This window comes from Pseudochaenichthys georgianus, chromosome 11, assembly GCF_902827115.2.
Source record: "Pseudochaenichthys georgianus chromosome 11, fPseGeo1.2, whole genome shotgun sequence".
NCBI lineage: Eukaryota > Metazoa > Chordata > Actinopteri > Perciformes > Channichthyidae > Pseudochaenichthys > Pseudochaenichthys georgianus.
In genome coordinates, this window is record NC_047513.1 from 2,655,561 (window position 1) to 2,787,431 (window position 131,871).

The window sequence follows — 131,871 nt, forward strand, 5'->3', positions numbered from 1 at the left end:
TTCCGGTGACGGCATATGGCTCCCAGACAATTTTGAGTTGAAAAAAAAAAAATCAGTTTGGAACTGATTTTAAAATACTTGTGATATTTCTTAATAATACTGTGTAATTTTAAAGTAAACAGAAATTAGTTTTGAAGATACATTTCACGGGTCACGGGTCGACCGTGGGTCGGGTCGGGAACCAATGGCTTGCGAGCATGTCCGGGTCATTGTAAAGGTGAAGAAATCAAGTTTATCCGCTTCAACCCTTGTAACGGAAAAGATGGCGAAAAGAAAAAAAGACGATGATTACCGTACATTCCAGGCTGCGTGGACAGAGGAATTTGCATTTGTGGAGAGAGCAGGATCTGCGGTATGTCTAATATGCAATGATAAAATTGCATCGATGAAACGGTCAAATATAAAGCGGCACTTCGATACGCACCATGCTTCATTTGCATCGAAATATCCAGCGGGGGACAGCAGGAAAAGGGCATGCGGAGAGTGCAGACGAGTCAGCAGCAACTACGTGTGTGGACCAAGCAAGGTGACGGGAATTCCGCTAGCTTTGCGGGTGCTTTGGCAATAGTAAGGAATGGAAAGCCATTCACAGATGGCGAGTATGCCAAAACATTCATGCTTGATGTGGCCAATGAACTGTTTGATGACTTCCCAAATAAAGACAAGATAATCAAACGAATAAAAGACATGCCCCTGTCAGCAAGAACTGTGCACGATCGTAGTATCATGATGGCAAATCAAGTCAAGGAAACACAAATTAAGGACATAAACGCCGGGACATACTTTTCTCTCGCGTTAGATGAGTCAACAGACGTTAGCCATCTATCTTAGTGCAGTATAATTGCCAGGTATGCTGCAGGTGACACACTGCGTGAGGAAAGCTTGGCTGTTTTGCCAATGAAAGGGACAACAAGAGGAGAGGATTTATTCACGTCTTTTATGGAGTTTGCTAAAGAAAACAAACTACCACAGATGTATGCCTGAGTGCAGCAAAATGTAGCTCAGTGACTATTTTGTCAACTAAACATAATAAAACAATACATATTTTAGTAAACGGGACATTATAATCTCCGCACATTAACTCTATATTTCCCTCTGCTATGGGGTCAAAATGAAACTAAATAAAATAAAAAATATATAGGGGTTGCTTCTTCTCTGAACTTCTATATACTGCATCCCTCCATATCAAATAAACCATAAACAAATACATAAAGTTGTGTTCACTGCAGCGATCTAATTTACACACAAAACTATGAAAACTTGGTGATATGGCGTTTTCTCCTACACTCTAAACACCAATTCAGGCGACCTTTCACCTCCACTTCATTAAATGCATGGTTGCAAGATAAAAAAGTTGATTAGTTAATTGATTCAGATAAACATTTTAAGTTGCAAACATTAATTTATAAGTTGTGTTGACGTAATAATGTTGGTCATTACATCAACTTAATATTGTGTGTAATTTGAACTCTGATTTCTGCGTTAAGTGACTTCAAACTAAATTCAAGTTGTTGTAAGTAATGCAATTGGCTTGATAACTTCATTGTTCTACACCTTGAGTTAAGGATTTCAAGTCCACTCCCACTTAACATGCCGGGACAAGTTCCCACAGTTAAGACAAATAGAAATATACAAAGGACATTTTAAGGTGAGTGTCGTCTGTTGTCATTCAAATACAGCAGATAGCCTGTAGTTACTCTGTAGGCAAACTGCTGTTTGACCAAAACTAGCAGCCTTTGAACTGTGAATAGTTCTGTGAGAGGATACAAAGTAGTAGAGGCTACTGTGAGTGTACAAATACTTTGGTTACTATTGTGATATCGCTTTTAATTCAAAATGAATCTCGTGAAGCAGATCAAGGATGCTTCTTGAGGTAGGATCCTTATTTAGAGTTGTCATTGAAATGCAAGTTGTTGGCAGTCACCCATTCAGGATATATTCATTTAGGTCATTTCTCTTTTTTTACTTTTTCAAAAATAGCACAATACAATTGAAGTACGCAGAGAACTATAGCATCCGCTGCCTTGCCGTGTACCTTGGAGAAAAGGAAGAGGACCTTTTCAAGGAGTTTAGCCACGTCATTCAAAATCTTGAAGTAAAATAAAATCCACGGGCCCAGTGACACAGGACAAAAGCACTGCTCTCTGTCGGCTACATTCTGAAGCATATTGCACTTTTGACCACGCCCCAATCAATAGTATCTTAGCAGCGTTCAGCGTGGATAGGTGTTGGCAGCGATGGCGTGGGAAAAGGATTGTGTAACATTTGAAAAGTGTCTTCTGCTCTTCACTTAACCAGCTCACATGTTGTGAACCTGCTAACAGATGAGAAGGTACTAAAACGTGCACGGTTGGGATTGACGAAATCTGTTCACATGCATTTAAACACCAGGCAAAGTACTCAAAAGCACCCCTGTGTGTCTTCAGGACCACGTTGCCATGACGACACACACATGCAGACTCAATAGGTGAACACATTACCAGCGTTGCTTTAGCAGCTGGTAATAATGGCTCTGAATTCGCTAAGAGTTTAAAAAGTGTGCAGTTACATAATTCATTATCTCTGATGCGCTAACCTGTTATTTAATGTGCTTCAAAAGGACATGAATATGGCCTTCCTCAGTGAGCGGTCCACCCAGGGTCTGACCGCACGATGCAGCCATCGTGCTCCAGGGAAACAAATGAATGAGCATTCTGCGTTAAATGTGTTCTTACTGTTTGAAACAATGACTGTCGGCAGTGTAAACATCAAATGGATGTGAGATCTGCAGACTGGCGGCCATTGAGAGTTTGTTTCTGTAGTTTCACAAACACTTTACAGATGTTACACATCTGGCGCTGGTTCTAAATCTGCAAAGGCCTCTAACCTCGATGTGATGGCAGCATGTATTAGCCGTGTCCCCGTGTCCATGGTAATACGGCTAATGTGTTTATTTATTATTTATGGGTCAATTTAAGTTTGTGTTATTTATCTTTTTTTTCAAGATTGAAATGAAGCTCAGCGCAAGTTCTCTCAGGAAGACGGGGTGTGATACATTCACTCCACAGCTGCATATAACCAGCTCATCACAGGCGTTCTCTTTAACCTATTACATTTCACCTCATTCTCCAGCAGCCAATCAGCGAGCTGCAGCCACACTATAACATGGTTCTCCTCTCTCCTGCAGTCAGCTGTGATTGCAGGTGTCCATGCACCTTATCATAGGCATGTGTCAATAAAGGTTCAAACCAAATGAAGTCTCTCCTGATTGAAATAAACAACTGCAGTTCAACATAAAAAGTGAATTTCCTAATATTTTTGTTGTGGAATGAATTAATTTCTTTCTTTAAAGGCAAAAACATGAAAAAGCTAAGAAAAAAACTATTGAATACAATATATCTGGAGCAACTTCATTTATAAATAGTTGTCAACTTAAAAACGTGTGTTCACAATGATGGTAATTAAGTACATACTTAAACTTAAAATGAATTTTAAATCATGCGGTAAAACAAGTTGGAGCAACTTAATCTTTTGAGAATCAACTTCAAAACTTGTGTTTATGCTCCAATTATGAAGTAAGTGGTGATTAAAACTCTGACTGTAGAGGAAAAGCCTTCTCCCCTGACTCAAATAACTGTTGCTTCAAGACAATTTCATTAGAAGTTGTCTTGACTCAATAAACATCGATGCAAACTGCTGCGTTGATTTTCTTTGTTGAGCCAAGGCCTCTGTTTGAGAGTGTGGAGAACAAGGGAAGACAGGCTTCTCCTGTTTTTTCAGCCTTTGTTATCATTTTGATTATTAAAAATATAGATTCTTGTCTGTGGTTGTTTTTGCGTTCAGGGCATACAGGAGGTGTAACATTATTTTAATACCAAAACTATATTGAAATAGAGTCTTGCTTGAACAGCAACTGAGTAGCTGTAACATTACTGGGTTATTTGGTGATAACTACCAAAGTAAAGTAACTTCAGACGCAGACGTCACGTAGCTTCTCAGGCGAGAGGGGTGGCGACGAGAGTGTCACGTTACTTCTCTCGCGGCATAGTTCACGGCATGGTAGGCGACGATCGACAAGTTAGTGAGCTCAGTGAGTTCGTTCATTGGCACAAATCACACCTCATAGGCAGTAGGCGACACGCCCGTTCTAAGCCGTGTCCCTCACTCCTCACATCCCAGGCTGCATCCTCAAAAAGTGTATTATGTTGTTACATCGTTTCAGATGTCATGTTTCAGTTGTGCTCTGTCTATGTTAAAGAGCCTCAGTCACCTTAACTCATGTAATAAAAACATCTCAGGTCAGTAACACTCAAAGCTAAATGTGCAATACCATGTTCAGCTATGTTACTATTTATAATGTTATTGTTGTTACAGCTGCCGTTTCATTCAGACTGTTTAAAAAACAGTAACAACGGACTATTTTTCTTCGCGGATGCATGTCAATTTAAATCAATACATACAACTATTTTTTAAATCAATAAAAACATTTTCTAAATCCACAAAAGCATTTCAATTAATATTGGGAGTCATGTCGTTATTTTGTTGAGAATGTGGCCGTGTAATAAGCGGGATCATTTGCAGCGACTTGTTCCTTATGGGGAAAATAACACCCTTCATGCAGCTCAAGATCCCTCCGCTACGCGTTGGGATCCTGATCTGCCGACGAGGCTCCATTAAAATATAAATATGTGAATGACTGAGTTTAGGCACGTTAATAACGTTTTAATGAAGTTGAATACAGTATATTCATATGTGTCAGTGATTTCATGTCAATTCGGCGAACATAAACATAAATGATCGTGGTGAAGATTATGATTAAATTAGGATTACAAATCGAGAGCCGGGCTGCATTTCGTCCCGTTCGTTCGTTTTTTTCGACTAAGCAACATTATTTTATTAAATAACAACATGGTGATGTTTTGTAAATGATTACATGTCTCTTATTTAGCACAGAGTATGATATCTGTGACATATGGATCTGAACAAAGTTCCGCTGTACATCCAGCGTACTGTATCTGACTTTATTTCACTTGAGCTCCAGTGTGGAACCCCACTGCACCCCCTGGTGGATCAATGATCCATTGCAGCTGGCTTCATAATAATTACATTTATTTATCACGGAGGAGGTCTCAAGTCAAGCTGGAGGTTTTCCCTTGAGCGAGGGCAGATCACGTACCAATCACGGCCCTCGCGTTTCAAACTGTCTGAAATGAAGCGCTACATCTGTATGTTTTAAAAATGCGCTTATCCAGACAAGCCTGGTTTGGACACTTTACGGGCAGAAGAAACATTTCTATTAAAGAAAGAATTATACATTTCTTTCTTTGTATGCCTTTAAACTTGAATTTTTATTAAAATTAATTAATCAATAATTTTTTATATTGTATTGTAATGAAGAGACAAGGCTTTTAGTGACAATCATGTATTGCGTTACAATTATATGTACAACAACAAAAGTAAAAAAAGTCTAAATATGATATTTGGCCTCAAATCATCTGAGGCCTGGCGCCCCCCCTGCGATCTTTGGCGCCCCCCAGGTTGTGAACCACTGCTCTATACCATCATGCAGGTCATGGAGATGTGTTGCTACCATGGTTACTTCAATGTGTATTGCTTGTTTTTTATATTATGGTTGAAAATGTAAAACAGTAGTTGATAAAACTGTGTTATGGTCAAATGTACAGTGAGAACAATGTAAATGAAGGCCCTGCAGCCGAGCAGGAGAACAGAGAGCTGCCTCTCCTGCTCTGTCGGTTCCCCTTCTGGTTTACCGGCATCTGGAAAGGTCCTGTCAAAACGACATAGCTCAGTGCAGTTGACGAGAAAACATTTGATCTTGATTGATATTAATAATAAATTGATAACAGCCTCTTGGATTTAATGCAGTTTTATACATTTTAACATATGTTTAAACATATAGTATAGATCACATTATAAAGAGTCAGCTCTGAGCTTTGGAAGCTCTTGATAGATAAAGGCAAAAGAGAGTGAGCACATTTTGTAATTTGAGAACAATTATACATTAAATATTAATATTTATTAGTAAGAAAATCAATTAAGTCATTTAAACACAAAAAGTAAGGAAATATGTGTTTGGTAGATGATTCCTTTGTTGTAACAAAGCTTCTTGGGAATACATCTGATACCGCTGGGAAGCCTGTTTATTTCCCTTTTAAATGGTGCCACATTTGTGACGAACATGCATTTGTGGGATGAGCAGCAGAGCTGAGTGTGGGTTGCGCCCATGAAAAATGTGACAAATCTCCACACCGGGAACACATATTTATGTATAAAGACATACAAAAAGTGCATTTTGCACGACAGGTCCCCTTTAAGTTCACATCCAACGCGCCATTTAGGTTGTAATTGTGTCTCAGATCCCAATATGGACTCACTATGCACTATCAGTGGCAGCTGCTCTTAACTGGATCCCCATATGTACATGTTTGACGACAGAACCGTCTCCTTCTTATGCTGATGTGTTGATGTTCTGAGAGCTCCATCGAACATGAAACAAAAACCTCATTCCAGTGGGTTTTTTCTGGGTTTGTACCAATCACAGGAAAGGAGAGTGAACACTCCCACGGTCCCAGATTCAGTTCATGTTAGGGCCGCAACAGTACAGTACTGCTTTATTCATCTTTGCAAATCAAATCCGGCGCGGTGCCAAGGTGCGATCCGGACAGCATATCAAAGCGCTCATAAGAAAACTGCATTAATCACGGATTTGTATTAAATCATTAACATCTTTCACGCTGCTTCTGGAATGTTTTTCAGACTCGCCAGTTTCTATCCGCAGTCTGTGGTGAGGAGAAGGAGCCATTAGCAGTCCCCCCTCGAGTCTCTTCTGTGTGAGCAAAGCAGTCACAGTGCTGGGCTTTGGACTAAGAGAAGCAACGGCAAAATAACCACAACTGAAGGGGTTTGAATTAGGACTCTTTTGTGTCTTTCGTTGCATCAATTTAGCAATTTCTCACAATCCCTGCAGACCATTCAAAGACTGAAGAAGCCTCCTACAGTCTCAGTATTTGAATGTTCCCGCCTCTGCCATTGACGATGTTGCTGTGTTTGGAAGGAACAGCGGTTTTGGCGGGACCTCGGGTTTAAGCGAGAGTGTTCTCCGGACGGTTGCGGCCCGCTGCGCATGTGGCCCTTCACTGTAACTGTGCTGCCGCGTCAGGCAGGCGCTGGCGACTGGAGGCCCCTGCCTCTCGCAGCTGGCATTTGTGCTCATGTCAGCCGCCATGCTGTCGCCTGGAGGGCCGTTGCTGCTGCTGTTGGTGTTCAGCCTGGCCAAAAAGTGTGCCTGCTGCGGCGTCCGTTGGTTGAAGCTGTGGTGGCGCGGCACGGCACGGCCCCCGCTGCCCATCTTAATGAGCACGTGGCGCTGGGACTGGTGGCGTGTGACTGAGACACTTGTTCTTCCTGGTCTTTCTGGAATCACCTGCTGCTGGAGTGAGGAGGAAGTAGAGTTGGATGACTGGATGGAGGTGGAAGAGGTGGGGTTGTCAGAGGATGACGAGGAAGAAGAAGCAGAAGAGGAGGAGTTCTGAGTGGGAGCATCCCTTGGCAGAGTGGAGGTGCTGTAATATGGAGCTGGGTCGTTCTCAGGGATCTGCTGCTGCTGATGGTGAACGCCGTTGCTGCTGTTATTGTTGTGCTGGTTGCTATGGTGATGGCTGTGGCTGTAGTAGTGGGAGCTGGTCTGGCTGTGGGGATTATTATTATAATAAGGGTGGTGATTAAGATGATGTGCTCCAGAGGAGGAAGTGGAGGTGAGCACCTTGATGCCACCGGTTCCTGACGCGCTCACCTCGTGGATGTGTTTGAGGAGCTCGTCCAGCGCGGACTGCTCCCCCCCTCTCTGGGGCAGGGACTGCTGGGAGAGGTGGTGATGAGGCAGTCCTCCGCCTTCTGCTGCCTGCTCATCATTCAAGATGTTCCTTTCATCAGGCAGATGCAGTGAAGTTGAAGAGGTAGCGGCTCCATGTGCTGCTACATTGTTCAAACTGTTGCCATGGTGATGAGAGAAGGGGAACACCTGCTGTGTCATAGAGTTCCTGACAACAGCCATGAAACCCAGACTGGATGTGGAGCCACACGGCGTAGGTTTGTGGCTGCTGTCCGCCGCGTTGTTGCAGTTCTGGTTCCTCTCATACTGATGGTGCCGCAGGGCCCTCATGTTCTTGATGGGGAGCTCGGGGGTGGAGACAGGCGTGGGCAGGCCGGACAGATCCCCATCTCCCTGAGACAGAGACTTAACAGAGATACCCATTATTAGAAATGACACATTAATAAGACCATCGTGTTTCTGTCTACGTGCATTACAGGAAAAAGGAATTATCTTTTTTTTGTAGAACACTTCTTTTCATATGTTCTATAAGACACCATGCAGACCTTTTTTAGAGCATCCTACACCATGACTTTTTACTTTTTAATGAAATTTGATATTACTTTTTAATAATCTTATCACGTTTTAATGAATAATAAAACTATGACTCTTTCATGGTATGTAACAACATTTATTTTAATATTTAATGACATACCAAACTAGGACATTATTTTAAGACGTTTTATGACTTCTTTAATGACTTTCTATGACATTTCAACTTCTGACTTTTTAAATAGTTATTATTATTTCAACATAATATTAATCCTCTTCATTTGTAACCGTTTTGACACAGGCTGAACAATTGTGATTCAGTAATTTCTTTCTGATAACACAGGACTGCTCCCAAAGATTCTGGAGGACCTTGAAGTGTAACATCACTGGAGGGCCCCTTTCAGTTAAATGTAATAACATTTTTCATTTGATTTCTTTTTTTAATTCACAAGTTTAAATTAAAATACAAGTTCAATCATACGACACAATGGGGACGTGTTAATTGTTAGGCCCCAACAAGCTATAGGAAGCTTGAAGATAGGTGCCAAAAAGTCCTCTGTGTAGTACTTGTGTAAGCAGGCTGTCCTACCTGGGAGAGGCTGAGCTCGGGGTCTCCCAGCGGCAGGCCCGGGTGCGCAGGGGTGTTGAAGTGAGGCTCTGCGCCGCCGTTGGGGATAAAGGAGCTGTACATCTCCAGGATGGACACGTCATGTTTGTCCTCCTGCCAGACGACCAAAGAAGAAGAGTATATGAAACCTGATCATTTGTTTTGTGATTTACATCCTTTTCTATTTATCCAGTTCTGCTGCTTTGCAAAGAAAATTGTTTAAATTGACAACGTTTTATGTCAAAGTCTGTGTTTTCCCTGACCTACCGTCTTCAGAGTTGTAAACCAAACTGTACAACACTCGCCAGCTCGTCACCCAACCTGCTGTGGTTGACATAAAGCTCTCTGTGTGACGCTGTTGAGTTCTCATTATACCCTTTACGTGTTCTGGTAGCAGTTAACCATCAAAGCCTTTTTACCCATTCAGATACTGGTTTATGACAGGGCATTCTCTTTTCATACATTACCTATATGCAGCAAGTCCCCTACCTTTTTCTGTCCGTCCAGCAGTCCGTTGAGCTTGGCGAGGGACCGTAGAGATAAGGTGTGCGGGACCTCGGGGTCTTTCCCCATCCTCCTGGCCTGCTGAGTGGCGCTGCGGCTGCAGTACCACGACACCAGGAAGCCCGACACGATGGCGCCCAGCGAGAAGGCCACCAACACGCAGGCCAGCAGCAGGGTGTAGTGGACGTTAGCAGCAGCATGCTCCATCTCTGGAAAACCACGGACACCTGAAGACACAAAACACTTTCCACTTAACATAGTTAAAGATTAGTCAATACTTGCACCTTCCGGAATATTTCCAAACCAAAATGAGTTGTTAAAACAGGATGGTGCATGGCCTAGTTACTGTATAAACATAATTATTACAATACTTGATTCAGATTTGATACGGACATTCTGCTATTGAGAAAGAACAGAACGATAAGAACTCTCTGATCAAGGGGCCATGTGCAGTCTTATCAAGCAACAGTAAGAATTTGTGCATTATTATGTCAACAAACTGGGATTTTTGTGCCGAAATTGAAATGTTGAATTCATGAGGCCTAAACTCTCCCCAGGAAAGAAAAAAAAAGAGAAGAAGAGAACGAAAGAGGTTAAAAGACAGAAGGGTAGTAAACACTAACAGGAACAGCAGAAGAAGACAGGCAGGAAGTAAACACGGGTTTATCGGGATGACGTCATAATTCCTAATATCGGACCGATAATTATCGGGCCGATAATTATCGTGCACCACTAGTTAACACATGTTTATGCTAACAGGTTAAACTCAGGTCTGAATCAACTAGTAGATGAATGTCAATCAGCCTTTATTAAGGGCAGAAGTATTCATAACCATACCAGACTGATACTGGATATGCTCGATTACCAGGAGTTTATTGATACTGAAGGTCTCGTATTATTTCTGGATTTTTATAAGGCTTTTGATACTGTTGAACATTCCTTTTTAATGGAAACTCTAACATTTCTGGGTTTTGGTGAACATTTCTGCAACATAATTAGGATGCTCTATTCGGACATATGAAGCTTAGCGCAAGTCCAGACAGGAAGACCTATCACTCCGTATTGCTCGTCATGGCAATACTCGCTCCCTGCATCTAAATGACAGGGAGCGCCACTCCTCAGCTAACCTATCACGCCCCTCCATTTACAAGCCTAATTATCACACCTGTTAATCCCTCTATATATGCTCTCCCCTTTCCTATCAGCTGTCTTCCAGGTGTCAACGCGCAAGCAGCAGCAGGGCTTCGTCCCAGCTCCAGGCATTATTCATCAGCTCCGCAGTCTGGCGGATTAAGCTACAGGCGGCGTTCCCCAGTCGGCTAGCGGTTCCAGCCGGGAGGAAAAGACAAGGAAATCAGGCTCCACGGAAGTTCCTCCGGCTTAATGGAAACGGGCTACTTGACCCAAACAATTGACGCACGCCTTCAGTCTCTCAAGAGGGTATCACTGGCTTCAGGGCCGCTCAAATGCGGCGCTTCCGGCTTCACGCGGAACGGGTCCTCATCGCATGCGAAGCTTTACCCATTCTGGCTTCAACCACAACCCCTCCTGCAGGCAGGCAGGGCTCAAGCTACATCCCATTGAAGCTACTTCCTCCTGCGCCTCACTCTAAAACAGGCGTCAGGGTAGCGCTGGCAAGAGGCAGTTGCAGCAAATTCACGAGATGTTTCGTTATATTGTCATGACATTCGGGGCATGCAGAGCGAGATCACTACCCCTTTAAGAGAGGGGTGTGGCGCGTGCAGGTGTGCTGGGCATGGTATGGTAGAACGAGCGGGATTCATGTTTTCTAGAAGTAAACGAGGCAGCAGAAAAAGGAATGTCCGTGATCTTACGAAACAGAAGAGCTAAATAAATGCAACGACCTCCCAAGAAGAGCTCGCCTCTCTCCAGTCTTTCCAATAAAATGGGTTTTTGAACCCGAAGCGTGTTGCTTCTGCTGGGAGACGACAGAGAGTCACCCCCCCCCCCCCCCCCCGTTTCCTCGACTACGGTCTGGGAGCCGACAGGAAGTTCAATACGATGCATTGCTACCTTTAGTTCAGGGTAAGGTGAGTTCCAGGCAGTGTTGGGTGTAAGCTTCAACACAGCGTTACCTGAAATGAATGGCGCCAACTCATTTCTAATATGCAAAAGACAAACAAATGCGTCTATGATGTATTTTCGATCAGACGAGATCTCTTTCCCCGGTCTGCGTGCGAGGGGGCGGGGCAGTTTACACACACGCAGCTGCTACATGCGGTGGAGCACTCTGCGGAGGTGGCGGAGAGAACGCGCTCCGAGGTGTGGTTAAACTTTACCCGTCTCGACGTGGAGAATGCTCGTTGCCAAAAGTGCAATAAGAGTTTAGCAATTTGTCTAAACATTTATCAAAAGTGCAGCACATTCAGACAGAGGAATGCACCGTTTTCGACTGTCTAGCAGCTCTGTAGCCCCATCCACGAGTAACGTTTCCACGTCAGGTGTCATGTATGCTGGCAGCAACACACAGAGTTCACTAAATTATACAAACATGGGTTAATGATTAGAGGTAACTGAGTATTTTATTTTGTTGGGCCTAGAGTCTTTCCCACGCTGTTTTCCGGGAATAATAGTCAAAGCCGTCAGGTGCAGCATAGGCAAGACGAGAAGATTTGTCACAACTTTAACGAAAACGTCTGCTCCCACCCATATCGTACATTCCTCCACACCTGTAGTCCTGCAAGGACGCTCATCCGAGGTCTGTATGCCCCAGGCGCAACCGCAGCTTTGCCAGTACCTCGCGCCAGGAACCACGTGGCAAATAATCTTTCGAACCACCCCCCCCCTACCCCCATTAACGCCACACATTAGCAGCGGCCGTATATCACTCAGACACTCAATGAGTCTTCGTTTTTATTCACGGATGCTGCCCATCCGTGGGGTTTTGGGGGGTTTCTTTCAGGGAGAAAGAGAAGTTCACGTAAGATGATAGAAGACAGTCTAATCACCCAATCAAGTGCATCTATGTCTCACCGTGGCGTAATTAAACTGCTAATTAAGCTAGTCCCATATCATGGGTCATGTTTCAGTGTTTACCTAAGCATACATCATTTTATGCTGCGCATATTGTCTCATTTATATTGGTTCATGCTCACATGGCTTACGATAAGCCAGGGTATAACATTCATGTCTCATTGTACTCAAGCTAACAGCTGCATTACATTGTCTACATCTCCCTCTTCCCCCGGACATCGACTCGTGATCCTAGATCCAATCCTAGATCTCTCCAGTTTACCTATGGTAAACATGCATATAACTGGTGGTGGTGTCTTAATAGCATTTCAGGGCTTCGTCCAGGATAGGTGCAGCAACCCTGCCGCAATCAAGGTAATTATTCCTCATCCCTACAACAACCAGACGGCCATCCAAGATCTCTCTTCCCTGGTATTTATACATTTAGTGGTAGTGTTCATCTGTGTATGTTTAACCCTGCATCGCAGGTCATCGACCATCGTGTCGGCAAGGTTTAGTGGTAGTGTTCACGTAAGCCCGGCGCTGATTCCGGCCGTCGACTTCCGGGTCAGCATCTTATGATGTACAGTAAGCCCGGCAGCGATTCCGGCCGTTGTTTAGTGGTAGTACGTAAGCCCGGCACTGATTCCGGCCGTCGGCTCTCGGGTCAAGCATCTTATGATGTACAGTAAGCCCGGCAGCGAACAGTAAGCCCGGCAGCGATTCCGGCCGTTGTTTAGTGGTAGTGTTCTCGTAAGTCCGGCGCTGATTCCGGCCGTCGACCTTTGGGTCAGCATCTTATGATGTACAGTAAGCCCGGCAGCGATTCCGACCGTTGTTTAGTGGTAGTACGTAAGCCCGGCACTGATTCCGGCCGTCGGCTCTCGGGTCAAGCATCTTATGATGTACAGTAAGCCCGGCAGCGAACAGTAAGCCCGGCAGCGATTCCGGCCGTTGTTTAGTGGTAGTGTTCTCGTAAGTCCGGCGCTGATTCCGGCCGTCGACCTTTGGGTCAGCATCTTATGATGTACAGTAAGTCCGGCAGTGATTCCGGCCGATTGTTTAATCCACATGTTAATCAATCATTTCATCCATAGATCACTGCAGTCAGCCCACAAGACGTTCCGGAACCTCTGCCCAGGAGCCAGCGCCCAACCCGTCAGGATTCCTCCCCTGCATCTCCTCTCTCTCTCTTAAATAGAAGCCCCCTAGAAAGGCACCTCGAATCAGCCAGGTTTTTTATGAGGAAGGGCTTAGCCGCGTCCACCCTCAAAACATATGATTTCGCTTGGAGAAAGTTTGCGACGTTTTGCTTTTCCGTAGGCATCACACTTAAACCTGTTCTCATCTCCACCGTGTGTGCCTTCATGTGCTACTGCGCCACTGATCGCCACCTCAAACCCCAATACATCCGGGGCCTCTTAGCAAGAGTTAAGTTTAACGTTCGCTGTTCCGATCCCGGCTTTTCCAGCCTGTTCGCAAACCAGTCAGTCAAACTCATCCTCAAAGGTCTCATTAAAACTTTTTCCCCCGTCTTAGACCGGAGACGCCCTATTACACTCTCCACTTTACGCCTCATGCTCTCCAAACTTAGAAGTGGGTTATTCTCCTCTTATATCGATGCGCTACTCGATGCTCTATTTCTCCTAGCTTTTATGCCTTTCTCAGACCAGGCGAATTTAACACAGCTTCCCTTACTTTCGATTCCAATCGAGACGTCAGCTTTTCTGACATATCCTTTTCTGACATATCCTTTCACGTACGTCCGGGATGCCCCGTACGTCCGGGACGCCCTGTACGTCCAGGATGCCCTTTATGTCCAGGATGCCCCGTACGTCCGGGACGCCCTGTACGTCCAGGATGCCCCGTCCGGGATGCCCCGTACGTCTGGGATGCCCCGTACGTCTGGGATGCCCCGTACGTCCGGGAAGCCCTGTACGTCCAGGAAGGATGCCCGGGAGGCATCAGTCGTTTAAATTCTCACATGAATTAACCTCTCCTTTCCATCCATAGATTTCCACTGCATCCCACAAGGTAAGATACTTCACATTCAGTACTTCATACTTCATTTTTTTGGGGGTTCATCGGAAATGGTTCTTCCCTTCCCGATTGATATCCTACAAAACCTGGGCCTAATCGCCAAAACACCATTTCATTCACTTGTTATAAACTGTCATCATTATGTTTCATTTATATAATGTGACCGATAATAAATATGTATTCCATACATCACGTCTCTCCTGATTGAACTATAGTTCTGTATCTTTGAACCCTGGAATGAGCCCTAGGTTTAAGGTTTTACATGGTATTCGACAGGGTTGCCCTATTTCCCCAAAATTATTTATTCTGACCACCCAAGTTTTAACAACGCATATAATCTTTCAAAATGTGATGTATCCATTCATGTGATGATTCCACTATTGACTCTATTAGAGTGGTACCTGAAGTGAAATATTTAGGAATAACATTATCTAAAAATGATATCAGGAGAGAAGATCTTAATATTTGTAACCGTATCACAGATATGAAGAAATCTCTCAGTCGTTGGTTAACTAGAGATCTTACTATTTTGGCAGAGTTCTTCTTACTAAAGGTATATCTAAATGTATTTATCCAAGCCACTCATGTTTTGTCTCTTCGGCCAATATTAAAAAAAAAAAAACTCAATTATTTTCCAATTCTTGTGGAGAAATAAAACTCACTACATTAAAAAGTCACAGCTTGTTAAAGAATATGATAAAGGCGGAATTAAAGCTTTAGACTTTGAATCGATGATTGGAACAATTAAAATAAAATGGTTGAAAGCTTTTTTGTCCCAGCCAGAATCCATGTGATTCCATATTCCAAAGGCCATATTTAAACGTCTAGGAGGGTTTGATTTTCTTTAAAATGTGATTTTGAGGTTAATAAGATTCCGACCAAATTGTCAAATTTTCATAAGCAGATACTTCATTATTGGAAAATGATATTTACCCACAATTTTTCTCCTCATGGATCTACTTTATGGAACAATAGAGTGATTATTATAAACAGAAAATCCTTGTTTAGGAGTGATTGGCATGAGAGGGGTATTTTGTTTGTTAGTGATTTACTAGATTGCAATGAAATACAATATAACGTGTACTGCTAAAGATTATAAAAAAATCTGTAAAGCAATTCCTGTACCACTTATTGAAATGATTCATAATACTTTACTGTACTCAAATGTTGTATCAGTTTTACCTAGTTTGGAATTTATTGGCGATACTCTTAAGAATAACAAATCTATTAATGCTTCTTTGAAATCCCACTTTTTTCACAATTTGAACAGAGGCTTATTTCCACAAGGGACCGATTTAGACACTTTATCTGTAATGGAAAAAGCTCTATCTTATTTTATAAAATGGCCTATTTCTCCTAAAGCTAAATAAACTCATTTTAAAATTGTTCATAAAATCTACCCGGTTTTTACTTTTTTAAATTCAAGATTTAAATTTGAAGTGGAACCATGTTCCTTTTGTAATTTATCTGATGAATCGTTGGAACATTTATTTTTCTCATGCCCTTTTTCTAAATTGTTTTGGTCGAATGTGAGAGATTGGTTGTTACTTAAATTAACAAACATTCCGGCCTTCAAAATATATCACATTTTATATTTTATTGATAATTTGGATTCTCCCATATCTGATTTGGTAAATATAATTATTATTTTGGGTAAATACCATTTACATTGTAGTAAATGGAGAGGAAGCAAGCCCTCCTTTCCCTGTTTCATAAATGAGTTCAAGTCCTTTTTTCTGTCCCTTAGGAAAATACAATCTTGTAACATGTCTATAAAGATTTGCAATGACATTTCCAAATGGTTATTATTTTAAGTAAGCTTAATGCCTCTCAAATGTTTTTGTGCCTTTATGCTTTTTTTTCTCTCCCCCTGGCTCTTATTGGATGTATTATTGTTGTCTTATTGTGAATGAATGTCTTGCACTTATGTTGATAAGTTGATGATATCCTCACTGAGCTTTTTTATGTTTTAAACATGTTCAATAAAACATTTATAAATGAAAACAAATAAAAAGACTCCTCGACTCCTCTGTCCTCCGGTAGTGACCCGGAAATGAATTTCAGCGCGCCATGTTGACGGACATCTCATTTCTCTAAATGCACTTCGAGGACCGAGGACCGAGCTCTAACCGAGGAGACACTGATGGGTCCTCCACGGCTCCTTCGTGGATGCATTTCCGGGAACAGAGATGTTTCAAAGAGTCGTGACGCACGGCCGGCCTTATCTCAGCCAATGACAGCTCTGCATGCATCCCCTGGATATTATTTTAGAAACTGCTTTCATCGCGTCGCGATGTTTCCAGAGAGAACAGCTGTGAGGTCCGTGCAGAAAGCAGAGCAGTGTGTATAATATATATCACTCAGTATAACAGGCCTACTCTCTTTATTTGCTTTAGTTTAGTAGATATCTACAAACAAAGAGTCGATATTTTTCTAAAACCATTCAGTGCTTCACAAAATAAAATACACAACGGCTGTAGCCTGATTATGTGTGTGTGTGTGTGTGTGTGTGTGTGTGTGTGTGTGTGTGTGTGTGTGTGTGTGTGTGTGTGTGTGTGTGTGTGTGTGTGTGTGTGTGTGTGTGTGTGTGTGTGTGTGTGTGTGTGTGTGTGTGTGTGTGTGTGTGTGTGTGTGTGTGTGTGTGTGTGTGTGTGTGTGTGTGTGTGTGTGTGTGTGTGGTACAGTGCGTAGACGCAGCGGACAGACAGGTCTCAGTTGGTTTGGTGTCCTCTGCTTACTTTTAATACTTGTAAATAACACTTTTGGCCGTAATTTCTTTTCCTCATTGTAGCGACCAGAGGGGGGGGGGATATATATCCAGTCTCTGATAGTGTTACGTTATTATGAGAGTACTCTGTTTGATTATGAAATTGTATAAATATGTGTGTGTGTGTGTGTGTGTGTGTGTGTGTGTGTGTGTGTGTGTGTGTGTGTGTGTGTGTGTGTGTGTGTGTGTGTGTGTGTGTGTGTGTGTGTGTGTGTGTGTGTGTGTGTGTGTGTGTGTGTGTGTGTGTGTGTGTGTGTGTGTGTGTGTGTGTGTGTGTGTGTGTCCGCATCTGTAGCCTGTTATTGTCTCATTATACCGCCCTGTGAATGAATCAAAGTAAATATAGAAGTGGTCATGAACACATCTGTCCATCAGACAGAGGCTGCTGTGCCTCCTGTCATCATTAATGGACGTCTCTTTAAAATGACCGCTCAGAGGAGAGGAGTTCTCATTTCTCTAACCGCCTGCTGCTTCCCCTCCTCTCTCCTCGGCTCCCCTCCTCTCTCCTCGGTTCCCCTCCTCGGCTCCTCCGCTCGCATCTCCTGTGGGCGGGACTAAGTCTCGAGTAGGGGAGTCGAGGAGGGGAGTTAGAGAAATGAGAAAGGGCCCAGAAGAAGACAGGCAGGAAGTAAACACTAACAGGAACAGCAGAAGAAGACAGACAGGAAGTATACACTAAAGGGAACACCAGAAAAAGACAGACAGGAAGTAAACAGGAACAGCAGAAGAAGACAGGCAGGAAGTAAACACTAACAGGAACAGCAGAAGAAGACAGACAGGAAGTATACACTAAAGGGAACACCAGAAGAAGACAGGCAGGAAGTAAACAGGAACAGCAGCAGAAGACAGACAGGAAGTAAACACTAAAGGGAACACCAGAAGAAGACAGGCAGTAAACAGGAACAGCAGAAGAAGACAGACAGGAGGTAAACACTAAAGGGAACACCAGAAGAAGAGAGGCAGGAAGTAAACAGGAACAGCAGAAGAAGACAGGCAGGAAGTAAACACTAACAGAAACAGCAGAAGAAGACAGACAGGAAGTATACACTAAAGGGAACACCAGAAGAAGACAGGCAGGAAGTAAACACTAAAGTGAACAGCAGAAGAAGACAGGCATGAAGTAAACACTAAAGGGAACAGCAGAAGAAGACAGGCATGCAGTAAACACTAAAGGGAACAGCAGAAGAAGACAGGCCGGAAGTAAACAGGAACAGCAGCAGAAGACAGACAGGAAGTAAACACTAAAGGGAACACCAGAAGAAGACAGGCAGGAAGTAAACAGGAACAGCAGCAGAAGACAGACAGGAAGTAAACACTAAAGGGAACACCAGAAGAAGACAGGCAGGAAGTAAACACTAAAGGGAACAGCAGAAGAAGACAGGCATGAAGTAAACACGAACAGGAACAGCAGAAGAAGACAGACAGGAAGTATACACTAAAGGGAACACCAGAAGAAGACAGGCAGTAAACAGGAACAGCAGAAGAAGACAGACAGGAAATAAATACTAAAGGGAACACCAGAAGAAGACAAGCAGGAAGTAAACAGGAACAGCAGAAGAAGACAGGCAGGAAGTAAACAGGAACGGCAGCAGAAGACAGACAGGAAGTAAACACTAAAGGGAACACCAGAAGAAGACAGGCATGAAGTAAACACTAAAGGGAACAGCAGAAGAAGACAGGCATGAAGTAAACACTAAAGGGAACAGCAGAAGAAGACAGGCAGGAAGTAAACACTAAAGGGAACAGCAGAAGAAGACAGGCAGGAAGTAAACACTAAAGGGAACAGCAGAAGAAGACAGGCATGAAGTAAACACTAAAGGGAACAGCAGAAGAAGACAGGCAGGAAGTAAACACTAAAGGGAACAGCAGAAGAAGACAGGCAGGAAGTAAACACTAAAGGGAACAGCAGAAGAAGACAGACAGGAAGTAAACACTAAAGGGAACAGCAGAAGAAGACAGGCATGAAGTAAACACTAAAGGGAACAGCAGAAGAAGACAGGCATGAAGTAAACACTAAAGGGAACAGAAGAAGAAGACATACAGGAAGTAAACACTAAAGGGAACAGCAGAAGAAGACATATAGGAAGTAAACACTAAAGGGAACAGCAGAAGAAGACATACAGGAAGTAAACACTAAAGGGAACAGCAGAAGAAAACAGACAGGAAGTAAACACTAAAGGGAACAGCAGAAGAAGACAGACAGGAAGTAAACACTAAAGGGAACAGCAGAAGAAGACAGACAGGAAGTAAACACTAAAGGGAACAGCAGAAGAAGACAGGAAGTAAATGAGGAGGACGCTGACATGTGAAGAAAGAGCAGCAGAGAGACGAGGAGGAAGGAGAGATGAAGGAGAGAAGAGATGAAAGTGATTATTGTTTGTCAGGTCCAGATACAGCATCAAAGCCTCTCTAACACACACACACACACGCGCGCGCGCACACGCACACGCACACACCAGTAACAGAGAGAGAGAGCAGAAGGCGAAATAAAATGAAGAAAAGACACAGTCTGCTGTATGAAGCTCAGTGCAAGTTCAACCAGGAAGTCTGTCTTTACTCATTCATTTACTATGTCTGTGTCACTACTCTCTCTCCTCTCAATAAGTGATCCCTCCCCAGCTTTACCAATCACTTCGCTCTATTCTCACAAGCCTATCATAGCGCTCCGCTAAACCTTTCAAAAGCATCCAGAAGCTCCAATACATTCAGAACAGCGCTGCTAGGATCCTGATGAGGGTGCGCAAATATGAACACATCACCCCCATCCTTAAAGCACTACACTGGCTACCCGTGGAACTGAGGCCTGAATTCAAGGTCTCCGTCCTCACCCACCAGTGTGTCCATGGAACGGCCCCTCCCTACCTCAAAGAACTCCTCACCCCTCATACCTCCTTGCGGACCACCCGCTCCAGCAACTCCAACTTCCTCAAACCCCCCAGGACTAAGCTCCGTACTATGGGAGACCGGGCCTTCTGCTCGGCTGCTCCCAGTCTGTGGAACGCTCTCCCCGACCACATGAGACACCACAGACCGTGGAGGCTTTTAAAAAAGGCCTCAAAACCCATCTCTTCAAAAGAGCCTTTGCCTCGACCTTTTCATCCCCCTTTTATTTATTTATTTTTTATTTTTGTATTGCTTTTTTTATTAATTCTACCGTGTTGTCTAATGTTTACTTATACTGTTCATGCTCACTACTTGTAGCACTTCGGGATTTGAAATCAAATATGAAGTTCTTTATAAATGGAACCCATTATTATTATTATTATTATTATTAAATCTGCTCCCCCCTCTGACAGCTGTCATTATATATATCCCAGACTTTAAAATATCGATCTCTCTGATCAGATATCAGTGTACACAGCAGAAATGCTGCAGTAATAATAGGACTACAGTGGGTTGAAGAGGTCAGAGCAGATAGGTGGTGATATGCACAGATTCATTGTCCATATTAAAAAGCATACAATCAACAACAACTGTCAGAGAAGACATTCAAATAGAACTTAACCACAGCCTGTTAAGACTGCACAGAGGAGGCATAGATCTTCAGTTCTGCTGGGTGCCTGCACATGAGGGGTGAAAGGGAACGTGCTGATAAATTAGCAAAAAGTGCACTACAAAATGAAATAACATTACCAGTTCAACTTGGTAAAGGAGAAGGAAAAGCAGTAATTAAGAAAAAAGGGATGGAGATCTGGCAGAAGAGGTGGGAGGAAGACCAGAAAGGCAAAGAGTATCACAAAGTACAAAAGACAATTACAATTAATATTTATAAAGAAAGAAACAGAAGGGAGGAAATCATGATGGCTAGACTCAGACTAAATCACACAGCTTTGAATGGTACGCTGTATGTCATGGGGGAAAGTGACAGTAACAAGTGTGCGAACTGTGCAGTAAAAGATAACGGAGGAGCTATAACCGAGGAACCACCAGACCATCCTTCAATTAAATCCTCAGACACTCGCCCGCACCCTTACTGTGTATCGCTCACTGATTGGACGAGGCAGTGCACGCACTGATCTGATGCTTCTTGACATGAGAGCAGTTTCCCAGCGGAGTGAATAAAATACATGAACCTCACGGGAGTCACTCCTCAGTTTATACCGTGTTTTGTTTCAATTCATGTTTCATTTAGTTACAAACATGTGATCTGAACAATAAAGTGGTCAAAAATCATTTTCTTCATTTATTGGAAACATTTTCATGATTGCTTTTTTCGTTATTTAAGAATGGCGTTTATCTTTTTTGAGAATAAGTTCTTATTTTTTTAACGTATTTGGGTCTACAACAGATGATACACATGTTTGTGTCAGTAAATGTGTACTAACAGAGGCGGGTGTGTGTGGAAATAATGGGGACAGAGCTGGCTACTGTCAGACGATCAGCTGTGCAGCGTCATCACAAACGGACGTCGCTTCACGTGACGCTCCGGAGGAAAGGACGTCCCATTGCTCTTAAAACTCATTTCCCTGCTTCTCGTGGTTTTCTTGCGTCTCTCCATGCTTCCCTGGTGGGAGGAACTAGACGCAGGGAAACGACGCAAGTGAGGGAAGCAAGGATTTAATTTAACCGAAGTGAGAAGGGCCCATGGGCTTCATTTGAACACAAACCCCCTGTTGGTCAAAGTGTGTAAAACAGGCCGATTGGACATCTCAACAGTGTGCAGCACACTGTAAAAAGTGGCAGTGAAAGCCACAGTTATTTACAGTGTTTGTGCACAACCAATCACAGAGCTTGATAACTAATCACGGGGTTTGTCAAACAGAGCACATGGTGTAGTCCTAAATGATAGTTGGGGATTCTGGGTAGTGTAGTGTCATCTGCCATCCTTTACTCCGAAAAAATATTTGTTTCTCCGAATCGAAGGGGAAAAATACAAAAGCATTGCACACAATTTAAACCAATCAATGTTGTGTAATTAACAAGGATAATCTGGTGTTTTTTAGTCGATGAGTAGTGCAGATATCACTGTAAAATTAATCGACAGTAAGGGGAATACTTACTTCCGGGTGTACAATTCTCCGTTATCCAATGGGAATGGACGCTGACATTGCCTTTAAGGGCAGCCGACATAAACCAATGCCGTGCTTCCATGACCGTCAAATACCGCCGCAGATGGGAATACATTGCAATCAGTTGAAAACTATTTGCGTCCCTTTATGACGCTGAAGGAGCCTAGGAGCGTCACAACTGGACGGCACGGACACTGACCAAACTTCGCTCCTGGACGATTATGGAGTGAGAGTGTGTTGGATTATTGCACAGGTGTGCCTTAGGCTGGCCACAATAAAAGGCCACTCTGAAACGTGCAGTTTTGCTTTATTAGGGGGGGGGGGGTCCCAAAACCAGTCAGTATCTGGTGTGACCACCATTTGCCTCACGCAGTGCAACACATCTCCTTCACATAGAGTTGATCAGGTTGGTGATTGTGGCCTGTGGAATGTTGTTCCACTCCTCTTCACTGGCTGTGCCAAGTTGCTGGGTATTGGCAGGAACTGGAACACGCTGTCGTATACGCCGATCCAGAGCATCCCAAACATGCTCAATGGGTGACATGTCCGGTGAGTATGCTGGCCATGCAAGAACTGGGATGTTTTCAGCCTCCAGGAATTGTGTACAGATCCTTGCAACATGGGGCCGTGCATTATCATGCTGCAACATGAGGTGATGGTCGTGGATGAATGGCACAACAATGGGCCTCAGGATCTCGTCACGGTATCTCTGTGCATTCACAATGCCATCAATAAAATGCACCTGTGTTCGTCGTCCATAACATACGCCTGCCCATACCATAACCCCACCACCACCATGGGCCACTCGATTCACAACATTGACATCAGAAAACCGCTCACCCACACGACGCCACACACGCTGTCTGCCCTCTGCCCTGAACAGGGAAAACCGGGATTCATCCGTGAAGAGAACACCAGACGCCATCGAATGGGAGCATTTGCCCACTCAAGTCGGTTACGACGGCGAACCGGAGTCAGGTCGAGACCCCGATGAGGACGACGAGCATGCAGATGAGCTTCCCTGAGACGGTTTCTGACAGCAGAAATTCTTTGGTTATGCAAACCGATTGTTGCAGCAGCTGTCCGAGTGGCTGGTCTCAGACAATCTTGGAGGTGAACATGCTGGATGTGGAGGTCCTGGGCTGGTGTGGTTACACGTGGTCTGCGGTTGTGAGGCCGGTTGGATGTACTGCCAAATTCTCTGAAACGCCTTTGGAGACGGCTTATGGTAGAGAAATGAACATTCAATTAACGGGCAACAGCTCTGGTGGACATTCCTGCTGTCAGCATGCCAATTGCAAGCTCCCTCAAAACTTGCGACATCTGTGGCATTGTGCTGTGTGATAAAACTGAACATTTTAGAGTGGCCTTTTATTGTGGCCAGCCTAAGGCACATCTGTGCAATAATCATGCTGTCTCATCAGCATCTTGATATGCCACACCTGTAAGGTGGGATGGATTATCTCGGCAAAGGAGAAGTGCTCACTATCACAGATGTTTTCAGATTTGTGAACAATATTTGAGAGAAATGGTTATTTTGTGTATATAGAAAATGTTTTAGATCTTTGAGTTCATCTCGAAAAATGGGAGCAAAAACGAAAGTGTTGCATTTATATTTTTGTTCAGTCTATAATACAAGGTTCCTTGTTTCTGGAGGAGTTTGATGTCTTCCTAACCTCTCCCATCACGGGGGGGGGACACCTGGATGTGCCACTTGGAATATGCAGTCGCACTGCTCTCAAGCAGAAAGCAGAAGGAATGCAGGCAGATGAGCCTCCGTCACAGAGAGTTTTATGACTGTGAGAACGCTGGCTTCTAAGCACCACAGACAGGTGATTCAGTGTCTCCAGAAGTTGGGGATATCTCCAGTGTTCCCAGAATGTTTACAGCAGCCCCCCAATATGTGGATTAACTCTCTGTAAACTCGTTAACAGGTCTATCGAGAGAGAGGCTGGTCAGATTTGACATGGCAACCCACCGGGCAGTCAGAACCTCTGGCTGCTCTGTGACTTGTGATGTGAATTCTCCTGCCGATACTTGTAATAAACATCTGTGTTTGACATCAAAGCTCCAACTCGCCTCGTGTCTCTCTGCAGAAGTTTCCCTTACAGATATTACATTTGCATTGATTTAATTTGTATAACTGGGGATCAAGAGAGGGGGTTAGGGATTGTGGGTCCTGAAGCTGCCCTAATTACCAGGGAGTCTCCCAACGACACGGGGTTTCTCCTCCAGGGAAGTTTACTGCTCTCATAGAGTACTGTAAAACACCACTATACACACATACAGACACAGACAGCGAGCAGCTGGTGAACATATAGGGTGCTGAGCAGTGGTGGGAAGTAACTAAGTACATTTAATCAAACATTATATTCATCTCAGAGGCCAATATTGTACTTTTACTCCACTACACTTATTTAACACTCAGTCAGTTTACAGTTTGTATATGTAATAACACCTGATATGCTGATATGGTGAAATGCAATACTGTACTCCAAACAGTATTTCAAGTATCTGAATTTGGCCAACTACAACACTAAATTGCTCTTTAATTTAGAAAAACTGGAAGAAATTACAACTATAATAATCAATGTTGCATAACGAGTACTTTAACGATTGATAATTTAATAATTCTTCTGAACTTTATATAGTTCTGAAATGGGCCACTGCACAGAACGATTACTTGTACTTTTTGTACCTAAAGTACATTTAGATTTGAATACTGTTGTACTATTACTTAAGCCACATTTTTAAATCAGGTTTTTACTTTTAGTAGAGTATTTTAAGACCATAGTATTGCGCACAGATCTCTGTATCTTTCCTACGACTCTGCTCATGAAATTGAAGAAAAGGTTTTTACCATAGGCTGAGTCAGCCGCAGACTCCTGGTTCCGTACAGTTGCCAACACATTAACTGCACAGACAAAAACAACACAGCAGTGAAATGATGCAGCAAAAAGTACATTTATGTCTATCACATTTTTCCAATCTTATTTACTGTCAGGTTTATATCGTGACTTTACAGTGTGAAACTCTCATATTACAACTGCTATTGTCAGTCCTGTGGCTGGAGAATGAGTTTCTCACCATGACAGCTGTCCTGATGAAACAAGTGGTCACCTTCAATATCCTGTTCAAACCCGGCCCTGCACAGAGATACACAGAGAAAGAGAAAGGGGAAAGAAAGAGAGGAATTCATAAAAACATGAGGCCTAATTTCAGAACATTTCCAAATTCTGAAGTGCTTTCTTTTCACATATTAGGAAAGAGTTTAGATTTTGTTTGGTATTATAGAAACATCTTTGAAATAATGTCTAAATGTGACGACAAAATGTGCTCTTAAATTCCAGAAGACAAGAAATTCTACACTAAAACTCATCTCAATTGTAGACAATGGGACTGATTTACTAGCATATATTAATACAGTAGTAACCGGCGTAACTGTTTCCCACATGTAAGCTGTATGCAAACTTTAACAATGAAGATAACTAAAGCAGTGACACATTAATCATCTCAAAGCATTTCATTACAATTGATATCAGTGCAGCAGGCCTAACGTCTTTCTTACTTTTTTAAGGACAGTATTATTATAGATATTTTTCCAGAGGGGATGGTGTGTGTCAGAGATGGGGACTCGAGTCTGCGACTCGGACTCGAGTCGCACTTAAGTCGCACACACAGAGACTTCAGACTTGACTTGGACTCGTGACCAAAAGACTTCAGACTCGACTTGGACTCGTGTGTTGGGACTCGTGAACAATCATTGTGTTTTCTATTGTTGGCGTATTAAAGGTGGGGTAGGTACATTTGAGAGAAACCGGCTCGAGATCGCTAGAATTTAAAAATACACAACCGGAGATAATCTGCTAGAGGCTGCTACTTCCTTATAGAGCCCCTCCTCCAACACACACGAACGCGCACATGACCAATGAGGGCATGAGAGAAATGTGTGCCCAGATGGAAGGCTGACAGGCAGGTAGGCCATCCAGTTATTTTAGCCGGGCTCATTACGCAGACGTGCGCGCCTCTGTTACTACCTTGTAGTAACACAATGGCGACCGGCGGCACACCTGCGGCTGTACCGCTTGTAATTAGGTTCAACTACAACAACTTCGAACAAAACGCCGGCGGCACCAACAAAAGGAGCGCACACTGCAAAGTCTGCAATATCAAAATCAAGGATGCTGGCGCAACAACGTCGAATTTCATCAGGCACTTGAAAAGTCACCCGGAGAGGTCAGTCACATTAACGCATATGGACAGTTAGCAAACATGTTTAGCTCAGCATCAGCTATGTAATGCTAACTTAGCTTGCTGCTAGCTTTGTAACTGAATATTTGAAAAGATTAGTGAATTGCTTGCTTACTGATTTCTGATTCTGAAGTGTTTTGCTTATAAGTTGTTTGCATTTAGCTAAAGTGTGATGTTTTTCCTCATATTGCATTGCAATAGCCTGTTTAAAGTGATCATATAACAAACAACTAATCAGTACTGATACTGTATGCTAATAGATATAGGAGTGATAATAACACAGTAAATGCTTTGAATTTCTTAGATATAGCTGTGCAGTATTCTTAACAGACTGGATAGCAGCAGACAATAGAAGGCTTATTACAACCAGAAGAGACATGAGACTTTTATTTTTTTAGAGACTTGAGACTTGACTTGGACTCGTGACCAAAGACTTGAGACTTGATCAAGTCTCACCCCACAAAGACTTGAGACTTGACTTGGACTCGTGACCAAAGACTTGAGACTTGACTTGGACTTGCAAAAAAAGACTTGTGAACATCTCTGTGTTGGGGAATCATTTGCTTAGGTATTTAACCTTTGACACAGTTAATCATGTTCTCCTTTCCAATGGCATAGGTCTACGGCCTCGGTATTTCTGCTATCTCTCTTAAGGAGAGGCAGCTTGGGATCATTGTTGATTCCAGTTTATGAGCACAAGCTGCCATGAGGTCGTTTATTGTTCAGAGACTCCTAGAGGCCCTTCTTTTCTGGAACGTAGGTTCCCTGGCGCACATTCTTTTCTATGGACGACAGCTCTAGTTATATTCAGGGTCCATTTTGTCTCGCTGATGAAGAATGTTGATTATTACATTCTGAACTAGTTAAAACCTCGAACTACAGAAGAGATCTTCAGAATTAGTTTGGCAGCAGCTGTCACCTCGTGGCACAGCACGTGTCTTGTCAAATTCTCCGGCCGTAACTTCTTAATAAACCTTCAGTGTTTGCCATCAATTTCCAGCTCTCCCTGTGTCTAACATTTAACCCTAACCCTATTGCTCCAGAAGTTTCCATCACAGTGTGCAGGTCCACAGATTTTTTTGAAGGGGGCACCATGCTGATATCGGTTCCTCTGCAAGGGTTTTGAGGAGAAAGGCAGATATTCCATGTGGCCCTGGGGCCTTCTCAGATTAGATATGCTTAAAAAGTGATTGGACCTTAGGTGGGTCAGTCAACAGCTTTGCGTCCGGGTTAGTAGCAGGGATGGACTCTTAAACATCTGTCCATTCAGAAGGGAAGTCCTCAATTTCAAATCTCAAGTAAAAGTCATTAATTTGTGCTTTTGGCATGGGTCATCAGGGTTAATGATATTATTAGACTATTAGACTTTAGCTAATGTCTCAGATTTTTTTAGAGTTCATTGTAGAACATTTCTGCTCAATAAATTCCTTTAGCTTCTTTTAAACAATTTTAAGTAGCATTTTATCCCCGTATTTAAAAGCCCCTTGTTGCTGTGGGGAGACGGGTTAGGTTCCAGAGGAGGGGTTATGAGTCCTCCAGGCTGTGGCAGGCACACAACATGCTATCCTCCAGGACTGCATACAGAACCTCCTCACTGTATGTGTTGCCCTCTGCTGTTCTTCATTTCCACATTTCTAATGTAAGCTATAAAACCTTTTTCTCTCAAATGTTCCATCCTTCCTCTACCTGCATGCCTATATCTCTTCATCTTTCCCAGGAGGCAATGTTGCACTATTCTGCAGTGCTTTTCCACACTACGTTTGTTTTTTAGTGACTACATTTTAGTTTGATGCTTCCGAAAACCCCTAATATGGCGGGCCTGAATAAATATGTGCTGAATCTACTTGTGGACAAATAAATAGAAAGAGAGCCTTTCTGTTAAAACAACAGAGCAGAATGTCAGAGATATGACAGGTCAATCAAGTGAGCAGAAGCTGTGATGTAGAACGGAGAAGTGTTCAGATCAGATCAGAGCCGCCACTCTTAATGAGTTTAACCGGCTAGCGAGGGTAGAAAATTACACAATCCCACACGGCTGCATTCAATGGCTTTATATTTATTTTGGTAAGTCATCAACTTGGCGTTCTCAACATAGTCAGTGTGACACAGATTATGAGCGCACTGCTGTGTTGTTGTCACAATAACAGCTAACAACAGTCGTCAAATGACTAACAGTTCAATGTTTTGCTCCGTATTTGTGTGCTTGCGGACTGTATTGTGTGAAGCTTTGATGCTAAAATAAGCAGATCAGGACGAGCTGTGATGTGATCTTCAGTGACGCCAATCGACCATAATCACCAAACTTGTCTAACTTTCCTCCACAAACTCTCCTATCAGCCTCTGGGATTCAACAAACAGCAGTGTGCAAATACATTATGATTAGGGGTGTAACAGTATCCGTATTCGTCCCGTACCGTCACGGTTCGGACGTCACGGTTTGGTGCATGCAGTCACATGACGAATACGCCTTTTTTTCAAGAGTGGGAAAAAAGTCTGTCATTCAGGGAAGTATCCACTACACTATATATAATCCAGGGGGCGGTATTGCGCCTAAAAGCTGTTTGCCAGCCGCCCTTAAACAACAAATGAAGAAGAAGAAAACACAACGAAACGAACAAAATACAAGAAGAAGAAAAGTTAGTATTGCGAGTTCAGATAACACACAGTAGCTAGAAGACCCACCTGCTTCTTTTAAATCAGCTGTGTGGGAACATTTCGGGTTCCCTGTGGACTACAATAACGAGGGAGTGCGAGTGGTGGATCGGACGAGGACGGTGTGCCGGCGTTGTTCGATGTAATGTGTAATGGTAACACAAGCCAAAACATGCTAAATCATGCTAAATCATATCAGAAGACATCACCCAGATTTGGCAATCACCGGTGCCTGCCAAAAGACAACAGCAGTTTAACAGCTTCTATTTTGTATAGGCTTCACCCTCTAAGGCTATCGCTATTGGGTAATCCCCTGCGCACCCGCGCAGCACTGAAAACACTTGTAGTCCACGCCCACCTGCGAGGTGGGCCCCACCTTCAGACTCACTTCCGGTATAAATAGGAAGGAGGCCCGACAATCTGCTCTCTCTTTTCTTCAGCACCCCAGTACTGAAGCACTGTAGAGACACTAAAGAGTAAAGGCTCTTTCATAGTGAGGTATTGAAGCCTGTTTCATGTCCAATTGATGGGGGGTTTTTTTACATTGAAAAGGTCCCTGTATTGTACAATTTTGTACAATACAGGGACCGTTTCAATGCAAAATAAAGTCCATCAATGCTTTTTTCTCTTTTCTTGTGTTACTAAGAAAATACTTACTTTTAGATACACTTTGATGTATGCAACACTTAACAACTGATAGAATATGAAGTACTTTGTAAGGAATTGGGTTTCTTTTAATGGTCGTTTTTTTTTAACACTTGTTTAGTTAACCTGTTAGACCCCAAGCCTGTTTTTCAGGTCTCAAGCTCGAAAATGACATTTCCAGAACAAATGACCATATCTTCCCTTCTAAAAGGGAAAAATGAATGATCTTTTTTCTCAAAGTAATGATAAACCTGTGAGTTGGATGTAGAAAAGTCAGAATCAATATAGATGTTTTTTATTTGAAAGAAAATTCAGATTGAACATTATAGTGTCCGTCCAAAAATCATTTTTTACTTAAAGTGAAAACTACACTTGGATGATGGTATGGTAGACTAAAAGCTTTAGGAATCCAAAGTAAATCATATAATAAGTACCCTGTATCAAGATTGATACAAAACAAGTGACATTTGACCTTTTTAGAGAGGTTTAGCAAAAAAAACTCCACCTCTGGGTTGATTTGGGTGGAAATTAGCGTTTTTGCCGTTTCTCTGTAACCCATAGATTTTTGTGATTGACATCTCTGTTTAACCGTTAGAGCCAATATAATCAAAGGGGAATTTCCACATACACACCACATGTTATCAAAAAAAAGTAGGGGCTTCGCACATGCAGTTTTGCCCAGAGCAACATTGTATTAACCTATGGATTAACCTTCAGCAGCGTTTTTATCGTTTTAATACCATTGAAGACAACTTTTGATCAGACAACAACGAAGGTAAGAGACATTGCCGTTGTTGCTACCTAGCGCAACGTGTTGTGATGTCGACACCCTCTGTCCTTAGACCCTCTGTCCTTAGACCCTCACATCGTACAAGGAAAAACTTCCAGAGAAAACCCCCAGTTTAAGGGGGAAAAATGGGAGAAACCTCAGGGAGAGCAACAGAGGAGGGATCCCTCTCCCAGGACAGACAGACGTGCAATAGATGCCAGGTGTAAATCGAAGAGATAATACATTTTACAGCATATAGACCGAATGTTAGGAAATGCATGTGTCTGTAATAAGAAGATGAATCCACGAGGATGTGTTTCACTCTGTGTGAAAACAACTGTAAGCACTTAAAACGCATAGAATGGTTCATTTCCAGACATACAAGGCTAAGGCAGTCTCTGTGAAGGTGTGTGTGTGACTGTGTGAGCCTGTCTCCCTCCTACCCCGCCTCCCCCATTCCTGCCATCTAGTCAGTAGACAGAGGGAGGTGGAGTTTAAAACAGTCACCTTACTGTATTGTATTGTCCTCTCTAAAACACAGTGTCTGTAAAGTTGTGGGAGACTGTGTGAGACTGTCTCCCCCTACCCCCGCCTCCCCCCTTCATGCCATCTCTTTGTTTTTGCTGTAATGCCAGTAGACAGAGGGGTGGAATTAGTTTAAAACAGTCACCTTACACTTTAGTTGTCCTCTCTAAATTAGATGTAAGGTTTTTTAAATGATTAGTATTAATTAAGGGCTATTGTTATTTTGGTTATTCAGTGAGACAATGCAGTTTTTGATTTTAAATTTCAAGTTTCAAGGCTTTATGTCATATTCCCATTGTCACATTGCCACAGTGTAGATATCTCAATGAAAAACATAGGTCAACATATATATATATATATATATAGAGAGAGAGAGAGAGAGAGAGAGAGAGAGAGAGAGAGAGGTCTCCCTTGGAAAAGAGATCAATGATCTCAATGGGATTTTATCTGTATAAATAAAGGTTTGAAATGAAATGAAATGAGAGAGAGAGAGCACATAAAACAGATAAAATACTGCAATAGAATGTTTTGATATGACAGATTTGTGCGTAATTCTCTCACAAAGGAACTGAAAACCTATGCAAAACCTTAAACATTTTTGAAAATAAAATACGTACACAGAAACACTGAAACACGGAAACACGGAAACACAGAAACACTGAAAAAACTAAAACACAGAAACACTGAAACACGGAAACACAAAAACACGGAAACACTGAAGAAACACAGAAACACAGAAACACTGAAACACTGAAACACTGAAACACTGAAACACAGAAAAAACTAAAACACAGAAACACGGAAACACAAAAACACGGAAACACTGAAGAAACACAGAAACACAGAAACACTGAAACACTGAAACACAGAAAAAACTAAAACACTGAAACACGGAAACACTGAAGAAACACAGAAACACAGAAACACTGAAACACAGAAACACTGAAAACACAAAAAAAACAGGCTTGTGTGCTAGTATGGTTTTTGAATAAACACATCAGTATTTTAAAAAGTCGATGGGAGACTGATACAATTTTACTTTTTAAAATGAAACACAGATACAAACACTCTGTTTCTGACTAAATTAATCCTGGCAGATTTATGTAAAGTATAAGTGTCTTGTTCAGATAAGAAATCTTTAACTGCAGACACAGTCATTTGTTTACCCTTTTCATTATACACCTCTCTACCTAGTCTACCAGGATGTGAGGGGGTATAATACGCACGTTTCAATACACATTTATCATACATCTTCCCTGTTACCCTCCCCTTGTTATAAAGAAGACAACAGTGCATGTGAAGGACTGTAATACACATGTATCAGACACGCTACCCTTGCTATAATGAAGACAACAGTTTTTAAATGTAAAAAACACTTTATTTATTTTTTAAATGTCCTATTTACATTTTATTTTTGTCACACACAAAATCAGTAGTTATACTGATTGTAACATCCGAGGACCGTCTCCAGCTTAGAATTCTCCAGATTACAGGAAATATCATGATGGAGTTTTTTCACTTCAGTCAAAATATTCACATGTATGCTGTTTTTGACACAAAGATGCATTGCATCTACAAACAGAGCATAAAATGAGAGCACATGATACACTTTTGATGTTTGTTTCATTTCTGCGGTAATGTTACAGAATGTTTCGGAAAATGAAGATTCCAGGACCACTTTAAATGTTTCGTTTACAATCGTTTCCCAATAACCCGGAATAGTACTGCCAGAACGAACGATATCCAAAATGTCTTCTAGTTTACAAACTTCAGCCCTTCTGTTTACACAGGGGTCACTACTCATTCTGTTTTCAATCGTCCTCATCACCACACTTATTAAAAGGGTATTGACTACATTATGATCAATATATACAGAGCATTTTGCATAGTAGTTCCCCATTTTTATTGAGATTGTGCAGAAAAGCCTCCGAAGCACCTTGAATCCTCCATTCATCCGCGCAAATGTCTTTATTAATAAGACTCTGGTCACAGTAATGAAGTCGGTGAGCCAAAGTCTTTTCATTAACGCGTTGTAATTGTTTCTGAAGAAAAAATCGGGCATGTCATTCAGACAATCGTGTGGCCTCTGGCCGGGGTGACTGACTCGGCATCCGTTGCAGATTTCTTCTCTGTACCGATGCAGCACCCTCTCCAGAATATCAACCAACTCCGATTTCACTGTGTCCAAAATCAGAGATGTCTTGGCCCCAGGAGTAACATCAGCAGAAGTAGTACTGTACGATTCGGGTATCCAAAATGGTGGTGATGATGGTAGTCCAGGAGTTTGTTCCTGGCTGCAACTCGCAGGGGGAGACTTGGTTTTTCTCAGATCCATGGCTAGTTTTCAACGGTCGTCTTAGTGGGGTCCTTCGTTTTAGATGATTTGCTGAGTGGGGGTGGTACTTATGTGAGAGTTTTAAAAAAGTTCTTTAAGCTTTGTAGCTTTTTCATCTATCATTTCCAACCAAGCAGCAAGAGTTCAAAATTAAGAATAAGTAATAGTTTGTCACGATTTTATGGAAAAAGTTAAAGTATATTTTGTCAGAAAAAAATATGGAAAAGTCATTGTGTATGTTGAAAAAAAGAAAAAAAAGAAACTTAATTCATTAGAAATTAATGAATATTTTACCAAGTTATAAAGTGTTGCATCCATTAAAGAAACTCCATTCCTTACAAAGTACTTAATATTATATCCTTTGTTAAGTGTTGCATACATCAAATAGTGTATCTAAAAGTATATTTGTAGCAGAAAATAACTAAAATATGTAAGGTTATCAGAAAAAAACAAAAACCTACATTATTTATTGACTACATTCTGAACCGCTTTTCCTTCCGGGAAAAGATTGTCCCACTGTTGACCTAACATCCTAGATAACAAACTGTCCTTCACTGCAAACATCGCTGCTACAACCCGCTGCTGCAGATACACTCTTTACAACATCAGGAGGATGCGTCCCCTCCTGACCCAGAAAGCGACGCAGGTTCTGGCCCAGGCTCTCGCCAGCTCACGCCTAGACTACTGCAACTCCCTCCCGGCTGGTCTACCTGGATGTGCCATCCGACCTCTGCAGCTCATCCAGAATGCAGCGGCTCGCCTGGTCTTCAACCTTCCAACATTTTTCCACACCACACCGCTCCTCCGCTCCCTCCACTGGCTTCCAGTAACTGCTAGAATCCACTTCAAGACAATGGTACTTGCGTACCATGCTGCGAATGGATCTGGCCCTTCCTACATCCAGGACATGGTTAAACTGTACACCCCAGCACGTGCACTCCGCTCTGCATCAGCCAAACGGCTCGCTGCACCCTCGCTGCGAGGGGGACCCAAGTTCCCATCAGCAGAAACACGTGGGTTTGCTATCCTGGCTCCAAAATGGTGGAATGAGCTCCCCATTGACATCAGGACAGCAGAAAGCTTACACACCTTCCGGTGCAGACTGAAAACTCATCTCTTTCGACTCCACTTCGGGCGATAGAATTACTAACAAAGAACTGCTAACAGAGCACTTATATACTAATAAAGGACTGGCTTATCTATAGCCAGTTGAGTAGCACTTGAAATGTGTGGCTCTATGAAACCTGATGAACTTATATGATTCTGTTTTCTTCAAGGTTGTGTCTTCCTGGTCGAATGTACTTATTGTAAGTCGCTTTGGATAAAAGCGTCAGCTAAATGCAATGTAATGTTTAACTGAACAAGTGTTTAAAAAAACGGCCATTAAAAGAAACCGAATTCCTTACAAAGTACTTCATATTCTACCAGTTGTTAAGTGTTGCATACATCAAAGTGTATCTAAAAGTATCTTAGTAACACAAGAAAAGAGAAAAAAGCATTGATGTTAACAAAACTGTATTGTTCCACTGAAATAGCGTTAAAATCAAAAGTGCCTTTAAAGAAAATGTATTCAGACACAGTATTTTATTTTCAAAAATGTTTAAGGTTTTGCATACATAAAAGTGTATCTTACAGTTCCTTTGTGAGAGAATACCACACAAATCTGTCGAGTGTCAGTAAAAAGTGTTAAAATCACAAACTTGCCTTTTAGAGAAACAAATCTAATCAGACAATGTACTTCATTTTCTAGTTTTAAGGTTTTGCTGTGTCTAAAAGTATCTTGGCAAGAGAGAAAAAAAGCCAAAAATCTGCCTAGTTGTTTTTCAACAGTTGAGTAACTTCTTGTATTTAAATAACTGTTTCGATGTGTTCCAGTCAGGCTTTCGTCCAAACCACAGCACTGAGACGGCTCTTGTAATGGTCTTCAATGACATCCACTTAAACACAGACAGTGGCAGAACTTCAGTGTTAGTATTATTAGATCTCAGTGCTGCGTTTGACACTGTTGACCACAACATATTACTAGACCGACTGGAAAACTGGGTGGGACTTTCGGAAACAGTTCTAAATTGGTTTGAATCCTACCTTAAGGACAGAAACAACTTTGTTTCTATAGGTAAATACACATCTGAGTTGACAAATATGACATGTGGGGTTCCTCAAGGCTCCATCTTGGGGCCTCTTCTCTTTAACATCTACATGCTACCACTGGCTCAGATAATGAAAAACAACAAAATAAGTTACCATAGCTATGCAGATGACACACACATTTACGTAACCATTTCACCAGGAGACTATGCTCCAATTCAAACATTGAGTAAGTGCATTGAACAAATCAATGACTGATTTGTGTCAGAACTTTCTCCAATTAAACAAAGATAAAACTGAGGTAATGGTTTTTGGAGCCAAGGCAGAACGTATAAAAGTTAGCACTGAGCTTCAGTCTGCAATGTTCAAAACAACAGATAAAGCCAGAAATCTAGGTGTAGTCATGGACTCTGACCTGAGTTTCAACAGTCACATTAAAAGAGTTACTAAATCAGCCTACTATCACCTAAAGAACATATCTAGGATTAAAAGACTAATGTCACAGCAGGATCTGGAAAAACTTGTCCATGCTTATATCTTCAGTAGTCTGGACTACTGCAATGGTGTCTTCACAGGTCTCACTAAAAAATATATTAGAAAGCTGCAGCTGATTCAGAACGCCGCTGCTCGAGTCCTCACTAACACTAAGAAAGTGGATCAAATCACTCCTGTTCTGAAGTCTTTACACTGGCTTCCTGTGTGTCAAATAATAGATTTCAAAATACTGCTGCTGGTTTATAAAGCACTGAATGGTTTAGGCCCAAAATACATTTCTGATCTTCTGCTAAATTATGAACCATCCAGATCTCTCAGGTCTTCAGGGACTGGTCAGCTTTCTGTCCCCAGAGTCAGAACTAAACATGGTAAAGCAGCGTTCAGTTGTTATGCCCCAAACATCTGGAACAAACTCCCAGAAACCTGCAGGTCCGCTGCAACTCTGACTACTTTTAAATCCAGGCTGAAGACTTTTCTTTTTGTCGCTGCTTTTAATTGAACTATTCATATCTTAGACTGCACTGTAACTTTTATCCATGTATTTTTTCTTTTAATGTTTATTTTATTAGCTTTTCTTTTTAATGACTGATTTTAAATGCCATTTTCTTAAAGTCTTTCATTTTTTGTAAAGCACTTTGAATTGCCTTGTGTTGAAAGGTGCTATATAAATAAACTTGCCTTGCCTTGTCAGTAAATAAGTGTTAAAATCACAAACTTGCCTTTTAGAGTCACATTCTACCAGTTGTAAAGTTTTCAGACAACAAACTGTATCTAAAAGTATCTTGGTAGCAGAAACAAAAGCAAAAATCAGTAAAGTCATCTAAAAAACATATATTTAAAAAAAGTAAAGTCAAGTCAAGTTATCAAAACTGCATTGTTTCATCGAAACAGTGTTAAAATCACAAACTCTCCATTTAATGTTTTATTCTTTAAGAAACTCAATTCATTACAAATCAATGAATATTTGACCAAGTTACAATGTTTTGCATCCAATTTTTTTCTCTCTAAGACTTCGTTCATTATATTTTGAAAAACTACACAGAGATTTTTATCAACATACAACTATTAAAACATACAACTCACTTTTTGTGAAATATTTCAACATACTTTACCTGTATCTGCTTTTCATTTTTGAAAGGTTCCAGGATATTTTGCACTTTGTGCATAAAACCTCTCATCTTTCTTGAAACTGACATACATTTGAGAAAAAAGACGTGCTGTCCTTTTTACAAACAAGTTATTTGTCTGCTTCTTCCTCGCCCGTGTCTCTTCCTTCAGCCATCACAACAATCAAGTCAGATCTTTCAAATTAATCCTCTACCTCTTCCTTTCCCCCACCCTAGGGTCCAGAGTCAAAACACCTTCCCCTCCAGACCCTCCCCCTTCTTTGATATCTGTTTCCTGTTTTATGGTCAGTCCCTGTGACTCTGTATCTGGCAGGTGTCCCCACACTGTTGGTTTAAACAAAAATAAGTAATCGTTCAGATAATTTAGTTCCTTTCTCACAGTATGGGTTTTAAAAAAGAAGAAGAATAGACATCATAATTATCAGACCCCAATGTTATATGTTGTTAGAAAACACTCGTGACCACCAGAACATAAACACAAAACATTTGGTCTATACTATATAATATACTATATACTAAACTACATACTATAATTTTTTCAAGATACTTTTGACATACTATACTAGTACTTTTAAAAAAATGTTTCGGACATTCTACACTGTGACTCTTTTTAAATTATATATATGAAATACTATACTATGATTTGTTCAACATACTGGTGTATACAATAACATTTTTCATATTTTGACTTCCTTCATGATATTTTCATAATATGTTATTCTTTTACCTCTTTTACACACTATACTATAACCATTTGGACACTATGTTATTTACTATTTACCTTTTTTATATTCGATATATTATTTGACTTTGTCTTTTATTAAGATATTTTCGACATACTGTTTAACACATTTTATAGTTATATGACTTTTTTTTGTTTGTTTTGTTGTTTCATAGTATTTTCGAACATAACATACAATGTTTCTTTTTCTTCTTAAAGAATATGTTTGGGTCGGATTAGACTTTAAAGGATAATGACAGTGTTAGAGGGGGAGATAGAGGGGATGACACGTGTAAAGTTAGCAGGCTGGATTTTAACCTGCGTCCATTGTAGCATACTTAACCTTACATTTTTCACGAGTTCTTTTAAATACTATATTATCTTTCTTTATTATAAATATATTGTTACTGTTTTCTTGTTGATGTTTTTTTATTTTTCGGCTTACGAGATTGTATTTCTTCCACATCTTATTTTATCACACTTTTTTCATATTTTCAACATACTTTTATTTAGTCTTTTTTCATACATAAATAAATATATATATTTTTTGGACATAATATATAATGACTAATTTCATTTTATTATTTTTTATGCTATACCATGACTTTTTTTGTATCTTATTTTTCTATACAATAATTCATTTGGACATAGCAGTGTCCTGGACTCAGACTCGAGTGCCGATTTTCAGGACTTGTGACTCGACTCGGACTCGCGCACTGATTGATGTGACTCGGACTTGGACTTGTGAATTCTCGCGCACGATGACATGGACTCGGACTCGTGAATTCTCGCGTACGATGACTTGGACTCGACTTGTACATTGACGCTCCGACTTGGACTCGAGCTAATTTTCTCTGGAGTCTGATGTCCTCTATCCTGGCTTGTGCACCTGCGAGGCGATTTCACGTACTGGGCCCCACTATTCCAGTCTAGAGATGTCTAGAGACACACCCCGCATCGTGCTGTATGCTTTCACACATTCTGCTTCCACATTGGAAAAGAGCAGCGCAAAATGCTCGTTAAGTGGAAACAATATTGAAGAGAAGGCTCCGTAACACATTACTCTAAGGATCGAGTTCAGACATATAGGCTGTCTTGAACACTATCATCACAGTAACGTGATCTAATCAATAAATAAAGATTCAGCTGATAAAACGAAAGCACAAGTACTTAACATGCAGAATGATGTCATTTTGCATGCTAAGTAGCCATATGCTTTCTGGAGCTTTAGATCTGGAGATTTAACCGGTAAAAGTTCCTTCAAAATAAGAATCCCGATCTTATTACTATCAAAATAAAAGTGCAAAACAAAAACTTTACCATAGGAAAATATTGGCATACAAATATAATCACTTATATTTAGAGCGAGCGAGAGAGAGAGAGAGAGAGAGAGAGAGAGAGAGAGAGAGAGAGAGAGAGAGAGAGAGAGAGAGAGAGAGAGAGAGATGCTCCTTTGAGAACCAGGGCAAAAAAGTGTTGCGCCCTAAACCCGGTGTTTATGCCAAAGGTTATTACAAGCTCCTTAGGTCGAGAGTGATAACTTTGGATGGCTTCTTTCCTCCTCCTCACACATCAGAGGAAGAAGCCGCATCTCATCTCCTCTGCCCCGTGAGCGCTAGCTTGCTATTTTACGCGCACGGCTGTTTGCGCCGTTCCCAGCGCCTGTTTGTGCATTACAGAGAGCGCCCACTAGGGCTGCCTCTGTCTGCACAACGGCTGTCACACTGGCTGTGTGAGGCTATGTCACAGGCGTATGTCTCCTCTGGGGTGGACCCCCCGGAGAACATCAGTGCGCACTCCACCAGAGGAATTTCATTCTCTACGGCCTTGCACGGAGGAATGTCAGTGGAAGACATTTGCACTGCTGCATCTTGGTCTTCCCCCTGATCATTTATTCAATTTGTATTGAGGGATGTCTCCCCTTCCTCTCTGACACGCTCTGTAGGCTACTGAGTGTCTTGTCAGAGTGAGTGACGTCAGGGATCCAGCTGTGCGCCTCTCTCCTGCCTGTCGCCATGCAGAGAGCGGCCCTTTTCCCCCTCTTTTTATCGCTGGACAAAGTATGACCTTCGTCTCTACTTTTTCACAGCGGCAGGTATGTATTGTTCCCAGCCTTCATCCCCTCATGGAGAATATTCATGTTATGCTATATTCCAGGGACGGTTATGCGGCATTCGCGTGGCGCAAAAGGCATGGGTTATTATCTGAGCAGGTGTGTCTGTGCTTCTAGTGCCGGGCGGACCCAGTGGGGCGCAGACTACATCATGCTTCACCCTCAACCCTCTAGCGATAGCCTTAGAGGGCGAAGCCATATACGAAACAGAACTGAGGTTACCTACTGTAACCCAGCTTCTATGAGTAATGGCGCAGCCCTCTAAGTGCTGGGCCCCACTGGCTCCACGAATAGCTGAAGAACAGTTATTTGTGTGGGAGCAGATTGTCGGGCCGCCTTCCTATTTATACCGGAAGTGAGTCTGAGGGTGGGCGTGGACTACAAGTGTTTTCAGTGCTGCACGGGTGCGCAGGGGATTACCCAATAGCGATAGCCTTACGGCCCGGCGTCGTGCGTTGAGCTTCAACGCTTCTGCCCATTCACTTTGAATGGGGTGACGTCACGCTTTGACGAACTGCATTGTGGTTCCGTCGCTTCGCTTTGCTCGCGTTGCTCGCTTCAAAACTTGAGCAATGTTCAACTTTTGAAGCTTTGACGGAAGCCTTAGCCAATCAAATAGGATCCTGAGGATCCTCAGGAAAAACAACCTGGAGGAGAAGCTCCTGGTGTCTTTCTACCGCTGCTCCATAGAGAGTGTGGTGGCATGTTGCCTAACCACGTGGTGTGCCAGCTGCTCAGAAGAGCACAGGAAAGCCCTTCAGAGGGTCCTCAACACGGCCCAGAAGGTCATCGGCTGCTCACTGCCTTCTCTGGAGGAGCTCTTCAGCCAACGTTGCCTCAACAGAGCAGGCAAAATAATTGCAGACTCTTCACGCCCTGGACACTTCCTGTTTGCTCCTCTGCCCTCCGGTAGACGCTACAGGTCAATCCAATCAAGAACAAACCCACTGAAAAACAGTTTCTACCCCAGAGCCATACGAGAACTGAACAGTTACAACTTCCAACTGCACTACTTTGTAATAGTTGTATTAACTTATGAACTGATCGACATCAGAGATGCAAAATATCATCCCTGTGTTTTTATATATTGTAAACTGTATTTAAACAATGTGCGGGCATGTCTGCATGTTGGTATGGATGTGTGAGCATGTTAATGTGTATATGTTTATATAGATATATTAGGAGACAGAAAGAAAAAGGGCTCACGTACTTGAAACCTGGCGCCATGTTGGCACAGCTCCCGGTGCGCAGCCAGATGCAGTATGGGTCACGGGAGGCCAGGCAGGCTCTGGAGAGAGAGGGGGGGGGGGGTAATAATGTTTATCTGGGTCAATAATATTTGTATCTGCTTTTCCAGTAGTCCATATTGATAAAATGAAACATTGAATTCTCAAATAATATGAAAAGGTATATTTGGACAACACTATATTTGAATAACACGTATTCCGACAGTCCAACAACAGGGTGGTGTCATACGCACTCTGAAACACAGTCTCCACCTTTCCGCTTTGCTGTAAGCCACCATCAATATAACTCAACATCTCATGCCGATGCTTAAAATGTAAAGCCAGGGTATTCTCCTCCACATGTTAAGATTTCATTATTTAAAATGAGAAAAAAGAAAGCCAAGGAAGTGGTTATACCACGGCAACATGTGACATGGCGATGAATATATGGATTAGTGTTGCACGGTGTACCGATACTTGAAAGGTACCGCGATACCCTGCCGTTAAAAACGGTACGATTCCTCCGTTTCATTAGTATCGGTACTTTAAGAATGACGGGGAAAAGTACTCCCGTGAAAAAGCGCCGTTTTAATAAGAGCCGTGTGTGTTCAGCGCTCTGCTTCCACTCCCTGCACTGCAGTCGTGCCTTCAGTCCCGCCCCTCTCAAGCACGCTCTAAGTCCCTCCCCTCTCTCGTGCACGCGGCCACGCGCTAGCTGCCAGAGCATGTGAGAAAACGAGAAGCATGGCTGCAAGTGGGAGTACAACTGCCGCTGCGCTTCGGCTTGTTGACAAAAAAGACGCCAGAAGTCTTTGAACGGGCCGTTCAGGTGTTCAGAGCAGAGCTCCCTGTCGGAGCGGCAGAGCGTGATGTGCACTGAAAAGTGTTTCTGTCGCAATATTATCGTTGAGCAAACTTAACTAGCAAACTAGCATCACTATCTGCTAACGTTAGCTTTAGCCTTCGTTTTCTATTAGTTTTTTTCATAGGCTATAAACGGAGGTGGTACAAGTATATATCTTGTACTTGAGTAAAAGTAGAAGTACCCAGGTCTTGTACTTGAGTTAAAGTAGAAGTACCAGAATGTAGGAACAATCCTGCAATCAAAATGTTCCTCAAATAAAAGTAAAAAAGTATTATCATCAAAATATAGTTAAAGTAGCGACAGTAAAAGTAGAAGCACCAGAGTGTAGGAATAGTCTGTTACAGTAAAAGTACTGCATTCAAAATGTTCCTCAACTAAAAGTATTAAAGTAGCGACAGTAAAAGTAGTCATTGTGCAGATTGGTCCATTTCAGAATAATATATATATATGTTTTATAATGATTGATCATGAAAGTGTTCTCAAAGCTGGTGGAGGTGCAGCTAGTCTGAAGTACTTTGTAGACTGCAGGGTAGCTGGAGGATTTACTCCAGGTGGAACTAAAGTCTGATTTAAGTATTGATTATATTTCACATCATTCATCCACATCTGTAAAGTAACTAAAGGTATTAATACATGTAGTGGAGTAAAAGTACACCATGTACCTCTGAACTGTAGTGGAGTACAAAGTAGCAAAAGAAACATTGAAATACTTAAATAAAGTACAAGTATCTCAAAATTGTACCCAAGTAGTACTTGTTGAGTTTATGAACTTAGTTACTTTACACCAGTGGCTATAAAGATAGAAAGACTAAGCACAGAGGCATGACAATACATTTTCAAAATGCTCAACAGTGCTGCCAAAATGTTAAACTCACTGCTACACAATTAAAATAAATGCTTTTATATATATTTATATTAGATGTGACTCTTTGGTGTTTCTGTTCTTAGTGACACTGCTGCTTTAGTTGTTCTGACTGCTAAAATCATCTGTTATTCCTAATTTTAAAGCCGATATTCCGTGTTTCCCCTTTTTTAAGAAAAGTATCGAAAAAGAATCGGAATCGCAATTCTTGACTTGGTATCGGTATCGAAACCAAAATGTTGGTATCGTGACAACACTAATATGGATACATGATACTAATCGGTAACACATTGTTTGACTTGAAAATTATAATATGTGATGGAACGTTATCCCAATTGCTCAAGTTAGATCATGTTTCAATCGGCCTAGGTGGTCATGCGATGGCTTTTCTCCCCTGGTCCCCGTTTGGTAACCATGGGTTCTTACGGGAAATAAAGTGATTGCAGGTAGTGGTGGTAACAATTTCGATTTTGAATTCGGAAATCAATCGTAATGGGCTTTCATTTTCCGTTCAGGTATCAAATGCAGGATCTACAATTCTCCCAGTGTTTTATAATGTCAAATGCAAACAACAGAGGTCATGGAGAAACAACAGAGGTCATGGAGAAACAACAGATCGGAACAATTCTCCGTGGCTACATTTTGCATTCCATGTGAGTTATGAAAGGAACCGACACGCATCCAGGACTTCATGGCTTTCTGCAGATGAGTCCTTGCTGCTCTTCTTGTTTCCTGTGTAACACTTTCTTGCATGGGGAAATGGAATTGAAGTCATTGTTGATACATTTTAAATAAATACTTGGAAGTTGACCATATGGCTTTAGTGTGGTACATACCACAAATCATATGGCGGATATCAGCTTGATGCCATTAAGGCCCATCTTTTTAAATGTATACATGACAGTTGTCAGGGCATAACTCCACTAAAGTGTTGATGTGTATAAATCAAGACTCAAACCACGACATAGTCATGGCTGGAAAAACAATGTTTGAATCCAAATTATAATTGGTTCGCCACCATAATATTGATATGTGTGTCCCCCCAGGACACCCTGTCCTCACTGCCCCTCCAGAGCAAATCTAAGCCCAGTCTCAAGACCTTATTAGTGGCAGTCCAATCCAAGTCCAGTCTCTAGTAGTTTGGGTCAAGTTTAAATCCACGCTGACAGGTCCGATATATGTGTTGAATAATAAGAGACAAGGCACAAGATCTTTAGGGTTACTCCAGATCAAGCCAGCAATGATTGGTCTGTTTAGGTTTTATGTTTACCCTAATGTTGTGAGATCAAGTACAGACCTCAGAGCATAAGGCTGCGTGAGAGCAGCTGCTGCGTGTGGACTCACCTCCTACAGGCTCCATGCTGGCTGCAGCGGCTGAGCGGCACTCGGATCACACAGCTGCTGAACGCCACGAACAACGCATGGCGCTCCTTATCCAGCTCCAGAGCCAGTACCCTTCTGTCCTCCTGACCCTGAACATTACACCTACACACACACACACACACACACACACACACACACACACACACACACACACACACACACACACACACACACACACACATCATGTAAAGCCGTCTTCAGCAGAAGAGCAGTATGAGAATAATGTCCGATGTGCTCAGATCTTACTTGGATGGATTGTAGACATGTATGTCCTCCAGCAGTTTGGATCCGAAGCTGTCGTTCGGATGTGTGCTGGTCAGAAGCTTCAGGACTCTGCCATCGTCTGAACCCAGGAACATTACTGTGTGGTCCTTGTACGGCCCGGCAGACACATCCACCACTATCTGGCTCAGCTTGGACCTTGAAGTAAAACAAAGGATGCTCAGTGATCTGTGAGGAAAAGCCTCCTTTTGCCAAAACAAAGTGGCTAAATGTGTGATTTCAAAGACTTCCATAAAAACAACGTCTCTACCCCTTTATTATTCAAATGTACCACACTAGTACACCCAGATGCAACACCTCCCCTCCTACAATAACATGTATTTAAAGTGGCCTTATTTAGCTTTTTGCATACATTATATTTAATCGGAGGCTTATCCAGCGGGAGTGCATTGACCATGAAGACAAAAACTCAAAATCAAGAATCCTGCAGGTTCATTTGCAATCTATGAGCTCAACCTATCTCTATGTCATGTGTATTTATTTGCACATCTCAAAAACATTCTCTTGCACCATTTTAATTGTTTTATGTCCTTTATATATTCCCAAACCCGAACCCGTTGCATTGTTGGAAGAGCCTCTGACTTACGTTTTTCATTGCCATATCTACACTGTAGCTACTGTCACACACTATTGTTGTTTACATGACAATAAAGCCTTGAATCTTGCAAAAAACAGAATAAGTGCTTCTGCATTTTCTTCATTTAAAGCCAAACCTTTGTAAGTGCTGCCTAAAGAAAGAAAAAGTTGTGTGTCCCACTTAAATTAAGCAGCGGAGCTGCTAGCAGAGACAGAACGCTAACAACAGCAGCAACATGAACTCCCCTCACAGTTGTTGTGAATGTGGAATCTAACTATACAGATAATATGGTTTTTTTAACCACAATGGAAACATGTTTATTTCTGCTCAACAGTCTGGACGTTTATCGTGGGGGTTCATGGAAATTGCTCCCTTCTGCAGTCTCCTACTACCGGCCTCTAAATGAACTGCAGTGTGTGGCCCTTCCTTAGGGCTTCACGGCTTGGCCCCAGAGTTTGCTGCTGTGAAGCTTTTGATGAAGTTGCTGACACAGCTCTTGCCTCGGCTAAGTTACTAGCTAGCACTAGAAATATTGAGATGCTTTTTTCACAACACACTGAAATATGTTCAAGTGTCGAGGACCTCGAGGTGTGTGTATTGTTAGAAGCTGTAATATTATGGCAGCTATCAGCTTGCGCTTTGCTGTCTTCCCAGTGAGCTGAATCAGGGTAATGTCAATGTCTAGTGATTCATGTGAAACCTGTAAGTAAGCTTTATTACCTGTGGATTTGTTATGTTTGAAACCAACAATGTAGCTACTACTGGGTGAAGTGTGAAGCTGTTGTTTAAGCTGAATTGCAAACACAGTGCTATATAAATATAGAGATGTTTTTTTATCACTTTAGTGGCTAATCCTGGTGTCATTTTTCAGAAACCACATCAGATTAGGTGTCCAACACACATTTAGAAAAAAATCACACACAGAGATACTGATACAGTAGGTTCCACTTGAAAAGTGTTATTTTTAATTATATAATTATGATTTATCAGCAATAAACTATGGTTGACTCCAGAAAACAAATAATTCCAAAACCCACATATGATTATTGTGAAGCCAAGCTCTCAGCCGGTGGAGCCTCACGTCACTCATTCGTAAGAGCTGCCCATTATCAGAACATACATTTCTAAACATTTCGGTTCGGTACGTACCTCGGTTTTTTGATCACGGTTCGGTTCGGTACGTTTTCGGTACAGCAGAATTTTTTTTCACAAATCATATATAGGCTATATATATATATTTTTTAATTATTATTAAACTGAATAATGTATTCACTCAAATAAATACAAAATATAATAAAATAAACATTAAGGTGCAGCATTTCGATGAACTGAAATAATCTGTATTTGAACTTTACTGTACTAGTACTCACAAAACATAAACTATTACTTTTGGGTTTTTAATGATTATTAAACTATGAATATTCACTCAAATAAATACAAAATATAATAAAATGAACATTAAGGTGCAGCTTTTCGATGAACTGAAATGATCTGTATTTGAACTGTACTGTTCTAGCACCTAAGCAGCCAGCTTGACATCAGGACTTGCTTGTCATTGTATTTTCATGTTTTTTTAAAGAAAGATGAACTTGTCCACATTGCTTGCCGAAAGGGCAGATCAGCTGGCACCAATGTCTCCTGCTGTGGAGAACACCCTCTCTAGGGACAGAGGTAGTAGCAGATACAGTCAGGTAGCGCTTTGCTAACATGGCAACATAAGGATACTTGGCGTTTGTAATAGCTTTGGCTCGGTCTGAACTTTCTGCGAGTGGTGGAGGCTTAAATGCTAGTGGGCAGGGGCGGACTGGGACTAAAATTCAGCCCTGAAAACTGACCCAGTCCGGCCACATGAAATGTCAAATGTTAGAAATCCGCTGTTTATTATTTAAAGTTTTACGTCCGATTTGCTCCTTTTTTCCTCTCTGTACACAGCTCCAGTTTGGGCATTGGCCTGTCATCAGATTTCATTTTTAGTTGCTGCTGTAGCGGAAGTTTAGTAAAATGATTTTTGATGAAATACACCAAATCTCCACCCTCCATAATTGCACTTGCCTCAGTTGCTTGCTACTTTTTAAGGGTGGTTACAGTACGAACTGAAGTTGATGCGATTTGATAGGATTGTGTGGCATGACGTGAGCCTCATCTGATTGGTCAATCCCTCCATTTTTTTTCACCAAGGGAAGCCAATTTCGACTGGCCTCCTCTCGTAACAGTGTGCAATCTACTGTTTCACGATAACATCTAGAGGGGCGCTGTTTCACTCTTTGTAAAATACTCAATGAGAATGGGGGAGACGGACCGGCAGAATAATTACCTAAACTAAACAAAGTGTTTTTATTTATTTATTAAAATTATAACTACAATCCAAAAAAACTGGGGAAGCCTGGCTTCCCTTGGCCTCCAGGAGAAAACACCACTGAGTTCAAGGGATAATTCTCACCCACCTCTTGCTCTTGCCCTGCTTGTATACGTGCCAGTTACTCTGTCCCTCAACATGAACGCAGGAGGCTGGCTGTATATCTGAACTCGCGCCCTCATCATTCTCTTCATCATCTTGCACTTGTTCTAAACTGCTGCCAAAAAGGTCTGTCAATGTGCGACATTTATATGCTTCACCTGCGAGTGACTTCACCTTTTTTTCTCTTGCCTTCTCGGCCCACCTTTTTCTTTTCGTTTTCTTTGATTTTTATCCATGTGTTTTCATTCTCCCTGTCTGCCGCGGCGTCTTCTCTTCGTGTGGCCGGTCTTTTTTCTTCTTCGTGTGTGATTATTTGACAGATAAGAACCACACAACTGCATTAGTGACCGCTGTCGCCCTCTGTCGGCCGTCAGCGCAACTTAAATGATGACGTTAAACAAAAAAAATGTAAAGGGCCGGCCGGCCCAACGGCCCTTGACGACCGGCCGTTCTGTGGTTCTCCAGATTCTACAGATGGCCAGTCCGCCCCTGCTAGTGGGAGTTGGGTTTGCACTTCAGTCTATTTTCTTTTGGTACCGGTGATATTCACGTTCGGTGATGCCTTTTCAAGAGTGTGCAAGTTTGATGTATTGCCAGCCGTGTAACCAATTTTAGTTGAACAATGCCGACAGACAGCTTTGGTTCGGTCCACCTGTCTTTGTCCGTCATCCTTGTACGTAACTGCAAAACCAAAATGTTCCCAAACCGGAGAATTCAATGATGCTGGAGGATTTTCGAGCTCAACTTTATCTGCGTTCGCCATTAATTTTTGACAGTTCCTCAAATTACTGACTACATTTGAACGCATCCCTCTGACCAGCTCTCATAGTATGCCTCTCATCCAATGAAATGACCTGCTCGCTCTATGACGCGTTGAACCCAATGTGAGCAAATTACTCTGAATGCTGCGACGCAGCACCTGCGATTACTTCTAAAAAGTTGTTCACGTTCTCAATTTTTTACGTTTAACGTTATATTCGTTCGGTACACTTCGGTACACACGTGTACCGAACCGAAGGGCCCGTACCGAATAATTTCGGTACGGGTACGTGTACCGTTACGTCCCTAATTTCTATTGAATATATGTCATCTTAACAAATATATACAGTATAGAGCTGCGGTTCCCAACCTTTTTCAACTCAGGGCCCACTTAAGAATCAACTTTTTTTTTTCGCGGCCCACATTACACCATAAACAATACGGAGGCTAAATAAAGTTCTGATTGGTCAATTCAGAACATGTGACACGTTGTAAATCCAGTAGAACAGACCACTGTCAAGGACTGTAATGATCGGTGCTAAGGAGGATCAAGAAAGAGAAAGGAAAAGAGGTTCAAATAAAAAAATCGTAATCATGAAAATGTTTCCACACAAATCCTAATGTTTTGAAAATTATTTGGCGGCAAATATTGAATTTACATTTACACCCTTTAATATTTTATTTGGGCTTTTAGATGAAGACCGCACACAGTTAATAAATACAACTATTCTTCTGGCTTAAAAGTCAATCAGAGTAATCTTAATTTAAGGTGTTTAGAGTAGATTAAAAATACAATTTCGTTTTGAAAATAATTATTGCCACAAAAAATCAAAGGCTCATCACACCATGACATGAGAAATAATTAGCTCTAACGAAGAGTGCGATTAAAGGAACAATACATATGCTTGCCATGTTGTGTTTTTGGTGGTATTCAACCTATTTTTGTTTGTGAAATGTGGAAGTGGTCCTACTGACTGTATCTTTCTTTATTCTATTTTTGTTTTGTTGTTGTCTGAGATGGGAATTTCATCTCCTATATGTTATTGTTATGTCCATGTTTGTGTCTTTAGCCTGTACAACATTCTTTTTTAATTAAAATTAAATTATTTGGCGGCCCACTTGCAATGCCTTTGCGGACCACTTGGGGGCCGCGGCCCACAGGTTGGGAACCGCTGGTTTAGAGTATTAAGTCATACTGTATTTCAAAAACATATCTCTAAGATATGCTTATCATAAATCAAAAGCTATAAATGGCTTCAATGACACGTGTGTTTAATGTTACATAGGTGGGTGTGTTTAGTTTAAGGTGCTAGTGAAACAATGAAATACAAAAAGTCCAGTTAGTTTAGTTAGTGACAATTAATGAGAGAAGAACACTGCTGGGGTTCTCCTTAACGACCTGCATGCTGCACATTATACCGTTTGTTACACACTTACTTACTTAAAAAAGGCCACAAGTTGACTCAGGATATTCGATATTCAATTTGATTGCTTTACTTCCACTAAGTAAAAAATGTTCCCTGCTACTGCATAGCAGTATGAATTTATATATTAAAAAGAAATCCATGGTGGATGATTTTATGGCATTAGCTGACATTAAATTGATGGAAATTCTTAGTTTGGATTGATATGACTGCACGTGGACCCGTGATTACACTGACTTTAGAAACCGTCTGCTGTCAAGAGACGAATCAGATTTAACTTGAACTCAGCCTTAATAAAACCAAAACATGGAAATGTGCAGCAAAGAAACTGCGTGTGTGTGTTTTTGTTTGTTTGTGTGTGTGTGAGTGTGTGTGTGTGTGTGTGTGTGTGTGTGTGTGTGTGTGTGTGTGTGTGTGTGTGTGTGTGTGTGTGTGTGTGTGTGTGTGTGTGTGTGTGTGTGTGTGTGTGTGTGTGTGTGTGTGTGTGTGTGTGTGTGTGTGTGCTTGCGTGCGTGCGTGCGTGCGTGCGTGCGTGTGTGTGTGTGTGTGTGTGTGTGTGTGTGTGTGTGTGTGTGTGTGTGTGTGTGTGTGTGTGTTACCTGCTCGAAGTCCTGGTGAAACAGGGCCGGTGGTTCACAGATGGAACGGCTTCGTCCATCAGAGGGTACGACTTGATAAACATCAGCATCTCGTCTGGTAACTGAACCGATGATTTGTAGTCCACAGCCGGACCATCACCGGTACATGTACCGGGCCTGGAAACAACGAAAACAAAAAGTCATTCAAGATGTGTTGTTGTTGAAATGCGGCTATAAACAACCAATCTGCTTCTGTAAGCTGTAAGGATGGTTATTTCATATATTGATGCGAGTAATCGCCAATGACGCCGCGGTCAGTAACACAAGGTAAATGTCTGCTTTTGTGCCTGAACGCACCATTACGTGTGTGTGTGTGTGTGTGTGTGTGTGTGTGTGTGTGTGTGTGTGTGTGTGTGTGTGTGTGTGTGTGTGTGTGTGTGTGTGTGTGTGTGTGGTGTGTGTGTGTGTGTGTGTGTGTGTGTGTGTGTGTGTGTGTGTGTGTGTGTGTGTGTGTGTGTGTGTGTGTGTGTGTGTGTGTGTGTGTGTGTGTGTGTGTGTGTGTGTGTGTGTGTGTGTGTGTGTGTGTGTGTGTGTGTGTGTGTGTGTGTGAACCATGTTTTAAAGCGTTCTAGGTTGGGAGGACCCTGAGTTTGCCCCCAGTGAAAGGGTGGTCCCACCTGGGTCTGGGAACCTGCTCCTCAGGGACTGGAGTCCAGGAGGAGTCGCTGGTCCGCTGCTCCTTGAACTTCCCATCGAAGACGCTCTCGATGTCGTCCATGTAGAACGCACAGACTGCTGAGCCAGGAATACTGCAGAGAACGTCATGGAGAAGTATTTAGCTGCAAATAATGTATTGTGAGAACAACGCACATTAACTGATTTAATTTTAAATGAGTGATAAGTATCAGACCAAACTTAGATAATATAACTTAAAATAAACCAAAACCAACAAACTCAATTTCGGAGACTCCGAAGATCTGAAGACAACAACATAACAACACAACAACACAACAATAGACTGACAAGATCTCTGCTGAGTTTCTGACTCTTTGCACAATCCTAACATGATATCATCCAGAGAGCAACTAAGCCAACCTGATCTCACCAGAATGCGTGACTCCACCACGACTCCTTAACACCACAATGCGTGGTGGAGTCATGAACTTTGTTACATTTGCGTGTCGGCACCACGCAAACAAGCCCAATGTAAAGTGAATGAGGCTCCTTTGTCGTGGTGCACACACGCATTTCTACAACGTCCCGCAGTGAGCTTTTATTCTATACAACGTTTTTAAAATCTACTTTATAACTTGTAGTAACTCACGGGAGGCTTCTTTTATTTTATTTGTATTCATAATAATTTTTATCTTTCATCAGAATGTATTATGGTGCATTATTTACGAATTGTTGTTCTCAAAAAACAGTGTATTGTGTGTAATACAACTGGGATTTTTATGAAATGAGGCCAGAGCTTCAGCTGTGTCAAATAGATTGTTCCCTTTAGTTAACGTTTTTTAAAAGAACATTATATTCCTATTTGATCATGTCCCCTTTATTGTATTACGGAGAGCAATGTGAGCGTCCATTCCCATTGGATAACGGAGGATTTTACACCCGGAAGTAAGTATTCTCTTTACTGTCGATTGATTTTACAGTGTTATCTGCACGACTCATCAACTCAAAAACACCAGATTATCCTTGTTGATTACACAACATTGATTGGTTTAAATTGTGTGAAATGCTTTTGTAATTTTCCCCTTCGATTCGGAGAAACAAACATTTGTTCAGTTTAGGATGGCCGAAGACACTACACTACCCAGAATCCTCAGCTATCGTTTGGGACTACACCATGTGCTTTGCTTGACAATGTTGAAGTTTACGCTGAGCCACAAACAGCATTTTGAAATGGAATGAAACCCATCGACGGCACACTATTCAAAACAGGAATCGAACGTCTCCTCCCCCCCCCCCTCCCCCCCTTAGGTCACAGGCTCCTCCAACAGTGCAACACAATAAAACAGATACACAGAAAAAATAGTGCAAGTCAATACAAAAAGAAAAATAGTAAAAAGTGAAATAGTGCAATAAGAGTCTATACAAGGGATTGGAATATGATATATTAGACAAATCATTTCTAAGTAGCAGCCAGATGAATGCTATGGATGTTATTTCAAAGTTCAGGTGTGTAATAGTCTTATGGCCTGTGGGATGAAACTGTCCCTGAGTCTGGTGGTTTTAGTCCGGATGTAAGATAAAATAAGATAAGATAAGATGGTACTTTATTGATCCCAATTTGGGACATTGTTTTTGTTGCAGCAGCATAAAAGACAAGGCATTTTACAATAAAACAAAACCACAAATAAACAAGAATAGAAAAAAAAGAAAATAGAAAATATAGGCTACGTGTTGAAATAGAAAATATACATGTAGATATTATATATGCAAATATACATATTCAAAAATATATGACAATGGAATATGGAATATCACATATTGAACAGATTATATATGTGTAAAATGTACAGCGAAGTTGTATTAGAGAAACTATGGAGCAGAGAGTTCTCTTCCAGCCAGAGGTGATTTATTGCACAGAGTTATTGCAATGGGCAGGAATGTGTTCCTGTATCGGTCCTTGTGACAGCGGAGCTGCAGCAGTCTGTTGGAGAAGGAGCTCCGTTGACTGTCCAGCTGCAGGTGGAGAGGATGGGTGGGTTATCCATCATGGACAACAGCCTGTGCAGTGTCCTCCTCTCCACCACAGCTTCAAAGGGGTCCAGCTTTATGCCGATGACAGACCCAGCTTTCCTGATCACTTTATTGATCCTGCTGGTGTCACCGGCTCTGATGCTGCCCCCCCCAGCAGACCGCAGCAAAGAAGAGTGCACTGGCCACAACAGACTAGAAGATCTCCAGCATCTTGCTGCACACGTGGAAGGATCTCAGCTTCCTCAGAAAATAGAGTCTGCTCATCCCCTTCTTGTACACAGCGTCAGTGTTGATCCTCCAGTTCAGCCCATAAGTGCACTCCCAGGTGCTATAGTCCTCCACAACAGCCACATCCTCTCCTAGAATGCGGCTGTTGTGCCAGACGGCAGCAGACAGAACAGTTTGTGGCTGGGGTGATGGGGGTCTTTTATAATCCTGAGGGCTTTCTTTAAGGTTAACCTGGTAACATTATTACTACATTTATTTTAGTTACTTTACAGATTCTGATAAATGATGTGAAATATAAACAACCCTTAAAGCAGACTTTAGTTACACCTGAGTAAAATTCAGGGAAGGTGATTGTCAAGTGCCAACAATCAGGAGAGATATTTGATTGGAGGACTGGCTTATCTATAGCCAGTTGAGTAGCACTTGAAATGTTTTGGCTCTATGAAACCTGATGTACTTTATGATTCTGTTTTCTTCAAGCTTGTATTTTGTTGGTCGAACGCACTTATTGTAAGTCGCTTTGGATAAAAGCGTCAGCTAAATGCAATGTAATGTCATGTAATGATTGTTGGTGCTTGAGAAGACTAAATATGTATCTGCAGATCCCTATAAAGTATATACACTACTCGTTATTCTCTACAAATAGTTAATTAAAAACTGTATATAATTGCTATTTTGGACATCCCTTTTCAAGATTTCAATATTACTCTAAACGTGTAATAACGTGCTTTAACCAGTAGGTGGTTTGGGTTTAAAAACATAGGTTAAAAAGCTGTCAAGTTTACAGTGTTAACAAAATAAAATATACTGCTGTTTCTGGTTTAGTTTACGACGGATATATTTAGTTATTGTTTTGATATTTGTAACACAAAAGCGATGGAAAAAACCCACAGCAACACAGAAAAGATGGTCTTAACATGACCCAGTCGTCTAGTAGTTAATAAAAAAACAATAATATCAAAACAAATTATTACGACTAACTTTATTGTGAAATTAAAACTGAACGGTAAAAGAATAGTTTCCGGTGTATTCTGATGCCCGATCTCTGTAGATAAATACAAATACAGAGCTACGATAGATGTGTAATATTTAATGCAGCCAAACCATTTATTCCAATGCATTCATGTGATGACTTTCAAAGAGTAAAGCAAGCACTGCTGAATAAAGTATGATTTATCTTTTACGAAACGTTTTTTTCATATGGAATGCAGTCAACCAATCACAGAGCTTGAGGCAACGCAGACAATAGCTGAGGATTCTGGGTAGTGTAGTGTCTTCGGCCATCCTAAACTGAACAACTATTTGTTTCTCCGAAAAAGCATTGTACACAATTTAAACCAATCAATGTTGTGTAATCAACAAGGATAATCTGGTGTTTTTGAGTTGATGAGTCGTGCAGATAACACTGTAAAATCAATCGACAGTAAAGAGAATACTTACTTCCGGGGTAAAATCCTCCGTTATCCAATGGGAATGGATGCTCACATTGCTCTCCGTAATACAATAAAGGGGACATTATCAAATCGAAATATAATGTTCTTTTAAAAAACGTTAACTAAAGGGAACAATCTATTTGACACAGCTGAAGCTCTGGCCTTCCTTAAAAACTAACTAATTTAATAAAAATCACAGTTGTATTACCCACAATGCACTGTTTTTTGAGACCAACAATTCGTAACTAATGCACCATAATACATTCTGACGAAAAATAAAAATTATTATGAATACAAATAAAATAAAAGAAGCCTCCCGTGAGTTACTACAAGCTATAAAGTAGATTTTAAAAACGTTGTATAGAATAAAAGCTCCCTTCAGGACGTTGTAGAAATGCGTGTGTGCACCACGACAAAAGAGCCTCATTCACTTTACATTGGGCTTGTTTGCGTGGTGCAGACACGTAAATGTAACAAAGTTGGTGACTCCACCACGCATTGTGGTGTTAAGGAGTCGTGGTGGAGTCACGCATTCTGGTGAGATCAGGTTGAACTAAGCGATTGTTCTGAGAGAACAGAACTCTTAACTCTTGTCACCACTTTTAAAAAATGTCCTCACTCTTCAGGTGTTAGCCTGAAAGTGGTCCTCACAGAGTTGGCCCTCATGTTACCTGTTATCCTGCGTGGTGAAGACCCCCACCACAGCGGGCCTCTGGTTAATCTGCAGCACGTTGGTGAGGGACTGAAGAATGTCGAAGTAGAAGAACGAATCTCCAGGAACCGAGCAGTTCAGACGAGCCTGCACACACACACACACACACACACACACACGCACGCACACACACACAGTTCAATTGGCTTCACATTGTGACATTCATTTTCCTGACATCAGAGAACGTGCCCTTCAGTCATTTTATTAAAAGGGAATTCACCTTGAGAAAAGAAGTCCAGTATCTTTCCAGAACTCTGGGAGATCCTCCATTATCGTTCTTACAGACCCGGGTGACTCGAGAGAACACCACCTGGAGAGAGAGAGGGAGGGAGAGCTCTGAGAGGTGCCGCTCTAGATTCCACATTGAAAAATCCAGCTTGTAGTATGCATACAACTAGGGAATAATGATTTGTCACAACTTTGCGCAGGTGTGTGAGCAAGCGGTTCTAAAGGTGCAAAGGATTGTGGATCTAAAAGAACGTTTTCCCATTACATTGGGAAGGAAACGTCTGTAAAGCGTATACATCTTTTTAGGTAAATCTACTTCCCAGAATGGAAACTTGAATAGCCCTTATTTATATAATTGGGGCTGTAAGAAAATAAAATCAATATTATGTGCTGTAACTTTAAATGAATACACTGTTCTTATTTAAAGCTGCTTTATTCTGAAAACCGGATGTTCACACACTCGACTTCCAGTTTTCCCGAGTAAATATCGTCAACTTCAGGTTAGCATTAGCATGTAGCTAATATTATGTTTTGCATACGTGAATTTAAAGAGTATTCACATTGTCTTTAACCCTCACTTATTAGGGAATGTTTAAAATGGCCAACAGATATTAGAATATTGTAAAACTAACATCAGAAAAAGACAGGACGTGTCTTGGACCCGCCCCTCCCCGCCAACCAATGAGAGAAGAGTTCCGAGGAGAACATGTGATGCACACAGGATATCGGTGTCTTGCTCTGATCCCATGCCGAAGGGGGGAGAGCAACAGCTGTTCACCATTCTAGCAATTTAATTGTATCATCGTATCATTGTTTAATTAAACGCTGTTAACTTGTAGATAAGCTTCCTGGACTCTTTTCAGCTAATCTTGCGCTCAGGGCTAAAATAACATACAGGGTCTAAAAAATGTATTCTGAATATAGAGTTATTCATTTATTTGAATGAGCCAACACGTGAATGGATACAATGGATTGGAGGCGGGGCTTAAGTCAAAGTGTCCTTTTTGTCAATCTTCTGTTTGTGTGATACAGACAGGGAAAACAAAATGCTGTTTCTCACAATCCAGAAGAATAAAATAAAAATATATACAAAAGATATACTGAACAAAAATATAAGCTGTGGAGGTTCCATATTCCATAGACCGGCCTTTATGAGGATTTTCCCTTTGAACTCTACCGGAAGAGGTTTTAATGAAAATGGAAAAATGCTAACCGGTGCATTAACCTGTTAAGCCCCGAGCCTGTTTTTCAGGTCTCAGGCTCGAAAATGACATTCCCAGAACAAATGACCATATCTTCCCTTCTAAAAAGGGGGAAATTAATAATCTTTTTTCTCAAAGTAATGATAAACCTGTGAGTTGAATGTAGAAAAGTCAGAATCAATATAGATGTTTTTTATTTTAAATAAAATTCAGATTGAACATAGTACAAACATGTAAATGATAGTGTCCGTCCAGAAATTATTTTGTACTTATAGTGAAAACCACCCTTGGATGATGGGTTAGTAGACTAAAAGCTTTAGGAATCCAAAGTACAACATATAATAAGTACCCTGTATCAAGATTGATGCAAAACAAGTGACATTTGACCTTTTTGGGGAGGTTTAGAAGAAAAAAAAACTCCACCTCTGGGGAAATGGGCGTTTTGATGATTGACATCTCTTTTGAACCGTTAAAGCCAATAGAAACGAAGGGGAATTTCCACATACACACCAACGTTACCATTGCACACGCAGTTTGCCCAAAGCGAAAGCTATCTTACGCTCTGAAATCTGAAAACTTAAAACTAGGTTTATTGCTCATGGATTATCAGAAATCATTTCAAAGTGACACAGACACATTGGATTAACCTATGGATTAACCTTCAGCAGCCTTTTTTATCGTTTTAATGCCATTGAAGACAACTTTTGATCAGACAACAACAAAGGTAAACAATATTGCCGTGTTTGCTACCTAATGCCACGTGTTGTGTTATCATTTTGCGAGTTCTTATCATGGAGTGATGATATAGATGCCTATCGATTCTGTGTACTCTCACGATGCTAGTCAATGGATTTGCATTTACGATAAGTAAAAAGGGTTTTATGAGTGAGTTATATGCTAACGGCGTTAGCATTTTCAGGGCTCAGGGCTAATTCAGAGGCTCAGCGTTAGTCTTGTGTTTTTTTTTACTAAAAATGGTTCATATTGTCACTACCCGATCCGTCCCCCTGCCCGATCTGTACTGCGCATGTGCGAGATGGTCCGCCATATTGGACAACTCCGGACGGCATGTCAAGTAGGACACTTGACACAGTGGCTTTTGGCAAAGCTGAAAGAGAAAACTCGAGAGAGATGAGTTATTGTTATTACAACGTGACTTCTGAATAAATATTTACTGTGAATGTATGCAAAAATGTATGGCATATAGCTGTCTAACAGAAGTTAAAGGTGGGGTAGGTAAGTTTCAGAAACCGGCTCGAGATACACTTTTTGTTATATTCCATGGAATGCTCTTAACATCCCGATAGCAATGAATATCTGAAGTGCTTTGACAAAAAAATCCATAAAAAAATGTCATCTGTGGAAGCCGTAATACTGGAAAAAGTACAACTGCCGCCCTGTCTGTCAGCCTTCCATCTCGTGCACGCACAAATGTATCTCGTGCCCTCATTAGGCGTGCCGTCATTGGGCGTGCATTGCAGCAGTATTTCAATGACTCGCCAGCAACAGGCGGCCACTTTCACCAGTCTGCTGACGTCATGTGTGCGTTCATGTGTGTTGGAGGAGGTGCTCTGTAAGGAAGTCTGAAGGAAGGGGCGGCAGTGTTGCCAACTCGGCGACTTTGTCGTTAAATTCGGCGGCTTTCCAAACCCTCCGGCTACTTATTTTTGTCAAAAGCGACTAACGACTAATCTAACGACTTGTAATGGTGTTATTAGGGACTTTTCTGGTGTTTGGAGACTCACGTATTGTTCTGCAGTTAACGAGCTGCCGTGAGCCCCTCAGCCCTCCCATAGTACTGACGGGCGCTCAGACTCACAGTTGCCTCCCGCAGCAGCTCAGCTGCAGTCAGAGGAGAGAGGAGACAGCCACACTCTCCCGTCACCTCGTCCACTGTGTGTGTGCCTCTCTGTGACAAGCTAAACATCCACGTAGGTCATAATGTCACAGTCTAAACTGTATTCACAAAAGTACAGAAAGGAGTGGAAATCAAACCCTGAGTTTAAAGGATGGTTGAAGCCATTTATTGGAGATGACACACAGGCATACTATACGGCCTTTATTGTAAGGGAGATTTCTACTAAAAACTACTAAAACTATTTCTACTTTTTCTAATAGAGACATTTCTGATCTACTGTCGTCTGGATTTACTCTGGTGGTTTCAAGTTTTAATCCTTGAAGGAGATGGAACGTTTTTTTTACCGCGAGTCCGTGATATGCAAATTAGGCGATGACGTCATTTAGGGACTTCTGGCGACTTTTCGGACAGCCAATAGCTACTTTCCTTACTATGGAGTTGGCAACACTGAGGGGCGGATTCTTTTCGGCTGTGTACTTTCAAATTGTAGTGCACTCGAGCCGGTTTCTGAAACTTACCTACCCCACCTTTAAATCCATTTCTCACTTATTCTGACAATGTACTTAACCCCAAATAAAAGAACCCAATAAAAAGAGTTGTTAAATAATAGTGAATTCTCCGGTGGCCCTGAAGTGCAAGACACCACAGCATTTCACAAAACGCTACAGCATTTCAAAAAACACTACAGCATTTCAGAAAACACTACAGCATTTCAGAAAACACCACAGCATTTCAGAAAACGCTACAGCATTTCAGAAAACACTACAGCATTTCAGAAAACACTACAGCATTTCAGAAAACACTACAGCATTTCAGAAAACACCACAGCATTTCAGAAAACACTACAGCATTTCAGAAAACACAATGATATTTCACATTGGACGGAAAGGGTATTCCTTAGGGAGAACACTTCTAAGGTGAAGCTAACGCACAGCTATTTGTTGTTTGTTTATATCACGTATTCTGTTCTTCTTCTTCTCTGTTTTCCGGTTGTTGCCTGTTTTGAATGACGAATACACACTACCGCCGCCTGCTGGTAAGGAGTGTTATTTCCACTCACGCATGCGCAGTTCGTACGTGCTCGGCTGAAGTCTGGTTCCAGTGCAACCCATGGCCAACACGCAGGAGAACACGCTGACGCAACAGCGTGAGCAGAGATAGACTGCGCAAAATATACAGATAGCAGGAGTTGAGGACAGCCACCGTCAGATAGCAGGAGACAGAGGACAGCCACGGTCAGATAGCAGGAGACAGAGGACAGCCACGGTCAGATAGCAGGAGACAGAGGACAGCCACGGTCAGATAGCAGGAGACAGAGGACAGCCACGGTCAGATAGCAGGAGACAAAGGACAGCCACGGTCAGATAGCAGGAGACAGAGGACAGCCACGGTCAGATAGCAGGAGACAGAGGACAGCCACGGTCAGATAGGAAAACATTCAGGATCTGGATCAGTCTTATGCGACAATGGAAACTGAACTAAAGAGAACATTTGAAACTTTAGCAGTCTGCGTGATCTGCCTGCAGGGAGGGTCGGGCTGGCCCTGCGAGTAAAGTAACGAGTAAAGTAACGAGTTACTTTATGTAGAGAGTAACAAAGTAGTGTAATATATTACTTTTTTAAAAAGTAATATGTAATTTACTTTTTTTTAGTAACGACCCCATCTCTGCCTGTTCCCCATTATCATCTCTACCTCTGTCTACTTAGTCTGCATCCACATTCCCTTCAGTGCCAGTTCGTGTTAGTTATTCCTAGTTATTCCAGCAGTGTTTTTCTTAGTATCTGATTCCACGTGTACCTGACCCAGCTTCGTGTCCTGACCCGGTCCCTGTCGACTCCTCGTCTGTTTTGTTAGCCTTATTGACTGATCTCCCGTGTACCGAACCTTGGATATAAAGACCTTTTTTGCATCCTAAGCCTCTGTCTCTGAGTCGTGCTATTGAGTCCTCCACTTGTGTTCATTCTTTTATTTATTCATATTTATTTGTATTTATTGTATTACCTGGAGGCCAGCAAAACCACCTGCAGAGAGAACATCTTCACCGACCTGCCACCTTTTTAAATAAACAGAGCAAATTAAACACCTGTCCTATGATGAATCTTTTAAACTTACTACGTGTTTTGTATTACTCAGTGACATCTAGTTCATTTTTATACTATTTTACTAACCCGGTGTGCCCCCTTCCCTCTTTTATTTATTATCATTCTTATTATTATTCTTATCTTAATTATAACACTCCTATTATTTTTAAAATTGTGAATAATTAATTAATTTTAATTGTTGGGGAGATTATTTTAATTTAACCGATTTTATTATTGCACTTGTGTTTTAATACTTTTAATTGTATTTTGTGCATGGTTTGAACTAACAGAACTAGTCACTTTTAATCAACCATATTAGATCCCCCCTCATTTAAGGTATTTTACTGATTCCATAGAGACGAACTCCATACACGCACACACACACACCTGCACACACACACACGCACACATACACCTACAGTACACACACACACCTGCACACACACACACACACACACACACACACACACACACACACATACACCTACACACACACGCCCCACTCCAGAGACCCTGGGTTGGGGAGATCTGCTTTTTAACATACGCTGCTGCCGTTCCGTGGACCAGCCCCGTCCTGCACTTTTTCAACAGTCTTTTACCACAGTCTTGTTTTAACAGAGCTTTTACAACGCTTTTAAAGGGTTTTTACAAGGTCTTTGTAGGGCTATTGTTATGGAGTTGTTTTATGTTATTTAAAACACCCCCAGCTACCGAGAGCCAGCGCACCACGCAGGGCTACGCTGAGTACGCTCTTCCCTAACCTAACACGTTTCAGGCCTCTGCTGATGCACATTTTAGAGTGGCCTAAGGCACACCTGTGCAATAATCATGCTGTCTAATCAGCATCTTGATATGCCACACCAAAGGAGAAGTGCTCACTAACACAGACTTAGACACATTTGTGAACAATATTTGAGAGAAAGAGACATTTTGTGTACACAGAAAATGAGATTTCAGCTCATGAAAAATGGTAGCAAAAACAAAAGTGTTGAATTTATATTTTTGTTCCGTGTATATTGATGCTTGCATACTTCAAAATGTACCAGAGTGCAGTCCTGGTATTTGGGTATACTGCTTTGGATGTACATAAACACATAACCAATATTATTTTCCTGGCATACTATGGTACTGTAATGTACAAATAGTCTCCTTCAATGACTTCACTTAAAGGTTTAGTTTGTTGGCATCTATGATCAAAGTCCTATCACTAAATAGAACACTTTGCATGACATTAACACATTTGAGAGTGATGAGTGACAGCTGCCAATCACATCATGGAGGAGTTCTGGCTTTTCCGTGTAAACACAGCATGTGTTGTAGTAGTGTTCAATTAAATGTTTTTACTTTCAGTTCTGCAATGACTGTATACTTCTCAGTGAAACTCTTGCAATGTACATGCACAGCAAAACTTCCCTCAGCTGCAGCCAGCAGCCCTACTTACCGGTAGGCCTATCCATGGGTTGTAAAGAACGCTGATATGAAATTTGAAACATACGGTCATCTAACCCAGTGGTTCCCAACCTTTTTTTCACTTGTAGCAGTATCAACATATCTTGTTAAGAGCTTTGAATTAAATACTTGAGCTTGCTTGTCTTTCATAAGCGTTGATAGTTATGGGGGCTTGATTTTAAAATGTTTTTTGTGTGGAAATATATTGCAATCCCTAATCTCTATATGGGGCCCTTGCAAACCCCTCAAGTACCCCTAGGGGTCCCTGTACTGTCTTGTGCAACATCTAGATCAGGGGTCGGCAACCCTTTTGATATGAAGTGCCATTTAAAAAGGGGGGAGGGGCGCTCGTGAACTGTCAACTGGAGGGCGGGGGGAGCCTCACTGCGGGGAAGCTGTGGACCTCTGTCGCCTGTCAGCGCAACTTACATGATGCCTTTTAAACACATTTAAATAAAGGGCGGTGCCGGCCGTCAGCGAACCGAGCCCGGTCGTCAACGCAGTGGCGGAGCCAGGACATTTTCAGTGGGGTGGCCCGGATGGAACCAGTGATCATTTTGGGGTGGCATTGATATCACTATTATATGAACATAAAAATACATCTCACTATAAAATAAGGGGTTATTTAAGGCACTTTTAGAGAGGTTCAGCAAAAAAAAACACTTCTGGGGTGATTTGGGTGGATTTTCCATATCTCTTGGTCGATGTTGACGAATGAAATCTCTTTATAACCGCTAGAGCCAATGGAATCGAAGGGGAATTTCCCCACACACACACATGGTAAAAAAAAAGTGGGGGCTTTGTGCATGCAGGTTTGCATCAGAGTGAGCCTATCTCTCGCTCTGGTTTATTGCTTATGGATTATCAGAAATCATTTCAAAGGGACACAGACACATTGGATTAACCTATGGATTAACTTCAGCAGCGTTTTTATCGTTTTAATGCCATTGAAGACCACTTTTGACCAGATTACGACACAGGTGAGCCATGTTAGCGTTTTTAGCTACCTAGCGTCACATGTTTTGATGTCTGTTTTTGTTTATAAAGTTGCGAGGGTGAGTGATAGAGTAATAAGTATGTACCCATCGATTCTGTGTCATCTCACAATGGGAATCGATGTGTTGGATGTGCAGAAAGGATACATAATAAGGTTTTATGAGTGAGTTTCGGTGCAGTAATCTGTTAGCATTTTTCGCTCGTTGCTAATTCAGAGGCTCAGCGTTAGCACTGTGTTGTTCAGTTAGATGAGTTTCTTCCTGTTACATGGATATAAAACATTCATAGTTTATTAAATGTTCAGATGCCCTCAGACCCTGTTTCCTGCAAGATGTTGTGGGAGGGCCCCGGTACCGGGGTCTCTCGGGCTTAACAGGTTAAGCTATCCAAAAAAGTCAGTAAATGTTTTTTTTGTTTTTTTTAAAAACTACATTTACATAGTCAAAAGGTCCTTTTGTTCAGCCTCACAATGCTATTGGGTAGTACATGTGTTTACAGGTCCTGCCCTCTAGAGCATACACTCACACAACCAGGGGCGCCGCTAGAGATTTTGGGCCCCATGAAAATATATCACATTGGGCCCCACCACCAGGCCACGCCAACCAAGCACAATTAATGTAACCACATTGCTTAGCGAACAGACTAATCTCCACCACTCATAGACCACACCCACCTTTTCTCTTGAAAACATGGTGACATACTGTCACCCTTTAGTCCCTCTCTCTTGTCTTTCTATCCTTTCTTTTCTTTTTGAAAGCCTGACTTTGTTAGTCGTTGAGACATCGTACACACGTAAGTACTTGCATCCCTAATCACATGCTCTCACTCTCTGCTAGAAAGTGCCGTTTGGAGGCGGAGGCAGGACCAGACCATTAGACATTTAGCGGGGATCATCCATCCCCCACTGAGCGTGATACCTCTGGGTTCTGCTCAGTATTAATCCAGATCCAGATCCAGATCCAGAAGGGGGTGTACAGAGGCTTTGGATAATTAACTTTTGGAAGAAAAGAAGTTAAATGAATTGTAAGTTTAGTGAGTACATTATCAATATAACGTTATATTAATGTTAATTATTGATGAATGATGAAAGGTTACTTAAATATTTGTTTCTTAATGTTCTAAATTTGTTTGGGCTCCCATGGTGAGGGTGTTTGGGGTGGCCAATAGGGTTGCCAGGATTCAGCTGGGGGTGGCCACGGCCGCCCCCCAGCTTCGCCACTGCGTCAACGGCCCGCTGGCGACCGGCTCGGTTCGCTGACGACGGACGTATTGTGATTCTCCAGAACACACAGTTGGCAGATGACAGATGAGCAGATCGCCACTGGGCTTTCAACTAAAGACACAGCCACGCAAAAACTGCGGCATGTACAGCTCCTTATGCTGCAATGTGTGAAGTGCATGGCTTCCTTCTGCAGGGGGAGACATGCTCTACCGGCGGTCTCGTTCAGGATCCGAAAATACAATTGAAATATTTTGCACACTTATTCCTAGTGTGCCACTGGTTACGGTCCTGCGTGTCAATGGTGGCACGCGTGCCAGGGGTTTCCGACCCCTGATCTAGATTGAATGTTGAATTAAATCCCTTTTGCATAAGGGTCATGATGCAACATGTGCAGAAGCTCCTAGCAGAAGGCGTCATCAGAATCAGCTAGAACGTATTATATTGTGCCTGAATCTTAAACAATGTGTCATCTCTAATGAAACACACACACGCACACACACACACACACACACATACACACTCACCTTGCCCAGGGCGGTGTACTCCACAGCGATCTCACTGAGGAAGAAGTATACGTAGTTACCGTAGTCGATGGCATGCAGAAAGTGAGGCTCTGAAGAGAGATGGAGATGATGAATTATTCCTGTTTTTAAGGTCTCCTGATGCAACACATGATATCATGTTCAACAAGTTCCAGCAGTCTTGTTACTTCATCGTCCACTCTACCCTGAACGGCAAGAGGAAATATGGACTAATTGATTGTATTATGTTTCTAAAAATATTAAAGATCTGATTGCACATCCTGCATTGCTTGAGCTGAGTTTAGTTGTCTGGCTCCCGTTAATATTAGTTATTGTTACAAGGACTGAGAGGAAACTGATGTTGGGAAGCATTTAGTTGAACTTGTTTATTGCCTCTGGGTTTGCAGTTTTTTAATTCTCCTCATACTCCGCATTTCCTCAGTGTAAATAGTAGTTATAATTAATAAATACATTTGTTAAACAAGACTAACACGATAAGAGTCACAAGTACACTTGCTGTTAAGATGTATTACTAAAATAAAAAGAAGTTCACCTAATACCTTTAAACATCTTAAGAAAAATATATTTGTTATACACACGTTCTTTCTAGTTGAATGTTGTGAGTTCTGTGGCACTTTGGATATCTGTATACTCAAGATCCATACATTTGTTATCAATAAATCCATTTGATCAACATTTTGATATTTCACTGTTCTAATCCAGAGCCAGCTCCTGTGGAGAATAACAATGTATGGTCAAGTGATGCATCTAAAGAAACATCACAATGTCCACTTACATTGTGCTATGTCGATGATACACAGGTCTACATTTCCACCAAACCCAACATTGCCCCCCCCCCCCCCCCACACACCCCCACCAACTGCCTCCAGGACATCAGGAGCTGGATGAGCAGGATCTTCCTGTAACTCAATGGCTGCAAAACAGAGGCCCTGCTCATTGGCTCAAAACCCAACCTCTCCAAAGCTACACCCTCCCCTGCTTCTCTGTTCCCTTAAGAGCCTTGGTGTCATCCAAGACAGCTCCCTCTCCTTTGCACCTCACATCAGGGTCGGCGTCATGGGGGGTCATTCACGGGCCATGCCCCCACAAATTAGTCACTGTGCCCCCCCAACGCAAAATCATATGAGTGAAAACGTTTCCACTAAAGGTTTTTTGTGTGAAATAAATCAGAAATAAAGAATACAAATATAAAACACAGCCTGAGGTGTGCTCACTGCTGCTCTCTGATTGGTGTGTTGCTTGACCAATGACCCCTGACCTTTGTTTTGTTATCATTACGTGGCTGTGTCTTTAGATGAAAGCCGGTGGCGATCTGTTCATCTGTTACACTGATTATACAGTAAAGCCATCGAAAATAATATGATATACAGTACAGTACAAGTAGCCTACTTCTGGGTCTCTGTGTTTCATTCAAGCTCGGCTCTGTGTGTGTGTGTGTGTGTGTGTGTGTGTGTGTGTGTGTGTGTGTGTGTGTGTGTGTGTGTGTGTGTGTGTGTGTGTGTGTGTGTGTGTGTGTGTGTGTGTGTGTGTGTGTGTGTGTGTGTGTGTGTGTGTGTGTGTGTGTGTGTGTGTGTGTGTGTGTGTGTGTGTGTGTGTGTGTGTGTGTGTGTGTGTGTGTGTGTGTGTGTGTGTGTGTGTGTGTGTGTGTGTGTGTGTGTGTGTGTGTGTGTGTGTGTGTGTGTGTTGTGTGTGTGTGTGTGTGTGTGTGTGTGTGTGTGTGTGTGTGTGTGGCACGAGCGCATTTTGTGATGTGAGTGGTAACGTGAAATGTTGTTGTTAGCATCTGGTTAGCTAGCTATGCTAACGGATATAAAGAGCTGTTTCTACACCAAGGTGGAGGAGAGTCCTCTCCTGTCAGACTGAGAGGATCGTATAACGTCAGCTCAGTGAGGTAAGGACTCTCTCAGTGTTTAGATAGTTCACTTTAGTGTAGGTTATCTCAGTGGGTCTCAAACGGTTTGGTCACCATTTATGTAAACAAGTATTTGCGAGGAACACCTTTATATGATCATTATAGTTATTAAAGAATAAGAGAATAAATGAAAAACAGGTATGAAATACTATAGGACAGTAACACAAGAATACAGTTTAAAAGGAGAGTGATTAGTAAAATATCCATAAAGAAAAAGTAAATCTGTGTACGGTTCTGTTTCATATGGGTGCTGAGAGATGTATACATAGATCTCTTCATTTTGCTCTCAAAGTGCCCCAGATTAATGCATTTAACTTCAATATGTAAAAAGAAATCTTTTTAAAATCTCCTAGAGGAGGTTAGGTCCACCCCCCACCCACCATGTTCACATGGATAGGATACTAAATACATTTGCACACTTTTTATATGGTGGCCTATGTCCATATGTTTCTGTTTTGGTGGTCGTGCCACAACCGTGCATGTCTGCACAAGTCATAGGTGCGCTATAAAATAGCACTACACCCTGCAATGTGTGTGAAAGACAATAGACTTTACAGTATGTTTCCCTGCCTCACATAAATAACATCTCTGGACTCCGCCACTGAAGTCCTGGTTCAAGAATCCGTCACATCCCACATCCACTACTGTAATGCCATCCTCTCAGGCATTCCCACCAAACTTATCAATAAACTTCAAAAACCATGTCTGTCTACAAAGAGCCAGACTCCCAGCTCCAGGGGGCCAACACTGGGCAAACCACCAGAACATTTTCTTTAACAGATGTGACAAGTCGGCCGGTGGCCTGACATCACAGCTGATGAAGACCCTTAGAGGCTGGACACCTTCGGCCCCTTGTGAGACCATTGATTGACCCGCTGCAGTTCGCCTACCGCCCCGACATCGGGCTGGTGCTGAAGTCCCTCTCCCACCTGGAGAAGGCAGTGAGCACTGTGAGGATCTTGTTCTTTGATTCTCCAGTGCCTTCAACACCATCCAGCCTCCGCTCCCATGATGCAGCTCTCGGGGTGGATCACCACCTCACCTCCTGGATCCTGGACCACCTCACCAACCGTCTACAGTACGTGAGGACCGGGGAGTGTCAATCAGACACCATCATCAGTACGGGGGCCCCCCAGGGGACGGTTCTGGACCGGTTCTCTTCACCCTCTACACTGCTACCTGTCACCTGCAGAAGTTCTCTGACGACTCTGCCCTCGTCGGCCTCATCACCAACGAGGAGGACAGGGAGGACAGGGAGCTGACGCAGGACCTCCCCCTCTGGTGCCAGAGAAACCCCCTGCAGCTCAACGCAGGGAAGACCAAGGAGCTGGTGGTGGACTTCAGACGGCCCCAACACCCCCCCCCCACACCAGTGAAGGGACAGAGCAGACTCTTTCTGCTGAGGACACTGAGGTCCTTCGGGTGCAGGGGCACTCCTTCAGACATTGGAGGACTCTGTTGTGGCATCAGACATGTTCTATGGTGTGGCCTGCTGGGGCAGCAGCATCTTGGCTGCTGACAGGAAGAGACTGAACAGACTGGAATGGAAGACCAGCTCTGTCCTGGGGGTCCTCCGGACACTGTGGAGGTGGTGGGAGACAGGAGAATGGCAGCCAAGCTGTCCTCCCTGCTGAACAACGTGTCCCCCTCCTCCAGGACACCCTGTCCTCACTGTGCAGCAACTTTAGTGACATATTTCTGCAACCGCGGTGTCTCACGGAGAGATGCCGCAGGTCCTTCCGTCCTGCAGCGGTCAGACTGTACAACCACCAGCCCCCTGGTAGACACCCACAAAATACAGACTGTGCAACTTGTGCAACAAAATGGCAATGTGCAATATAGACACTTTTCTTGAAATACTGTGCAATAATCCCCTTTATGTGGAAACCATCATCATAATGAATGTCCCAACAGTTCTTTTTTTTGTTATAATGTCCCAGCAGCACCTTACATTATATATGTCACTAAGCTCTGAAGTTGCTGCGTATCATTCTTAGCCACGGATTTGTACTCACCCACTTATTTGTCTTTATTTTTATTCTAATATAACTAATGTGTACTTTTCTGTATTGTTGGATGCCTTTTTTCTTTTACCTGCTATGCCACTTTTGCTGTAACACTGTTAATTCCCCTGCTGTGGAAATAGTAAAGGATTTTTGATTCCGATTCAAATCATACAGAGGTCTGCAGCCCGGATCATCAACTGCATCAAATCCTCTGACCACATCACCCCCATCCTCATCCAACTGCTCTGGCTGGTACACCCGGATCAACTACACAAAACTCCCCTCACCTGCACCGACAGTACCTACCTGGTCCAGAATAACCAAACCCTGTGACTCACCTCGGAGCCATTTGGAGTCGTACTTGACGGTCCTGAGGACGGGCCGGCCTTCCCCAAGGCTGCGGTAGATGACGGCGTCGCTGGCCAGGAAGTCCGTCATGGTGGCCGAGTAGAAGTCTCCACCTGAGCAACAGCTGCAGTTTAATGTTCATGCTGAGAACTATTCTGACATAATACAATTAAGGAATTTCTTTGTTTTCCCATATACTAATATGAAGTCAACCAAAAATATTTAGCTTTGTGTATGATTGTGCATGACATTGTCATTTTTCTGAAAACGTGTTGTCGAAGATTTGTTCTGGTCTGCAGTAATTTGGAACTATCTACATACTCCCCAGTCTTGTTGAGTTTTGTTGTTAAGGATTTGTAATGCTGTACTGTAAATACCTATATGAAAAATGCTTTAAATCACTAATGAACTCCATCTTTTATATCTGAATATACCTGTACCCAAAAGTGCAGAATACCAGAAAAGCACTCAGTTAATATGGGTCATGAGTTTTTTCAGACAGTCACTTTGGACTAACCTGCAAACAGTCCCACATTGGACTGCCCAGACTCAAAGGGACAGCGGGCCTGACCCACCACTTCCTCCCCCACCTGCTCCAGGGACGCCATCTGACAGGAGAGAGGAATGCATCACAAAATAAACAGTCATGAGTTAAAATGTAGAATTGGTCATGGATACCAATTTGAATTTGAAAGCCATACCAAAATGATGAGGAAAAAAAGATATCCAGTGGAGGAAATAAGTATTTGATCCCTTGCCGATTTAGTAAGTTTACCCACTTACTTAAATCAATTAGGTAGGTTTATTTAACTAATGAGAGACAGAATATTGAGAAATGTACATCATATAAGAGATACAAAATTATTTTTCATTTAACTGTGGGAAATAAGTATTTGATCCCCTTGCAACTAACAAGAATTCTGGCTCCCACTGGCCAGTTACATAAGTCCTCTTCCTTTAAAAAAGTACTCCTAATATGAACTTGTTACCTGTATAAAAGACACCTGTCCACAGAATCAATCAATCAGATTCCAACCTCTCCACCATGGGCAAGACTAGTCCCCTTTTCCACCAAACCGGTTCCAGGGCCGTTTCCGAGTGAGAACCTGATTAAGCTCTGGTTCTTCCTGTTTCCACCGCAGCGGGGCCGGCTATAAGCACAGAAAACTGGTTCTTATCTGGCCCCACTCGGCTGCCTGGCAAGAACCAATACTTCACGCTTACATCGGACGGGGGAGAGATTAACCTGAGCAATAACAGTTCCGAGTATGGCAAATAAAAGTCCTGACAAGCAGTAGCGCTGAGCAAAGTGACTAGAACGCAACCACACACTTGTAAAAAAAATCACCCTTTATAAAGTCAGGCAACACTAACCAGGCTTCGTGTGATTCGGTTTATTTTTACCTTACTTTGACCATCCGTTCGCTGTTATTGATCATTTTGGAGAGCAGGCAGACGTTGTGTTTTTTATTATAGCCGCTATCGGTTGGAATCAAAAGATTGGCTACACAGGTTGCTATGTCCGACTATCAAAAGTAGAATCATAATGAAAAATACGCCGGTAAAATGTGCCTGTATAAAATGGCTTATGCCACAATAGGATAGCAACAAGTAGTCAAAATAGTCAGATTAGCATTGGTTGCTATGCCAACATCACCCATGTTATACCACCACAGCGTCTGGCAGCACACCCGACCCCATCGCTGTTTCCCGTAGGTAGTGGGCCCACGGGACGGAGAAGCGGAGGTGTTGCCCACGTTGCCTTTTTGGGCTGTGCCTAGCCGGGCTCCGTGGCAAGCCCGACCACCAGACGCTCGCCGACGAGTCCTCCTTCTGGGCCCAGCTCCAGAAGGGGACCCCGGGCTTCCTCCGGGCCGGGTATCCTCACTTCTTGTTTATTCTTTCATGAGGTCTTTTGAACCAATCTTAGTCTGGCCCCTTGCGTGAGACCAATTTGCCATGGGAGACCCTACCAGGAACACAAGGTTCCAGACAACACAGCCCCCAGGTTCATCAGGGCAATCAAACCTCTCTACCACGGTAAGGTGCTGGTACTTCAGAGAGGAAGAACTTATTTCCTACAGTTAAATGCAAATCCATTTTTATCTTATATAATATCAATTTCTGGATTTTCTTTTTGATATTCTTAATCTCACTGTTAAAATAGACCTTCCATTACAATTATAGACTGTTCATTTCTTTGTAAGTAGGCACATTTACAAAATCTGCAAGGGATCAAATGCTTATTTCCTTCACTGTATGTATTTAGACATATTAGGAACTTGTTAACAATAGAAGCATCAAAAACATATTTGCACGCTAGGATTTTCTAACATCTTCATTATGGAACAACCTGCTGATCCCAGGCCAGTAACATTACAACAACATTAAAAGTTCAAAGTTGTATTTGTATCTTATCTTATCTGTATCTTATCATTTTGTATCTTTTATTTGTGTTAAATTGATGGAGTTTAAATGTAAATGTGTTAATTATCGGTTACTTATTAAAATGTAATTCTAAAAGAGAGACTTTAGAAACGTTGCAAATCGCTGTGTTTATGTGATACATGTTAATGTGTGTGCATTTACATTGAACTAAGGGGAGGGACAATTCCAAAACAACGAACTAGCAGCAGTGGCTCAGTCTGTAGGGACTTGGGCTGGGAACCGATCCAGGACTTGGCATCGGAACCGAAGGGTTGCGGTTCAAGTCCAAATCGGACCAAAAAAATATAGAGTGTGGACTGGTAGCTGGTGCCAGTTCACCTCTTGTACTGCCGAGGTGCCCTTGAGCAAGGCACCGGACTCCCAACTGCTCCGGGTGCTGAACAACTAGTAGCCTCTCCACTTTGCCAACTCTTCACTACTGCATGTATTTCTGTTGGTGCATGTTCATGTATTTCAAGACTGTGTGCCTCCGATGCTGTATACAGTTCCCTTTCATATCCAGGGCCTTTCTTATTTTGTTTTATATTCTCAGCATCTTATTTAAAATGCCAGTGATAATTGTCGTGTTATTCATTAATACACGTGAGTTCAACTGTCACAATTACGTGTCTCTTTATTGGTCGCCATCATGCTAGAACACCCCTAGCTTACATGCTCCATTACCATCACATGTCGTCTCCCTATGACGTCACTGAACCATGCCCGTAAGGCTTCACTACTATTGGCTAACACACACACACACACACACACACACACACACACACACACAGCACAGCACAATAACACCACAATAATGTCATTGTTGTGTTAGCTAAGCTGATAGCTCTCTGATGATAATTCTTTGTCAGCCTGCAGCTGTTTTGATTATAACACTTTGTTCAGAAGCTACGTTAGCTGAATGGCTAATGCTTCCTCACTGAGGATCTTGAAACTGCAGCATCCTGAGTGTTCGAAATAGCTCTTTAATGATTTCCTGCTCAGTCCAAGCTGAATTTATTTATCAAGCAAGCAATACAACAGCGTCTTTAAAGTGCTTTTTATCTCGTTTTGGATCTTAAACAAAAGGATAAAAGCTTCTCATATACGGGCGCATGTTTCAAAGAGCTAGGAAGCTAAACAGGGTTAGCTCCTGTCACTCTAACCCTCAGCGCTGCAGCGGCATAAAAAGGGACCACGACTGGATTGACACCTGAAATACTGTTTTTTGTGAAGGCATGTGTATGGTTCTGAAGAGGTATCGAGCTGGCTAACACTTTCAATTACAAACTGAACGAGTGAAAGGAACGCTGGCAGAATAAAAGTGTCCTCGTCCCTGAGACAGGCCTCTCTGCGAGATAACTGACGCTAGTGATTAAGTTATTGGATAATCAGAAGGATAGCAATAGAACAGAAACACACAAATGTGAAAACACGCACACACACACCAACATACAAACACACCCAAGGGTGTAACTTTGGTTTGAGAAGTGGGGGGGGACACAAAACAGGGGGTCCTCCGCAATGAAACATTGTTCTCGATTTAATTCAATTTCCTGCCTTTCTACAAATATATTAGGGACTATGGTTTTAACTAATCCAAGAAAGATGTGCAGTGTATATAATGAGTGTGCAAACTTATCTAGTATCCTATCCATGTGAACCTGTTTTATTTGTGATGACCTCACATCCTCTAGGGCAGGGATTCCCAACCTTTTTCCCCGAGAGCCCCCCCAAATGACTCCTGTTGGAAGTTGGAGTGACTTTGAAGGTTATTGGACTCAGGATTCATTCATTTGGATTCCCGCTGTATGAAGAAATGAAAGGACGGCGCAAGTGGAAACAATTCACAAAGGGATTAAACTGTTTAAAATATATGCTCAAAGTAAGCCGGATTTTGCCGATGTGTTTATGTGGATTCAAAAGTCGTAAACAATCTACAAAATGGAGGAGACCGATCTGATTGGAGCAACTGTGACAAATAATCCAACTGAAACCGTCATGGACGATGACTATGTTTTCAAAATGTGCTTATCCAGACTAGCCCGGTTTGGACACCTTACGTGCAGAAGGAACATTTCTAGAAAAAAATATGCATTTCTGTCTTTGTATGCCTTTATTAGCTCTCTCTCTAGGTTGTCCTCAGACGAGCCCTCCATCGTCGCTTCCAGTCATCCCTGTTCTCCATACATCTGGCCAGTTCACCATCCGCTGCGATGTTCCTGCGGACTCCCGCCGCTGGAAGTATAGGATTTGGGATGACTTTGTTCTTCATGGTTGGCTTTACTATGCTGATTACGAACTAGGGGGCGCAACTCCTCTCAGTCCTGGTTTTAGTTCAGAGTGTTCTTCTCCAAGATGGGTTCTATTTCGTCCCTACTGACCGCCAGAGGCGGTGCTTTAGCACTGGATATGTCCATCGCGCGCATGCGCAGCTCGAGTACCAATAACAACAAAGTCACCTGTGACCCACGTGACACCGGCTATATCAGCCGGTATTGTCAGAGGATCTGTTCCTTTTCATCTTCTCGCTGCGCGAGGGTACCGTGGCTACGTTTTCGTAGCCTACAGCGTTCAGGTTTGAACGTTTGATCGGAGGGATTTCTCTGCAAACAGCTGGCTGTGTGAAGCTTCGCGACTGACAGTCGGAGCTACGGGTCGTTAGACGCGTCCTCCAGGAGCTGCGCCGGCTGTGCAGAGCCTCGACAGACAGGTTTGTGTCAGCTTGTTGCTGGTGATGGCTGTGTTTCCACACCCGCTCCCAGCCAAGTTGTCCTGATTACCGTCTTATTGTTTGTGGCTTAGACTTTCTGGTGACGACAGTGTTCCCGCTTCCTCTCCCATAAAGTTGCCCTTATGCTCTTTTGAAAGTTCTGCTTGTGGCGTTGTGCCCGAGCTATCATTAGCATTTGAGTCCCAGCATTTGAGTCCCAGCTTTGGCTGCGTCCCTCATTCGATTTAGTATGGAAAGCCAAGAGTGTCATACTTTAAACCCGTTTTTCGTTTAGATGCAGAAAGTAAGGTAAGTACTTTCTATTTTCTAGAAGCTATTATCTGGTCTTAACATTTGTGTTCTGACTTGGTCGCTTGATTGTTAGCAGCAGTCGCTTGGCTAACACCTTACTGTTGAGCTTAACTATTAACTCAGGGCAGTGCTCCCGCTCCCTGTAGCATAGGGTTTGATTGCAGTAGCGCTAGTTCGTTGTATTACTGCTCCTAGTACTAGACTCCTAGCACTAGGATGATATGCAGAGAACATCTTCACGGCGGGTGCTGTGTGCTCGGCATGTGCGGTTACTACTGTAACCAGACACGGTTCTATGCGGGCTGTTCTCTTTCTTAGAAGCTAATTATCTGGTCTTAACATTGTGTTCTGACTTGGTTGCTTGATTGTTAGCAGCAGCCGCTTGGCTAACACCTTGCATGTACGGTTAAGCTTCATTATTTAACTCAGCCGGTGAGGGCAGTGCTCTCGCTGCTGCTCCCGGTAAACGCATGGTATGGTTGCAGTAGCGCTATATCGTGGTATTTACTGCTCCTAGTACTAGACTCCTAGCACTAGGACGATATGCAGAGAACAATCTTCACTGTGTGTGCCGTGTGCTCTGCATGTATGGCCATTAAGGAGGATTTCATCCTCCCAATATTATATTGTCTAGTGGGCAGCCGTTGGCTGACACTTTTAGGCACCGGCCACAGTTACTATTGTAACTAAGGTTCTAAGCCGTAAGTACTGGCCATAATTACTACTGTAACTACGGTTCCAAGCTGTGTAAGAACTGGCCATAGTTAATACTGTAACTACGGGGTTAATCCGTAAGTACTGGCCATAGTTACTACTGTAACTACGGTTCCAAGCCGTGCACGTACTGCCATAGGCAATACCGTAACTACGGCTCTATGCCGTGTAAGTACTGGCCATAGTTACTACTGTAACTACGGTTCTAAACCATGTAAGTACTGGCCATAGTTACTACTGTAACTACGGTTCCAAGCCGTGCAAGTACTGGCCAGAGTTACTACTGTAACTACGGCTCTATGCTGTGTAAGTATCTAAGCCGTGCAAGTAATGGCCAGAGTTACGACTGTAACTACGGTTCTAAGCCGTGTAAGTACTGGCCATAGTTACTACTGTAACTACGGTTAGATGCCGTGTGAGCCCTGGCCATGGTTACTGCTGTAACTACGGCACTGTGCTATTCTATTCTTTAGAAGCTAGTTTTCTGGTCTTAAACATGTGTGTTATTTGACTTGATCTCGCTTGATCGTTAGCAGCAGCCGCTCGGCTAACGTCTTGCGTATACTGTTAGCTTCTTTATTTTACCCAGCTAGGTGAAGGCAGTGCTCTCGCTCCCGCTCCCTCTACCGGTAATGCGGATGTAGCTACATCCCTTTTTCTGTTCGGCGAGTAGTAGCACCGCTCTACTCTTCCCGTTCAGCAGTTAGCCGGTGAAGGCTGTGTTCCCGCTCCCGGTTACACTGCATCTGGCGTTCGACTCTAACTTAACCAGTGAAGGCAGTTCTCGCCCCCACTCCTGGTAGACGCCAAACGGCCTCGTTTTTCCGTTAAGCAGGTAGCCGGTGAAGGCTGTGTTCCCGCACCCGCTCCCGGTTACACTGCATCTGGCATTCGTCTCTAACTCAACCAGTGAAGGCAGTTCTCGCCCCCGCTCCTGGTAGACGCCAAACCGCCTTGTTTTTTCTGTTAAGCAGGTAGCTGGTGAAGGCTGTGTTCCCGCACCCGCTCCCGGTTACGCTGCATCTGGCATTCGTCTCTAACTCGACCAGTGAAGGCAGTGTTCTCGCCCCCGCTCCTGGTAGACGCGGAACTGCCTTGTTTCTCCGTTAAGCAGGTAGCCGGTGAAGGCTGTGTTCCCGCACCCGCTCCCGGTTACACTGCATCTGGCATTCGTCTCTAACTCAACCAGTGAAGGCAGTTCTCGCCCCCGCTCCTGGTAGACGCCAAACTGCCTTGTTTTTCTGTTAAGCAGGTAGCTGGTGAAGGCTGTGTTCACGCACCCGCTCCCGGTTACGCTGCATCTGGCATTCGTCTCTAACTCAACCAGTGAAGGCAGTTCTTGCCCCCGCTCCTGGTAGACGCCAAACTGCCTTGTTTTTCTGTTAAGCAGGTAGCTGGTGAAGGCTGTGTTCCCGCACCCGCTCCCGGTTACGCTGCATCTGGCATTCGTCTCTAACTCAACCAGTGAAGGCAGTTCTTGCCCCCGCTCCTGGTAGACGCCAAACTGCCTTGTTTTTTCTGTTAAGCAGGTAGCTGGTGAAGGCTGTGTTCCCGCACCCGCTCCCGGTTACACTGCATCTGGCATTCGTCTCTAACTCAACCAGTGAAGGCAGTTCTTGCCCCCGCTCCTGGTAGACGCCAAACTGCCTTGTTTTTTCTGTTAAGCAGGTAGCTGGTGAAGGCTGTGTTCCCGCACCCGCTCCCGGTTACACTGCATCTGGCATTCGTCTCTAACTCAACCAGTGAAGGCAGTTCTTGCCCCCGCTCCTGGTAGACGCCAAACTGCCTTGTTTTTCTGTTAAGCAGGTAGCTGGTGAAGGCTGTGTTCCCGCACCCGCTCCCGGTTACGCTGCATCTGGCATTCGTCTCTAACTCAACCAGTGAAGGCAGTGTTCTCGCCCCCGCTCCTGGTAGACGCTAAACTGCCTTGTTTATTCTGTTAAGCAGGTAGCTGGTGAAGGCTGCGTTCCCGCACCCGCTCCCGGTTACGCTGCATCTGGCATTCGTCTTAATTTAACCAGTGAAGGCAGTGTTCTCGCCCCCGCTCCTGGTAGACGCTAAACTGCCTGGTTCCGTTAAGCAGGTAGCTGGTGAAGGCTGTGTTCCCGCACCCGCTCCCGGTTACGCTGCATCTGGCACTCGCCTCTAGCTCAGCCAGTGAAGGCAGTGTTTTCTCCCCCGCTCTTGGTAAACTGCCTTATTTACTAATCCAGCTAGGTGAAGGCAGTGATCTCGCTCCCGCTCCCTCTGCCGTAACGTGGGTGTAATTACATCCCTCTTTCTGTTCGGCGAGTAGCAGCAACGCTCTACTCTTTCCATTAAGCAGGTAGCTGGTGAAGGCGTGTTCCCGCACCCGCTCCCGGCTACGCTGCATCTGGCTACCTACAGAATGGTTCATTCATGTAGTGCCTGTAGGGTTTCTCTTGAGCCCGAGGACGGCCACGACCGCTGCCCCTCCTGCCTCGGCCGCTTCTGGCGGTCAGTGGGGACGAAATTCGAGCATCTGAGGGAGGTTCTCACGGTAAACGCCTGCATGAGCTGTAGCTGCATGCCTCGGGTGCTCAGAGTGGCTCGAATCACTGAGGTGGAACGTCTGGCAGCAGCCAACAGACACCTCTCCTTGTCACGTACTCCTCCAGATCAATTCGGCCGTTCCCGGCGACTTGAGGGAGCGATGGCTTTGTGTGCTCCCCCCAATAGAAGGACTAGAAATAGGCTGTCCTCTAAAGTGGATCGGCTAGCTGCCGATAGGGGCATGATGTCTTTATGTCTTTATTAGGATCCCCATTAGCACTAGCATGAGCATTGGCTATTATTCCTGGGGTCCTCACACACTCAAAACATACATAAACATACAACAAAATTAAAACAAAACAGCTCATAATTTCATGCTATTTACAGTGAAATGAAGTGAAACTAAAATGGTCATTCAATTATCGCCATCCTAAGGCCAAACAAAAGTAAATACAAATAAGTGTACATAATAATATATGCATACATAACCACAGGCACAGTTCAAATTTACTTTGTAATACTTAAATAATTTTTTAGCAACCATTTGAAATGTACTTGAGAATTTTCCTGAATGATGTGAACCGGTAAAGAGTTCCAGCTGATCATGGCTCTGTACATGACTGTTTTCTGTCCCATATTTGATTTAGATTTAGGTAATACAAACCTTCCTTCTATTGTATGTCGTGTTTGATAGTTATGTTGTGCATATTGCGCTATAAATCTTTGTGATAATATATCTGGTGAGTGAGTCACTGTAATATTTCTGACAAAATTCAATAAAATATAAGTTGACCTCTGTCTGACAGTTAACCATTTCAGTGTCTCCAGCATTTCAGTGACTCTGGTTCTGTAGGAGCACTGCAGTGCACATCGTGCTGCCTTATTTTGTGCTACTTGTAGTTTGTTTAAATCTTTTTCAGCAGCACTAGACCATATAACCAAACAATAATCAAGCTGCGACAGAACCAAAGCATCCAAAACTTGTCTACTGACATCCATAGGCAAATATTTTACAATTCTTTTTACAAGTGACACACCCCTTCCCATTTTACATACAACATTATCAATTTGTTTAGACCAAGATAATTTATGATCCAGGGTTATACCTAGCAATTTTGTCTCCTTGACCTGTTCAATTTCAATATGGTTTAAATGTAGTAACATTCTTCATAACATTTGTCAACTCTCTTGTAGTTGATGCTGCATAATATATTGTTGAGTCATCTGCATACATTACAATTTTAGCTTTTTCTAACACTAATGGTAGGTCATTTGTAAAAATAGAAAATAAAAGTGGTCCCAAACAACTACCCTGAGGTACTCCACAGGTGACTTTTTTCATCTTTGAGAGACTTCCATTAAAAAAAACAGTTTGACTTCGATTTGTCAGGTAACTTTCTAACCACTTCAGCGTTTCCAAATGAAAACCATATTGTTCCAGCTTGTGTAACAACAAAGAATGGTCAATGACATCAAAAGCAGAACTAAAATCGAGTAGTACTGCACCCACTAACTTCCTATTATCTAGTTCGCCCTTCCAGTCATCTGTCATTTGTGTTAAAGCGGTGCATGTGGAATGGCCAGGTCTATAAGCATGTTGATACACAGTATTAAGTTTGTTACCTTCAAAGTATTTTTGTATTTGATTGAAAATTATTCTCTCCATTATCTTTGCTAATGCTGGTAATAAACTTATTGGACGGCTATTTGTACCAGAAAATGGTCCAGCTGGATTTTTTGCAAGTGGAATAATTTTTGCTATTTTCCATGCCTGTGGGCAAATACATTTATCAATACTCAAATTTATAATATGACAGATGGGCTCTGCAACAAAATTAGCAACATATCTAAGAAATGTACCAACTAAATTATCCACTCCTGGTGGTTTATCATTACATTTACCTAGTAGACATTCAACATCTGTAATTGTCACTTTTTCTATTTTAAATGTACACTTCTTATTTTTCATAATTAAATCCTGTATTAGAAATGTGGAGTTACTATTTATAGTTTGATTCATATTTATCCTCAAATGTTTTACTTTATCAAGAAAATAATCATTCAGATGATTAGCAATTTGTACTGGTTTCGTCAAAAATGTCCCATCCACCTCAAGATATGTTGAGGTGGATTTCGGCTTACGGCCCATCATGCCATTCACTAAGCTCCACAGTTTTTTCTTGTCATCCTTTATCTCTTTAATTTTATTTCCATAATACAACTGTTTTTTCTTTTTATTTAATGCTGTAACATAATTCCTTAACCTTCTATAAATGTGCCCGTCTGACTCATAACTTGATGAGAGAGCTACATTTTTTGCATCATCTCTTTGTTTCATTAGATCCCTTAATTCCTCATCTAACCAGGGTGCTCTAAAGTTCCTTACAGTCTGTTTTCTAAGTGGAGCATGTTTATCAATCACCTGCATGTAGTGCTGCGTACCTGGACTCACATTCAGGTTCAGGTCCGGACTCAAGTCCAGAGGTTCAGGTTCAGGTCCGGACTTATAAGTCCGGACCTGAACCCATGGCTTGTGTCAAGTTGCGTGAGTAACTAAAGTGAACTTATTGTGAGCTAATTATCAATTGAAAATTAACTCATAATCAACTCAAATTCAAACTCGTCAGGTTTATTGTGCTCCCTTCCAACTTGTGTCTACATTTCTCTAAAAAGTACAAATGTAAAAAAAAAACTTTTTTCCACTTAGTCTACAAATGACTTATGACAGCAACTACAGTGAACTACTACAAAGTTCAAACATGTATTTCATTTACCAAAGTAAAGTAACCAAACAGTCCCTGAGCTGACTGAGCCTCAATCCCTAAAACGTTGCTGAAAGGTAGAGTGTAGAGTAGACTATACGCATTACACTGTTACACACCTACTATACAGTATACACTACACTGTAGTGACTGTACAGTCAGAGTGTACTGTACTGTCTGTACACCATGTCTTTTCTACAACTCTACATGTTTACATTACACAGTACATACTACATACATAGTGATGTACATACATACTGTTAGAAATTAAAATCAATGTTGATATGGCGTAATTTTGAATTAAATACACTATTTAATTTAAATCAGTTTTATTCTGAAAATCCGGAAGTTCACACTATTTACTTAATACTTTTATTCTGAAAAGTCTTCACTTCCGGTTAGCATTAGCATGTGGCGAAACGCTACGTTTTCAAACCGTGAATCGAAGGTAAAATGACATGTGATGTTGTACACTGAGCACACTGGGATTAGCACTCATTTATTGACGCTGAATAACGTTCATCAGGGAATGTTTAAATAACCACAGACACCAGAATATACGTAAGTGCCAGTTTTTTTGCGAGTCCAAGTACCGGTTCCTGACGTTCCGGTTTTAACCGGACTTGAACCGAAACTTTTTACAAGTCCAGTACCGGTTCGGCGTACCGGTACGCAGCACTACCTGCATGAATAACAAATTGAAGACATCAAGAGCATCATCTGGATCGACTTTCTCAAAAACATGTTTCCAACATATCATTTGAACATCCTGGATAAATGACTCTTCACTCAAATATTTCATTGATCTCCTCACAATGACTTTTGGTCCAGCTTTTGGCACCTTTGTCTTTCTCACAATAATTATTAAATTATGATCAGAACACCCTACTGGAATTGATATTGCCTGAGAACATACATGGCTAAAATTAGTAAATATATAATCAATACAAGTTGCACTTTTTGACCCATCTTTCTTGATGCATATCCTAGTAGGTTTAGTCACCATTTGTACCAAGTTACATGTATTAATTATTGTCTGCAGCTATGTGAAGTCGCCTCTTGGCCCTTCAGCCTGGGCCCGGTGTAGGGGCTGCTAACCCCCCCCCCCCTCCTTCGGTTGGCGCCCCTCCTTCGGCTGACGCACCTCCTCCGGTTGACGGAGAGTCCTCCGTCGCGTACCAGTCGAGCCAGGGGAGCTGTTTAGATCAGCTGCCCTCGGAGGCACTGGAGTGTGCCGCCCAAGCTAGGCAGACCAGGCAGCAGCACTCGGGTCCTCGCAGACCTGTGCCCACTCCCAGCAGGCCCAGGGGCCGCTCTAGCAGCCGCACTCAGCCGCTGGATTACAGGGGTGGTCTGCAGAGGTCTTAGCGGCCCACTCAACCGCCTCCCAATGACTTTCGTGCCCCATGTCGCCCGCCTTCCAGGCGGCCTCGTGCCCCAGAGCCTGACCGGAACCCCCCAAGAGGCTCCAGGGTCCGGGGGGCTGGGCTCTGAAATCCCGGGGGTGGTCGGCGGCTGCTTTCCCAGCAGCAGCTCAGTTTCTGGGCAGTCTGTACTTCCGTCCCTTGGGTGGTTTTCACCTTAACCCAGGGGTAAGGACCGCAGCTCCGGCCCCTAGCCTTCGGCTGGGTCTAATTGACAGTCGTCAGCGATCCGGCAGGGGCCCTACCTCTGGGCCAAGAGTTGTCCGTCCTTTTGTCCAAGGACGCAATCAACCCAGTAAGACCCTCTGCTTAGCCAGGGGGTTCTACTCGGCATACTTTCTCGTGAGCAAGAAAGTCGGCGGATTTCGCCCGATCTTGGACCTCAGAGGAATCAACAGATTCCTGAAGGTGCTGCCATTCTATATGCTGACTACTGCATACGCACAGGTGGAGTGGTTCCCAACCGAGGGATGCCTACTTCCACGTGGGCCGGGCAAGAGGGTGCCTTATATTCAGTTCCTCCGGCACTTGGGCAGACTGGCAGCTGCCTCGGCCGCTGGGCCCTTAGGCCCGCTGTCGTTGAGCCCCATGCAGATGTGGCTGAACAGCCTTCACTTGGACGCCAAGTGGCACAGGCACAGTGAAGTCAGGGTGTCGCAGCATTGCTCCACTCTCCGTCACGCTGGAGGGGCAGGGCCTATCTCTGGTAGGCGTGCCCATGGGCGCCATCCCATCCCGCCAGGAGACCATCACCATAGGTGCATGTCTCTCAGGGTGGGGTGCAGTGCGGCAGGGCAGGACCGTTCAGGGTCAGTGGTCTGCCCAGCAGAGTGCGCGCCGGGTCAACGTGCTAGAGCTTCGGGCCGTGCAGCTTGCACTCACGCACTTTCTACCCCAACTGGGGGCAAGAATGTGCGTGTTCCTTGGGGACAGCATGTACATTGTTGCTTAGACAACAGTCCCTTCTAGATAGTGGACGTTCTCACTCCACTCTGAATTTATGTGGCTGCGATTCTGCCCAACATGTTCGGGTCGACGGCGCCACGGCGGGGTGCCACAGGTCGGTGTCCCTCTTTATGAGAGGGGCTTTACGGCAGCGTCCCCCTTGCACCCCGAGGGCTCCGGCTTGGGACCTGCCCTTGCTGCCGGATGCCCTATCACCTCCTCCCTTCGAGCCCCTGGCCCAGGTGGGGCTTAGGTGGCTGCCCACAAAGGCAGCATTTCTGCTTGCCATAGCCTCAGGGAAGTGAGTCGGGGAGTTGCATGTCCTCTCCATAAACAATACATGCCCGAGGTGGGACTCTCATGCATTGCCCTTTGGGCAAATGTGGCATTCCCGCCCGGGGTCCTTCCACAAACTCACTTCAATCAGCCTGCCCAGCTGGCACGCTTTGACATTCAGGAGTACGGCACATCGAAGTTGCTGTGCCCGGGGGGTGCCCAAAGGGCGTATATCAAGGCTACTGCCTGTATACGGCAGGAGGAGCAACTCTTGAGTTTGCCCTGGCGGCACTAAAGGAGGTTAGGCCCTCTAACCAGTGGCTTCCCCACTGGGTTGTCGATACCATCTCACAGGCTTACGGGGCCAGTGGCCGCCCCCTGCCACCAGGCTGAGATGCCACTCTACAAGGAGCATCTCAACATATTGGGCTGCCCTGAGAGGGGTGCCCCTGGAGACCATCTGCACCGCGGCGTCGTGGGCGTCTTCTGGCACATTCTCCAGTTGTCATCAGGTCAATGTCGCCACTCCCCATTCTTTGGGCGTGGTCCTTTTGCCGAGCTCCGCTGCTTCCAGTGGTGAGCAAGGGCTTGGATTCTTCATGACATTGTTGGTATAGGTCATCCAGTGCTAAAGCACCGCCTCTGGCGGTCAGTAGGGACGAAATAGAACGATAGTTACGGCTGTAACGACGGTTCTATGAGTCCCGGATGACCGCCAGAGTTCCCTGTCACTCAGAATTCTTGTGTGCTCGCGAGAAGATTCGGGGAACAGATCCTCTGACAATACCGGCTGATATAGCTGGTGTCACGTGGGTCACAGGTGACTTTGTTGTTATTGGTACTCGAGCTGCGCATGCGCGCGATGGACATATCCAGTGCTAAAGCACCGCCTCTGGCGGTCATCCGGGACTCATAGAACCGTAGTTACAGCCGTAACTATCGTTGCCTTCCATGGCTATGAGCCCCATCTGCCCCTGCTATTTGCCCATAGCTGGGGAACAGTTTTTAGGGAACGGTGCCTTGCTCAGGGACACCTCTGTAGCACTTGGTCCTTCCGGGACTTGAACTGGTGACCTTCCAGTTGCCAAGCCACCGCCCGTTTATTAGCTACTAACTTGAATTTTTTAATTTATTAAAATTAATTAATCAATTATTGGTTATAGTTTATTGTAATGTAGAGACAAGGCTTTTAGCGACAATCATGTATTGTGTAACAATTATATGTAAAAGCAAAAAGTCTAAATATGATATTAGGCCTCAAATCATCTGAGGGCTGGCACACCCCCTGCGATTTTTGGTTGGGAACCACTGCTCTAGGGGGGTCTGGGGGCATGCACCCCCGGGAACATTTGTTTCTTTAAATTGAAGTTAAAGGCATCAATCTGGTGCACAAATTAAGAGATTTATGGATACAGCTCTCAACACTCATATGAAACAGAACTGTATATATTTAAATACTCCAAAAACCATTAGAATATGCTCACAAGCAATAACAAATAACTGATATACTCCTCTCTCCTATCTTTATCTTACCTAGTCTGCATTCTTTCTTTTTATTTATGCATATTTGACTAATCACTCCCCTTTTAAACTGTGTTTTTTATTTTTTACTGACATATAGCACACAGTGGAATGATTTATTAACCTATTTTGAACAACTATATTAAATAGATGGAAATATTTGTTTACATAGATGACCAAACCGTTTGAGACCCACTGAGATAACTTAGACTAAAGTTTAGAATCTAATCACTCAGAGTCCTTTACCTCACTGAGCTGACGTTATCTCTCTCAGTCCCACAGGAGAGGACTCTCCCTCTCCTTATTGTTGAAGCAGCTTCTAATCTCTGTTAGCTCCGAGCAAGCACCAGATGCTAACAACAACCCCCGTCTCTCTCTCTCTCTCTCTCTCTCTCTCTCTCTCTCTCTCTCTCTCTCTCTCTCTCTCTCTCTCTCTCTCTCTCTCTCTCTCTCACAAAATGCGCTTGTGCCACACACACACAGACGATGAACGCTTAAGTAAGAAAATGATAATAAACACATTTGAAAAGTGGGGTGGGGGACAAACACGATTTTGAAAAGTGGGGGGGGCATGTCCCCCCTGTCCCCAGTGAAAATTACGCCCATGAACACACCTATACACTCTTGTTGTTATTACATTCTGTGAAGTAAATATATAAGCTAGATCTACTTCGTTTATTTTTGCAAGAAAACAGCAACATAAAGTAATAAGAACAGTATGTACTTACTATTTCAATAGCAAAATGTACCATGAAAAAATAATTATTTACTGTACTGTAAGACCGAACAGTACAAGCTTCTTGAAGAATATGGGTTGTTTTAACCCAAACATTTATAAAAGTGAATTCACCGCAAATTTTCTGATGACTATGAACTGATTTGTAATATTGTGTATACAGTATTCATCCACTTTGGGTCATATTGGGGATTGTACTCAAATGTTTTTACTGAATCTGACGTCATCACGTATGTGCTCCGCCCCCGACGTGCCTAGACGTTCTCTCACCCATGCTTCACCAGAGTCCGCCATTAGCTCCTCGCCTCGGTTGAAATCGCTCAGACTTTTAAGAATACTTTGCCCACCGTGCTCTCACTGCCGGAATCGTGATCCTTTTTTTTGGCCGCACTACTCTGGTGAGTTACATCTTGCCTTTGCACAGTATTTAAATGATGTGTTATTCATGTCTGCATCTAATGCACTTTGTGTCGCATGGTGTGTTAGTTTGATTTGAGCTCTTGTTAGCTAGCCTACATTTAATATCTGCCTCACTTGAAAAATGATTTAACTTACGTGTAAGACAGTATTTTTATATTGTTTTAAGTTATATCTCAAAGTGGAACGTTTGTGTTGCAAAAGTTTTCTGGAAAATTCGAACCTAAAAGGGTGGCAGGCGGCGCGTTTGCTTTCTTCTTTTTTTACCGCATGTCTGGGCATGTTTTATTAATTTAGAGGCATAGAGGATTTACGTTCATTTGATCCACACAGTGTTTCCCAACCGGGGGTACGCGTACCCCTAGTGGTACGCGAGGGAACTGTAGGGGTAACGTGGAATTCCAAGGTGACAAGTAAAAAAAAAAAAATCCCGTCAAAAATGATAGTGCGCAATTTGTTTCCCTAGGGAGACAATAGTCTGTGGCACGCACAACCGCGCCAAAATCCCACAATGAAAACAGCTGCTTACCTGCAGCCAGAAAAATACTGGTAGGTCTGCACTATGGATAAATGGCTGAAACGTCCGCTTGCTCTGGATTCAGGCCAGGGTTCAGAGGAGCCCGCCGAGAAACGTAAGAAAGAGGCCAAACTGAAACCAAGGCAGTACAGTGAAATATATACAGGGATGCAAACTTGTCAACTTTCGGCGAAATTTGCCGTTTTGAATCCAAAATAGGTCGTTTGTGTGATTCATGTAGATCTGCAATACAAATATTTTTGGGGTATGGGGGGGGTCTGGGACCCGGAGTAATCTGCGGCCGCAAGCTGCTATGTGCCATCATGACACGCATGGTGTTCTTTTTTTATACATTATAATGAAGCGCGAGCTGTGTGCTCAAGTCTTCCTGCCTGTCGGCTCTGCTCATGGATGTATAATAAGGCTCTGCTGCTCCACGATGAGTGTCTAGCTTCAGCAGCTACATTACCTACGGGTGCGTTCGTTAATATTAACTGTGGTCCGGAGTCACTGTGGCACAGACTGGACCGCTGGTGAACAGCTGTTAGAACGGGCCGCTCAGGTGTTCAGAGCAGAGCTCCCTGTCGGAGCGCAGAGCGTGATGTGCACTGAAAAGTTTTTCTCTCGCAATATTATCGTTGAGCAAACTTAACTAGCAAACTAGCATCACTATCTGCTAACGTTAGCTTTAGCCTTAGTTTTCTATTAGTTTTTTTCATAGGCTATAAACGGAGGTGGTATAAGTATATATCTTGTACTTGAGTAAAAGTAGAAGTACCCAGGTCTTGTACTTGAGTTAAAGTAGAAGTACCAGAATGTAGGAACAATCCTGCAACCAAAATGTTCCTCAAATAAAAGTACTATCATCATAGTCATAGTATTATCATCAAAATATATAAAGTAGCGACAGTAAAAGTAGAAGTACTCAGGTATTGTACTAGAAGCACCAGCGTGGAGGAATACTCTGTTACAGTAAAAGTACTGCATTCAAAATGTTCCTCAAGTAAAAGTATTAAAGTAGCGACAGTAAAAGTAGTCGTTGTGCAGATTGGTCCATTTCAGAATAATATATATGATATGTTTTATAATGATTGATCATGTGTTCTCAAAGCTGGTGAAGGTGCAGCTAGTCTGAAGTACTTTGTAGACTGCAGGGTAGCTGGAGGATTTACTCCAGGTGGAACTAAAGTCTGATTCAACACTTCATTATATTTCACATCATTCATCCACATCTGTAAAGTAACTAAAGGTATTAAATACATGTAGTGGAGTAAAAGTACACCATGTACCTCTGAACTGTAGTGGAGTAGAAGTACAAAGTAGCAAAAGAAACATTGAAATACTTAAATAAAGTACAAGTATCTCAAAATTGTACCCAAGTAGTACTTGAGTTTATGAACTTAGTTACTTTACAGCAGTGGCTATAAAGATAGAAAGACTAAGCCTTGCACAGAGGCATGAAAATACATTTTCAAAATGCTCAACAGTGCTGCCAAAATGTTAAACTCACTGCTACACAATTAAAATAAATGCTTTTATATATGTTTATATTGGATGTGACTCTTTGGTGTTTCTGTTCTTATTAACACTGCTGCTTTAGTTGTTCTGACTGCTAAAATCATCTGTTATTCCTCATTTTAAAGCCGATATATTTAAGACTGTTTCCCTTTTTTTAAGAAAAGTATCGAAAAAGAATCGGAATTGCAATTCTTGACTTGGTATCGGTATCGAAACCAACATGTTGGTATCGTGACAACACTAATAGGAGGCACATCTGTGACATAGGAAACAAACCCGGGCTGTCTAATTAACCGACAGGTTTTAAAGACAGCTGGTTTAAGCCGTAAGCTTTGCTGCCTAACAACCGACAGGCTGTGAGGCAGCCGCTTATGCAGCTTTATGTCATCCGGAGGAGAGCTCTCTTGAACCGGGAGATCTCATTAGGCGGCTGCCTTTCCGATGATCTCCGGGAGTTATTAGGCCGATATTCCGTGGGGTCGGGGGGCTCGGATCCTTGTCACCTTTTTCATACCTGATGAGTTTGCATCCCTGATATATATTATTTGGATTAATTTCTACTTCTGCGGACCCACCGCCGCCTCAGTGCTTCTTTTGCGGTGAAGTCCTGGCTAATAGTGCGATGAAGCCAGCGCATTTACAGAGCACCAAACACTCGGGAAGTGTCGATAAAAGTGAAGAATTTTACAGACGAAAGCTGACGGAATTTAAGTCGAGCCAGACAGTAATGATGAAAGCCACGAATGTGTCAATGAAAGCATTCGAGGCATCTTACGCCGTGTCCCTGCTTGTGGCTAAATCAAAAAACCTCACTCTATTGTTGAGGAGCTCATTCTCCCTGCAGCGACTGCGTTGGCCGAAATTATGATAGACAAGAAAGCAGCCGAAGAATAACACCGTATCCCGTCGGATCAATGATATGTCTGTTAATATAATTGGACAAGTGGTGAACAAAATAAAACTAGCCGGTCAGTTCGCTTTGCAGCTGGATGAAATGACAGATGTGAGTAGAGAAGCGCAGCTCCTGTCCTTCGTGCGTTACAAAGATGCGTCGGACATAAACGAGCATATTTTATTTTGCAAAACGCTGCCAGGAAAGACAACTGGGGAAAACCTGCAGCCACATCTGTACTGATGGAGCAGCTGCGATGACGGGGCGCAAGGGACTTTTTGGGCACGTAAGAAAGGTAAATCCCGACATGAAATGGATGCATTGTATTATTCATCGTGAAGCACTAGCTAGCAAGAGGATGAGTCCTGATTGAAGTGCTGTTATGGATGATTCTGTGAAGATGATACATTTCATCCAATCTCGGCCATTGAATCACAGGCTGTTTGAAAGTCTTTGTCATGAGAACGGCACAGAGCACGATCAGCTATTGCTTCACACAGACGTGCGCTGGCTGTCTCGTGGGAAAACGCTACTGAGACTTTATGAACATCGCAATGAAGTGTTTGTGTTCTTGACGGAGCATCTGCATCCTCTTGCTGTGCAGCTTGAGGATGACAAGTGGGTGGCGCGCCTGGCATATCTTGCTGATGTTTTTACCAAACTCAACGAGCTCAACCTATCACTTCAGGGCAAGGAGTCACATATCCTGAAATTGTATGACAAAGTTCAAGGATTCACAAAAAAGCTCAAACTATGGGAGAGGAAATGTGATGAGGGAGACGTGAGCTGCTTCCCACTACTCAATGCCCATCTTTCCACCACTGCTGTTTCCAGGGGTCCAGTGGTCAAACTGGTGCAAGCACACCTGTCCAAACTCTGCACTGATTTCAGCCATTATTTTCAGGACATTGAAAATAAGTCAGAAAGACTGGATTGGGTGAGGAACCCATCCATTGTGAGTGAGAGCAGCAACAGCCTTCCAACAATGCTGCAGGAGCCTCTGATGGAATTATCATCTGTCTGAAGATGGCATATGCTGAGAAGTCATTGACTGAGTTTTGGTATGATGTGGAGAAGGAATATCCTGAACTGGGAAAACATGCACTGATTGAACTTTTGCCGTTTGGTTCTACTTATTTGTGTGAGGTGACCTTCTCAGCTTTAACACACATCAAAACCAAGCAGAGGAACAGACTGGATGTGGAGACCAGCCTGGTCACAGCTGTTTCCACACTGCCTCCAGAACTATCAAAGCTTATGAAAGACAAGCAAGCTCAAGTGTCTCATTAAAGCTCACATGACTGGTGAAAAGAAACTGCTAGGCCTATACTGATTCTGGATATTATCTTGCTAAGTGTTTTGTTCCAGAATTAAAGTTTAAATGCCTGTTTAAATGGGACTTATTCAAAGGGGCTCCATGGTTTAAGCCTAAATGTTACAAGATATATATAGCAAAGATAAGATGATTATTTTGATTTCATATGTATTTATTTGATTATATTATTTATTTTCAAGGCAACATATTCATTTTTATTTATTTTTATTGAGTGATTTAAGTTCAAATTAAGAAAATGCCTGAGAATTAGATGTTCAAATTAAGGAGATGAAATAAAGTTATTTTCATTCAATAATCAGTTACGTTCTACTTGTGAAGGATCATCAGCACGTATGAGTGAGGGGGTACTCATGGAATGACAAAAGGCTCAGGGGGTACACAAGACAAAAAAGGTTGGGAACCACTGCACTACAATGTACCATAACCGTGCGTTCTGCATGTTTGTAAGGGTGCGTTCACACCTGCCTTGTAGAGTCCGGTTGAATGGAACCCTGGTGCGTTTAGCCGCTTGGTGCGGTTCATTTGGGTCGGTGTGAACGCAGTCCGAGACCTCTGAAGTGAACTAAACAACCGGACTCTGGTCCGCTAAAGTAGGTGGTCTCGGAGCGCTTGCTTGCGAACTCTGGAGCGGTTCATCGCTGGTGTGAACACAGTCCGCACCAAAACATAGGAAGTGCAGTATTTACGTGTCACAAGAATGCGGATATCTTCAAAATCTTTAGCGAAAGAGTCTTTCAAGACATCCACGGTTGTTTAGTTAAAGAGTAAAGCAGAATTAAGTGTTGAACAGTGTCGTGTAAAGTAAAAATTCTCCGTCAGCTACATACAAGTAAGAACACCTGTCGTCGGTGAAACGCCCCTCCTCTGCAGAACGTCTCTCATGGATAATGCTGCACATTATCCCGCTTATTACACGGCCACATTCTCAACAAAGTAACGACATGACTCCCAATATTAATTGAAATGCTTTTGTGGATTTATAAAATGATTTTATTGATTTAAAAAATAGTTGTATATAAATGTACATGCATCCGCTAAGAAAAATAGTCTGTTCTTACTGTTTGAACTAACGTAGCAACGGCAGGAACTGCTTCGATAGAGTTTTTGAAGAGCTTTTTGATTACAGATTTGAAAAAATCGTTGCTTGCTTTAAAAGTAGCACAATTCATTATGTCAAACCTTGGGAAGTATCTAGATATCGCTGCCCTAATGCCAAAGTAACTGGCAACTGAATATGTGTCGCCGTCTGACCTATGTCTGGACCGCTGCGTAAAAAGGAGGGTTTCTGCCCGTTACTTCTCCGCTGTTTTCTTGTCGCTCTTGTCTTGTCAGTTAGTTTCAGCCAAAATGTATACAGTTAAATCGAACGGACTTATTTGTGCAGATGTGAGCGTCCTTAACAACGGCCAATAAATCCTTGACAGCGGTCTGTCTGTTCTGGATTAAAAACGTGTCACGTGTTTTGAATTGACCAATCAGAATCGAGTATTCAACAAAGCCATGTAATAATGTTTTTTAACGGACGTTGTCTGATTATATAATCATATGTCTGTTGATCTCCAGACTAACAGCAGCATGAGAATAACCTGCCGAAAGTGCCGATGCTCCATGGCGGAGGCTCCGCTAGAAATTGCCGGGATTTGCGTTTGTACCCCCGTAATGTCTGACCAATGGTTGAACAGCATTTCCGAGCACATGACTTGTGTTTAAAGTTTATAGTCCGTTTGAGTTTTGCCCGTGTGAACGCAAACCGAACCTTCTGAAAAATGAAACAATGTAACAAACTGTCGTCTGGTGCGCACCACAGAGCGGACTATTAGGTGTGAATGCACCCTAAAAGCAAGCTAACTTGAAACACTAGACTATTCATTTTACAAGGTAATTTATACCCACCAGCGTTTTCAAATACATGTAACTAATCAAAGGTAATGATCGCGCAGTGATGATACTAATACTTCTAGAATCTGTGGAATCTCAGCTTTAATCTGATATCTTGTATGTGCAGTTACGATAAGTATAATAAAGTATTTCTACCGTGAGTTCTGTGCGTTGGCATTTTTTCGCTCAGGGCTAATTTAGATGCTTCTTGTGAGACTTGTGTTTTGTTTCGGTAAAAATGGTTCGTGACGTCCATAGCCGACGTGCTGCTCTCCTCCTGGATCTCTGCATGAGGGTGACTCCAGGTTTCTGAGGCTGTGGCTGTAAGTCAGCAGAATAACTGTTTTGAATGTATGTGACAGATCATCAAAAAATATAGTTTATCTTATAAATATACACACACACACATGCACACAAACAGACACATACACACGCACAGACATACATACACACACACACACACACACACACACACCCATACATAGACACATGCACACACACAGACACACACATACATAGACACACAGACACACACACACACACACACACACACACACACACACACACACACACACACACATACAGACACACATAGATACACACACAGCCACACACAATCAAGAGAGGGCTTTCTTTCCTGCAGCACCAGTGTTCAATACAAAATAATCGCTAGTGTTCCCCATATATTTTTGTATGTGTAGTAGGGAGAGATTATACTGTAAATATATATTCAGTTTCCAGTTTATTAGGTACAACTAGCTAATAGTAACACAGTCTAATATAGTGATGCAATAAATACTACCCTTATGAAGGTTATACATGTTTTTTCTGTAGAAAGAATTGATGTCAACTGATTGGTTATTTTAGAGGCTGAAGTTTCTGGTGCAATGCGAATAGGCGTTTCCTTAAACCCACGTTATGCACAAAACATTAGGCTATTTGATGTGATATGTCACTGATGTATTTTTCAGCAAACACATTTCTGAGATAGCTAAGGCAATTTAGGGTAATAGGTAACGTGTATCTGTTCTCTCATCAGGTAGAGCAGTCTGAGGATCCAGAAATAGATGACGTCGCGGTCGGACTTCTCCTGATCAGTCTCAGGTCGACAAATGCCACGCTCTTCTGCCCAGAGAAGATCGCTGTTGTCATAGAGGGGGACAAAGTTACACTGGCTGAGGCATTCATCCATCTTTTCGCACTGATCTATTCCCTCCATCTGAGTTACCCGAAAGAGTTGGCAAACACTTTCGACTTCATCCAGAAAGTATTGATGGGCCTGGATGAGGGGAACATGAGGCCCAGGGTATTGAGCCTAAAAAATTAGCTTCTCACATTGTAGTCATCCTACAATATAACACACACACACCACACTCCCTTCTGGCTGGACGCTGGCGTTGTGCCCCATACACACACCACACTCCCTTGTGGCTGGACGCTGGCGTTGTGACTCACACACACACATACACACACCACACTCCCTTGTGGCTGGACGCTGGCGTTGTGCCCCCCACACACACCACACTCCCTTGTGGCTGGACGCTGGCATTGTGCCCCACACACACACCACACTCCCTTGTGGCTGGACGCTGGCGTTGTGCCCCCCACACACACACCACACTCCCTTGTGGCTGGACGCTGGCGTTGTACCCCACACACACCACACTCCATTGTGGTTGGATGCTGGCGTTGTGCCCCACACACACACCACACTCCCTTGTGGCTGGACGCTGGCGTTGTACCCCACACACACCACACTCCATTGTGGCTGGATGCTGGCGTTGTGCCCCACACACACACCACACTCCCTTGTGGCTGGACGCTGGCGTTGTGCCCCACACACACATACACACACACCACACTCCCTTGTGGCTGGACGCTGGCATTGTGCCCCACACACACACTCTTTAAATCTGCTCTATGCATTGTAATATGTGTTACTGTTCAAGTGTGTTTGTTTGTAAATGTTAAAAAAGGATGGACAACATTTTGAAACCTTACAATACATATTTTACACACACAGACACAATGTTCTCTGTTTACATCCTGCTGCTTTAAATGTGTTCTATGCATTGTAATATGCATTACTGTTCAAGTTTGTTTGTAAATGTTAAAAAAGGATGGAAAATATTTTCACATACATTTTGATACCTTACAATACATATTCCACACACACACACACACACACACACACAATGTTCTCTGTTTACATCCTGCACTTTAAATCTGTTCATTGAAAAATGTGCTACTGTTCAGCTTCAAGTTGAAGGACTGTTTCCCATACATTATTTTATACTTATATATCTGGATATTTGTCAAGGCCTTAGCACTGTTTAATTTATTTTGTATTTAAAAGTTAGTTATTTGCTATAATTTATATATATTGTTCGGTAAAGTGTGTCACTTAATAAAACAGTAATTTGCATTTAAATTGTCAGTGTTAAAGTGCTTTTTAATATTTAGTCAAAATGTTAACTTAGGGATTTTTGAGTTACAGTTAACTAAACATTTCGATGTAATCGGTTTCAACAAACGTTTTCAGTACTACTCAATTGAAATTTTTAATTCATATTGGGGTTTAGAGATAATACAAATATTTAAGTTAAATCTACCTGATTTTCATATCTACTGTGCTAACAAAAATTATTAGTTTAAATAACTTAATATATGCATGTTTCTTTAACTTAAAACAATATGTTTGTGTCACTTAAAAATTACTAGTAAATAGAACTCAATTGATAAGATTATACTTTAACTTAAAACATTTAAGTTAAGGTACTCAAAAATGTCGATGTAATCAGTTTCAAAAATACGTTTGAGTTCTATTAACTTGTCAGGTTTTACAGTGTAGGAAGAGGAAACATTTTAGTATGTTGGTTTGCGTATGTAATTTATCCTGAATTTATTTTGGTTTATTTATTTTTTCTCGGGAACAGGATAGTCTGCAGTGTATTTCCTGTTCTTCTCTGTTCAGATATTAACAAACCATTACAAGAGAATAGATGTGTATGGAGCTGGGGAAAGAGTCTAAGACAGGGCCATACTTTCTGAATTTGCTGAGGGCCAAATAAAAATGGACACCCCTGGTGGAAGATGATGTGTTAGAACAGAGGTGGGGTATATATTCAGTGTGCAGCACTGACAGTTACTTCACCTTGTAGTTCCTGCAGGTGGGGTTGAAGGCGTTGGTACCGCAGGCGAACAGCGTCTCGTCATCTCGCGGCACCAGCACTTTGACGTAGTTGTAGCACTCGTCCTAAAACCCAACAAACCAAAAAAGTGTCTTCTACTTTTATCTATAACACTTATTGATCACGACTGTCAGGGTTGAAACTAGGGCTACACAATTATTCCACATCTTGTTGTAATTGCAATATGGTAAATATGCGTTTAATATCGTTTAGAATTAATTGTGTGGAACTGCACAGATATGCTGGCCTAAACATCGGATTGCTACAGACTTACCATATTTGTTTGGTAAGGAACAAAATTGCACTATGACCAATTTAATATATTTTTTAAAGCTAGTGAGAAGGACTCCGTGCTGCCTCTCACATCACGAGATGCTCTAGTTTGTTCTGCTGCTCAGATATTCTGCAGTTTGTCAGCCGTCAGCTTTGATGCTGATCTCGCCATTTTCAGGGAACGATGCTTATGTGAGTCAAACCCAGAGGAGCGGCACAGATACATCTGGGATGTATGACATCTGGGATGGATGACATCTGGGATGGGATGACAAATGTCTCACCAGAGAGGCTAAGAAGAGACCCGGCTTCAATTACCAAAGTGCGAGCGGCTACATGACGTGGTGTAATACCAGCTGCGTATCATATCATATTGCAATTGAATATCATCACGTTTAATCAGAATTAGGTTTTTTTTCCAAATCGTGCGTCTTGAGATGAAACACTAGTTTACAGAGTCTCTGCTGTTCACAAATAACAAAATGTGTAAGATGATTTCATCTTCATATTTAGCATTTTTTAAACCATTCGTCCATAAATACTCAAATTAAACTGTGCAGTATAAGAAAAGCGGACATGGTAGAGGAACAGGAAGTTATGAGGTAAAAAGCCAAAAGGGGTGGAAAGAAAAGCAGAAGAAACTCACGCTGTTCTTTCCTCTGACCGTACACTTGCTGACGTCTTCAGATCGCCATGTCAGCTTCTGAAACACAGAGTACAGCACAGATCTGAATCTGACAGGATATGAACTTATTCATTCCCCGTGAGCAGACAGACAATAAGAGAGTATAATTCTACTTGTGATTGTGATTTTTGATCACAAATAAAAATGAATCATGATGAGATGTTTGAGTTTCACTCAAGGTCAACATTTGGTCGCCTGAAGTGGCATTGCATCTCCTCTTAGTAAGCGTCAGCTGTGTTGTTTAAAAGCTTTTCATCCAGTGGTAAAATACACTTTTAAAGACATTAATTATTCAAAAGAAAATGTAGAATTAGTTTGTGTCGGAGGAGAGCTATGTGGATAACTGCTCTCTGACTGTAAAGACCACAATGATGGTGAAGGCAACAACTCTCACTTTATGACGTAAATTGCATTGATTTGGTTTGGAGACACCTAGTGGCAGAAAATGACTTGTTCTGTGAGTAACCTGATCCTGTCTCAGTTGGACCTGTTATACCTGAAACATTAAAGACATTTCTCACACAGAGAGGGAGAATGAAATGCAGAAGGTGGACTTCAGCGGACTTCATGTCTGATCACTGATAAATAAAGTCACATCTCACTTCAAAGAGCTGCTGGAGGCACGATAGACAGAGAGGCCCATTACCTCAGGTGCCACCCTGTACACGTCACTGTCTGTGGTGAGGAAGAGGTTTGCAGATGAAAGGCACTCTGTGCTGCCTCCCACTTCACAAGATGCTCTGGTTTGTTCTGCTGCTCTGGTAGTTACTGCTTTGTCTGCAAATGATATTCTGCAGTTTGTCAGCCGCCAGCTTTGATGCTGCTCTCGCCACTTTTAGGGAGAGATGCTTACAGTATGTGAGTCAAATCAGAGGAGCAGCACAGATACATCTGGGATGTTGGTAGATTTTAGCCACTGTGGTTAAGCTTTGTTAGTCTTTTTGTCCGCCAGAAAACATTTCTTACCAGAGAGGCTAAAAGGTTTGAAACTTCTGACTAAGAAGATACCAGGCTTCAATTACCAAATTACAAGTGGCTACATTACGGTGGTGTAATACCAGCTTCCTCCCACACTTTAACCTCGGCTCAACTAAAGAAAGTATTTCCAGTCTGTGAGAAAGCGTCTGACACTCAGGAACTCAGACAATTAGCAGACCTAAGTCGCCAGACAGAGGTTCAGATGAGAAAAAGGCTTGTGTGAAATAAGGCTGTAACATAGCCTTAAAGGTGGGGTAGGTCATGTTGGAGAAACCAGCTCGAGCGAACGCGCACATGACCAATGAGGGCACGAGATAAGTTTGTGCACAGATGGAAGGCTGACAGGCAGCCGGCTAAAATGATTGGTTGTGCTTTTTACAGCGCCACGGCTTCCACTGATGACATTTTGTTATGGATTTGTTGTCAAAACACTTCAGATATTCATTGCTATCGGATGTTAAGAGCATTCCATGGAATATAACAAAAAGTGTATCTCGAGCCGGTTTCTCAAACTTACCTACCCCACCTTTAATATAAGTTAAAAAGACTAGTTGTGAAAAGATTCCCCCCCTCACAGTTGTCATGAACTTAACTATACAGAATATATATATATTTGTGTTAGGATAGTTCATCAACTAAATGGTATTCCTCGATATGCCAAAAGGATGAAGGAGTTGACCCTGAATGGTGAGGGCAGATCATTGCATGCATCAATCTACATAGTGTGTATTCTGCATGAGGAACCATGTTAGTTTGTCATGAACACACTGACCCTTACAGCACAGCTCATGGTGAGTTAGCATGATATAACATTTATAGCCATGCAATTCATATTCAGAATCCTTTAGTAAGGCTCGGGTCTGTGTGCATCCGTTAACCTTTGAGCAGCTAACTCCACTGGCACAGATTCAAATAGGAAGCTTCTTTAACCTCTGTTTTAAAACAAAGTATGAAAAATGATATCAAGTGTTTAGTTCAGAATTGTAATTACTGTGGAGTTTCATCAATGCATTGCTTAAATAAAACAATCATCTAGGAAAACGTTTTTTTCTGTGGTTTAGAAAATCAAAGCTCCAGCGTATGTTCAAACCCAGAGGTGTAACGCGTCTGTTCTTGAAAATCTGTTTTCAAGAAGCGAAAAACACAGAAATAATCGGTTTTATTTTATAATATACTCACCAGCTGAGGGAAAAACTCTTCTGAAGCTGTGGTCAGGTTCACGGCAAACACGTGATCCCTACGGAGGTCAGAGCACAGGTGCACGCATCAGAGGATCTGGTCGAATACATGTTGTGCTCAGTGTGCGACTGCCTGTGTTTCCTGAGAGCTTGTTTTTGTCAAATCCAGAATTGAACCCAAGTATCATACTGTGTCTTTTATAGGTTAGGATCCAGATGTGATCCACTTCTAATGAAGCAAGTCATTTTCTCAATTTCCAGAATGCATTTTAACATTCAAAGGAACAAAACACTGGCAATTGTTGATCTAGACGAGTGGCGCAAACTCAATGTCATCCCCAGCCACAGCATTATGGTTACCCTCAGAGCGTTAGGGTTATCTCAGCCTGTCACTCATTATCTCAGAGGCGTAGAAAGGGTTTGGATAGGGCTGGTCGCAGTGTGTGAATGCAGGCTGTGTCACAGCTCCGTGATGGTGCCGATGTGCCGCAGTAAGTTGGCATGCAGGCTCTCATTTCGAGCCCTCATTTAATCTTTAACCTTCCCTCTGCATCAGCTTTATTTGGATTGGACATTTTGGTTCTGTTAATATTCTTACAACCAAATCCCCGCTGTGAGTGCCGCTGCTGGAAACTGACGATATTAAGACGCTTCAGTCCACAGGTCCCTGTGTTATTGGAAGTGTACTTCTGTAAAGCGGCATAGAATAGTGCGAACGCTAGTTATTATCTTTGCAAGCTGTTACGGGTGAGGTGCTGGGCCATGGTGTGTGTGTGTGTGTGTGTGTGTGTGTGTGTGTGTGTGTGTGTGTGTGTGTGTGTGTGTGTGTGTGTGTGTGTGTGTGTGTGTGTGTGTGTGTGTGTGTGTGTGTGTGTGTGTGTGTGTGTGTGTGTGTGTGTGTGTGTGTGTGTGTGTGTGTGTGTGTGTGTGTGTGTGTGTGTGTGTGTGTGTGTGTGTGTGTGTGTGTGTGTGTGTGTGTGTGTGTGTGTGTGTGTGTGTGTGTGTGTGTGTGTGTGTGTGTGTGTGTGTGTGTGTGTGTGTGTGTGTGTGTGTGTGTGTGTGTGTGTGTGTGTGTGTGTGTGTGTGTGTGACCTGGCAGCGATGTACAGCATGTGGTTGAGGCGCAGCAGCCTCTGAAAGTCCAGACCCAGACGCAGGGTGTCGTTGTCCTGAAGCAGACCCTGGAAGCCTGGAAACTGGTACGCCTCTGCAGACAGAGAGCAGTGTGAATCCCCAACAGACAGAAGAGGTCTTTGAGGACAGGAGAACCGTGTTGCTGGTACAATCTGAGCCTTAGTAATGTCAGAGAATTGTAGGACTATGTTCTGATGTTTAGTACTACAGCTTCCATCAGGGCTGCTAAAACAGGAAGCTACGAGCTATCCGGTAGAATCATTTGAGAATTTCTCGCCAAGCTGAAATGTATCAAAATTATTTTTGCTACTGTTTTTTCTGCATAATGTATAAATCATTATTTAAAAATATGAAGCATAAAACTGCTGAAAGAGAATATTCGTGAAGGACTGGACGTTACGACTTGAAATGTTCTTAACCTGTTGAACCCCATCCCTGTTTTTCAGGTCTCAGGCTCGAAAATGACATTCCCAGAACAAATGACCATATCTTCCCTTCTAAAAGAGTTACATTAATAATCTGTTTTCTAAAAGTAATGATAAACCTGTGAGTTGGATGTAGAAAAGTCAGAATCAATATAGATGTTTTTTATTTTAAAGAAAATTCAGATTGAACATAGTAAAAAACTGTAAATTATAGTGTCCGTCCAAAAAATCTTTTTAACCACCCTTGAATGATGGGATGGTAGACTAAAAGCTTTAGGAATCCAAAGTACAACATATAATAAGTACCCTGTATCAAGACAAGTGACATTTGACCTTTTTAGAGAGGTTTTGCAAAAATAACTCCACCTCTGGGGTGATTTGGGTAGAAATGGGCGTTGTTGCCGTTTCTCTGGAACCCATTGGTCGATTTTGGTGATTGACATCTCTTTTTAACCGTTAGAGCCAATAAAATCGAAGGGGAATTTCCACATACACACCAACGTTAACAAAAAAAAGTGGGGGCTTCGCACATGCAGTTTTGGCCAGAGCGAACCTATCTCTCGCTCTGACATCTGAAAACGGAACAGTTGGTTTATGGCTTATGGATTATCAGAAATAATTTCAAAGGGACACAGACACATTGGATTAACCTATGGATTAACATTCAGCAGCGTTGTTATCGTTTTAATGCCATTGAAGACCACTTTTGACCAGACAACGACAAAGGTAAGCCATTTTGCCGTTTTAACTACCTAGCGCCACATGTTTTGATGTCTGTGTTTGTTTATAAAGTTGTGAGTTCTTATCATGGAGTGATAATGTAGGTACCGATCGATTCTGTGTCTCCTCACCAGTGGCGCAGCCCCACCTAGTGTCAGCAGAAAGTATTAAAATAATGATTACAATAAAATGCAAAAAATAAATTTAAATATATATAAAATATATTTTAAGATCATGTTTAATCATCTGATTCGTCTGTACATTGCTGTTTTAGTCTGTGTTCTTCTAATTAGTGTCTACAGTGTGCCTATTGAGCTGTTTAGAGCCATGTGGGGAAAACCCGATCCTGCCCCTCCCTCTCACTGACTAAGTGAACGGTGACTGTAAAAACTACACTGCGCATGCTCAGAGTATTTTCCTATTTAATGTGTGTGGCAAAAAATAATGACCATAGGGGCATAGAGCTGCCATCCCCACCATACGTCATCTCACATAAATCAGAGCTGATTGGCTGTAAGTACGTGTGCCGCGAAAAGTGTGGTGTGTGAAGAGCAGGTGAAGAGGATGAGAGAGACGCGTCCTAAAACCAGGAAGTAAGCTGCGCATGGCTTCCCTCCACAAAAAAGCAATGAGATTTCTCCATAGGATTTTAGAAAATAGCTCAAAATAAGATCTGTGGGAAACGTAGCTGTTAGATAAATGCACGTTTTGTTCAGCCGGATAATATCCACATGTCTACCCTACTTTTATAATTTTCGAATCATAAATCCATCATTTAGATTTATGATAGACTTTTGAAAAACTACAAGAAGATAATGAGGATTTTGACAAAAAAGTAATATAGATTTTTGTCCAGAAGGATAGGCAAATGGACTTCATCTTCAAGTCAAGGTAAGACCACAATTTTATTGAAAATGGGATCTTACTAAGAGAGAACAATTTAATATGTAAATGATCAAATTAAATGTTTTGGGTATCCTTCTGTTGAACTGTCTGTTTAAAATTAATTGAAGCATCAGACTAAAGAGGCTTTGGAAAATAATATTATATTTTGATTTAGGTCAAAATATAATATTTGTAAACATGAAGAGTCAGAGCCAGAGCCTCACCAGCCATGAACCTCACTGCAGAAGCTTATATATAGACATCTACGTTTTTTATGCCCCACCACTTTTGTACATATAGAAACGCCACTGCTCCTCACGATGCTAATCGATGGGTTGGACGTGCAGTTACGATAAGTAATAAGGGTGTTATGAGTGAGTTTCTGTGCAGTAATGCTTTAGCATTTTTTCGCTCGTGGCTAATTTAGAGGCTCAGCGCTAACTTTGTGGGGTTTTTTTGAAGAAAAAAAAAAAATCAGTTAGCTGAGTTTCTTCCCGTTACATGGATATAAAACATTCATAGTTTATTAAATATGGGTGGTGCAGTGGTCTGTGCATCTGATCATCAGATCGAGGGGTGTGCTGGGGAACTCCTGTTCGAAACCCGCCACTGCGTCAGGCCGTTGTGTCCTTGGGCAAGACACTTCACCCGGATTTGCTCTTGTGGGTATTGTCCACAGTACATGTATAATACTAATGTGTACTTGTAAAAGCGCCTCGATGACTTTGAGGCATGAAGATGGACGGTGTGGCGCAGTGCGCTGTGCAATGATCATCAGATCAAGGGGTGAAACCCGCCGCTGCTGCGTCTGTAAAGCCGGTGTGTCCTTGGGCAAGACACTTCACCTGAACTTGCTCCTGTGGGTATTGTCCACAGTGGTGACCATTGCATGTATGATATGTGTAATGTGTATTTGTAAAGCGCTTTGAGCATCTGGAAAAGCGCTATAATAAATGTAAGGAATTATTATTATTATTAAGAAGCCCTCAGGCGCTGTTTCCTGCAGATGATGCCTTTTTCCGCCAGGGGGCGGGGGGGATGGGGTTCAACAGGTTTTAAAAGGACGTCTCTCAATTAAAGATCTCCTATTATGCTATTATTAGGCATATATTATGGGTATCAGATCTATACAAATATATAAAAAACATCTCTATGATGTGTTTTGCTCAAAATACCAAACAGATCATGCATTTTAGACATCCCTCATATCCCTCTGTTTCAGCCCTGTTAGAGAATGGCTGATTATCTGCTGGCCCCGCCCCCTTTTGAGCACCATGCAGGCACACTGTGAGTTCTGTGACGAGCAGGCTGCCGTGATTACACGCCATATCATGCTCCAAACCACTTCAAGGATTATTTCTGAAACAGTATGGAGCTCAAATGCTTTTTCTCTCACGAGTTTACGACAAGGTGAGTTTTTTTCTTTTCTGCTTTTTTACACATACTCTCTCCAGTACAGCTTAGCTCTGAGTGTTAGCAATACTTGCTAATGTAAACACAGACCATATTACTTCCAGAACACGTTGTGCATTCTTTCTAATAGCAACGTTTCTGACCATTACAGCATTAACATCTCTTTAACCCTCAAACAGTCCACTCACGTGCCGAGCTGACCACACTTATTGGCTCCAGGTCTCTGGGGAAGTGCGTGCTAGAGGCGAACTCAGACAGGAAACAGGTAGCAAGGATAAGCAGCAGCGACCGTCGCCATGGTGAAAACCAGCTGGGCGAAGCCATTTTTTAGGAGAGTAAAAGGGGATGTGTGATGATGTCAGCAGGTCATGGTGTGTGTCGTCTGAGAGGAAACAGAGAGTTAAGGGTTAGAGACAAAAAAAAGCAAGTGTGTGTGTGTGTGTGTGTGTGTGTGTGTGTGTGTGTGTGTGTGTGTGTGTGTGTGTGTGTGTGTGTGTGTGTGTGTGTGTGTGTGTGTGTGTGTGTGTGTGTGTGTGTGTGTGTGTGTGTGTGTGTGTGTGTGTGTGTGTGTGTGTGTGTGTGTGTGTGTGTGTGTGTGTGTGTGTGTGTGTGTGTGTGTGTGTGTGTGTGTGTGTGTGTGTGTGTGTGTGTGTTTTAGAGAAAATGCATTTCCTGTTGAAAATACGTACGAATGCTGTACATTTTTTGACTATACCTTCACTTCTAAAAGGGGTAAATTAATAATCTTTTTTCTCAAAGCAATGATAAACCTGTGAGTTGGATGTAGAAAAGTCAGAATCAATATAACATAACAGTAAATTCAGATTGAACATAGTAAAAAAATGTAAATGTTACTGTCAGTCCAAAAATAAAACATTACTTATTGTGAAAATCACCCTTGAATGATGGGACAGTAGACTAAAAGCTTTAGGAATCCAAACTATAACATATATTAAATACCCTGTTTCAAGATTGATGCAAAACAAGTGAAACTAGAGAATGCAATTCCTGAAGAAATTGCTAGTGGGAATGCTTTATGCTGAAAATCTGACGCTAAACTGCTATGCTGAAATGTAATGTGTAAGAAGAAAGTGAATAATTTAGATTGAAATGATACATGAACACTGGAAAAAGAAAAAAAAGTAAAAAGGCTTGGAAAAGCAGCAGAATATTTGAACTGCAAACTTTTGAACTAACTTGATGGCGAAGGATCTGTCGCCATGCCAACGGCATTTGATGACATCCCATAATACGCTTAGATGCGTTGATGGCTGCATCGTTACCAAACCTGTGAAGTTTTGGGCCGTTTGGAGCTTTTTCATTGAAGTTATGAGAAAACTGTGTTTCATGGTGAGCATTGTTGCAGCATTTTGAAGAATTCTCAAAACTGTCCCGTAGATGTCTTCACGGCTGGACTGTTATCACACATGTGAAGTTTGAGCACTTTTTGAATATTTTCATATGAGTTATAGCCACATCGTGTTTTATGGCGAGGGATGCGTTTCCATGGAAACGGCATATGATGACACCCCATAATTGAAGTAGAGCTGTTGAGGGCAGGACCGTTAACCATTATCTGAAGTCTGCTGCTCTGAGCATGTCAGTTGGAGTGATGACATCATCGTGTTCCATTCCACAGGTGTTTATATTTGAGCTAACGAGGTGTCCAGAGATGAAAGGTTTCCATGGTGATGTGCAGTAATCAGTTAGAGGAGAGAATTTTCATTGTTCTGAATGAGATAAACTTCTTACTTGTGAACGTTTTGTGGAAGAACCGTAACAGATATCGGTGAAATTTCAAAGCGTGAAGCATGTCAAGGAACTTGAGCATCTGAAGTGTACCTTTTGTGTACTTTCGGGTTAATAATGTAGCCTTTTTGGCAGATTAACTAAAGGTGTGCGGGACATGTTGAAAGTTTGTGTCACTTCATGCCCTCCAGAGGCATTTTGTTTAATTATTTTGCTTAATTTATTTTTATTTTCCAAGCTACGAGATGTTTTCCTACGTTTCTCAGGAAAAATTATGTTTCAGGAATGTTGGGTTTGGGAATTATGGCAGGTTTAAAAGACAATATGAAGGCAAAATTAAATCTGTCCTCCACTCTAGCTGTGACATCACACACTCTAAAATCTGAAGAAGGCCTCTTTGCCAAGGTCTGAACAATGTTTAATATCTCTAAAAATACGAATACAATTTAAAAGTTGTGTTACATAATGTCAGAAAGATGTGTAACATTTTAAAGTTGGAATGAGGTTTCGGAGTGAAAGTATGAAGGAGCAGTTAGCAGTTGAAGTTGCATGAAGATTGTTCAACTCTGAAGAGTTTCTCCATTGACTTCCATGTTAAAAATGTGATGAATTATGGGATGTATCTCTGGAATTATGAAAGTTATGAATAATACAAGTAATAGCCATCGATTCCCGACCGAGCTGAACGTTTTGATGTTTGAACGGAGTTTCTGCGATGTTCAATGTGGGAGGAGAAGAGGTGCAAAATAACCCGGCGGAATAATAAAGAATTTTGTGCGTAGCATAACAGATAGTTGGAAAGCATTCCCACTAAATTTGACCTTTTTAGAGAGATTTAGAAAAGAAAACACACTTCTGGGGTCATTTGGGTGCATTTTCCATATCTCTGGCCCCCCTCTGTCGATTTTGATGATTGACACCTCTTTTTAACCGTTAGAGCCAATAGAATCGAGAGGAAAGTTCCTCAAATCCATCTAAACATTACCCATCGGTGAATGAGTGATGCGTAGCCAGAATGCCCAAAACCGGAAGCTGTCATACACATTACATTTCACTTGTTAGACAATTTTATCCAAAGCCATATATGCCGTTTTTGCTCCGTAAAGCTACGTCGTGTGTTGTCTGGGTTTGCTTCCACTACTTATATTTCTAGAATCTGTGGAATCTTAGCTTTAATCTGATATCTTGTTTTTGTAGATCCGATAAAAAATAAAGTATTTATACCGTGAATTCTGTGCTAAGTTCGTTAGCTTTTTTTCGCTCAGGACTAATACAGAGGCTTGGTATTACATTTGTGTTTCGTTTTGCTAAAAATTGTTAATATTGTCAGATAGCTGAGTTTTTACCCATTAAGTGGGTATGACACATTCATAGTTTGTTCATTCATTTCAATCTTTATTTCGAACAGATTACAAAAATAACAAATAAAAAATAACAAATTTAAAAAACAGAATACCGTATTGTTAAAATACAGTATTTATCCACATTCATGATAATATTTATATATTCAACAAAAAAAGTCTTCATATTAATAATAATAATAAATCATATGTGTCCGAAAGGGAGCAGGAGGAAGCAAATGCTTATTAATTTCCACCCCTTAGTTGATCAATGATTGTCCTTTAAATCATTATGCAAGTTATTCCTACTTACATTTACATTTATACATACATATACAATAATTTCTCATCTTCAATCACCTCTCTTCATTCTCATAGTTTTGCCAAAAAGTGTTTCTGTACATCCTTTTAAACTGAATTATGCTCGTGCTTTGTTTTAACCCAGCGGCAAACTCTGGGGAAGAGCCGGGACGCCAATACGGAAGTGCCACACACTGCAGTTCATATATTGGCCGATAGTCGATGGCTGCAGAAAGGAGCAATTTCCATAGACCCCAATGTTAAAATGCCAAATTTTACAGTAGAAAAAAACATGTTCCTACCCCTGGCTCCATACATTTTATTATCGATATAGTTAGATTCCACCTTCATGATTATGAATCTGTGAGTGAATGTTTTTCTAACGCGACCCTTTTATTTATATTAGGTCTCAAAATTTCTGCATATATTAGGGTGTGGTCACATTGAGTGACAGCTCTGTCAAGTGACTGCCGCTGTTAGCTTCTTGTCTCTCTGCTAGCTGCTCCGTGAAGCTACAGGGACTCTGCCTGCTCAGCTCATCCAGGAAACACAACTTAAAGCCGGCTGTGGCTGTTTGTTCTTCATGCTTATATATCGGACTATTGTGACTCGCTCTGCTGTTAAAACAGACGGTGCATGAATGCGGTAAGTGAAATTCGAGTACTTTATTTATGTGTTAAATAAAGTACTCGAATTTCTCTCACTGAATATGAGAGGGGGGAAATGAAAATAATAAATGCTTTAGACAATAAGAAATATAAAGTTGACTGTTGAGTTGCTCAGTTTTTTTAGATTGTCAATACTATTACTGTATAACTAATATCTCAGGTTAAGAGGCACCTTCAAATAAAGATTGGTCTTTAAATACATTTTGTCTTTTGAATTGTTTGTCTATAGTCAAGGATCTAGAACTGGTACTTAGTTTTAATGATACAGTCTGGTTATTATGCTGTTTGGAGGAGGCCTCACAGGTAAGAGCACTAACTAGCTACCATCACATGTACCTTAGCTTGAATGTGTTAAATGTATTAAACGTATAATTAAGTGATATCAAAATATAAATTACTAATGTCATGCAAAACATATTAATATTTGCTTGATTCCAGTGTTGAATTTAGCACAATTGCAATGTAAGGGATTTTAAGATTCTGAAGTATTATGCTAAAAACTCAATAACTTAGATTATTATTTATAGTTTTGCTGAATAGTTTCATGTCCGCTTACCTTAGAAACGTAAAATGCCACAGCAGCGTGCAGATGGGGAGCATGTTAGCTTAGCTTGGTAGCTTCAGCTAGCTCTGGAACTTCCAGCTCGGTGGCATGAGGTCCCGCCTCCGCCTCTTTGCCCTTATTTGGAGCAGGCGGGATTTGAACTCTGACGTCACTGTCGAGCCGTTAGTGGCCGACTCCGCCTACTAAGGGCTTCTCGGCAGCTCTGCAGAATCCTATGGGTGACGTCACGGACCCTACAGTACGTCCATATATATAGTCGATGGTTTTAACTCCTGCTCCAAGCCATTCCATAAAATCACCCCACAGATTGTCATACTCATACTTCTCAGAGTTGTTCTGACCTTGAGTTGTTTAAAATGTAGATTTCTTCTCAAATTATACCCACCCTCTCTGTCTATGAACAGTGTTTTTAATTTCCTAGGAAGTAGATTATGTCTTGCTCTGTACATGATTTGTGCCGTTTTAAATGTAACCAGATTAGAGAACTTCAATATGTGTGACTTCAAAAATAATATAATGTGTTCAAGATATCCAACATTATTGATAACTCTTATAGCCCTTTTTTGTAATGTGGATAACGGCTGTAGGTTGGTTTTGTACGTGTTTCCCCAAATCTCCACACGGTAAATCAGATATGGCAATATTAGTGTGTTATATAGAGTATACAATGAGTTGTGGTCCAGAATGTGTCTGGCTTTTCCCAATATTGCGAGTCTTAGCCAGTTTTGCTTTTACATGAATGATATGAGGTTTCCAGCTGATTTTGTGGTCTAAAACCACACCAAGGAACTTAATTGCATATACTCTTTCTATGTCTATGTTATCTAGTATTAATTCCACCTGTGGAATTGTTTTATGTTTTCCAAATAACGTAATCTTTGTTTTGCTTATATTTTTTGTTTGTGTCAAACCAATGTTTTTACTTTAATCATTTCTGCTGTTATCACTTCCATTAGCTCTTTCAAATTGTCACCGGAATATATTTGATACTCTGCAAATGTCGTTGATGTATATTATGAATAGCTTTGGACCCAACACAGACCCCTGAGGTAGTGAAATTTGACCTTTTTAGAGAGGTTTAGAAAATAAAACCACCTCTGGGGTCATTTGGGTGTATTTGCCATATCTCTGGAACCCATTGGTCGATGTTGGTGAATGACACCTCTTTTGGACCGTTAGAGCCAAAACAATCGAGTGGGAGTTCATCTAAACATTACCATTGGTGAATGAGAGTGATGCGCAGCCAGCATGCCCAATCCCGGAAGCTCTCATACACTCTATATGAAAACTCTATTTATTGACATAAATGTTATGATGGATTATCAGTAATCATTTCAAAGTGACACAGAGACATTGGATTAACCTTCAGCAGCGTTTATATGCGTTTTAATGCCATTGAACACAACTTTTGATCAGAAAACCGCAAAGGTAAGACGTATTTGCCGTTTTTGCTAATTCAGAGGCTTGGTAATACCCTTGTGTTTCGTTTAGCAAAAAATGGTTAATATTGTCTGATAGCTGAGTTTCTTCCCGTTAAGTGGGTATGACATATTAATAGATTGTTAAATGTTAAGAAGCCGCACAGTTTTGTGAATATTGTTGTGATGTCGGGCTTAACAGGTTAAAGAAAAGTTAAAAAAGGTTTACAACAACAAACTGTATCGCCTCAATGTCCTGAAATAGCTGAATAATGTAAAAGTTGAATGGTTTCTGTAGCTGAAAGTAGGCTGAAGAAGTAAGATATCAAATGTACATAATTGTATACTGTAAGTACAAGTAGTAGTAGTAGAAGTAGTAGTAGTAGTAGTAGTAGTAGTAGTAGTAGTACTAGTAGTAGTAGTGGTAGTAGTTGTAGTCAGCGGTCACTAAATGCTGCTGAACCACATTAATAAACAATGAACCACGACACTCTGGAGAAAAGTATAAGGGTTGAGAAGTAGTTCTTTAATCTAATCTGGTTTCGTATAACTAAAAGTAACACGATCATCGACCCAACGCAGTCCTTCATTGTTGTTGTTGTGAGCGGCGTTGGGGAGAAAATCAGTGACGTAAACGATGATGTCATGACGCAGCAGGGAACTCCTTGCATAAGTTGCCTTGACATTTTGAGTTTTTTACACTGTACACTTACGCAACAATACAAGAGAAAATATTTGAAATAATTATTCATACTGTAATATCTCAAAACATATACATGCTTACCCTGATGACTCTTCAGTGGTGGACAGGTGCCTCCAGCAGTCAGGGGACAGGAAGCGCTCAATGCATTCCAAGACGTAAACAGGAAGTCAGGAAGAAGGGGGGACCCCGTTTAGACGTCCTGCAACAACACAAAGAACCAAAAGAAAGTTCGATCAGGACAAATGAACCAAGTGTTTTCAGATGTTAAAGCAGTGCTGGTACTGAGGGACATGCAATCAAAGGGAAATGTCATATAACGGGATCCGTTTTTAATCCATATACACTATGTTTGTATGATTGTAGATTGGTATATTAGAGAGTATTCTAATTTATTCTGTATATTTCATAGTGTTTTTTATTTACTGAATATGTCATTTTTACTGAGAACATATATATATATATATATATATATATATATTGCTTTTTAATGTTTATCTTTATTATATTTGTATTTTATTTTTAAGACAATTTGTAATACTTGTAGATTGACTGTTAAAATGCTGCTATGAAAAAACTGGGCAGCGAGGGGATTAACCTGTTAAACCCTGAGCCTGTTTTTTAGGTGACTATATATATATATGACTATATCTTCATGTTTAAAAGGGGTAAATTAATAATCTTTTTTCTCAAAGCAATGATACACCTGTGAGTTGGATGTAGAAAAGTCAGAATCAATATAGATGTTTTTATTTTAAAGTAAATTCAGATTGAACATAGTAAAAAGATTTAAATTATAGTTTCCGTCCAAAGAAAACCCATTACTTATAGTGAACACCACTTTGAATGATGGGATAGTAGACTAAAAGCTTTAGGAATCCAAACTATAACATATAATAAGTACCCTGTATCAAAAAACCCACCTCTGGGGTGATTTGGGTGTGTTAAGTATTACTTTGTAATAGCACCCTTACTCCATGTTTAATGGTAATGATAAGCGCGGAGCGCTCTATGTCTAATGTTTATTACGCAGCACAGCCAAGCTTGTTCATTCCCCTGAATAAAAGGAAGAGAGAAGAAAGATGACTGTGCATAATTTATTGCTTAACAGGTTATGGGCCCAGGCAAAGTTGGACTAATGTTAGTTTTCCGGAAGAAGTTTAACGTGAAGCATTACACTGAACTTCTACAAACTATGTTGACCAATAAGTAAAGAAGTGGCTGAAGAGGTTACACGCAGGGCCGCCTTAATGCACGGGCTGACCTGGGCTGAAGCCCAGGGGCATACGCAGATCAGGGGCCTATCATGAGCCAATACAAAATATAAATTATTATTTTGGATGTTTTTAAAAGAATGTTAAATAAACAAAGTCTTGGCTTTCAGAATATGAAACTTTTATTTCCAAAATCACTCGATAAATACATTTTTGAAGCTTGTAAAGGGAAGATGACAGCTCGCACTCGCACTCACTCCCTCCGGCTGAAATTATGAATGTAAGGCGTAGAGTAATCATAGATAACACGGCAGGGTCCGTTACAGTTTGTTTTCATCTGGTTTCAAATAAACAAAGTCTTGGCTTTCAGAATATTAAACTTGTTTCGGCAAATTCAGATGATAAATACAACTTTGAAGCTTCGGCATAATTACAAGCGGAGAACGGAGTAACTTGACGTCACAGCAGGCAGAACAACAGCCGGTGTTTCTCGTGAGTGTTTTCCCCGGGAAACAAACACAATACACACAAACGCAAAAATACACAAACACACACACGTATACACACACACACACATGAGCTCCCCCCAGACCAGTAATCCAAACGAAAATATCTTCCCTCCGTAGTATTTTGATCATTTGCTCTGCTAATCAATCAGATCGATGGATTCCAGAGATGACTCCGCAACAGTCAGTGGGCACCACTTCACAGCCAATCAGAATGAGAATATGTTTCACATGTGACTTATTCAAATTGCGAGTGATTGAGTGACAGATGAAGGTTGTGAGAAAAAGTTTGAGAAGAAAAAGTTTGAGAGTGGCGCTCGGAAAGGGAAATTGTTGAGGGAAAAGTAGTTTCGAGACAAGCAGCTATTACAAAACATGCCGAAGCTTACAGGTTATTTTAAACCCGTAGGCCAGGATGAGGAGGAAGGACAGATGAGTTCTGTACCGAGCGGCTGCGGTGCCGCCGCGGGGCCTCGGAGCCAAGTAGGCTGTCTGGTTCTGATAGCGATGGAGTAGCTGGAGAGGAAAAAAAGACAGGAGGGATGTTGGAGGAGATGGAGAGGACGACGAGGACTTGCTACGTGGAGGGGAGCCAACGGCAACCGGACAAATACACGAGGGAGGCCCGATACGTCACTCATCTGGAGGAGAGGACCAGGCGCGCGTGGAGCAGAGTGGAGAAGTGCGATCACAGAGCCTGCCGAGGCTATAAATGACTTTGATTTGTTGTTTAAATAGGGGGCCTACAAAACAGCTACAAAACAGCCCCAGGGCCTGATGGCAGGTTAAGGCGGGCTTGGTTACACGTGACGTATTATGTGAGAACCCATAATGCTAACAAGCTACTTTAGCAAGCTAATCGCTGTGCTAACAACATGGCAAGCAGAGCAACGGGAGTTTTCACGCCACAGCTCTTGTTCGATGGAACCGACGAAAAGTATGACCTTTGGGAAACAAGATTCTTAGGCTGCCTACATATCCTGAAATTAAAATAAACTATTCTCCATGAACCCACTGGAAATAGTCCTGAACAGCTAACAGAAGACATGAGAAAGAATGCTGATTGCTATGCTGAGCTAATAAGACTGATAGATGATAAAAGCCTATCACTGATAAGACACGATGCCACTGATGATGGCAGGAAGGCTCTAAGAATATTGAAAGAACATTATTCTGGAAAAAGTAAACCACGGATAATAAACCTCTACACGTCGTTGACCAAGCTACACATGAAAGACAGCGAAAGTGTTAGTGACTACCTTATATGGGCGGAGAACATTATCACGGCTTTGAGGGAAACAGGTGAGACCATGAGCGACGGACTCATAATCGCCATGATAATAGGAGGACTACCAGACACCTTTAAGCCACTGGCTGTTCATTTAACGCAGAATGAAGATAACGTTACATTCATATACTTTAAAAGGAGACTTCGTGTATACGAAGAGGCAGACACATTTAAGATAATAGAAAAGTAGAAGATACTAATGTTATATGTTACAAATGTGGAATAAGAGGGCATAAGGCAAGAAAATGTTACAGAAAAGTGTGGTGTGGTTACTGCAAAAATAACACACACGAAAAATCCCTGTGCAAGAAAAAAGGGGAACAAGATGGTGTCAGAAAAGTGACAGAGGAGGAAAACAGCGAACAATACTAATTATTCGAGGCAAAGCACTTAAAGAGCGAGAGACCTCCAGACAACGTAGAGATGAGAGGCATCATGGTGGACGCGAGGGCTGCACGATTTTGGGAAAAAATGTAATTGCGATTATTCTGACAGATATTGCAATTCGATTTGCGATATTTGTTTTTAAGCGACCCAACAGAAGTTTATTGTAAAATGCGACCATATCTCCGGCTAGGAAGGTCGTATCAACGTACTCCCGTCTCTAGCACCCCGCAGCCCGAGCTACGAGTGAAAGAACTAAACTTACATGAAACTTCCATTGGGTTGCTTTAAAGTCAAGCTTCAGTTTAAGATTCACCCTGTAATAGAAACATGTGATGGAGCATTACTAACCTGACTCAGATGGTTTGTTTCACCAAACCATCTAAAGCTCCATTGGAAGCCATTTGGAAAGGGCAGGCATTTTCAAAAATACTTGGCAGGTGATTGGATCAATCTGTCTATCACCTTCTATCATGGGCCAATTCTGATTGGTTAACAATGGCTGGTACATGTGGAGAGCACAGCACTTATGATTGGTGTGGATGACTGACACACAAGAAGAACAAACAAAACGTTATAAAAAAAAAGTTAAACACAAAAAAAAAAAAAAAAAAAGTTGCATTCCTTGATCTCCAGTTATAACGACGGACTCCACCGCCCAGACCTAGCGGAGCCGCAGTGGGCTAGCTCCGGGACGCCAGCTGGAGCTAGCCCCCTGCGTTAGCTCCAGCGGCCACCACTGGGATAATTGGGTCCCCTATTAACATTTGCTCCCGTTTAGCATTATGGGCGTCACAGCCATAGACTATAAAAGTCTTACCCAAGGCTGAATCATAAACTAAAATGTATATGTATGTATAAAGGGTTACGTCCGTAGCTGGCTAATAAGTAACAAGCTAAGCTACCAAGCACACAAACACCTGTGAACGGGTTAACATGTATAATATTATCATTTTAGACTTCTTGGAAGTTCTGTTAGTACATTCAAGCGCACAGCACGACATTTTAATTGTCTGGTATTTGTAACAATATTCCCTAAAAGGCACAATCACCACGAACACGGCTAAAGGGTCAAGTACAGTAACTACGACTAACTAACGTTGTAGCCTCTATGGTTGTAGCCTAGCAGAGTGGACAAGTTGCTGTTAGTTGACAGTGAGGCATGTACGTGTCCATCAAAGTGACCACGCCCTAATTTATCCAAAAACTTTAAGACCTAATATAAATAAAAGGGTTGTGTTAGAAAACAATTCACTCACAGATTCATAATCATGAAGGTGGAATCTAACTATATCGATAATAATATTTATTGCATCCAAGGGTAGAAACATGTTTTTTTCTGCTGTAAAGTTGGGCATTTTAACATGGGGGTCGATGGAAATTGCTCCTTTCTGCAGCCAGTCCCTAGCGGCCCATGTATGAACTGCAGTGTGTGGCACTTCCGTATTGCCGTCCCGGCTGTTCCCCAGAGTTTGCCGCTTGCTTCATACCCACATGACATCTTCTCTGTGGCAAGAGCGGCAAATGGAGGAGCGACAATCAACTTCAAGAAAGGAGAAAGCCTGATGTGTTGTGTAGATTCTGCCAGAAGGAAAGGTCAAACTCCTTATGAAGTGGTGAGGTGCCGCTCCACATTGCTTTTCTTCCCGACTTCAACGCTGGTCCCACAAATCAAGCAAGAACGTGAGTCACTTTCATCATCAGTTTTCCTTTCTACTCCTCTTTCAAATGCACGGATGAAGACTTCAAACTGTAATGGGTCACCATCATAAACAGGAATGTCTCTTGGAGGTAAAGTGGAAGTGAGATGCTATTGAGCCAGCATAGCAGTGGTGTGATATTAACATGTCCCTGCACGTGTCTGTAATATTTTGTCCGGGAATAGAGGTTTGGGCTTGATGAGGTGAGAATTCAGTTGCATGTGGATTGAATATTGCCGTAGTTTTTCTGATGTAAGAGTTCATCCCATCTGATGCTCCAGAGGTGTTTCTTGATCCCATGCTGAGCACATTTATCCTGGCATTGGCTGCTGCCAGTGGCGGACTGGCCATCGGTGGGCCGGTACTGAAGTGGCTGGTCTGACGATGTGGGCCGGTCGGATAAGTCACTAGCACCTAGCAACTTTTTTCTCTCACAGATTGCAGTCCAACAGCGCCATCTTGTCAGATTTCACAGACATGATTAATGTTCACTGTTCCTTTAAGTTTCGTTTGTTTGTAGCCTTTATTGAACCAGGTGAAGCCCCTTGAGATCAAAAGATCTCTTCTTCAAGGGTGACCTGCAGGACATTAGTTACACATGTAACATAAAAACAACAGAACAACAATAAGGATGACAGACAACATAATATACAGGGTACAGTTTACAAAACTCTATTCACAGAGACAGGTACCGTGAGCATCAAACAGCATGGCACCCAGCCGAGTTTCAAAGTGATGCAGGGGAACCAAAGTGCTCAGTTTCAAACAGGTTTGCAGACTGTTCCAAGTTAGTGGAGCTGCACATCTAAAAGCTTTCTTCCCTAAGACAGTCCTAGCACTTGGCACATTTAATAAAACAACATCATGAGATCTGAGGGAATGCGTACTTTCAATTCGTCGAGAGATCAGAGAGCAGATATAAAAAGGTAGTTTACCCAACATGGCTTTATAAATGAACATGTACCAATGACTGAGCCTCCGTACAGTTAGTGAAGGCAGACCTGCCTTGGCGTACAGGGTACAGTGATGAGTAAGTGCTTTACAGTTAGTCACACATCTCAGTGCACTGTGATACGCAGCATCTAACTTTTCAAGGCATGGGCAGGTGCATTCATATACATCAAATCACAGTGACTAGCCTTTTCCTGGCTTCAAGCAAGAAACAGGACTTGTTCCTGTAGAAGAACCCTAGCCTAACCCTCAGCTTTTTAAGCAGATTAGTGACCTGAAGTTTCAAAGTAAGACAATCATCAAGCCAAATACCAAGGTATTTGTAACAGGCAACAACTTCAAGTTTTGTTCCTTGCGTAGTTACAATATCAAAAACAGGCTCTGGTGTCTTTTTTGCTTTTGAAAAGAGCATTACCTTGGTTTTATCCACATTTAAAAGAAGCTTTAATTCAGAGAGCTGAGTCTGAATAGTGTTAAAAACAGCCTGTAATTTAACACCAGCCTCTTTAATGGAGGGACCTGCACAGTACATCACAGTATCATCCGCATAAAAATGTAAAGTAGCTTCATTCACATTTTCACCTAAACTGTTGATGTAGATGGAGAATAAAAGTGGTCCTAAAACAGAACCTTGTGGTACACCATTAGAAACGTTTAACCACTCAGAAGACAGTCCATCAAAATGAACACATTGGGACCTTTCAGAGAGGTAGTTCACAAACCACCCCACTGCAAGGCTGGATGTACCAATACTGAGTAGCCTCTGCTTTAAGATGCGATGATCAACGGTGTCAAACGCTTTGGAAAGGTCAATAAACAGAGCTGCACAACTCTGCTTATTATCTAAAATAGTAGTAATGTCATTCACCACTTTCATCGTGGCAGTGATGGTGCTGTGTTTCTTTCTGAAGCCTGACTGATGTTTAGACAGGATGTCATTTGTACATAAAAACTCCTTTACCTGTTCACTCACAAGTCGTTCGAGCACCTTAGCCAGAACTGACAATTTAGAGATTGGCCTATAGTTATTTAAAATAGTTGCCTCCCCTCCTTTCAGTAAAGGCAAGACATAAGCTGACTTCCATACTTTTGGAATTGTATTTGTGTTGAGGGAGAGGTTAAAAAGAGAAGTAAGAGGTGGAGCAATAAAATCTGCAGCTATCTTTAAAAAGAAATGTTAGTCCCAGTCCGCCCCTGTCTCCGGCTGATTGTGGCGTGCTGTCCAGCTGATCCGAGATGATGGTGTCGGTTGTGCAATAATCCAATTATTTGTCCGGTGAAAACGATCCTTAATCCATTGTGATATGATTCTTACTGTCCAGTTTCACTCGTAGAGTGCGATTCCACTTAATGCAATGGCTATTTAAATGTTCCAATGTCCTATATCCTTTGCCATTACTTCACAGAAGGGTTGAGAGTGATCCAGACGCAGACTCAAACAGAGGATGTCCAGTCTTTTGCTGCAGTTTATAATTATGTTTATTTAGCTTTACATACCAAGGTTTAATTATGCTGTGTCAAAGGTTGTGGTATGAGCATCTGCCGGGCTGGTGAAATCGGTATGCTCTTTCCTCCTGTGTCCTTTCCTGTCACCTATGACCCCTTGTATACACCCGGTGTGGCTAAACCCCGCCACCAAGTGTTCAAAATATTATTGCACTATACATATAAATAAAGTCAACTGAGACACCAACAACACCCAAGAAAAGGCTCCTACAGAGATTAAAATACAATTAATTGCAACATGGTGGCCCTACCGCATGGTGGCCCATGGTGAGAGAAGATTCTGCTCTCCCCGACGGGAGTCTGCTCTTCTAGCGGCAGCTCACGACGTGTTGGAGACCCCTGAATTAAAGTATCAAGTCACCTCAAGTCAGAAGGCTGAAGTCCAAGTCGAGTCCTGAGTCATTGGAGTTCAAGTCCAAGTCGAGTCGCAAGTGTTTTGTGATTTTGTCAAGTTGAGTCATGTGACTCGAGTCCACACCTCTGGTTGTCAATCGTGATGTTTTTCATGTATAACTCCTGAATAAACCACCCCACAAAATATAACACAAATCAAATAAGCTTAACCTTTACCTACTGGAAGAAAAGAATAGTGAAAATACATGAAAACACCATTAATTATAATTCAATATCTAAAACAGGCTATTCTGCATAATGAGAACATTTCTGAGCATGGGCAAAATAGCTTCAGATATCAGAACACTTATCTCACACACACACACACACACACACACACCTACTTGTGGGGATGAGGGGAGGGGGGGTTTAGGGCATTTTACAGCCAGGGGGATTAAAGACTGGAGGAAACAGGGAGGAGGTTGAATCTTATTAGTTTTAATCCAAAAACAGACAGACACCCCCCCCTACACTAGCACGGCCCCCAGAGATCCCCTGCCGTGGTGTCTGCCCATGTTTAGCCTCTGCCTTGCCCCCGGGCCATCTGCTCTCGTCACTACCTCCCTGCTCAGTTACCAATAACGGTATTGTATCTGAAGGAACAGTCTTCTGCATTTGGATCCTTTGTACTCTGCTCTCACGCCCGGACAGCTACAGCTAGAAACCAAATCCAACATCCACTTAAATGCAACTGATTTAAATCAGTAGAGAGAAGTTAATAACTGCTGGATCGTTTCAGTTACTCACTGAGAGTCAAGGAGTAAACACGAGCAGACAGGGGGAGGGGGGGTAAATCAACATGTTCAGCAATAACGTCTTCACTTGGTTCACTACCAGACAGTGACTGGTGGGGGGGTCACGATGTGATGTTGCTGCTGCAGGGCCTGCACCCTCAGCGGGATCAGATAATCCCTGCTACCCTAATCCTGAGCAGGGAGGGGGGCACCATCCACACCCCCCTCCTATCCGCTGAATGTTGGAGATGCAGTGAGGGGAACCTGAATCTTTCTGTCACACTCACTTTAAGACAAAGCTTACATTTATAGCCCCAATACGGAGAATCCTTCAAACCATTTATAACAAATGCCAGATTTGGTTTGAATGACAGCTTTAACTCTCACTTTCCATTCAGCCAAATAAAAAGACTCTTCTGCAATCAAAACACGTCACATGCTCCGGCTCCACTCTCTTCTTCATGCCCTGTCTCCTCCATGCAGCACTCATGACTTCTCCTTCCCTCCTACTCCCACCATGCTGCGGGACTAGGAGGCACTTCTTCATGTCCTGTCTCCTCCATGCAGCACTCATGAGTTCTCCTTCCCACCTACTCCCACCATGCTGCGGGACTAGGAGGCACTTCTTCATGTCCACTCATGTTAACATTAATGGTCCTGGAATATACATCACAGCGAAACAAGAACACATTTGCTTAGTTAACACCTATGATTTTCATTCTGTAAAATCATGTGGGAATGATATCGCTTTATCAACGACCCTGCAGACTTCCATTCAGTCTTTAAGGTGTAAGTCCAATTAACACACAGTATTATATCATATATAATCCTATAAAAAGTCTGTAGCAGAGGGCAAACTAAGACTTTTTGACTTTTGCAAAAACACTTTATTTACATACGATCAATTATACATTGGATCAATAAAGTGCTTCATTAAATAAATGAACGGATCACTTAAAATAGTACATTAAAACCTATGTCTTAAAAACGTGTGCAAAGTGCAAATCCTCATTCACCACAGAACACACAATATCATTATAACACCAACGTTGTTTAAAAGCATCCAAGTCTCCAATATGTTTATAAAAACGATGCTCCAGCCAGAGTCTGGCTCTGATGTTACACAGACCGATCGCTTTTGCCTCTTCCCCTTTCTTATTTTCAACCCTGTTTTTCCTACTTAAATAAATGGCCATTTTTTCTTCGCCAGAGAGGTAATTCAGGAGCTGTCACTTTTCCTTGTTCGTCTTTTTGTATGGAGTCCCCATGATAAAAACACTCTCGGTAAAAACTATACTAAAAAGACTAAAAACCCATGTTAAAAGAGAGAAGAAACCCGTGAGTCTCTTGCACTCTGTAAAAACATGGAAAACAGTCTCTCTAAAACCACAAAATGGACACTTGTTAAAAACAGCAGGATTAATAATGGAGATAAAAGAATTACAGGCGATGGCACCGTGTAAAATTCTCCACTGGAGGTCGGCAGTACGTTTTTTTATGGGAGGTTTGTATAAAACCCTCCACTGTGGGCCTGGTCCGCCTCCTGCACCCAGTCTGGTGCTCCACACGGTGGAGGCCTGTCCTTCAGTGCATTTCTGTTGGTCGTCTTTACAATGTTCATATATATTGTTTTTTTGTCAACTGTGTGGATGGTCATTTGTCCTTGGTTTGCGACCTTGAGCAGGGGGCCGGTCAGTTCTCCGAGCCCTGGGCTCAGGTAGATCTCCGGGAAAGGGTCTGCTGGGTCCGGCTTGGCTCTTCCCTGTCCATAGCTCCTTAAAAGTCTTTTGTCATCAGGGGAGAGGATCTGGCTCCAGAGTTGCAGGATCCTCTCGGCCACCCGGACAGAGTGCAGACCCAGCAGAGAGCCCAAGGCCCGGGCATCGCTCAGCTCCGGCCCCACTGCATCCACCAACTGCTGAAGGCACAGGGTCTTGGATCGGCACAGCGCCACCGTCAGGCCGGGTGTTTCGCTGCTGCTGACGTCCAACCTGGCTCTGTGAATGAGAGGCTCCCTCAACAACCAGTACAGAGTCAGTCCTTGGACACCTTTTATGGTTAAAAAGGGCCCAAGATTTAAAAACACCCTGATAAAAAGGAGGTAGCCCACTTAACTTTCAAATGTTTAAATCAGTTAAAAACAGAGCAGCATCCAGCCCCAGGTTACTCACGCGTCGGAGAATGCAGCTGCTCACATCTCTCCACACCAAATCAGCCGGGCCAGTCAGATACCTCTGTAAAAACTGTATCCTAAAAGTGGCTGTTCGGCTGGCCAGGTGGATAAGGCCCTGTCCCCCCTCCTGTCTAGATAAAAACAGCACCCCCTGTGGCACCCAGTGTAGACCCTCCCAAAAGAAATCCACCAACTTCTTTTGTATTTGGGCTAGTAAGCCCGAGGGAGGGTCCACACAGGTAAGACGGTGCCACAGTTGGGATGCCACAAGGTTGTTTAAAACCAACACTCTACCTTTAAAAGACATCTGAGGGAGCAGCCACTTCCACTTGGACAGCTGTCCCTCTATCTTTCCTATGACGTCCTCCCAGTTCTTCAGGACTATGCTTGTATTACCCAGGAACACACCCAGGTACTTTAGCCCATCTTTCTTCCATAGCATGTTCTGGGGAAGAACTGGGAGACCACCACTCCACTCACCGACAGCGAGGGCCTCACTTTTCCTCCAATTCACCCTCGCTGCCGATGCTGAACTAAAATCCCTCACGATGTTAACTAAAATGTCTGTCTCTTTTTGGTCTCTAATAAAAACAATGATATCATCCGCATATGCTGATAAAACCATGCCTCCACTAAAACCAGGTAAAAACAGCCCTTGCAGTTTGGAGCGTATTTTGTTGAGAAGGGGTTCTAGGGAGAGTGCATAGAGCATGCCAGACAGAGCACAGCCCTGTCGGACCCCTCTACACACTCTAAACGGAGCACACAGCCCACCGTTGAACTTCAGCACACTCTCAATCTTATTGTACAACACCTTGATCTTGGCTATGAAACCAGCGCTGAACCCAAACTTCTCCATTACTTTCCAGAGGAAGCTGTGCTCAACGCGGTCGAAAGCCTTTTCCTGATCTAGAGAAATCAGACCAGTATCAATGCCCAATGAGCTGGAGACCTCCAAAACATCTCGAATTAGGTGGACATTGTCCACCATGGACCTGCCGGGCACACAGTAGGTCTGGTCAGACCCGGCGGCAGACATACGTCTCTGGGCGGGCATTTGATGTACCAGGGCGGGCCCACCCCGAAACTTACATTTCCCGGGAAAACTGAATTGTGAAAGAGCTGACATGCTGAAAACCCAACCCTTGCAGGGGGGTCTGGGGGGGATTCTCCCCCAGGAGATTTTTTGAAATACTAACATAAAATACACATTCTGGTCCTCTCTTGAGAAGAAAAAGAAATAAATCTATTACTACACAACATATTTAAAAAAATGAATGCCATTTCAGTTTTTTGTTACTTTGTTCTGAAAGCTGAACCTGCTGCTCCTCACAGAGAGAAGAGGGAAGAGGCTGTGCATGACTTTACATTGTGGATAAGGGTGGATAGCCCCCATTGTTCTGTGTGTCAACATGAAAGACAGCCCACACACCTATCAATCATCAAACCGTGGGGTCTTATTTCATTACGTGTTGATTTCTATCAACACGTAATGTTGTATCGATGTATATAGAGATGTACTACAGCAAAAATATTCTCCGTCGGGACTTCCTGCAACAACACCACGCCGTTATCTTGATTCTGATTGGCCAGAAGACATTATCAAAGATGTTCTATTGAGAAGATGATCACTACGTGACAAAAGTTTTCAAACCGTTTCTAGTCTTCGGTATTTCTGTGACTGCTGAAATCAATCTTACTAACTGCTGTCTGTGCAATTTACTCTGCGCGAGTTGGCGGACTTTATTTAGCTTACTTTAAAATCATTTTTAATGGTGGGGCTAAGCCATTTATTGGTATGGCTGTAGCCTACCCAAGTGTAGAGTATTCGCATTTGGTCTCTTTGGTCCTTCTGCAGACACCGTACCGGATGTAGGGATCTACATGCGGCACACGAGTAGTGTTGTGATAACTACCAGGTGTATGTATGTTGCTCCGTTACTATCAAGGTTATTAAACCAAGTTCTATAACAAACATGACTCGTTTATGAGAACATCAAACATGGTGTCAGAAGTCAAGTCTCCGGAGTTTTTTTACGGCGGATTTTTCACGTCTGGGTGACGTTTGAGAGGACAACTAAGCCTGCTCCAACACGACGCATGCAGCTAAGCTAACATGGCGGAAGGATTCCGGAGACCCGACCCACTCGTCTTTGACGGTAACATCGCAGAGAACTGGCGAGTATTCGAACAGGAATATGACATTTTCATCGCGGTGGCACACTATGACAAGCCAGCACGGACACGAGCATACATTCTCCTCACTATAGCGGGACCAGAGGCCATCGAGCGCGAGAGGTCTTTCGTCTATGCGGCTGAAGTGAGGGGTCCTGGCGAGGATGTGCCCATCATCACTCATGCCGAGTCTAAAGAAGACCCGGAGTGTCTAAAAAGGAAATTTAGGGAGATGTGTAACCCTCAAACAAATGTCCCTATGGAAAGACACAAGTTCAATACAAGGAATCAAAAAATCGGTGAGTCAATTGAATCGTATGTCAGTGCTTTAAGGATCAAGGCAAAGAGCGGCACATTTGGGAATCTCTATGAAGAACTAACCAGAGATAGACTGGTCTGTGGTATCAGTAATGACAACTTAAGGAAAGTGCTCCTGAGAGACTGTGATTTAACACTAATCAAGGCTGTTAACATATGTCAGATCCATGAGATGACTGAAGAGCACAATAAAACGCTAGCTATGCCACAGCACTCTGCCACACATGTAGATTCAGTTCAGACTTACCAGAGAGGAACACGAAAATACGACAACAAAAGGAAACCTCAGGCAAATGGAGCTAGCTCTATTTCCAACTGTGGAGGTAGTCATGCAGCAAAGAGGGACAACTGTCCAGCAAATGGTCAACAGTGTCATACCTGCAAAAAGTGGAATCATTTCAAGAAGTGTTGCAATTCCATACAACAAGCATATAACAAGCAAGGGCCCAGGAGGATAGTTCATCAACTAGAACCTGATCAAGCTGATACAACTACAGAGGAAACATGCTATGTTGACGGCGTAACACTGCAAGTAAGTGTTGACGCAACTGATGCACAGATCGATAAAAAAGACGAGGCTTTTGTCACAGTGCAAATCAATGGCAATGTAGTCGAGATGAAAGTAAACACTGGTGCGAAGTGCAATGTTATGTCAAAAATGTCATTCAATGTGATAAAAGGAGATGAAAAAATACAGACGTGTTTTAAATCCACTAATCTTGTTGCATATGGTGGTAGAAAAATCAAAACTGCGGGCGTAGTCAGACTGCAGTGCCACCTAGTGGGAAAAGTCCACACACTGCCATTCTACATTGTGGAAGAGGATGTCCTGCCACTGCTTGGGCTACGAGCGTGCAGACGGGTGGGACTAGTTTCATTCAGTGAAGCAGTTCATCAATTAAGCCCCACTGACGATGATTTTTCAGTTGAGATCCAAACAGAATACAGCGATCTCTTCTCTGATGAGCTTGGAAAGCTACCTGTGACGTACTCCATGACTCTCGACCCAGATGTCAAACCAGTCGTTCGTCCTGCACATCGCATACCTGTGGCTATGAAAGACAGAGTCAAAGCTGAACTCGACAAGATGCAGGAACTGGGCGTCATCATTCCTGTCTCAGAGCCCACTGATTGGGTGTCCTCTATGGTAGCCACTAGCAAAAAGGACAAACAAGAAATCAGGATATGCATTAATCCAAGAGACTTGAACACGGCTCTGAAAAGACCACACCATCCTATGCGTACTGTGGAAGAAGTCGCCACACACATGTCAAAAGCAACTATGTTTTCTGTATTAGATGCAAAGAGATCTTTTTGGCAGATTCCACTCGACCATGAGTCTTCCATGTTAACCACTTTCAGCTCCCCTTCTGGTCGTTACAGATTTCTAAGAATGTCATTTGGAATCAATTCTGCCAGCGAGGTGTTCCAGCGCTCCATGGAACAGATTTTCGACGGATACCCCTGTGAAATAATCGTTGATGATATCATTATTGCAGGTAAAGATGTTGCAGAGCACGACCCCAACCTGAGAAAAGTGCTCAACAGGGTCAGGGAGGTTAACTTAAGGCTTAACCCCCTCAAGTGCAAGTTCAGGCTAAGCCAAGTCGGCTATGTCGGCCATGTTTTCACCAGTGAGGGACTCAAAGCAGATCCTTGCAAAACAAGTGCTATTAAGGAGATGCCAGTGCCAGCAGACGTCCCAGCCTTACACAGATTTCTGGGGATGGTCAACTACCTTGGAAAGTTCATACCAAACTTCAGCCAGCTATCAGCTCCACTCCGGCAGCTCACACATAAAGACACAGCATGGACATGGCACGAACAGCAGCAGAAAGCTTTTGAAGATTTAAAGAAACGCATGTCTTGCCCACCGGTGTTGCTATACTATGACGTTGACAAGCCAGTGACACTTGCCTGTGACGCTTCACAGTACGGACTCGGTGCAGCGTGTTTGCAGGAAGGAAAACCTGGAGCGTATGCTTCGCGTACACTAACTGAAACAGAGACCAGATATGCTCAAATCGAAAAAGAGTTGTTGGCAGTGGTCTTTGCATGTTCAAAATGCAATGACTATATCTATGGTAAACCAGTCACTATTGAAACAGACCACCAGCCCCTTGTCACCATACTACAAAAGCCCATACACACAGCACCTGCAAGACTACAAAGAATGATGCTACGACTACAAAAGTACGACATCACTCTTGTGTACAAATGCGGAAAGCAAATGTTCCTGGCTGACACTTTGTCGCGAGCTCCCCGCAGCTCCACAGTTCCGCAAGCTGAAGAAGAGGACAACTTCGACGTGATGACTGTTAACTACATATCTTCTTCTCGCTTAGAAGAGTTAGAGAGGCACACCGCTGAAGACATGACTCTGCAAACACTCAGCACCACTATCAGACACGGGTGGCCCGCTAAACAGCATAATCTTCCACATGCCATTAGACCGTATTTCCCTTTCAGAGACGAACTGATTGTTGAAAATGGAGTCATAATGAAGGGTCACAAAGCAGTTATTCCTCTGTCACTACAGAAAGAATACATCAGCATCATGCACAGAGGACATCCTGGCGAAGAAGCTACAAAGCGGAGAGCACGTGGCATTGGTTTCTGGCCAACTATGACAGACAACATTCACACAGAAATACAGTCATGCTCAGTGTGTAACAGCACACAACCACACCAGCAGAAAGAACCACTCCATCTGCATCCAGTTCCAGACCTGCCGTGGTCAACTGTAGCAACTGACATCTTTGAGTGGCACAATCAGCAATACTTGGTGCTAGTGGACTCATATTCAGGCTGGTATGAGATAGACATGCTTCGTGATATCACTGCAGCAACAGTCATTGCAAAGCTGAAAAGACATTTCTCAGTTCATGGAGCACCTCACACCCTCATGTCAGACAATGGGAGGCAGTTTACTAGCCAGCGCTTTAAAGACTTTGCTTCACAGTGGGACTTCACTCATATTACCAGCAGCCCTGAGTATCCCCAGTCCAACGGGCTAGCTGAACGAGCTGTGCGCAGTGCTAAGCAGCTCATGGAGAAATCTCATAGAGATGGAACTGATGTTTTTCTCAACCTATTAAACATCAGGAATGTACCACGTGACGCAAAATTAGGATCTCCTGCACAGAGACTGATGTCGAGACAAACAACGTACAACACTCCCAGTCTCGGTGAAGCTGCTTGAGCCAGACAGGCGCCATCCACAAGAGGTAAAAGCCCAGCTTCTAAACAAGAGGCTGTATCAAAAACAGTGCTATGATAAATCAAGCCGACCACTACAACCTTTGATGGAAGGACAGGTTGTTAGGATGCAGACCCCACAAGGTTACAACAGGACAGGAATGATTCAAGAGATTTGCAAGGAACCCCGGTCATACGTCGTCCACTCAGACGGGAAGCTGTACAGAAGGAATCGTAGGCACATTCTGCCTGTAGCTGAGCCCGTTCCGTCACACACCTCCACAAGTGACACTGATCATCAGGACACAGGACTTGAGTTCACAGATTGTAACACACAGGAATCACTGAACAGTGAACACATGAGGGCTGATGTTCCCACAGCTGGACTGCTGCCAGACACTCCTGAGAGTGTCTACAGGACACGCTCAGGCCGTGCCATCAAGCCTAATCCCAAATACAGAGACTGAAGCTTTGTCATGTATGCATAAGCATACCACTCTGAGAACAATGTCTCTAAACTGTTAGTTCACACAGTTATGCCATATTGAGGCTTAAAGTTTTGTTTCACAGTGCAAATGTATTCTATTCTAGTAATCTACTTGTTACGGTAGTAATTACTGAGTTAATTGCTACACTCATTCTTTGAGATAGCCTCTGTGTTCATCAGTTACTAAATGCACACATAGTTTGATAATGTGTAAATGTGCAGCATTCTGTATATTCTGTCATATGTGCTCAGTATAACAGTTTTGTTCACTACTGTAGGAAGAGCTAAAGAAAGGGGATGTAGAGTATTCGCATTTGGTCTCTTTTGTCCTTCTGCAGACACCGTACCGGATGTAGGGATCTACATGCGGCACACGAGTAGTGTTGTGATAACTACCAGGTGTATGTGTGTTGCTCCGTTACTATCAAGGTTATTAAAACAAGTTCTATAACAAACATGACTCGTTTATGAGAACATCAAACACCAAGTATACCCTGGCGCCGCCACTGAACATAATAATAAAACAATTAAAATGTTGTATTCAGCCCTGATTAAAACAGCGGGCCCAAATCCTGGATGGGCGGGCCCGGCCCCATGGGGCCCGCCCATGACGCCGGGTCTGGGTCTGGTCCCGGTGGATGACCTGCTCCACAGCCCTCCCCAGCCTGGTGGCCAAAGCCTTGGACAGAAGTTTGTAATCCACACACATTGATTATTCCAGGTTTTTTTTCACCATTTGTATTTGTTTTTTTATCTTTTTTTCTCCCATCCCCCTTTTCTTCTGCTTCACACAAAACTACCACCTCATTGTCCTGGAGATAATCACCCACACCCACCACACCCTGTGCAGCACCACCGCACCGCAAGCCGGGCACAGCAGCAGAACCGCGCTGTACAGTGCGCCCCGCGTCCGAGACGGCACATCGCGCGCCACCGCCGACTGCTCAGGAGCAGCGTTGCCGTCAGCAGCAGCGGCCGCCTCCGGAGGGGGGCCCTCCACCACCGCCACCGTGGGTGACACCCCTCCCTCAGCAGCAGCCACCTGCTGCTCCATTACAACCGGCGCATCGGCCGCCGGCGCGGCAGTCCTCCTCGGCGCAGCCACGGGCGGCCTCGGCGCAACGGACAGCCCCGGCACAGCCGGGGGCCCCGGCGCAGCGGTGGACGACCCCGCCGCTGGCGCGTTGGACGGCCCAGCCTGCGGGTCATCCGGACCAGGCGGAGCCGGATCCCCGCGCCTCGGACAGGCATTCATGGTGTGCCCCTCCTCCCCGCAACCAAAACACTTCATAACTGATGATGTTGCAAAAATCACATAGTCATAATCATCTACTTTAACGTAAAAACGGAGGTTAAGCTCCGCATTCCGATTGTTCAGTATCATATACACTTGTCTGCGGTGAGACACTATGTGTTTCAGTAACTGAGACTTACATCCACACAGCATCTTTTTTACGGGAGAAACAAGTTTCCCGTGTCTGGACAGTTCTCTACTGAGGAACTCATCAGTTATGAAGGGAGGGACATTAGACAGTACAACTTTGGTTGCGGGAAGCATCAGCGGCTGTACTTGTACAAACATTTCTCTCACCACGATGCCCGTCTCGATGACGCGGTTCACCTTCTCCACCTGATCCAGAAAGATCACCACCGCGCTGTTCATCCGCGCCAGGGACTTAATGCTGCTGTGCCCGACCTTCTCTCCCACAGCCAGCCCGATCTCCTCCACAGTGCATGGGAAGCCGGCTGAGATTTTAATGCCGTGCTTCCTCGTGAGTTTGGCAAACTCTCCATTTACCATGGCGTCAGACGCCGGCCGGCGAGACACCGGCAGGAGAAGCCCACAAAACACCCCAAAAACACCTCCAAAAAGCACGAAAAGTAAAGAAAATCAAAACCACCACCGATAAACTATATTAAATAAACACCCATTACACAAAAATAAACGGAAAATATAACGAAAAAAGTCTCGCTCTTCTCTTTCTGTCGCACTCCAAAAACTCCCAGCATGCACCAGAAGAAGAAGAAGAAGAGTCTTAAGAGGCTTCTCAATACTCAAATTTCCCCTCCTCGACTCCCCTCCTCGACTCCCCTCCTCGAGACTTAGACCCGCCCACAGGAGATGCGAGCGGAGGACCGAGGAGGGGAACCGAGGAGAGAGGAGGGGAAGCAGCAGACGTTTAAAGAAATGAGAACTCCTCTCCTCTGAGCGGTCATATTAAAGCGACGTCCGTTCATTATGACGTGGCAACAGCTGCATCAGCTGTCGAGTGTTTTGTCATATTTTATAATCTCTGTTAGATCAGCTGAACATTGTTCCCCCACATATTTACTTTGAATTCATTGAGAGTGCGGTATAATGAGACAATAACAGGCTACAGATGCGGACACACACACACAAATATATTTATATAAATATATACAATTTAAAGTATGAGAGCACTCTCATAATAACGTAACACAGTCAGAGACTGGATATACGCCCCCCCCCCCCCCCCCTCTCTCTCTGGTCGCTGAAATGGGGAATTGAAATTACGGGCCAAAAGTTGTATTTGCAAGTATTAAAAGTAAGGACATCAAACCAACTGAGACCCGTCTGTCCGCGGCATCTGCGCACTGTACAACACACACCTACACACTGTACAACACACACACCTACACACTGTACAACACACACCTACACACTGTACAACACACACCTACATACTGTACCACACACACCTACAGCTGCTAAAGCATAATCAGGCTACAGCCGTTGTGTATTTTATTATGTGAAGCACTAAATGGTTTTAGAAAAATATGGACTCTTTGTAGATATCTACTAAACTAAAGCAAATAAAGAGAGTAGGCCTGTTATACTGAGTGATATATATTTTACACACTGCTCTGCTTTCTGCAGGACCTCACAGCTGTTCTCACTGTAAACATCGCGTTGCGATGAGAGCAGGTTCTCAAATAATATCCAGGGGATGCATGCAGAGCTGTCATTGGCTGAGATAAGTCCGGCCGTGCGTCACGCCTCCACCGTTCCCGGAAATGCATCCGCGGAGGAGCCGTGGAGGAACAGTCAGTGTATCCTCGGTTATAGCTCCTCCAGAGAGCCTCCTCGATGCTCGATCCTCGGTCCTCGGTGTGCATTTAGAGAAATGAGACGTCCTTCAAAATGGCGCGCTGAAATTCATTTCCGGGTCACTACCGGAGGACCGAGGAGTCGAGGAGTCGAGGAGGGGAAATTTGAGTATTGAGAAGCCTCTAGAGTCTCCGGTAGCATTCACACCAGCCTTTGTAGTCCGGTTAAATCTAACCCTGGTGCGTTTACCCCCTTGGTGCAGTTTGTTTGGGTCGGTGTGAACGCAGTCCGAGACCTTTGATGTGAACTAAACAACCGGACTCTGGTCCGCTTAAAAGAGGTGGTCTCGAACCGCTTGCTAGTGAACTCTGGAGCGGTTCATCGCTGGGGTGAATGCAGTCCGCACCAAAACACAGGAAGCGTAGGATTTACGCGGCACAAGAGCGTGGAGATCTTAACAGATCTTTAGCGAAAGAGTGAAGCAGAATGAAGAGTTGAACAGTGTCGTGTCTATGCGTAAAAGTCCGAGCCACCTGTTGTCGGGGAACCCTCCTCCTGACTGCAGAACGTCTTGCATTATGTGTAATAATGTTTTTTAACGCACGTTGTCTGATTGTATGTTCATATTCGTCGTCCTCTAGAGTCTGTTGAAATGGTGTGGGAAAAACAAGGTGTGAACGCGACCTCAGCGACAGACAGAGAGCCAACACATCGAGAGAAGAAGAAGGTGAAGCCTCAGACTTCTGATTCCTCTCAGCTGCTCTCAGGGTGTTTTGACGGTTAGCAGGAAGTGACCCACATATCCAACAGATATCATCATCTCCTAAAGAAGCTTTGAAGCCTCCATCCAGTCAGAGGTGTGTTGAGTTCTCCTGACATACTCACTCTTTATCCATTCAAAGTGGAAACACACTCTTCATGTGAATCACACCTGTGAAGTGTCTCTTTATCCCAATTCAGTGCAGAAAGCAGACGCACTAGATGTTATGCTGAGCAGCTCGTTAATTAATATGCTGATTAGAAAATGTTGCCCTGGAAACAGGACACTCAGTCATCGCGGATCATACCAACTGTGCGTCTTGATTTAAGTGGTTATTACATTGATTTCTTTTGTACAACACAGTGGTTTCATAATGTCCTGAATGCAGAGCAGTGACAATATTGTGTGTGTGTGTAAAATAAATTGGCAGCTTACCTTGAACCCAAGAATGTCCAATCACAAGTAGCTTCACAGGAGGGCCAATCAGTGACAAAGATATCTCTAATCCAGGAAGAGATATAATTTGATCCCGGTCCTGAGTCACTCATCCATACATGAATCTAAAGGCAGAGAAGAGATGGAGTCAGCAGTGTAGCCAGGAGCACTTCTTTCATCTTTATCCAAATGCATTGTGGGATGGGCACAGGCTTCACAGAGAACGGGGACTACAGGCTACAGCGGACTCGCGGCAGGGGAAGCAAACCCAGACAACACACGACGTAGCTTTACGGAGCAAAAACGTCAAATATGTCTCGCCTTTTGCTGTTTCTGATCAAAAGTTGTGTTCAATGGCATTAAAAGGAGAGACACGCTGCTGTCTGTGGCACTTTCAAATGATTACTGATAATCCATCATCATATTTATGTCACTACCGGAGTTTTCATATATAGCTGCTATGATAGCTACGAGAGTGTATGACAGCTTCCGGTTTGGGCATTCTGGGTACGCATCACTCATTCACCAATGGGTAATGTTTAGATGGGTTTTAGGAACCTCCTCTCGATTCTATTGCCTCTAAGGGTAAAAAAGAGGTGCCAATCATCTAAATCGACCGAGGGGGGCCAGAGATATGGAAAATGCACCCAAATGACACCAGAAGTGGGAGAAAATTTGTTTCTAGCTAAACGTAATAGAGAACCGCAGTGACGCGTCCTAAACCCGGAAGTAAGTTA

At 42.7% G+C, this 131,871-nt stretch overlaps 1 protein-coding gene across 1 annotated transcript; it reads right to left on the reverse strand.

Moving 5' to 3' along the window:
• Nucleotides 1–5,757: 5,757 nt before the first annotated feature.
• On the reverse strand, nucleotides 5,758–107,841 carry LOC117455035 (semaphorin-6D-like). The gene is made up of 21 exons (XM_034094380.2): nucleotides 107,716–107,841; nucleotides 103,291–103,484; nucleotides 99,618–99,732; nucleotides 98,527–98,584; nucleotides 96,331–96,387; nucleotides 95,375–95,476; nucleotides 69,839–69,929; nucleotides 69,312–69,434; nucleotides 65,038–65,126; nucleotides 55,697–55,786; nucleotides 55,436–55,563; nucleotides 51,075–51,206; nucleotides 50,419–50,574; nucleotides 44,566–44,739; nucleotides 44,281–44,421; nucleotides 41,194–41,271; nucleotides 25,350–25,408; nucleotides 25,123–25,176; nucleotides 9,459–9,700; nucleotides 8,952–9,083; nucleotides 5,758–8,236 (listed from the first exon to the last, which is right to left on the reverse strand). Exons 2-21 carry the CDS (start codon nucleotides 103,424–103,426, stop codon nucleotides 7,001–7,003), a joined length of 3,393 nt encoding a protein of 1,130 aa, XP_033950271.1. The 5' UTR covers nucleotides 103,427–103,484; nucleotides 107,716–107,841; the 3' UTR covers nucleotides 5,758–7,000.
• Nucleotides 107,842–131,871: the final 24,030 nt, after the last annotated feature.

Bases quoted from the DNA above. Each gene is read 5' to 3' on its own strand.
- LOC117455035 (XM_034094380.2), bottom strand. From the start codon at position 103,426: ATGGCTTCGCCCAGCTGGTTTTCACCATGGCGACGGTCGCTGCTGCTT. The intron at 98,585-99,617 runs GTCACACACACA...TGACCTCCGTAG, and splicing joins ATGCTGTACATCGCTGCCAG to GGATCACGTGTTTGCCGTGA. The intron at 9,084-9,458 runs GTAGGGGACTTG...GTCGTCTGGCAG, and splicing joins TGCTGGACGGACAGAAAAAG to GAGGACAAACATGACGTGTC.